At 45.0% G+C, this 138,210-nt stretch overlaps 8 protein-coding genes and 3 long non-coding RNA genes across 41 annotated transcripts; 5 read left to right on the plus strand and 6 right to left on the minus strand.

The window, feature by feature from the left end:
- Positions 1-11,794: 11,794 nt before the first annotated feature.
- On the minus strand, positions 11,795-13,931 carry RPS26 (ribosomal protein S26). Its single transcript, XM_007505780.3, has 4 exons — positions 13,584-13,931; positions 13,085-13,262; positions 12,542-12,672; positions 11,795-11,901 (listed from the first exon to the last, which is right to left on the minus strand). The coding sequence occupies exons 1-4, from the start codon at positions 13,584-13,586 to the stop codon at positions 11,866-11,868; spliced, it is 348 nt and encodes a 115-aa protein (XP_007505842.1). The 5' UTR covers positions 13,587-13,931; the 3' UTR covers positions 11,795-11,865.
- On the plus strand, positions 13,911-18,896 carry LOC130454360 (uncharacterized). The gene is made up of 2 exons (XR_008912011.1): positions 13,911-14,024; positions 18,502-18,896. It is a non-coding gene; the product is annotated as an uncharacterized LOC130454360 (long non-coding RNA).
- Positions 17,496-46,584, minus strand: IKZF4 (IKAROS family zinc finger 4). Of its 8 annotated transcripts, none has more exons than XM_056797929.1 (9): positions 46,482-46,560; positions 45,405-45,499; positions 33,438-33,492; positions 25,956-26,060; positions 24,744-25,004; positions 23,761-23,928; positions 20,811-20,960; positions 19,992-20,126; positions 17,496-18,495 (listed from the first exon to the last, which is right to left on the minus strand). In XM_056797929.1, the coding sequence occupies exons 2-9, from the start codon at positions 45,447-45,449 to the stop codon at positions 17,735-17,737; spliced, it is 1,680 nt and encodes a 559-aa protein (XP_056653907.1). In that variant the 5' UTR covers positions 45,450-45,499; positions 46,482-46,560; the 3' UTR covers positions 17,496-17,734. The 8 variants fall into 8 exon arrangements, with proteins under 8 accessions (XP_056653907.1, XP_056653906.1, XP_056653908.1 ...); XM_056797928.1 differs by having other exon boundaries at positions 45,399-45,499; XM_056797930.1 differs by lacking the exon at positions 46,482-46,560 and adding an exon at positions 46,332-46,410.
- A 147-nt stretch (positions 46,585-46,731) lies between these two features.
- Positions 46,732-49,535, plus strand: LOC130454359 (uncharacterized). Its single transcript, XR_008912010.1, has 3 exons — positions 46,732-46,851; positions 47,323-47,493; positions 49,422-49,535. It is a non-coding gene; the product is annotated as an uncharacterized LOC130454359 (long non-coding RNA).
- SUOX (sulfite oxidase) lies at positions 48,935-53,762 on the minus strand. Of its 2 annotated transcripts, none has more exons than XM_056797934.1 (4): positions 53,636-53,762; positions 52,101-52,173; positions 51,606-51,777; positions 48,935-50,921 (listed from the first exon to the last, which is right to left on the minus strand). In XM_056797934.1, the coding sequence occupies exons 2-4, from the start codon at positions 52,157-52,159 to the stop codon at positions 49,512-49,514; spliced, it is 1,641 nt and encodes a 546-aa protein (XP_056653912.1). In that variant the 5' UTR covers positions 52,160-52,173; positions 53,636-53,762; the 3' UTR covers positions 48,935-49,511. The 2 variants fall into 2 exon arrangements, with proteins under 2 accessions (XP_056653912.1, XP_056653913.1); XM_056797935.1 differs by lacking the exon at positions 53,636-53,762 and adding an exon at positions 53,376-53,491.
- Positions 53,763-54,403: 641 nt separating this feature from the next.
- LOC130454358 (uncharacterized) lies at positions 54,404-67,713 on the plus strand. Its single transcript, XR_008912009.1, has 2 exons — positions 54,404-54,531; positions 65,389-67,713. It is a non-coding gene; the product is annotated as an uncharacterized LOC130454358 (long non-coding RNA).
- On the minus strand, positions 55,771-61,470 carry RAB5B (RAB5B, member RAS oncogene family). Its single transcript, XM_056797942.1, has 5 exons — positions 61,308-61,470; positions 60,066-60,217; positions 59,437-59,559; positions 58,871-58,964; positions 55,771-58,511 (listed from the first exon to the last, which is right to left on the minus strand). The coding sequence occupies exons 1-5, from the start codon at positions 61,468-61,470 to the stop codon at positions 58,396-58,398; spliced, it is 648 nt and encodes a 215-aa protein (XP_056653920.1). The 3' UTR covers positions 55,771-58,395.
- On the minus strand, positions 61,413-82,737 carry CDK2 (cyclin dependent kinase 2). Of its 6 annotated transcripts, none has more exons than XM_056797939.1 (8): positions 82,397-82,737; positions 81,495-81,572; positions 81,219-81,402; positions 80,492-80,662; positions 78,888-78,989; positions 77,715-77,870; positions 77,219-77,422; positions 61,413-61,548 (listed from the first exon to the last, which is right to left on the minus strand). In XM_056797939.1, exons 1-8 carry the CDS (start codon positions 82,510-82,512, stop codon positions 61,540-61,542), a joined length of 1,020 nt encoding a protein of 339 aa, XP_056653917.1. In that variant the 5' UTR covers positions 82,513-82,737; the 3' UTR covers positions 61,413-61,539. The 6 variants fall into 6 exon arrangements, with proteins under 6 accessions (XP_056653917.1, XP_056653915.1, XP_056653914.1 ...); XM_056797937.1 differs by lacking the exon at positions 61,413-61,548 and adding an exon at positions 69,017-69,155; XM_056797936.1 differs by lacking the exon at positions 61,413-61,548 and adding an exon at positions 75,479-76,849 and having other exon boundaries at positions 82,397-82,735.
- Positions 74,679-93,208, plus strand: PMEL (premelanosome protein). 6 transcript variants are annotated; one of them, XM_056797919.1, is made up of 14 exons: positions 74,679-74,867; positions 83,294-83,399; positions 84,093-84,186; positions 84,884-85,013; positions 88,242-88,358; positions 88,483-88,629; positions 88,834-88,965; positions 89,200-89,361; positions 89,628-90,458; positions 90,791-90,907; positions 91,222-91,306; positions 91,461-91,666; positions 91,772-91,859; positions 92,963-93,208. In XM_056797919.1, exons 2-14 carry the CDS (start codon positions 83,335-83,337, stop codon positions 93,096-93,098), a joined length of 2,310 nt encoding a protein of 769 aa, XP_056653897.1. In that variant the 5' UTR covers positions 74,679-74,867; positions 83,294-83,334; the 3' UTR covers positions 93,099-93,208. The 6 variants fall into 6 exon arrangements, with proteins under 6 accessions (XP_056653897.1, XP_056653898.1, XP_056653899.1 ...); XM_056797920.1 differs by having other exon boundaries at positions 84,135-84,186; XM_056797921.1 differs by lacking the exon at positions 74,679-74,867 and adding an exon at positions 75,070-75,195 and having other exon boundaries at positions 84,135-84,186.
- Positions 92,276-107,131, minus strand: DGKA (diacylglycerol kinase alpha). 3 transcript variants are annotated; one of them, XM_056797926.1, is made up of 24 exons: positions 106,556-107,131; positions 102,344-102,455; positions 101,539-101,615; positions 101,082-101,214; positions 100,765-100,845; positions 100,313-100,362; positions 99,895-99,969; positions 99,567-99,686; positions 99,301-99,418; positions 99,023-99,111; positions 98,729-98,848; positions 98,380-98,478; positions 98,010-98,081; positions 97,593-97,666; positions 97,151-97,225; positions 96,629-96,714; positions 96,448-96,537; positions 95,729-95,889; positions 95,302-95,366; positions 94,956-95,046; positions 94,396-94,591; positions 94,146-94,266; positions 93,875-93,935; positions 92,276-93,610 (listed from the first exon to the last, which is right to left on the minus strand). In XM_056797926.1, the coding sequence occupies exons 2-24, from the start codon at positions 102,405-102,407 to the stop codon at positions 93,527-93,529; spliced, it is 2,202 nt and encodes a 733-aa protein (XP_056653904.1). In that variant the 5' UTR covers positions 102,408-102,455; positions 106,556-107,131; the 3' UTR covers positions 92,276-93,526. The 3 variants fall into 3 exon arrangements, with proteins under 3 accessions (XP_056653904.1, XP_056653903.1, XP_056653905.1); XM_056797925.1 differs by lacking the exon at positions 106,556-107,131 and adding an exon at positions 105,994-106,509; XM_056797927.1 differs by lacking the exons at positions 101,539-101,615; positions 106,556-107,131.
- Positions 107,132-109,836: 2,705 nt separating this feature from the next.
- Positions 109,837-123,427, plus strand: PYM1 (PYM homolog 1, exon junction complex associated factor). 11 transcript variants are annotated; one of them, XR_008912003.1, is made up of 6 exons: positions 109,855-110,036; positions 110,841-110,965; positions 118,284-118,377; positions 118,705-119,434; positions 119,811-120,449; positions 121,770-123,427. XR_008912003.1 is itself a non-coding variant. In XM_056797944.1 (4 exons), exons 2-4 carry the CDS (start codon positions 110,923-110,925, stop codon positions 119,183-119,185), a joined length of 618 nt encoding a protein of 205 aa, XP_056653922.1. In that variant the 5' UTR covers positions 109,837-110,036; positions 110,841-110,922; the 3' UTR covers positions 119,186-119,695. The 11 variants fall into 11 exon arrangements, 5 of the variants coding, with proteins under 5 accessions (XP_056653922.1, XP_056653923.1, XP_056653924.1 ...); XR_008912004.1 differs by lacking the exon at positions 119,811-120,449 and having other exon boundaries at positions 109,846-110,036; XR_008912005.1 differs by lacking the exon at positions 119,811-120,449 and having other exon boundaries at positions 109,862-109,986.
- Positions 123,428-138,210: the final 14,783 nt, after the last annotated feature.

The following is a 138,210-nucleotide window of genomic DNA, read 5'->3' on the forward strand; positions in this document are numbered from 1 at the left end:
GATTGGTCCCGGCGATCCCGCGGAGTTCCGCCCGCAGTCTTCCAGGGCTTTCATTTACATGATCGGAGTCGCGGCTTGGGTTGTTTTTCTGGGTCTGTTGACTCTTCTAATTCGGGTTGTCCCAGTCATTCTCCGTTTCTCCGTATTCCTTGGAGTGCCATCTAGTGGTCGTGTAGTGTAGTGCTCTCTTCTCCGGCCAGGTAAAAAGAAGGGAAAGGAAAGGAAAGGAAAGGAGGAACCTGCCCTCTCCAGCCGATTCCCTCTCGCGCTATTTCTCCCTTAGCAGACAGCCTGGAGGGTTTGATTCCCCGTAAATCAATATCTCCATCTTGCAGCTCCCACCGCAGTGCCGGGAAGACGTGGAAATTGACGCCAGGATTTGGGGGCGGCCAGCAAGCTTTCCCCTCAGACAAACAACATCCGGCTGTATTTTTTTATTCCTTAAGTCTGACACTCCCATCACCTAAATCTGCTTACCCATGACTTCATAGTTTAGGGTAAATAGTCCCAAGGCGGAGTTCATCTCCTGCTATTTATGAGGGTTACTAGTTGTTGTTGTTGTTTTTTAAAGCTAGGAGTAATTGTGGCACATGACTGTGAAGGAATATCATTGCACTGTAAGAAATGATGAACATGGAAAGAGCTACATGAAATCCCCGGGGCCAGACCGATTCACCTGGGATTCTAGAATCAAATATTTAAAGAACTAACCCTAATATTGTTTGGCAAAAGAGGCAAAGGAGTCCCACCAAATTCCTTTTATGACCCAAATTGGGGGCTGATATCTAAACCAGGCAGGACAAAGACAGAGAAAGAAAACTACAGACCAATCTCACTAATGAAATGCAAAAGTCTTCAACAGAATGCTCCAAAGAGACCCCAGCCACATGTTTCAAGGATAATTCACTATGACCCGGTGGGATTCGCACCCGGAATGCCAGGGTGGTTTAATTTGGGGAAACCATCTACATAATTGACCACATCAACAATCAGACTAACAGAAATCACAGGACTATCTCAATAGATACAGAAAAAGCCATTGACAAAATACAACACTCGTTCCTATTGAAAACACTAGAAACTATAGGAATGGAAGGGGGAAGCTGGGGGGGCACAGTGGATGGTGAGCCAAGCCTAGACAGGGGAGCTCCTGGGTTCAAATCTGACCTCAGAGGGTTCCTAGCTGTGTGACCCTGGGCAAGTCATTGAACCCCTGTTGCCTAGCACTTGGTATTTTTCTGCCTTAGAACCAATATATGGAAGGTAAGGTTTTTAAAAAGCTAATATTTAAATAGTGTTTTAAGTTTTGTAACACACAAACCTGGGATAACAACGACAATGAAAATGATAGTAATAATAGCTAATTGATAGAGGGCTTACTATATATCAGACACTGTGCAGAGTGCTTTGCAATTATCTCACTTTACTTTTATAACAACCCTTGGAAGGCAAGAACTGTTTTAGTATTTTTATTTTACAGATGAAGAAACTGAGACAAGTTGAATGACTACTCTAGGTCACGTAGAGAACAGTGACTGAGGCTGGATTCCAGGTCCAGTGCTATTCACTGTGCCACCCAGATGCCTCACTGAAGTCACAGAATTTTCTGATAATTCTAGCTTGAACCCTTTACTGTCAGGATGAAACACAATGAAATCTTCATCCTATTTAGGTCTGTGTATTCCAAGCTATTCATCGGCTTCCTCCTTGCAGCATCTCTGTACACAATTAAAATACTGACACAGATAACAGAATTTATGACTAGTCATAGTTTTATGTAGAACAAAATCAGACATTAGAAAAAGCTTTAAAATAGAGTCTTTAAAAATATCCAAGGATGATTCTGAAGGATTTATGACAAAGAATGCTGTCCACCTCCAGAGAAAGAACTGTTGGACTCAGAATGCAGAAGAAAGCAGATGATTGTGCACTTTAGTTTATTTGGGATTTATTTGAGTGTTCTCTTAAGACAATGAAGTATGTTTTGCATGATAATATATGTATAACCTAAATTTAATTGTTTACCATCTCAAGGAGAGAAGACAATTTGGATCTTATAACTTCAGAAAACATATGTTGAAAATTATTATTACATGTAATTGGGAAAATAAAATATCCTTTCTTTCATTCTTTCTTTCTCTTCCTTCCTCTTTCTTTCTTTCTTTCTTTCTTCCTTTCTTTCTTTCTTTCTTTCTTTCTTTCTCTTCCTTCCTCTTTCTTTCTTTCTTTCTTTCTTTCTTTCTTTCTTTCTTTCTTTCTTTCTTTCTTTCTTTCTTTCTTTCTTTCTTTCTTTCTTTCTTTCTTTCTTTCTTTCTTTCTTTCTTTCTTTCTTTCTTTCTTTCTTTCTTTCTTTCTTTCTTTCGTGGGAGAGACAGAGCTTACACAGTCCATCGGACGTTGATGCTATCAGATTCCAGAACCCTTCTCTGTCTTAGAAAATCAGTCTGACTAGTGAGAAAACCCAGTTTTGTTCCTCCCTGGCGTTTGGAACTTTGAAATCCCTTGACAAGTCGGCTGTAACACACTTGGCACCTCCAATGATAGAGCTCAATGTCAGCATTTAACAGAACAAGGATGACAATCCAGCAGGCAGCAGATTTATGATAATTGGTTAAATGAAACTAATGGATACTTAGAATACAGAGCTTGACTGGCTTGAGCAAACGGCATTAGAAAGACCCCTCAACCAACTGGTACACCTGTAGAACCCTGAGGAACACAGGTAGCCTTGATCTGGGAACACAACTTCCCAGTGAAGGAAGGGTGAAGGACCCCAAGAATTTATAAGGGCTACATTTGGTTTGTTAAAAAAAAAAAAAAGAGGAGGCAGCTGGGTTTGATTGAGATTGATAGCCAGGTCTAGAGCCAGGAAGACCTGGGTTCAAATCTAGCCTCAGACACTTCCTAGCTGTGTGACCCTGGGCAAGTCACTTAACCCCCATTGCCTAGCCCTTACTACTCTTCTGCCTTGGAACCAATATATATTAATGATTCTAAGATGGAAGGTAAGGGGTTAAAAAAAATTTAAAAACAACAAACCCCCCACCCCACCCCTTAACTTCTGTTTTATAATTGATACCAAGAATAGGCTCTAATCTCTGAGCCTATACCAAGACTCCTACTCACTCATCCTTATCTAGAATGATGCTTTGATCCATTTCTGGCTTTTTCAACATTTCTTATTCCTAGTCACACAATGCTGTAACTGAGCTTCTTCAGAATAAATCGGACCATTTGGAAATCTGTAACACTTATTTTTTAAACCCTTACCGGCTGTCTTAGAATGGATACTAAGTATCTAGCTGCCTGCTCCAACTCTTAAAAAGATTTATAGGGGGAAAAAGTTTCTAATTTGGAGAACCTGCCTGAAACTTCCTTTAGAATGATTACAATTTAGGGCAGCTGGGGCTCAGGGGATAGAGGGCGAGGCCTAGAGTTGGGAGGACCTGGGTTCAAATGTGGTCTCAGATATTTCTTGGCTGCATGACCCTGGGTAAGTCAGTTACACCCCCCTTTGCTTAGTCTTTACCCTTCTGTCTTAGAGTTGTTACCAAGATAGAATATGAAGGTTAAAAAAAAAAAAGAATAATTATTCCTCCATAATCTTATCTTTTTCTTTAAATTTATTTACATGTAAATTTTTTTAAATTTAAATTTTAAATTAAAAAATATTTTACATGTAAAATAATTGTTTTTAATATTTGTTTTAGTTTTTTAATTTTGATTTTTAAAATTTAATTTATAATTTTTATTATAATTTTATATTATTATAAAATAAATAAAATTTAATTTAATTCTGAGCTCCAGACTCTCCCTGTCTCTCTGCTTTCTCCTGGCTCCTTAAGAAGGCAAGGAATTTTATATAGATTATATATGTATAGCTAAGCAAAACATTTCCATATTAGCCATATTGCAAAAGAAAACGTGGAATCAAAACACTATGAGAATAATAAAGTAAAAAGAAAGTATGCTTTGATCTGCATTTAGACTCTGTTCCTTCTCTGGAGGTGGATAGCATTTTATTTTATTTTAATTTAATTTTTATAAGGGTTTATTTTTTATTGAAAATTTTATTTAATTAAATAAAATTCAATTCAAAATACTTTTCCATGGTTACATGATTTATATTCTTTCCCTCCCGTTCTCCCACCTCCTCATGTAGCCAATGCACAATTCCACTGGGTTTTACATGTGTCATTGATCAAGGCTTATTTCCATATTATTGATATTTGCACATTCAGAGTCTACATCCCCAATCGTATCCCCTGGACTCATGTAATCAAGCCGTTGTTTTTCTTCTGTGTTTCTACTCCCGCAGTGTTTCCTCTGAATCTGGATAGTGTTCTTTCTTGTAGATCCCTCCAAGTTGTTCAGGATCACTGCATTGCCACTAATGGAGAAGTCCATTACATTCGATTGTGCCACAGTATATCAGACTCTCTGTACAATGTTCTCCTGGCTCTGCTCCTCTCGCTCTGCATCACTTCCTGGAGGTTGTTCCAGTCTCCATGGAATTCCTCCACTTTATTATTCCTTTTAGCACAATAGTATTCCATCACCAACATATGCCACAATTTGTTCAGCCATTCCTCAATTGAAGGGCATCCCCTCATTTTTCAATTTTTGGCTACCACAAAGAGCGCAGCTATGAATATTCTTGTACAGGTCTTTTTCCTTATTATTATAAGGAAATTCCTTATTGTTATTATAACAATTGGGGAACAACTTCATATTCTTACAAATTTGACTCAGTTATCTATATACTTGAGAAATGAGGCCTTTATCAGAGAAACTTGCTATAAAATTGGACCCCCCCTCCCAGTTTTCTGCTTTCCTTCTAATCTTGGTTGCATTGGATTTCTGTAAAACTTTTAAGATATAATCAAAATTATCCAGTTTTCATTCTGTAATCTCATTTGATCATAACTTCTTCCCTTATCTACAAATCTGATGGTAAAAATTTCCATGCTCCCCTAATTTATTTATATCTTTATGCCTAAATCACATTTGTACCCATTTTGACCTTCTCTTTGTATACAGAATGAGATATCGGTCTCTCCCTAATTGCTGCCAAACTGTTTTCCAGTTTCCCCAGTAGTTTTTGTCAAATAGTGATTTCCTGTCCCCAAATTTTGTCTTTGGGGCTGTCAAATTCTAGATCACTATAGTTGTGTACTGTACTCATTCCACTGATCAGACCCTCTTTTTGTTTTGTTTTGTTTTGAGAATTACTGTCTTGTAAAACAAAGTGAGACCTAGTACTGCTAAGCCACCTTCTTTCATATGTTTTCATTGATTTCCTTGATAATCTTGGCCTTTTGTTCTTCCAAATGAATTTTGCTGGTTTTTTAGCTCTATAAAAATAATGTTTTGGCAGTTTGATTGGTGTGGTACTGAATAAATAAATTTAGGCAGAATTATTTTTATTATATTGGCTCACTCTACCCATGAGCAGCGAATATTTCTTCAGTTGTTTAGATCTTGGATATGTTCTAAATGGAATTTCTCTCTGTTGGCCTTTATTGACAATATATAGAAATGCTGATGGTCTATATGGGTTTATTTTATTATAATGCTATCTTTTCCCTCAGAAATCCTCTGGCACTTACTCTCATGTCTTAATCTGGAGCTGCTTTATTCAGATGGCACATCCTCCATGATTTTGACACTATTGATTGTAGGAACAAAGTACCATGAAGAAAATGAAGTTGTGACACCGAGTCAAGGCAAAGGCTAAAGATTCAGTAAAAAACAAGAGATACTGTGGAAGCAATTCTCTTATAGCAGCGTCAGGAAACTTCAGGAGTTAACCAAGCCATCTAAAGTAATTTGGGGGCTAATTTTCAAGTTCTTAAAAAAATCTATTCTTTGGCCAAAAAAAGGGCAACATTTTACAATTGAATGTCAGCCTAGTCTAGAGTGTTTTCCTTAGCTTTCCTAATTAGCATTTCAGGCCTCCTTGGATTTAGCATTTACAAAGGCACATCTGGCCTAGGCCCAGATTCCAGTCTCCCCTGCCCCTCTCCCCATCCTCCTGGTTTCCAGTCATAAAAGTGTTCTCTTTACCCGCAATTAGAATTGAGCAATTCTGTTTCATCTGGATTTTTATATCTCAGAAATATTCCTTTGAATTGACTAGTTCTATTGTTTCTATGTCTGCTACTGACATCCACCAGGTGTTCAATGGTAATGATTTTTCCTAATAAAAGAACTCAAGAGTGTGCTGGGTGGCCCAGTGGATTGAAAACCAGGCCCAGAGACGGGACGTCCTGGGTTCAAATCCAGCCTCAGACACTTCCTAGCTGTGTGACTCTGGGCAAGTCACTTAAACCGAATTGCCTGGCCCTTACCACTCTTCTGCCTTGGTTTAAAAAAAAAAAAAGAACTCAAGCTGGACCGCCAGCTCCTTGTCTTGTCTTTTTCTTCCTCTCCCTCCTTCCCTCTTTCTGCAATTCCTACTGCTTCATGCCAGCTGCTCCTCCCTGAGCACAATGGATCATCTTCTCCTCCTTGATATGCTCAGCTGTTCCACGAGGGAGAAATTCCATCTGAGACCCCAGCACTTCCTCTGCTCTCCCCCCTTCCTGGAACGCTTTTCGCTGCTCATCTCTGCCCACTGCTTACTTCAAGTAGTCACAAGGAAAATCCCTTCTCCCCCAGGAAGTCTTCCCCAACCTTCATTCCAGTGTTATTTCCCTTTGTCCTGTCTGTGTTTACCTGCTGTGCCTGAGAACAGACTGCCTTTTGCCTCTGGTTAACAGCATTTCCGCCCCTTAGCATAGTGTCTGGCACATGATAAATGTGTGCCCCCACCTAAGGCCCCAGAGCAAAAGAGCCTCCCCAGAAGATGGCTAAATTCCCAGGACCAAGTCGGACCCCGGACCGACTGTTGGCTGCTTTTCTCTCCCCTTTGGGAAAGGTTCACTGGCCAGTGGTGCCCTCAGACGGGGAAAGATCCAGGGGCACAATCACTCAATTCTCTAAGCCTCAATGTCCTCTCCTTATAAAATGGGAATAATGATACCTTCCGAACCCATTGCTCAGAGTACTGGTGAGGCTGAAATGAGATAATGCATATAAATTGCCTAAACATCGGTTACTATTCCCATGATCTCCCTTCAGTTCCAGACAGACTCACAAGTCCAGCCAAATGAGCAGGCTCTCCACGAATCTGAGTTTGCAGATGCCCAGACGGAGTTCTCCTGGAAAGCCCAAGAATGATCCAACATTCAGTACTCCAAGAAAACAGCAAAGAGCAGCCCAGAAAGGTCCTCCCTAAGCCTGCATCGCCTGGCCCTAACTCTCAGTTCAAAGCCAGGATGCAGGTTGGAATCAGCAAACAAAAAGTATCCCAATATAAAGTTATGGTGACAGAGTCGCCCAAAGCTAACGCAGAAGAGGATGATTCTGAAACGCTGACAAAGCAAAGCCTCAGAGAAAAACAGCGTAGCCACAAATGTTACTAGATTCTCAAAGCAACGTTTTAAAAAGGAACGGACATTTTTATAAATGGAATGAGAGCACTTGAATTAAAAATGGGAAACATTTTTGTTTCCCAGCTTGGCCCAAGAGTTAGAAAACCTTGTCCAAACCACAAACTTTCCTAAAAACTGGAATGGATGAAATAGAAGCCAATGACTCCCTGAGGCAAGGAGAAACCTTGAAAACAAAGTCAAAAGACTGAAGGAAATGGACAAAAATATAAAGGATTTCCTAACAAAAACAACTGACTTGGAAAACAGATGGAGAAAAAACATTTAAGAATCCTGGGACTGAATGTCATGACCAAAATAAGAACCTAGAATATCCTCTATTTCAAGAAATCTGACAAAGAAAACTGCCCAGATCTCTTAGAAGCAAAGGACAAAGGAGAAACAGGAAGAATCCACAGGTTGCCTCCTGAAAGAAACCCTCAAAAGAGAACTGCTAGAAATGATTGCCAAAATCCAGAGCTTTGGATCAAAGAAAAAACTCTGAGTACAGCCAAGATCGCACATGATTTAGTAGCTGCCATTGTAAGGAAACAGAGCTTAGAATCCTATTTTAGAATGACATGGGGAGATGCACACACAGAGACAACCCAGTTCTGGCTGAGAATAAATGACCCGACCAAAAGAACATAAGAGGGGAGGAAAGGAGCCTTTAATGAATTAGAACTTTCAAGGATTTTGTATTTAAAAAACCAGCTCTGGTGGAAACTTCAATTCGGAGAACCATAACAAGGCCAACACAATCATGAGGAGCTAAATAAGGATAAACTTTGCATTTTAATATGGGGAGATGAGGCCTATGTCCCCTCTGAATCCTATCGTCAGGGGCCATGGAATCTAATTAGATAGAAGGCCTGGGAGTGGTTGTTATTGATGACCTTAAAAGACTGGAAAGAGGGTGGAGGCAAGATGGCAGAGAAGATAGGCTTAGACCTCTGGTGATGTCAGTTATGTGTGCCTGGAGGGGGCTTTTGGAAGGACCCTGCCATTTATATTTGTATCCGTGGCATCTGAGATATAATAGAAATGTTTACTAGAAACAATTAGTTGTTCCAGTTGCCTTCCTGCAATCCCCGATTCTTTGTGACCTGGTGTTCAGAGACTGCCGTGGCTTGCAGGGTCCTTCCCTCCGGTTCATTTTACAGATGAAGAACTGAGGCAAACAGGGTTAAGTGAAGTCACTTTAAGAGGCCAGGTTGGAGCAGGAAGGAACTTTTGGCCTCCAAGTCCAGCATGCTATCCACCGCGCCACCTAGCTGCCCACTTCTAGAAGATGCACTGGCAAACACTCCAGAGAGGGCGTCGTTGGACCTTGAGGCTGGAGAGGGGTCCTTGCAGAAGTGATCAATTAATCAACATTTTTAAGCACTTACTATGCGCCAGGCACAATGCTAACAAAGGGCAGTCTCTGCCCTCAAAGAGCTTGCAATCTAGTATTAGAAAACATACAAAAAGAAGCTGGAAAGGGAGGGAGAGCCGTAGAGGAGGTTTCAGATTTGAGGCTCAGGGAATGCCCAGGGGAGAGAGGAAGACATCTGAGCTAAGCTGTGGGAGCTCAAGGCAGGAATCCGTTTCTGGGGCCCGGCAGACAAGGCAGTGAGATCAGGTGTCAAAGTAATGCAGTCAGGGGGAAAACAGGGACAATTGTGATAACTAATGTGACTATGGGACCCCATGGCAAGATTCCCGAGTATAGATCAAGACATTTGAGAGAACAAAGAAAGTACTCAATTGAGGGGGATGGGAAAGAAGCATTAAGTGCCTACTATGGGCAAGGCACTGCCCTAAGATGTGATCTATTATCCCCCTTTGACATTACACGACCACGGTCTGGGGCCAGCCAATCAGCATCACATTGCACATAGGACAATTAAGGACCAACACTGCCAAAGAGCAGTGAGCATTAACCAAGCACTCCACATACTGCTAAAGCTAGAGGCCTGCCAAAGAATCCCGGATGCTTTGATGTCTTCCTTTGGTGCTCCTGACATCACTGAGCACTGCCGGTCTCCCTCAATATGTGCACTCTTCTCTTGGCACCAAACATCCTTTTACATTTTTCTAGGGTTCCTTATTCTTCTAGCTCTGAAGACAGTGACATCTTTCTCTGAGAATCCCACCTCTTCATCCTTGCCCAGCCCTAAACTTTGGTCCTTCCACCATTGAATACTTCCTTGAGCTGTCCTCCATTTTGCTTCTTCCTCCCAGCCTAGAACCTTATGCTGGTCAGCTAAACTCCATTTCCCTGGCCTCAAATCAGTCTGGACTTTCACCTCATACCTCAGGGAGAAAACAGGTTGTGAGCACTTGTTCATTACCCTGCCGTCTCCCCATCCCATCTTATTTCTTTACCCCACTTGCCAAGGGCCTCAGGTGGGCAGTCCCAGAATAGGCAATCTTTTTTTTTTTTAAACCCTTACCTTTCTTCTTGGAATCAATACTGTGTAATACCGGTAAGGGCTAGGCAATGGGGGGCAAGTGACTTGCCCAGGGTCACACAGCCAGGCCAAATTTGAACCTAGGACTTCCTATCTCTAGGTCTGGCTCTCAATCCACTGAGCCACCCAGCTGCCCCCTAGGCAAGCTTCTCACAAGAATGACATCCTAGAGCCTATCCCTTTCAGCAGATTGAGCCCATTATCATCCCCTCTTCCTAGTTCTTTCCCCAATGACTGTCTTCTTAAATCCCTTTTCCTCTCCAAACCCTCATCTTAGAACCAATCCTAGGACAGAAGAGTGGCAAGACCTAGGAACTGGGGCTGTGACTGGCCCAGGGTCACACAGCCAGACTCCTGGTCTGGCTGCCCCATCCCATATTCTCAGAAGAGGGGGAATGGGCCTGATTCTTTACTATGCCCATTTCCTTTAATTTCTCAACTAAATCTCATTGTACGACTGGCATCTAAATTGTTGAATCCAATAGGCCTTTTTTTCAATGTTCAGCCTTCTATGCAATATCTGACATGGTTCTCATCACTCCCAATAGCTCCATTCTGAAATCAACCACAAAACCCTGTCTTAATGGAGACTGCACACCTGAGCCATCCTGGTTTTCTCCACCAGTTCATCCAATTGTTTTAATTAAGCCGATACCCAGATCCAGATTATAACTCGTTTCCTGAAGCATTTGTCCTGCACCCTCAGAACTTGAACCCTAGAGGGCTCAAAACCCACAAGTACACAGTGAATTCCTTTCTTTCCCTGAAATCCTCTTCAATTCCCAGTTTTGTAATCACAAATCAAGATCACTTATCTCACCAGTGATCATCTCTTCATAGCTCACATTTAGCACCTATTTTAGTCATTTTTTGGATGTATGACAGAAATGTTCCTCCACTCCAAAGTAAGTCTTTGCCTAGTATCATGGCTGGTGTAGACTGAAGTTGTTCTCAATGGAGATCCAGATAACACAGGTTTTATAAGCAGAACTTAAAAAAAAAAACTCAACATGCTAGACAGCAGGTTGGATAAAAATTGTTATCTACTTCACAGGGCCATCAGAAGATCAATTATAACACAAAGAACTTCTATATGCTATTAAGCCTTCATTTTATATTTGCCATTTATGACCCTCTAAAATACCAACATATTCCTTATGTCAATATGGCTACAGAAGGGGAAAAACACTGAGGAAGGACAGTTGGGGGGGCTCAGTGGATTGAGAGCCAGGAAGTCCTAGGTTCAAATCCAGTATTTGAAATACCTAGTTGTGTGACCCTGGGCAAGTCACTTGACCCTCCACCCCAATTCTTCAGCTTTGGAATCAATACACTAGGAATAGATTCTAAGATGGAAGATAAGGGGTAAAACCTGGTTAAGTCCCCCATTCTTAGTCCTCCTAAGACCCAATTTCCTAAGGTGCCCAATATCATTGGCTCCACATCATCAGCTCTTCATATATTTTACTTTACAGTAAATTCTTACCTGCTATCAAGAAGCCCACCTAAGGGCTTCTGGCCAGACAATAACAAGTCCAAGATAACTGAGGCACTAAAACTGTCAACTTTATTTAATTTTGTGTAAAATTACAAGAAATTAACTTGCTTCAAAGGACAAAAAATAATGTGATACCACCTCAAGGCTATATGGAATCAAGGCAGTTTTTTGTAAAAACCTCCAGCTACCCAAGCACAAACCTTGATCCAAGGCTCCAATGATAATCTTTTCATTGAATTTGGTACCTACCTGTTGTTTTCTTGAGTAGGCTGTGCCAAGGACATTAATTTTATAACCAGGTTCTTTTTTTAAGTCAAAAAAAAAAAAGATTAACAACCCCCTAACCCATAGACACACCAGGCACAATATAAAGTAAACCAACCATTTTATTTTCCTCTGGGTTTATTTTCCTTAAGACTCTTGATGGGCAGCTAGCTCTTTACATAGGCTTTGGAGGGGGTCTGGGGGCAGCACCCTAAAAAGTAAAAGATAAATTGTGATCAATGTCATTCAGCATTTCTCCACTGTGAAAAGCAGAAATAATTCAAACATCTAGTCTAGTGACCCTTTAGATATCAATGGGGGAAAAAATTACTTAGGATATATGTATTGACTGTATACAGGTCAGATTAATAATGAATTGGTTACAGTTTGAAGAGCTAGTTAGAATAGTAACACTACTGGGCCCCCTTTTCAACTCAACATAGTATTTTAGTTCTTTATCTTTAAAGACCCCACAAAACTATTTTATTTTCATTTTGCCATTTCCCCCTTTAGAATGATCTCTTCTGGGAGCAGGGGTCTTTTCTTAGTAAACTTCTCAATCCCAAGCAATCCTAATTCTCTACCCTCCTCCTCCCTTTGTACTCATTCCTGTTAAGAAACTTACTGCAGGGGGCAGCTGGGTAGCTCAGTGGATTGAGAGCCAGGCCTAGAGACGGGAGGTCCTAGGTTCAAATCCGGCCTCAGCCACTTCCTAGCTGTGTGACCCTGGGCAAGTCACTTGACCCCCATTGCCTACCCTTACCACTCTTCTGCCTTGGAGCCAATACACAGTATTGACTCCAAGACGGAAGGTAAGGGTTTAAAAAAAAAGAAAAAAAAAAGAAACTTACTGCAGGTCTGAAGCGGGGTGGGGGTGTCCGATCCTTTCTTGCCTCACGGGATCGATTCCTCACTACTTTGCTATGGATCGCGCAGCTCACACAGTAATGTAGTTTCACATACAGTTTGGGCAGCACATAGGCTGGTGAAGGAACAAGCATTAGTGCTTATGTTGAAGCATCCGGCTTCCCCCCAAATACATACATATTTGAAATTCGTCAGAGAACTCTTTCATAAAAGGACTTTTGAGGTGGAGAGCACAGGTTTGGCCACCCTCGGCAAACACCCCAAGGCTCTTGGAGTTCTAGTTTCAAATCTCACTTCTAGTAACTAATCAAGTAAGTGTGTGAATCACCGGTCAGCAAAGTTTTAACCCTTAATCAGAATAGCCCCGCTACCTGTGGATTGGAAAAGATGTCACATCTATGCTCAACCTTCCGTTTCCCAGTTAAGAAGACCAAAAACGCTTGGCCAGGCAGGGACCCTTCAAACCCAGCATTCTTGTCACCTTCCCAACTTCCACCAAAAGCCCAATGAACCGGGGCTGGACTTACAGTCGAAGACGCTAGCCTCGGAGATGTCCCTGACGGCCGCGGCCTCCACAATATTGCGGATTACGAACTTCTTGATGGCCTTGTCCTTAGGCACGCAGCGGGCGCAGTTGGTGCAGCGAATGGGCTGCACGTGGCCGCGGCCCTTCTTGGCACGTCCGTTGTTCCTTCTCTTCTTGGTCTGTGGCGACGGGAGGTAAGGTCACACGGGGTTGCAGAGGGCTTTCCCCGCGGGTGCACCTTCTCTCCCCTCCCTCCAGGCCCCGCTCCCGCCTTTCGGGACAGCTTCTCTCGGCGCCCCCGAGGTACGGGCCCGCGTTAGCCTCCCCATCCTCTCAGCCTGTCTCCCTCCCTCACCCGATGGGCACCGTTGCCAACCTGTGGCCGGAGCCTTCACTCCCCAATTTCACAGGCCTCGGGTACTCCCTATTAACCCGCTCCAAGGGCTTCGGGCCCAGCCCTCCCAAACAAGACAAATCCCGAAACCACGCCGTTCCCTTACCATCTTGTAAGCCAAAAGCCGAAAAAGGATCCGGTTCCGCCACGGTCCCTCTTATATACCCAGGGATCCATGCGCTTACGCATGCGCGCATATAGAGGTCCTCCTCGGAGACAAACCAATCCCAGGACTCATTTAACAAAAAGTCTTAGTTCTTAAGAAGTCCATCTAACTCTCTTAGAAGAGGCTTTTGGAGTTGTTTTCGACTCAGAGGCAGATCCCCTGTGGGATTATTTTCTTACCAGGTGGAAGAATACATGTGTATTCTTTATCCAAGTAATCATTACCCAACAAGCTCCGCGAGGCTCTGACTTTCCCAGAAGCGCAGCTGGGAGTTGCAGCCGGTCAGATGTGGCGTCCTGGGGAACGCCGGGAGTTGTAGTCCACGGGGGTAGAAAGCAAAGTGGAGGACTGCCTTTTGGGAATTGTAGTTCGAGTGCACAGGTAAGCGTACTGCGCGATGGGAGCTGTAGTTCAGAGACATCCCTGAGCCCAAAAGCCAGGGTTCCGCGGGCCGAGGAAGGCTAGCTTTCCGCATCCTGCGTTCTTGTTCCCTCCACCTTCTTCGTGGTTTCATCTTCCTTTCCGTTTAAGAACGGGGACAGAAAGATGAACCACTATAGCTCTATCCCGCTCCCCTCCCCAGTATTAAGGCCAGAGGCTCCCCGTTGTTAAATCCATGCAAAGCTGCTTAGGCCCGCGAGGGTGGAGCCCAGCCCTCCCGAGTCAGGTGTAGGCTTGCAGGCAGCAGGTTCCCGGTCATTCTTAATGCCTATACTGGCTAGCGTGCCACTTGGTGCATAGTGAATGCCTATGCTTTCTCCAGGTAAATCGCCTGCCCTCCTGCCTGGAAAGCCTGTTCTGATATCCTGATAGCAAGCCGAGGATGAAGTCTTCCATCCCAGGATTTTAGAACTCTTGATTACACTACAGAGTCCATCCTGTCCCTTTCCGGCAAACTATTGCTGTAGCAGTTTTATTAGGGCCCTTCTTAGAAGCTCCTCCTCAAACTCTTTTTACAGCACCAAATTGTCTTCTTTTCGGAGGGCAAAATGAATCAGAATAAAAACATATGAAGGCATTTCCCTCCTCCTCTTCTCCAGAATGGCAAAGCAGAGCAAGTTTGCAAAGACAGGAGGTGTTAAATTACTCATGTTTATTTATAACAGACCTTCAGCCAGTACAGTACAAAACTTACAGTAGTATATTCTTCATTACACAAATATTTACTTACAATATATTACAGATACAAAACGCTTCGCTGTTAAGTCTCAAAAGCAAGTTTGACTCCCCTTAAGAAGGGAAAGAGAAGAAGTCTACAAAAAAAGGGAGGGGCGGGAGAACCCAGAAGAGGAAAGAGGGCAGGGATCAAGAAAGACACGAAGTCTAGGATACAAATGAAAACCCTGGGAGAGAGGACGGAGGTGGTATTGCACTTTCTTCTTTTTTTCTTTTTTTGTTCATCATAATGTCTGATTAAAAATATATATATATATAATATGTACACAAGAAAAGAAGCTGCTAAGAGTGTTACAAAAATCCCTCCACAGCTTAGAGACAGACACAAAAAAGAAAACAACAACAAAGGTTTGGAAAAGTATCTGCTTAGAAAGGGTTTTCTTGTTTTTTAATTTTGTTAGAAAAGGAAAACACCTCTTTCCTCCCTATGGGTTTCAGGGTGCTTGGGGTTTTTTTTTCTTTTTTTCTTTTTCTTTTTTTTAACAAAAGGAGCTGGGAGGAGGAGTGAGCACATTTGAGGTCCCAGAGCCTGGGGGGGCTCTAGGGAAGTAGGACTTTGTACCTAAGACCCTGGTTAAAGTGCAGTGATGATCTAGAAAGTGATGGTGTCCCCCTCTTCCCCTCCTTAGAGTCTTACCTTGCTCCCAGCCCCCAAGTCTCTGCTCTCCTGGGCATGGCAATAGCCTCGGAACATGATTTTTTTTGTTTTGTTTTGAAATTTCTGGGGGAGGGGATTGGGGAAAAATGTGGGTAGGACCCTAAGGCTCTGATCTCCCTAAAGGGAACAGTCCCTAGGGAGTCACAAGCAGAATACTGTAGTAGTTCCCAGATGGGAAAGGGAAGAAGGACTAGAAAGGGCCTTGACATCCAGATCTGCTCAGTACAAATGGAGTAGGGAGGCAGAACCTTCCCTTCGAGTTCTCTCCCTGTCCCTGTGCCCCCATTCCCCACCTTCCTGGCAGCATCTGGTTATTGCTACATCATCCAGCAGGGACAGAGAGACCAGGGCTCTACACAGATCTGAATCTCATCTGAGTGGCCTCGGGGTAGAAGAGGAAGAGGAGAAAACTGTTTTAGGATCTCCTCCTCACAAAGGGGTAGGACAGACTCCTCTCAGAGGCCCAAGTACCTCAATCCTGGGTTCTGTCCCCCAGCCAACCCTGCAGCATCCTTCCCTGGGGACCCCTATGAGATCCCTGAGGAAGGGGAAGAGGCAGAAGAGGCAATGAGGAAAGGGGAGTTGGGAAAAGGAATAGGAGAGAGGAAAGAGAGGAGGACCAAGTGTTACAACTTGTGAGGTGGTTGTGTGTGTGTTTTTTTTTAACATATTAAAAAAAACAGCCTTTGGTTTGAACCTCAAGGAAGCAGGAGAGCCAGGTGGCTGTGGCCCTGGGCCGGGACTCCACGTGAATAGAGATGCTCCCCCTTCCCAGGGGCCTCTGCCTCCCTCCCACACCAACAAAAGCAGCCAAGCACACTTCAGGAATCAGGGGAGAAATGATTCTTTCCTTCCCTGCTTCCTTGGCACCAGGCATGAAGGGGGCAGTGAAGGATGCCCTCAGTCCAGATGTGCTGGACTACTCTCCCTGGGGCAGGGGTCGGGTAGGGCCTACCCTGGAATCATTTTTGGTTATACTGAAATAATTAAAAGTGAGGAAAGAAACATCCCATTCCTGTGACCACTGGCCCTGAGGATGGAGCCTCAGAGATCAAGAATGGGATGGTACTCCCTGCTGGGGAGGGGTGAAGGCAGCAAGACTGAAGGGCTGGGTCTCCTCCTTGTCTTCAGGCAGCAATAGACTTCACTGGTTTTTCATATGGTGGGATATGAGCCCCTGAGTGCCTAGGGAGGTTTCTGGGGTGAGGGAGTCAGGTGAAGAAGCACTGACAGAAAGACAAGACTCTTGCCTTCTCCCTGCTTTCTTTTAGGTGAGGATCTTTTCCTCCCAGTGTTTCAGAGACAGAAAAACGTACGGACCCAGCTTTCACCCCTGAGAAGAGCAGATTGAGGTGCCCCAAGTGGAGGGAAGCCACCACTGAGCACACAGATTGTTGTAGGACCAGAACAGCCCCGGTGAGGTTGAAGGGAGAGGCCATCACATCCTAGTGGGAGACCCAGAGTGCAAATGCAGGCTTCAGAGTATTCATATTATTAGGGGAACAAGGGAGAGGATTCTGAGCCTCACAGTGCCCTGGAGTGAACGTTTTCAACCCCCTCGGCCCCCTAAGTGGGGGAAATCCTTCATTCATTCATTCATTCAAGAACAGTGCAAGCTGCCCAAGGTGAGAGGGCAGAGAGGTATGGAGTGCCAGGGGAGGGGTGTCCCAGAGAGGAGATATAATGCCACAGAGCTATGGTGGGGCCAGGAGGCACCGGCACCGGAACGGAGGAATCTGGCAGTGTAAGTGAAGGGTGAGGATCAGGGACAGCAGTAGGCCAATGCCCCTCCAAACTCCAGAGAGCTCCCCACCCCATTGTCCTAGGGATGTGGAGGAAGCCGGAAGAGAGAGGGAAATGAGGCTTGGACAGAGAAGAGAATGAGGGAGAGGGGTGGCAGGTGCGAGATGGGCTTTTTTTGTGAGGGCAAAAAAACCCTTCATCTAATCATCTTACTAAATAACTTAAGTGTGAATCTGGGAGGCGGAAGGCTGGGGAAAAGAAAAACAAAAGACCTGTTTCATCACAACGCTTAAATAAATCAGCTTGGCAACTCGGAGAAAGGAGAGGGGAGGAATGGTGAGGAGTCAAGTGTGAAATCAGGCAGCCAGGGACTACGTCTGTGCGTCACACAGGCTACAAAAGCAAAACTTAGTCGGATAGAAAAGTGGACTGTGGGGTGGGGGTGGGGGTGAGATGGGAGGGCCGGACACCTCTGAAGGGACGGGTAGAAGACGGCAGGGGAGGCCGGACAGCACTAGCCCACCTTGTGTTCCCCTCGGACAATGTGGGAGGAGAACTCGTACCGGTCCTGGCTGTGGTAGCCACAGATGTTGCACTCAAAAGGGTCCCTGAAGCCGTGGCAGCCCATGTGGATGGTGAACATGACGTGGTCCAGGAAGAGGATGCGGCAGTGTTCACACTTGAAGGCCTTCACTGGCTCTCCGTCCTCACCCACCACCCGCAGCATGTCCTTGGCAGAGCCGGGGGCACTCCGGGGGAGCCCTTCCTGCATCTTGGGGTCCTCTTTGGCGTAGGCAGGGCTGGGCCGGCTCCCCACAACCAGAGCAGAAGCTGGCTGATTTGGGGGACACTGAGGGGTCGTTACAATTCCCCCACCCCGCTCCTCATGGTTGCTCTCTGTGTCTGTGGAGTCCTGGCAGCCATTGCTGGGGGAGACCCCAGGGTCAGCCAGGGGACCCCGAGCCCGGTAGAGGAGGGGGCCCCCGTCAACCAGGTCCTCGTGCCCCTCGCCGGCTTCCCGGGTTCCAGGTAACTCCAGTCGGCCAGGAAGGGGCTGCATCTGGGTGTAGACAGAACTTATGACAGGTGTGAGCTCTGAGATGCAGTTGGCAGGCGGAAGGCGGAGTGGGCGTAGGTGTTCTGTTCCCACAAAGGCTAGTGAGCCAAAGCCGGGATCCAAACTGGGATGTGCTACCAGCTCCACATCCTTCTCATAGCCCCCTGAATTCATGTCAAAGGGGAGATCGGAGAGGCTGAAGCGCATCTGCTTCTCACCTGCAGGGAAGGAGAAAGTACTTGAGCTCCCGAAGGGTGGCACTTCTTGGTATGCCACTTCCCAGATGCCCATGACCAGAGGCCCGGATCCAAGCAGGGACGGCAGCACAGTCCACTGCTTTCCTAAAAGCAGAGACTCTCTAGTCCAACTCGTTCCTTTAATAGGAGACGAGAAACCAGGAATAAAGAAGTTAGGTGGCCACCTGGGCAGCCAGGAGACCCGGAACCATGATGCCCCACAACATCCTCTGGGGCCCCTGGTGGAGCCAGAGAAGCAGGAGTCACCTGGGCCAGGACAGAGAAGAGCAGTTTTGTTCCTATGGTCAAAGGCTCCAGGGAATGGGATTCTTTTGCATTTCTGACTGCTGGGAAGCTCTCAGTAAAGTCTGACTTCCTTCCTGCTTCTGCTTGCTCTTTCTTTTCTACCCACAGTAGCTACAGACTTGGACTCCTTTTAGACAGCTCTGCTTCCAAGATTGTGTCTGGGGGGGTTTCCAAGGATGGGCCATTAACCTATACGGAAGGATCCCTGCAGACCCCACGTGAACTGAGAATACCATACTCTTAACAGCATCTTGGTTCTGGTGTATTATCATTTATTTTTTTTTAATATTGCCCAATTACATTCTTTTTTTTTTAAATCCTCACCTTCTATCTTAGAATCAATACTGTGTATTGGTTCCAAAGCAGAAGAGTGGTAAGGGCTAGGCAATGGGGGTCAAATGACTTGCCCAGGGTCACACAGCTGGGAAGTGTCTGAGGCCAGATTTGAACCTAGGACCTCCCATCTCTAGGCGGGCTCTCAATCCACTGAGCCACCCAGCTGCCTCCCAATTACATTCTTACTCTGTTTCTGGCCTGAGACTTTGGCACCTCTGGCAGAGTGGAAAGTCATCAGAACACCCAAGTACAAATCCTAACTCAAACACTTGCCAGCTGTGTGACTCTCAGACAAGCCTTTTACCTTGATAGCCTCAGTTTCCTCATTTGTAAAATGGAGCTAATCACTGCCCCTCCGTCATAGGTGGAGAACCATATGAGATAACAGATGTGGAATGCTTTGCAAACCTTCAGGCACTGAGACGGAGCCTTGTGATTTGTTTGGTACGGGGTCCTTCTCCATCTGCTTTGTAGCTCCTAGTCTCAGAGTACTTCCTAGAGCCCCCAGAAATCAAGGGACTTGCCTAGGATCATAGCCAGGATGTTCCTGAGTCTACCCCTGGACCCCGGTCTTTTGATCCCACGTCTGGCTCCCCAGATCTCAATATGGCCTCCTTAGGAGCAGAGCTGGTGCGGTGGGGAAAGGAGGAAAGACAGAGCGCTAGCAGGTGCTTTAGCCACGATTCTGGGGAAGCCTTAAAACCCGGCGTGTTAGTCATGATGACTAGTTTTAGTATCTCAGGCAGGTCCCAGGGATTCAGAAGGGCTGTGGGGACAGAAGTCTCCCCCGTGTTTTGCCGCCCTCCACCCTTGTCCCACTCATCTGCGGGTCTTACCCACAAACTTCTGCGGGGTGGAACGCTTGCGTTTGGTTAGGCTGTTGGCCAGGCGGTCGATAAAGGTTGGCCGCTCGGAGGACGAGTGTAGTAGCATGGAGTCTGGCACCATCTCTAGGTCGCGCATGTCATCACCTGCAGAAGTGGCAGTGAGTGAGAGGAAAGAGGGTCACCCGGAGACAACCGTAGGGACAGGCAGGGGCCAACAGGGAGGTCGTGAGCGGGGCAGACGACTTGCCCTCCCCTCTCAGCATTTCTAATACTTCTCTATATAAAGCAGAGGAGCGCGGATTCAGGGAGGAAGAGGGACGTTGGAGGCCATCTTCTATCTGATCTTCTCTATCTCCCTCCCTGGACGGAGGGTAAGGATTGGGTCTCCTCTAGTTCAGATTCCTAGCTGGAAGTCTAGGAGCCCATTCTTAAAGCAATTCTGATCAATGAACTTCAGTAGACTTGGTTTCCTTTGCAGTGCTACGTATGCTATTTTGTATATTTAAAAGGGCTTCTTCGCTGTCCGAAGCGAATGGGGCACAAAACAGGTGTCCTGCTCTAGACCTCCCCATCACACCTAATACAGAGAAGGTTCGGCCCAGAAGGTGTAAAGCTAGTCACCCCGCATCTTCCCTGCCTTGTCCCCTGGGTTCTGGTAAGGGAGATATTGACTAGGACTGGGCAATGGAGATGAAGTGACTTGCCCAGGGTCACACAACTAGGTCAAATTTGAACCGAGGACCTCCCGTCTCCAGACCTGGCACTCTATCCACTGTGCCACCAGGCTGCCCCTCTCCCCGACATTCTTCGCCTTCCCTGTGGCCCCACCTGGAGGTCCAGTCAAGGCCTGGGCTTCAGTACTGAGAGACTGCAGGTAGTTATGGCACCGCTCCTTGTGTTCCTCCAGCGTACTCTGCTGCTTGTAGCTCCGGCCACAGTAGTTGCACTTGTAGGGCTTGCCCACCGTTGGAGAGGAGACTAGAGTTGGGGTTGGGGGTGGGGTGGGGAAGAAACAGTACTCGGGTCACTTATGCTCCCCAGACACCCCCCCTGTGGCACAGAGAAGACCCTAAGTTTGACGTCTTCCCTTTCTCTCGCTGCTAGAGGCAAACACATACAGAAGGAGCTCGGATGGTCTAGGAGAGCTGGAGGACCTTTTTACCAGTCAGCACAGGAGCAGCTCCGATGGCCAGAGCTGCAGTTGGAGGATGGGGACAAAGAGCCTTGGCAGCCAGGCTAGCCACACCCCAGGGCATCAGAGCCTGGGCCCCAAGCTGTGGTTTAACCTTTCTGTGGGGCGGATGGAGGAGAGCAGTGTTTTTCAGAAAAGGGGATTTCTTGCTTACGCATTTTTGCTTTCGTTGGGGGGAAAATGTTGGGCCGGTGGCAGTGAACCAAGAGCCCTCGGAACGTATGTAGGGTCAAGGGGGAATGAGCTCCCACTGGACTCCGCTCCTAGTTTGGCTTCCATGTCTAGCCTGAGCTTCTTGATTTCTCTCTCTCTAGCTTCCAAGCCCTTCCTGAAATATCAAGGGCATCAAGAAGATGTATCCTTTGTGGATACTGAGGTTGAACTGGGAGAGAAGAGAAAAAGAGAATGAGGGTTTAAAAGAAAAGGAAGGCATAAAGAAGAAAAGGAACATGAAAAAAAGCACATGATTCCTTACCCATAAGAAAGAACACAGTTCTTTTGGTCAGTTTGCTTTATCAAGGCATTAACATTCTTCTGGGAGAGGCAAAAGGAAGATTGGGAATATAAAGCTTCCTTTAAAGAGGCAGCATGGGATAGTAGATAGAAAGCTGGCCTCAGAGTCAAGAAGACCCGAGTTCAAGTCCACCACTGCTACACAGAGCTGGACACATTAGCCTCTCAAAGTTGTAGGCAGCTGAGAATGGGTCAGCTTGCATTGGTACAAGGAGCGTCCTTACCTGAGGATTTCCTATGTCACAGAAATCACAGGTCCAGGCCCTATCCTTAAAGGGGACCCTAGGAGGCTTGGAGCTAAAGGGTGGGGTATGAGCAGGGGGAGGCTTATAAAAGAAACTGAGCCTATGTCAGCAAGTGTAATGGAAGTGAAAAACAATGAACAGGAAGAATGTGGGGAAACATGGAAAGCCTTATATGAACAGATGCCGAGCCAGGAGAGCAATGCACACAACTACAGCATCGAAACCGGGAACCACCGCCAGCACAGAAGAGGGCCCAAGATGGCGTTTTGCTGATCAGGCTTTAAAGGTCCATGTATAGGAAGCTAGGAGAAAGCATCCCTAGGAAGCTGGGTCTCCTCCACAGCCAGGGAAGGTGGCTCTCTCAGGTCTCGCTCTAGAAATGTTGCCATTTGAGATGAAAACCATCCCTGAATGGCTCATTTCACCACCCTGGGCAGTGGCAAAGCGCTCAGGCCTTAGGGAGGGCCACCCTCTTGGCTGTTGTGAAGAGCACGCTGGCCTCTGGATAGAGAAGGCACAGTCCCAGAGAGCTGGACCCCGTTCAGCATCTGTTGCTACCCTTGCTCTCCAGTCACCCATGTCCCCCCTTACCCATCCCATCCCACTCCTGCAGTGAGCAGTCCCTAAGCCTAGAGCCCAAACAACCTGTTTCAAACCAGCAGGGGGAGGCTCCCCACTCCTCCTCCTTCCCATTTCCAGCCTAAGCCCCACTACTGCTAAGAGGCAGCAGATTTCACTGGGTGGAGGAAACAAACAGCTTCTAATGGGGGGCGGGAAGCAGCTTTGTATCTGTGTAGAGGAAGGATCAGGAAGTTGGGGAAGGGAGTATTGGGTCTATCTCTGCTGCTCCAACCCTGGAGTGGAAGGGTCCCACCCAGCTCTGAAGGAGAGCTATGAAGAGTCAGAGGCCTGGAGAAAGAACAAGGAAGAAGGGTTTGGGGTGGCGAAATGGCAAATGGGTTTCTCTCCTATCCCCCTGGCCCCATGAGGTTTAGAGGATCGAACAACACCAAGAAGAGTTCTCGGGAGGAGCTTCCCAGAACCTTCTCCACAACTCATTTTCTACCCTGTGCCTGAGCCACGAGTCCCGTGCTGAATGAGGAAGCTGGCAAGTGCTGCCTGTCCAGGCTAGGCTGGGCAATCTGATCCAGATCCTGAGCCCTTGCCACCCTCTGGCCCTGCACTTGCCCCTAAGAAGAGGAAAGGCGGCAGAGGCTTATGGGTGGATCACCTGCTCTCTTTCCCTTCCAAACTAGGAGGACCTTTATGGAAATCAGGAAAGAATGGGGGAGGAGATCTAGGAATCGGCAACCCTGGAGAAGCAAAGGCTGGGGCCTCTTTGCACCTGTAGGGCTTACAGTTGGAACAGGTGGGGTGGGAGGAGGGCTCAGAAGTGGGGATGTAGTGGGGAAAAGATGGCTCTGGCACCAGAGAACTTTACAAAAACAGAAGTCAGGGAGGATGACAACTAAGAGACACCACCATTGCCTCGGATCCCCTTTGTTCCTTGGCATAGTTCATGGTGGACGTTAAGTGTCTTGTCAAATATCCCCTGCAATTTCCCACAAGGGTTCTGTGGATCAGGAAGTAGGGGCAAAGATACAAGGCACCATCAACTTTGTAGGCTTTTTTTTTCAAGCTTTTCTGCTACCTTTTGCCCCCAACTGAACGATCAGCTCTCTGATACAAAGAGCATCCTTCCTATTTCTTCTGCTTGACTGGGATTCCAGAGGGCCGTGGGTGGACTGGGATGGGGACTAGAGGAGAGTGGGTAGTTCCAAGGTGCAACCCTCCCTCCCTTTTACTTCCCTCTCTGTGGCTCACTGACCGGAGTGGGTGCGGAGGTGGCCAGTGAGAGCGTCTCGCCGGCGGCAGGCATAGTTGCAGAAGGGGCATTTGAAGGGCTTCTCCCCTGAGTGCAGCTTGATGTGGCGCAGCAGGTTCCCCTTCTGGGTGAATGAGGCACCACACTGGTTGCAGTGGAAGGGCCTCTCACCTGCAAGGGAGACAGACCCCGGAGGGGAGGGGAGGGAGAGGGTTTTTAAGGCCAGACTCGACCCCCCACCTAACTGGCTCAGAACACCTCCCTATTAGGCAAGGTGTGTCTATGGTGCCAGGCAGGACTGTGCCTTTAGGAATTCCTGCTTTATTTAGTTACTCCTTGGGGTAGTAATAATGTAACGGTGTGGGGGTAGGTGCCAGGCATTTGTGGGGTGGAGGGAAAAGACAGTCCAGTGTCTCTCTCCAAGGGCACAAGATGGCCTTTTGGCTTTAATCGAAATCTGAACTCCAAATTACCTCCTCTGTCCTAGAAGCCGGGGAAAGCACTGAAGTGAAAGCATCTGTCCATTTTTTGAAAAGAGATTAATGGAGGTGGGGGAGGGGAAATAGAGGGGGAAAGGGGAGAACTGAGACCCTAGGAGGGGTTGTAAGAACCAGAAACAGTCCCCAGGAATCCCAATCTTAGCTTACCCTAGGATGCTTCTTGAGTCCTTAACAAGGTACCTTCCCCAAACCTCCTGGGAACAATTCCTGTCACCACCTCCTCATTGTGATGAATGAGAGAGGTGCTGAGAAGGAGCAGGTGAGGCTGGGAGCCCAAGTTCCCCTTTCTGCCAGTTTGAAATAAGTCATGGGAGAGCTCATTCTTTTCCTACCTCCACCTTGCCCCTCGATGTGGTGTCCCCTAAAACCTTTCCTGCTCAAAGCTTTCCCCCCAGTAACTCCTTCCCAAATATCCCAAGAAACGCTTTCCTTTTCCCACTCGCAATCCCACCCCAAAGCTTTCCCCGGGGCCCCGTTTCTGCTCACCCGTGTGACTGCGCTTATGCACCATAAGCACATTGGGCCCGATGCAGACCATACCACAGATGTCACACTTGAGCTTGCCGTTGGGCAGTCGGATGCCACCAGGGGAGTGAGGCTCTGGGCCGCTCCCATCGCAATAGCCCAGGGGCTCAGACAACGAGTCTTCTACAATCACACTGTCCTCCTTTTCCAGAAGCCGGTCGTCTGGCCCCAGCAGTCGGCTCGACTCTTCATCGCTGTACATCTCCACCTTGATGGAATTACCTGGGAGGCAATGCTTTGTAAGTTAGGACAAGAAAAGATGGGGAACAATTTAGGGCCACTATAGAAAAGTGGGCCAGACTTGAGAATTCAAGAGGAGCCAGTATCCAAGATGCAGTAGCCATGGTGAGGGGCTCCAGGTCCTGCTGAGGTCTGAAATATCTTTTTCTATCCAACCCACTCACTGGGTAATCAGGCTTCAAGAGGGAAAAGACTGAGAGTTGGTAGGGTATCATGTCTTACTAGGATGAAGTGTGTGTGTGTGTGTGTGTGTGTGTGTGTGTGTGTGTGTGTGTGTGTGTGTGTGTGCTGAGATGGTCTTGGGAGGGTTTGGTGGGGGCCAGGAAAGGTATAGGTGGGCTGGAGAGCAAGGGAGGAAAGGAACATGGGGGGGGGACACACATACATGACCCAGTTTATCCTCCCACCCTCTACTCAATAAAAGCTAATGGCGGGGAGGGTGAAAGAAAGAGTTGTCTGTGGGAGAGCGAGCTTTGACTTTAGCTCTGACCTACATTCCTGACTATTCCAATCATCTAGAGAATGTGACAGATCCAAGACCAGCTGGGGAAGGGCAGGCACAAGGCCCCCACCTGAGCAGGACGGTTAGGGTGAAATATGAAGGGCTCTCTACCTTCTGCCAACTTCCTCACACAACACCTTATCACTTTTTCTATCTAATAGAAGCTTCTTCGGCAATTAAACTTATTTAGCTCCTATTTCCCTGCTCCTACGGCATGCCCCCCACCCCTACTGGGCCTATTTTAACTTCTTCCAGAAACCAGGGGAACCTTGGACACTGGCCTCCCCAATGCTCTTAAAGGGTTCTGGAAGCCAGTACAGATAATGACAGGGAAACAGTCTCTAGATAAACAGGGAACTAAAGGCAAAAAGGAATATCTGACACAGGAATAAGGCTCAAACTGGAGGTGGGAATGGGGGATTGATACTTACCACTAAGAGAGCAGATGGGTGAAGAGTGCTGGCTATTTGGGGTGCTCACAGAGGGCCCCACTGGGGCCCCACTGAAATCCTTCTCCAAAGATGAGTCCCCGCTACCTTGGGGAGACAAAGCAGAGGAAGGTTAGAGGTGAAGTTGGAGAGCCCAGCCCTCACTGTGTCCTCTTGTCCTCTCAGCACTGAGAAGGCAGCCCCATGTGCCCCACTGAGATCTCAGGAAAACAGGGTGGCTGGGGCCCTCTCCCTCCCTTTATAAGGTTGAGGGGAAGAACAGCATCAGTGATTGACGCCCACAGGAAACAAAGAAGGCTTGGGGCCTGGAGAGTCGGGGAAAGGAGATGAACAGGGGTCTCAGGAGGAGTCTTTTTCCTGGGGAAAGTGGCCCTCCAGGATCTTTGGGGAAGACCAGCTAGAGTGTTCTCTAGGTACTCCCACATATCTCACCCAATCATCGGGATTCATCTCAGAGATGATGGGCAGGCCATCTCACAGGCACAGACTAGAGCAAAAATTCTGTCTTTTTTTTAAACCCTTGCCTTCCACCTTAGAATCAACACTAAGTATTGGTTCCACGGCAGACGAGCAATGGGGATTGTGACACAGTTAAGAAGTGTCTAAGGCCAGATTTGCCCTAGGCCTGATTCTCCACCCTCTGAGCCACCCGGCTGCCCAAAAATTCTGTCTTAAGTAACAGACTCATCCTTGGCTGTCTAAACCCAAACTCTCCAACTTGCTTCTTCCAAGACTTGCATCTTCCTTCTGTGACACTCAGCTACCTGATGGTGCACTCCTCTACTCAGTGTCCCTTAAGCTCTCGTACACTCAGTTTGTACTGTGGTTTACTCATCTGCACTAGGTGACTGAAGTGTTGCTTTATGTATTTAATTCTATACTATATGTTATAAATATAAATGTTTATTTTCCACCAGATTATATGGTTCCCTGAGGAGAAGGCTCATGTCAATTGTAGGGCAATGCTACCGTACCATTTTGTACATAGGAAGTAGTTAATAGATGGCTGCTAACCCATTCCGAGACACCCAGGTCACTAACATAAGCAGAGAGACATACTCAGGCAAGATCAGACGTAGCCTCATGCTCACACTGATGTTCCTAGACACCTATTCCTCAGACATGCATACAGAACTTGTACCATCCAGGCTGGGAATCCAGCTATGGCTTTATCCAGATCTCGTGAAGAGACCTGCTCTCACAAAATAAAGACTGAATTCTAAAGAGAATGGAATTTGGACCTTCTACCCCTGATCATAAGTTAAGAAATTTGAGGCACATCCCAGTGATCCTTCTGTTGCTCTGGTCGGTCAAAGAAAAGAAAATCCCTCAGGAAGCACCCCCCCTCCTTTTTCTACTTAACTTTTGGAGGCCCCCAGACTTTAACTTACTTCACAGAGTTGTTGTGAGGCAAGAGCTTTACAAACCTTAAGCTAAACAAACATTATTCTTTTCTCCTCCATCTTTAGAAAAATGCCTCATAGTCCCAAGAACTGTAGGTTGATGGGTCCTTATTCCATCTTAAATTTCCCTTATCTAACTGAGGGATTATACAGAATTGGGGGAGAGGAATGACAGAAAAAGGATCTGTAGGGGGCTGGGTGGTTCAGTGGATTCAGAGCCAGGCCTAGACACAGGAGGGCCTGGCTTCAGATCTGGCCTCAGATATTTCCTAGCTGTGTAACCCTGGGCAAATTACTTAATCCTCATTGCCTAGACCTTAACACTCTTCTGCCTTAGAATCAATACATGGTATTCTAAGTTGAAAGGTAAGGGTTTTTTAAAATTAAAAATAAAAAAGGGATCTATATTACCCTTTTAAATCAATTAAGAAGCATTTATTAAGCACTTACTGCATGGCCAGGCACAGAGCTAAATGGTGGAGACAAAAGTGAAATCATTTCCTCTACTCAAAGAGAATATGTCTAACAAATTATTTATTTACGTAATATGAATTGTCCTAAATGACCTGATAGGGCAAGAGGGGAGGAAGATATGAGCCTTAACTCCACAAAGATGAGTTAACGTTCTAGGAAACAGCACTGGATTCTTCGTGAAGTGATTGGCGCTGACTCTGTTCCTCTTAGATAAAGTTATTTCCTGGGGAGAGGGATGTTGGGAGCACGAGAAAGAACATTCTCTTAATAGCCAAGTACTGCCAGTTCATGAAACCCTTCAATAGAGCTGCTTTTTCTAGGATAAAGGTAAGGGAAAGAATATTCTCATTCACTTCTTCCCTCGTGAGTAATAGAAGATTACACTCAAATTAACTTCAAAACAAAACAAAATAAAAACCCTTACCTTCTGTCTTAGGAACAATGCTACTGATTCCAAGGTAGGAGAGTGGTAAGGGCTAGGCAAATGGGGTTAAGTGACTTGCCCAGGGTCATACAGCTAGGAAGTGCCTGAGGCCACATTAGAACCCAAGACCTCTGGTTTCAGTGCCTAACTCTAGCCATTTAGCCATCTTAAATTAACTTTTGAAGAGGTAATACATGAAATGTTAAGTTTCACAAGTCAGAAACCAATCTGGGAAAGCCATGGACTTTGAATCCTAGTCAAAAAAATAGGAAGAAAAGGAGCTAGCCTTGGGAAATTCATCAGATCACCTCTAGGCTTCAGGAACTCCAGAGAGGGATTTTCAAATCCTAAATTTCTGGGAATCTCCAAACCAATCAAGCTAAAACTACTTTAATGTCCCAGAGAAACGTTCCTGGACAAGGTTATCACAGTAAGGCTGGCTTCTTAACCATTAGAACTATACCATTAGGACCAGGGGAAGGAGGAGATAACCCCCAGGTTATATTTGTTTTACATTCTGGGAAGGGTAGTGCTCTGCTCTTGCCTTCCTTTCCCTGATCCCCCTCCAATTGTATCTGCTCTTAAGAAGCAGTCAGGAAATTCAGGAGAACCTTGAATCCTCACATTTCTCTGCCTTGACTTGAGCAGATCTCTCTTTCTTAGCAATGGAGCTCTAAGATACCGGACAATTGGCCTGCTCCAAAGCAGCAAGGTAGATACCAAGTGCAAAGTAAGGGCCCTGGCTCCCCACACCCACACCCACTGTAGGGACCTGGCTGGGAAGAGGAAGAAGCTTCCTTGACCTCTTCGAAGCTAAGGCATCTGCTTCTGAGTGCCCATTCTCTCTAACCAGCTTCCCTCTCTTCTCCCCCTGTCCCACCCAGGCCTGCTTTGGCATTTTACCCCTGGCAGCTCCATCTGGGTCCCCAAGGCCTAATCGAGATGTCACCACTAGCTCAGGCGGCTCAAGCCGTTGTCTTTGCTTAGCAACGCCAAACGCCCTCTCCCATCCTTGGCAAGCATAGCAAGGAACGCCCCCTCCCCCTTCCCTCCTCCCTTCTCTACACCCCTCTCCCTTTCCTCAGGCTCCGGAGTTGTTTCTGAATTGGCTCCCTAGCCCAAGCAACCCCCTTCCCCCTCCCTCTGTCCACTTCCTGCCTGAACTTACATTATCCTTCCCTTGCTGGTGAGACCCCAGGGTGCAAGCGCAAGCCACCGCCTTGGAAACAGTGCTGGAGTGCGGGTGGTGTGTGCATGTCTGCGTCTGGGTGGCAGGCAGGGGTGAGCCCAGCCACTCACCTTCCAGGAAGCATGGATTCCTGGAAGTGAGGGGAACCGCCGTCATTTCATAGACACCAGCAGCAAAGCAGCCCGGTGAGCAGGGGCCCACAGCTGCAGCTGGCAAGAGGTGCTCAGCCTGGGGGGGGGGGGGGCGTCTGTGTGATCGGGGAAAGGGCTTGAGAGAGAATGTCGGGGAGGGGGGCACTGAGGCTAAAGCATCTCTTTCCCAAGGCAGTGAGGAGGGCTGAGAAGAGGGGGAGGGGGGAGGCAGATGCCCTCGTGCCCAGCAGACAAAGAACAACTACTCAACAAATACCTGAGAATCTAGGGAGTGTGTGCAAGAGAGGAGGGAGAAAGGGGGCTGCTGGGCTGGAGGGGGCCACAAGGGGCAGGCCAGTCAGCCTGTTACCAGTGCAGGAAGCAAAGGCCCCCGATGCCATAAGGCCTAGGACACAGAGCAGCTGTTGAGTCTCCAGGACAGGGCCAAAACCACTCCCTGCAACAAACAGCCCTGTTCCTATTTTTCCTCTGGCAGAAGGGAGGTCTTTCTCTTTAGGGCTGGTAGAGACAAAGCCTTCTTTCCCAAGGCTGAGGGGACCAAGTATATGCTGGCTCCTGGCATGTCTGCTCTGCTATTCTATGCCCTTTTAGGGATCCAACAACTTTTGTGAATTCATGAAGCCTCTGGGCCCAGCCAAGTCCACTTGTGCCATTCCTCCCTGCCTTCCCTCCTGCACCCTGCCCTCTGAGGCCTTCCTGGGCCATCCCCTGCCTTGTAGCAGGATGAGGCCTCCACTCTGCTTCCTTCCAAAGGAGCTGCTCACTTCAGTGCTGACCCACTTTGAAAGACTCGATTCTCTGATTCTGAGATCTTGGGGGTAGAAGGACCTGGGAATCTGAGAGATGGTATCCATTGCAAGAGAAAGGGAACTGCACTGCCTCTCTCTGTATCTCTTCCTACTGAGATTTCCCAAGCATTCTGCTATTCCTGAAGGCTTGACCTAATAACTGTTCCGGATATTCATGGACTGAGTTTGAGATATTCAATTTCCTCCTAAAGTAGAATATGGATGGGAGTGGAGCCTGGGTGGAATAGCAATGGATTCACCTTATTGAGAAGTTATTTGAAGCAGTGAAAGACAGAAGGTAGAGAAAAAGAACTTCCAGAGAGCTAGATACTAAGTTCCTTCTGGAGAACATCAAGGTTAGTCATGAGACATCATGCCATTTCCTTATCAACGGACCAGGCTGGGGAAAGTTCATTTGGCTCAGACACATAAGGATAAGATAATGATCTTTAAAGGTGAGTTTGGTATTGAACAATGGCACAATCAGTCTCTCTGCTGCTACCACACCAAGTCTAGGAAAGAAGGATGGATGATAGACCCCCAAACATCTTCTAGGCAGAGAAGTCTCCCAACTCCTACTGTCAGGGGACATCTTTGAGGTCCATTATGCTGTTCTATCAGCTGTTACTCCCTTTCTCTTTGAATCCCACTCCATAGCAGCTAACACTCAGAAATGTCAGATGAATAGTCTCAATGCACAGCTGAGCTTCCTTCGCCCTGTCCATTTCCTTTTCAAGAATCATTTGAAGTAGGAGCCTTATTTTTTTTTGGTTCCAGAAGGAAATCTCAACCTGTTTGGAAGCAAGAAAAGCTTGCTTTTATAGAAGAATAGTGAAAGAGTCCTTAGGCTTATATGTCTGTAGCTATTAGAGGTTCCACTAGGAACTAAAAGGAGTTCTGGGAGATAGACTTTTTTTTACATTTTCTACATAATTTATTTTATTTTAGCTCTTTTTTATTTTAAAATATTTTTCCATGTTTACATAACTCATTTTCTTTCCTTCTCCCCTCCCAGAGCTAACAAGCAATTCCACTGGGTTTTATAAGTGTCATCACTTAATACCTGATACCTATTTCCATATTATTCATTTTTATAATAGAATAATCTATAAAACCAAAACCATATTGGAAGGTAGACTTTTTGAAGGTCACTTTGTTTGCTTCTTTTGTTATTCTGAGGGGAAAAATGGGTGGCAATGATGAAGCTAAATGCTGGATGTCCAAGGAGAAGCAAGCATTTGTATTTTGGGGTCCTTGCCTTCATGGAACAGAAGGCTAGAAGATTCATGGCCACTTGTGGATGGCAAAGACTTTTAGGCTCAAGCTAGGTCTCTTCTATCTAAAGAAGTCTACCCCTTTTCTGTTACTGTCGGTGGAAAAAGCTATTATCAGTTGATTCTCCATTGTGTTAGGTCCTCCCTTATTTAAATAGAAATCCAGAATGGAAAGAAATAAGAAAAACATAAGATTAAAGATGTACTCAATCTCACTTCACAACTCCCAACGAATCTTCCAATCACTGTTTCCATCTCATCATTTACTATAGTATAGATTTCTTTCTACATTGCAGCCCAAATTCCTGAAGGGATCAACTTGTGTCTCTAAAACTTGCTCTTGGGTTTATTGCTCTTTAATTAAAATTTTCCTAGTTATTCCAGTGATTCAATATCACGAATCATAGAGATAAAAATCTGTTTTCAGTACCTTTATACTCATCTTTTAAAAAAGAGGCTGAGGAAAGGTCCCTATTTCCCACCCACAGTGTCTGAATCTGGGAAGCCTGTGGTTATTTCAACATCACTGAAAATCTCACTAAAAGCAAAGGCTCTCTATCTAACCTAGTTAGAATATCTTCAGGCAAGAAAAACCACATTTCTTTAGGATTATGGGTGGAGCTTTGCATCCAGCTCTCTGATCAAATTCTCTGATAAAAAAGGCCAATACATTTCTTATCTGGCTCACTAGCACCATTCAAAATTTTGTATTTGTACCCTTAGTACTCCACCAGACACACAGTCGGTGTTAAGAAAATTCTTATTGATGGATTGATTCAAGTGGCAACAAAAGGAGCCCAATTTTCTATCCCAAAGAGATAAAAACCACAAAGGGAAAGGACTTATATGAACAAAAAATATTGAAAGCATCTCTTTTTGCAGGGGCAAAGAATTGGAAAGTGAGGGGATACCTGTCAATTATGGAATGGCTAAGTTAATGCTACTGTTCTGTAAGAAATGATAAGCAAGAGGAGCTTAGAAAAATCTAAAAAGATTTACATGAATTGAAGCAGAATGAGATGAGCAGAACCAGAAGAACATTATACACAGTGATAGGAACACTGTACAATAAAAAATTGTGAATGACTTAGCAATTCTCAGCAATACAATGATTCAAAACAATTCCAAAGGATTCATGACAAAAAATGTCATCTGCTTCCAGAGAATGAACTGATGGAGTTTGAATACAGACCAATGCAAAAATTTTTTCACATTCTGTTTGTTCTTTTGTTCAAGTTTCCTTCCACAAAAGGATTAATATGGAAAAATATTTTACATGACTGCACATGTAAAATCTATATGATTGCTTGCCATCTCAAGGGGAGGGGAGGGAGGGAAAGGGAGGGAGGGAAAGAATTTGAGTCTTAAAATTCTTTGAAAAATGGTTACTGTTATTACAGGTAATTGAGGAAAAAATAAAATTAAAAAAAAAAAAGGAGCCCAGTGATCTCCGAACCGGCCAAAGGGAGCCTACCATCTCTTCCATCTATTTGCTTATAGGAACCACCCTAATAAGTGAGAATCATTCCTCTCCTCTTTTGCCCATATCCACAATCAGGACAGTGATTCTCTCCTTATAATCAAAGAAAACCTAGGGAGAGGAATTACTATTGATCTCAAAAGTAAAATAAAGAAGCAGTTACTATCAGGCCAGACCTTTGGCCAGTAGCTTTGGGAGTCCTGCTCTCCAGGGCAACTTCTCTAAGACAAAGGAGGGTTACTCCCAGCTCTTTTGAAGCAGAACAAATTAGAGGACATACCAGACATATACGAGCGGCCATTGCAGTTCTCTATATCCATCTTAAAGAGACTTTGCTGCAAGAGAAAAAAAAAGTGCTATTAGAAGCTGAGTTCTGGGCAGTGGCAGAAGTGCCTTCCTATCATCTTTGAATAAGAAGGAATCGTGAAGGATGATCAAGGCCTTCTCCCTTATGTTGGGCCTGACCTGACACAACTCCAGAAAGAGCAGAAAATTCATACTCTGCCTGGGAAGAGGAGAAAGAGAATATTTTGGCTTACACCCCAAGAAGTATGTGAGCCTATAACCCATGAGAAATAAGCTTCAAATCATTCCAAAGCTGATCTAGCTGGGCTTATTTCAGTGGCAGCAGAAACCCCAACAGCAACAGTCTTTCATGTGGCAAAGGGAACACACACATCCCACCCACTGGGAGATAGCAAGACTCTCCTAGGAAGCTCTATCCTCCTGCTAAGAGGGGAACAATGATATGGTAGTGATGCCTGAAGATAGTCATGCTAGGGATTTTGCCAGGCAGGGAGTGAATGGTGAAGGGGGGGATGGGGAAGAGCAGCCACGGTAGAATTTCATGTTGGGTTTCCTACAGTGCTAATGAACATTTTATAAGTTTAAGTGGCTTTTTCCCCCTCTAGGCAATTACATTTACTGTGTTAAAAAACAAAATCTGAGCCTGGGCTTAAAACACAGGTTGGCCTGTTTGAGAAAGGCAGGCAATAATTGGCATCAGCATGTACTAAACAAGTTGTGCTGAGAACAATTAAAAGTGATAATTTGTTGCAATGAATTATCTCCTTAGGAGCTGAAAGGGAGGGGAAAAATGAGTGTGATTTATAGGAAATTTGCATACATCCCTAATTGTCTTTGCCACATAACAATACAAATCCTTCACTGAATGATTTGAAAGAGGAAGAGAGAAGCAACCTAGAAGTACTGAGGCTCTTGACCACTTTGAAGAATCTCATTCAAGCAAATCCCTGGATATTGGGTTTGTTGATCATACCAAAGCAGGGCAAAGATAAAAGAGCCTATGTCTCCATCTCCCCTCGGTTGTTTGGTAGTCTGAGAACAAAACAAGAATGAAATACCTAAATGAAGAGAGTAGGAAAGGCTGAAACATGCAGAAACTGACTTGTGCTCAATTAGCAAGTTTTGCCTAGATCACACTCAAGCTCCAGGCCCTCACCCTCTTCTCCAGAAATACTCAGCAAGTTCCCAAATCCATTAAAAAACAAACAAGGGGACAAAGGGGTGACTCAGTGGATTGAGAGCCAGGTCTAGAGATGGGAGGTTCTAGGTTCAAATCTGAACTCAGACACTTCCTAGCTGTATGATCCTGTGCAAGTCATGTGACCCCCATTGCCTAACCCTTACCACTCAGACAGAAGGTAAGGGTTAGAAAAAATAAATAAAAATACAACAACAACAACAAAAACAGCCTTTATCTTCCATCTTAGAATGAATACTATGTATTGGACCCAAGGCAGAAGAACAGCAAAGGCTAGGCAATGGGGGTTAAGTGACTTGCCTAGGGTCATACAACTAGGAAGTCCACATTTGAACCCAGGACCTCCCCATCTCCAGGCCTGGCTAAACCACTTAGCTGTCCCCCCTCCCCCAATCCATTGTTTCTTGATGTCCTTCCTTGGGTGAGTTGGGAGGCCACAACACAAGCCATAGACAAAAAGGAGCACCTCAGGTTTCTTCATTAATAATAACAGTAGCCATAGCCCACCTAGGTATTGCTCACATTATGAAACACACACAGTACTTGAGGCACAATTCCCTAAGGTGATCAACACCAGAGAAAGAACACTCTGGAGAGCCATAGACTTCATCCTTCCCAAACCATTTCCCTCATAACACCATTTTGGGATTTACAAGAGCTCCTCAAAATGCTTTTGTATACATCTCTCTTGTACTCACAGTACCCAAGGGAGGTAAGAAAGGGAAAGTAGGAGTTTATCTTCTAGTTAGAGAAAATAAGCCCAGAAGAGATGAAGTCACTTGTCCAAAGTCACATGGAAAGAATCCAGAACCAGAGCTGAGAACATCTGCTGGTTTTTCCCCATTAAATTTCTTGAATCAAGTTGTTCCAGATCTTCCAGGTTCTTTCTGTTTTCTCTCTGATCAAGCATTAAAATCAACTAAAACAACTTTTTCTTTGGAGAGTGCAGACTTGCTTCAAAAGTAGAACCTGTCGAGCCAACTTTCCAGGAAGAAGTCTGCTAACTCAATGTTGATTTCCTGAGCCAGGCAGCTGAACAAGAATTAGGTGGCCAAGAGGCATGTGAAAGATGCTCTCTAGTCCCTGGATTAGGAAGTACACCTGATTGTGTCTTGCCCAAATGATCCCTGGCAGATTTCTAAAGGAATCTAGATGAGAGGAGTCAGTGCTACTGAGTATCAAACAGTTCTCCTGCCTTCTAATGCTTCAAACAAGATACCCTTCACATAGATATGACTTGGTAAAAGCAGTCTTTAACTGACACCAATGGAGCTGGATGCCAAGCTGATAACCTCAGAACTGAGAGGCTGGGGATTCAGTTACTACTTTAACCTTGGCACCCTTGAAGTGAATCTTAGCTCTTCTAAGAGAGGAATGAAGATGCCAGGTATCTCATTCCACCTAACTCCTCTAAGCTTCTCCTCCCTAATACCAATTCCATTTCTTCACAACCAGGCAGTCTAGTATCTCCCTGGGCAGAGGAACTGGGTCAAATCTTGCAATGCCAAGAGTCAAGACACTATTTTAGGTAAGGGGTAAAGATAGGAGAAGTTTTGGTTACACGAGACAGCTTTGGATAAAAGATCCTGGGAAGGAATTGACTTAATGGCAACAAATCTCTACACTGACACAGACAACACAGAGCTAAATTCAGCTCAATTAGCAATTAGGACAAACTGGACAAAACCCACTCTCCTACCCTTCAGAGGAGACGGCAGCAAATGTGTTGAAGGTGCCACCTCATATGCAAACCTTCCCTGAATCTCTCAGCTGTTAAGTGTTCTTTCCCTTCTCAGATTACTTTGTAGTGCCTTATCTGTGTACATGTATCTTCCTAGTAGAACACAGGCTCCCTGAGAACAGGGACTACTTCATTTGAGTTCATAAACCTTTGCATATGGTAAACAAAATACTTGCTGAATTAAATCAAAGGAAGATTGCTAGGTATAGGAAACTAGACAAAATGAGTTCTCTTCTTTGTTTTTCTGACTGGAATGATAACCTAGGTTAACTCTCACTTTGGCTCATATGGTTCTTTTTCCACCCCATCAGTATCATATTAATACAAAGCAGTATTATCTGACTCAGAGATTTCCCACCAGGCCCAGTGACAGGGTGGGGTCTGTAGAATCCTGAAAGTTGGGTGGCCCAATCCAGTGTCTATCTTCCACAGTTCTGCCAATAGCTGTCACCTTCTAGTCTGAAACAGTATTCCCACAGCTCTAATTGTTAATGACAAAAATGACAGAAAGTTGAGTTTACTTAGCTGGGTATTACAAAACCTTGAAATGAGAGTGACACTGGAAATAATTAAAGTACTTCAAATCCCCCAAAGAATACAGCATGATTGAGATGCTCCCAAACTGGGATTTTTAAAAAGACATGTTGCCTAGATGAGGTAAACAGATTTTTAACTGGGCAAGGTTTTACTCAATACCCATCAGGGTTCTGATTTGTTCCTAAGGAGGAAAATGGTATTCCTTTCTCTTGGTCAGGTACATGTTTTTGTTTTTTTCCTTGAGAATTGGTTGCTTTGGGTGATTTTGAGGACAAATGTTCAAATGTTTTGCCCCTTATTTCTCTTTAAAGTGATGGAAGTGATATAAAGGAAATAGGGGTGTATGAGATAGATGTCATATATTTTGTCACTCAGAACAAGAAACAGACAAGTAGAAACATCTAGTCTCTCGAGATATGGGATCATGGGTAAATTATGGTTCACTACAAGGCAGAACCTATTCTCCTCACCCCTCCAGTGTGTTTACAGTTCCAGTTGAACAAGCAGATCCAAAGCACCACACTATTATTCACTACTGCCCCTGCCTTCCAAAACCAAAACTTGGGAATTCATGGTTTGGGAATGACATTGCTGCCTTGTTTTAAAGCTGAATTTTGGTAAGGGAATCACATAGGGTGGAGTAAAATCGGGCAGGTTTCTCACAGAAAGATGGTAGTTAAAGCATGTAGAGCTCCACAGAGCCTTCTACAAAACAGATGAGCTTTGCAGCTCTGAAATGACCTTTAGGGTTAGCTTGTTTTCTCCAGGAGTTGACATCCTCAAGAGGAAACTTGACAGCCTTTTCTCAGTTCTTGTGGCTGTCTTTTATGCTTAGGGTGCCTGACTAATTTTCTCTTTAGACTTTAGCTAGTGACTTCATGTCTGTAGATGACACAAGAAGACATCACACTCTCACTGTCTGAGTGTTTGGAGAATAATGTAGAGGGAAGAAATTTCCAGGACATCCTAAGAATGGCTAGTCTAAAAATAAGGGGTAATAACTGGGAAAATGCCATAGTAGGAAAGAGGTAGGAAAATACCATCTCACTTTCTTTTAAATCCCCTATGCCTATAGCTTTTCTCTTGTCCTTTCATCTTGCCTCTCTTCTTCATACATATTTTAGAAGAAGAGGGGGCTGATATTTATAAGATGAGGGTAGTAACTCCTCTCCCATCCACACACATTCCCTTGCATTTCAGCACAGATGAGGCTGAAAAAGTTAACACACTTGATTCAGATGAGATGAGACTCCTAGTAAGTTATCTAAAGTTACTCCCATGTATACAGAAAGCCACCATAGTCATGGTTCCTTTATCTGATGGGGAAGGAATATAAGTTTAAAGAGGCTTTCATCTTTAACTTCAAGGGAGGATGTCCAAAACAGTACTATTCATCAAAGGGGACGAGGTGAATTCTGCTTGGACAATAGAATCATAAAATTTTAACACTAAGTGGTATTTCTAAGATCATCTAGTTAAACTGCCTCATTGAGAAATGAGGAAACAATAGTAGAAAGGTTAGATGATATTAGATAATTCTTAGTCCAGTGGTTCCCCCCCCCCTTACTAAATCATAGTATTTGGAGCTGCCCCACAGAATTCCAGAGTTAGAATGGAACTCAGAAGTCATTAAGTCCAACTCATATCTAAACAGAAGTCAAAGTGGTCACCAAGCTTCAGCTAGAAGGTATCCAAAGAATGGAATTCATTACCTGCTAAAGCATTGTGCTTTGGTATACTTCTAATTATTAGGTAGTTTTCCCTTAGACTCCTACTTCTGCCTCTTTGAAAAATCTCCCTATTCCCTCTAGCTCTGAATTTTGCAGCCAAATAGAACCAATTTAATCTGCCTCCACACAACAGATTTTAAAAATACCTGGATAGCTTCTATGCTCTCTCTCAAGTCTTTTTTTTCCCTAAGCATGCCCAGGCCCTTCAATTAATTGATTGCAAGGCATTTTGCAAGGCATTATTTCTAGTTCTCTCACTATCCTAAGTTCCCTCTCTTGGTCATGCTCCATTTTCTCGATGTTCCTCTTGAAATATAGTGTCCAGAATCAAGCACAACATCCTAAATGTGGTCTGACTATGGCCAGGTACAGTGGGATTATCAATTTCATCATTATGGGACCAATGGCTCTGTTAAAATCTTTGTTTGGTTACCAATCACTTTGGTGATTCATCTTTGCCATCTACTAATACCCCCCAATTTTTTCATAGACAATGCTGTCTAGACATGCTTTCCCATACTTAGTTGATTATTTTGAATCCCAGTGTACATTTATAAGTTTAAACTTATCTGATTTAGCTCATTGTTTCACTGTATTCTCATCATCTTGTTCTCATTAGGACAGACTTTGTCAAAGTCATCAGGGATATTATACTTTGTTTATAGCATTTCCTTCAACTACCAATTGATCTCACCTGAAAAATTATTTCTGGCTAGCACAGGCCAGTAGTTCCTGTTCCTGGGAGGTTGAGGATGATGAGTTGATTGAGTTAAGTAGTTCTGCACTGTAACAGATCTAAAGCCAAATGTGCGTCCCAACTGAGTCTAGCATCAATAGGGGGAACTCTCAGGAGCAGGGAGCTACCAGGCTACCTGAGGAAGGACAAAATGGCCCAGTTTGGAAACTTCTATGCCAATCAGCAAAGGTGTCCGGACCTGAGAAGAGCCAATATATTTCTGGTCTGGGAAAGATAAGAGAGATGCACCCCCCCAAAAAGGCTATTTTTGCATAGGGCCACTTTATTCCAGTTCTACTTCAATGGCTAATAAGTCTGAGTGGGGAACATAGCTTATAAAGCCTTGCCTTATAATCTAGCTGTGCTGTTTCTAAATCTGATTTCCTGTAGGAAGCCAAGACCATTTCACACCAGAATTGGAATTGGCCTTTATCTTACAGTATCTATACTGTGGCCCCTTGAGCCTACCTATTACTTTCAATCCAGAGTCCAAACCTTTGTATAAAAAAGGGAACAGACCCAATAGTCTGAAGTCAAGCATTCTTTTTATACCAAGGGTAAAAAGACAAATTAGGGAAGTGTATCTCACTGTATATGTCATTATTCAGAAACCACCAGGACTCCCTGAGAGGGAACAGAAATAGTGTTTGGAAGAAAAAAAATGATCCAGCTTTCTTAATGGTGAATATGAATCCTATTTCCTAGGAGAGAGGTGGTCAGACTACAGTTGAGGTCTGAGATATACCTTTGTAGACATGGTGAGTATGATGATCTGTTTTGCCTGACTGTACTGATGTCTGTAAGGGAGTTTTATGAGGGGGAGAGAGAAGTGTTCAAGAAAAAAGTGAGGAGAAACCAAAGGAAAGAACATCAAATTAACTGAAGTTTTACCTCACAACTGGCAAAGATGATACTTTTCTTGTTGGAGTGGCTAAAGAAAGATAGGCACACGAATACCCTATTGGTGTAGCTGTGAACCTATTCAACTATTCAGGAAAGCAATTTGGAATTATGCTAAGAAAGTGACTAAAATATTCATATCCTTTGAGTCAGAGATCGCACTCCTAGATGATATCCCCAAGGAGGTCAAAGAAAAAAAGAAAGGTATTATATGCAACAAATTAATCATAGTGGCACTCTTCTTGGCAGCAAGGAACGGAAAACAAAGTCAATTCCCATCGTTTAGGGAACAGCTCTAAAAATTGTATTACAATAATATCACTTAATTTGGGGGGGGGTACTTAACATCAAATAGAACAAGCATTTCCATACACAAAATGGAAAATAATATAATGGAATACTGCAGTATCACAAATGATAAATATGAAGAATTAAGAGCATAGGAAGATATATGAACTGCTGAAGAATACAGAGAAGAAGAAAAGTGATATGACTACCAAAGTATGAAGGAAAAGAATAAAAAAAGAAAGAAAACCCTGAATGATGTATAATTATAATGTCCAAGCTTGGCCCTGGAGAAGGGTTGAGAAAATGAACTTCCTTCCTTTAACTGCATAAGTACCAGACCATGGGTCCAGAATATTGCATATAGTCACAAATGGTTAATACGTTGAATGATTTTGTAGATCTGATTTTCCTTCTCTTTTAATCTTTTTAAAACAATGTAAACACTTTTTCTTTTATATCTCCAAAAGCTTTTTAAAAGCATTTAAAAATTCAACTTAACAAATACTAAATAAGATGAACATTTTTACATATGAAAAAGACTTGTACAATGAAGACATGATTCTGCCCTTGTACAGCTTGCTTCTCTCTCCAAGTATACAAATTCAAAATATTTTTAAAGCTGCCTTCTTTGCCTATGTTTTCTATTGAATTTCCTTCTGCTTTCTGTACATTTATAATAAAATGTTTCAGTGTCCCTTTCTTATTCTCCCCGAACCATTTTGGTGACTAATGTTAAGCCCAACCCTTCCCCCATCCCAAAACAATTTGAAAGGAAACTAAAACCCTAGTATCAAAAATGCCAAATAAAGCAAAACACATACCCACATTAGCCTTGCCTGAAAATGTCTTATTCTACACCTTGAGTTGATCACCTCCCTCAATGACAGGAGATGATAACATATTTCATCACTGGTCCTTGGAAACCTGAACTGTTCATTACATCCATCAAGATTTCTTAAGTCTTAGCTGTTTTTCTCTCCGATGTTATTGTATTAGATTTTCTCTGGGTTCTGCTTATTTCAATTTGGATAGTTCACACAAGTTCTCCCAGGTTTATTTAAAAATCTTTTCATCAGTTCTCATGGTACAATATTCCATTATCTTTACATACCATAGTTTGTCCGGCCATTCAACGATCAATGGGCCTCCCCACACGCTTAGTTGTTAGTTCTTTATCATTACAGAAAGAGCTGCTATAAATTTTTTTTGTGTGCGCACAAAAGTCTTTTCCCACTTTCTTTGATCTCTTTGAGGGTCTTTGGAGGGACTTCTGGAGTCTTAAGTCCAAATTGTTTTCCAGAATGGCAAAACCAATTCACAGCTCCATCAACAGTGCATTTCCCCTCAGTCCCTTCAACAATTGTAATTTTCCTTTTTGGGTATTTTTGAAAATGTGATAGTAATAAAGTGGAATGTCAGTTGTTTAATTTCTCTAATTATTAGCGAGTTGGTACTTTTTTCAAATGACTATTGATACCATGGTATTTTTCCATTGAGAACTGCTTGCTCATATCATTTGATTATTGGCTCTTGTTCTTTCATATTTGAATCAGTTCCTCACATATATTAGACCTGATCTGAGAAACTCCCTGCAAAGACTTTTTTCTCCCTAGTTAAATACTTCTCATTGTCAATGTGTTGATTTTACCAGTGCAAAACCTTTTTGTTTTATATAACCAAAATTCTCCACTTTATCTTCTGTGATCCTTTATATCCCTTATTGGTCATGAAGTCTCCTAGCCATAGGTGCAATAGGAATGTCCTTATTATCTCCTCTAACTTGTTTATGAGGTGATCTTTTATATCTCTACATCATGCATCCATTTGGAACTTATCTTGATGTATGGTAAACCTCATTTCTGCCAGATTATTTTCCAGTTTTTGTCAAATAGTGATTCATTGGCCCAGAAGTTGGGGATCTTTAAGCTTATTAAACACTATGCTACTGGATTTGCTTATATTTGTTGTATACTTTTCTGTTCTAATGATCAACTTCTCTATTCCTTAACTAATACCAAACAGTTTGGATAATTACTGCTTTTGAGTATACTATGAAATATAGCTAGCTCCTTTTCCTTCCCACTTTCCTTCCATTATTTCCCTTGAGTCTTGACCTTTACAAAAATTTTTGTTACAAGAGATGGCTTGAGATTAGGCCAAGGAGGAATTTAGAAATTAAGGTGATATTAAAATAAGGTATTAACAAAAAAAATTTTTTTAAAGAATAAAAGACACTGAAAACCCAGCTTTTAAGTGCTTTGCCTTTGTCTCTTCATGAGACTTAATCTGGAGCCTCTACTGCTTAGATATTTCTCTGTGGATCTTACAGAGATGGAGAAGCCTGGGGAAGAGAAGGCAACGGGTAAATATTGGCAAACAAGCTAAAGATTGCAAATTGAAGAAACAAAAAGAACCATCAATTTCTGGGAAAGTCTCAAGATTACCCTGTACCAATTTCTTTGAAACATGCCTTGTCTTTGACCCCTTCAGAGGAAGTTGAAAACCAAGTGACAATACTGAAGATTCTAATTCAGGGGATGTTCTCCCCATCTGTATAGCATATTCCAGAAGCTCCAGGGAGACTCCTATTTCATTTTAGGAAAGCCTTTTATAAAACAATCAAACTTTTAAAGACCTACATAAAGAACCATTTTTGGATTTATTATTATTTTTAGATTTGTTATTTTTAAAATGAAAAAAATTGGTCACCATGTCATCTTCCTTCACTAACAGAAAAAAAAAATCAAAAAAGACCAAACACTCTAAAGAAAAGAGATGACAAAGGTTTTTGATCTCAGAAACTTTTTACATAAAATATGAACTTCATGGCAACTCTGAGACTTCTGGCAGTTGCAGAGTAGTGATTTATTTGCATTGGTAGGAGTTTCCTCATCAAGAGTTCCTTATACAAATGAAATCTCAGGTCAAGAAGAAAAACCAAGAGCTTATTCCACCAGAATCAGACAAACCTTGGACAGAACAGTCCCTGAGACTTGTGTTCAAGTGCAGAGGGAAACCTAGAAGACCCTAGAAAACTTCCCTAACTCTAAAAAAGTGATTGTTTTCCTTGTTTACAGTAGGGAGGAAAAGTCCTGAGCACCTTCAGAAACTCACACATAGTAGAAAATGGGTCCTAGAGAAAGAGGATAGCTTTCCTCAGCTGAGCCATGTTTTGCTCTTTACAAAGGCCAATGGTCAGGACATTACAAGCACTTCCTTTTTGCTTCATTCTGAGACTGATAGCTTCTCATTCAAGGGCCAAAAGGTGATGAATCAGAACTAGAGGCACCAGAAGAGGATAAAAAAAGACCTAATTGAAGTTTATTAGAAGTTATTCAAGAGCCTCTTCTGTCTCTTCTTGTGACCTGGGGTGATATCTGGATCCCTGAGCACACATAGGGAACTTAAAAAGCCTCTTGGTTTCTTGGCTGTGATATCTGGGATGGGAAGGGCTGGAAGAGAGGAAAAGATCAACTACGAACTTTATGCCCTCTGCCAACTGGAGCTCTACTCTCCAAAGGACTTGTCTGTTCCTGTTGATGAAGATATGAACTATCTTCTATAATGACACTCCAGGTCACCTTTGGTGGAAATATTCCAGATCGATACCAGCTGCATCCAGGTAGTTGATGCTTCCTGGTTAGTACAAGGGGAGCTATTATAAATTATAGGGCAGATTTTCATGTTACCAAAGGATATGAAAGATAAGGGGAGAAGGAAAAAGTGCACTCCAGAGCAAAGTGACCAAATAGTAGCTGAAAGGGGAGATGGGGGCTAAGAGAACCCCTGGGTCTCAAAAACCATCCCATTAAAGGAAATATGACTCAAAGGTCAGAGGGTGAGAGGCAGCTTTACACACTAACACATACATACTCATCCCCCCAAAACACTAAATAATTAGGTCATGAGATTTTAGAGCCCCAAGAGGATCTTTAAATTCATCTAATCCAACTTCTTTATTTTCAAAAACCTTAACATCTCGACTTTTACATCAATTCTAAGACAGAAGAGTGGCAAGGCCTAGACAAATGGTGTTAAGTAACCTGCCCTGCATCACACAGCTAGGGTTAGGGTTGTCTGACATCAAATTTGAACCCAGATCCTCCTGATTCCAACCTGGAACTCTATCCACTGTGCTACCTAGCTGCCCCTAACTTCTTTATTTTAGAGCTAAGTATCCAAAAGGTGAAGTGATTTGCCCAAAGTCATACAGGTAGCAAACAGCATATTGTGGACTAGAAACCTGGCCTTCAAACTCCAAATATAGGGCTCTTTCCATTATACCATATCTCCCATCCATAGGACCTCTGATTAGGGCCTCAGGGATATACCAAATCAAATGCTGACAATCACCAATATAAGAATACTATAGGAAAGCTAGGAAGGCAAACAGGGAGCCCACAACAGAGGAAACACCAGATCTGTATGTGTTCCCTACCAGAGGAACTGAGGTGCCAAACAACTAAACTTTTTTGGAAGAGCAAAGTTCTATCTCTAATCTGAAGCCTAGTTCATGTGGGGAAACCCCCAATTCATGAAGCCCCATAGAGAGAAGTGTTTATCCTTCCTTCCTAAACACTTCCCATCTATGGGGCAATGCTTCATTTCAGAATCCCCTACAGCCAGACAGAAACAAGTCTATCACAACCAGTAAGCACCAGAAACCAAAAGAAGTGAAGACATCAAAGTTTCCCAGATGAAGGAAAAGAGATAGATGAGAAAAGAAGGCTGCAGGGGAAGGATTAGATAGACTGGAACTAGGACCCCTTTGGCAGTTAGGAAGAAACAACTTCTCCCCCTCATACCTTTACCTTCAGCTTTCTTCCTATTAGGGCCAGTCTCCCTCTCCCAGACATTTCTTCCTTCACAGATTTCGTCCCATTCCCAGTCCTGCCTTCTGGATCTCCTAGATCTCCCAACAGACAAAGCCCACTTCATTTCTCCCCTAGAGATTTCTTTCTACCTTACATCTGTGCTTCCTCTTCTGCTATTTCTTCCCCACTTTCCCTCTTTACTCCTTAGTCAGGATCCCAAGTCCCTTAAACTTTCTACCTCTCAGTCTCAGGGCTTGCTCTTCCCCACCCTCTTGGTCCCTCTGGGCTTTCCTCCCATCCTCTCAATCTCCTTGTACTACCCCCTCAACTTCAGTCTCCCTTGTGCTTCTTCTCCCCCATCCTCTCTATCCCCCGGATCCCTCCCTCCCCCAGTCCCAGTGCTTTCTTCCTCGGACACCCCCTCCCCCCATCCCACTTGGTCCTCCTGTACTCTTTCCTCCGTCCTTAGTCCCACCGGGCTTCCCTCCCATCCTTTCAAATTTCTCTGTACTCTCCCCACCATCCTGTGCTTTCTCTATCCCCCAACCCCACGTGGTCCCCCTTTACTCTTCCCCTTCCTCTCAGGCCCCCTGAACTCTTACCCCCTCCTTAGCCCCTCAGCACCCCTGGACTTGACACCCATCTCGATTCCCCCCGGACTCTCCCCCTACCCTTTGGGCCCCCCTGTGCTCGCCCCTCGCCGCTCAGCCTCCCTGCGCTTTCTCTCTCCCACACCTCACTTGGTCCCCTCAAAGGTTTCTCCCCCTCCATCTTTTGCCCCTTTTTCTTTCTTTTCGCGCCCAGCTCGGTCTTCTCTCCCTCCAGGGTTCCCGACCAGCACCAACCCGCCCCGCACCCGGCCCATGGGGGCCATGGCCCCTTCCCCCCTCCCTATCCCTGTTCCCTTCAACGCCCTCTGCTCACCCCCAGACCCGGGCCCGCAGGACCCGAGGCGTCCCAGGCCTCCCCCCAGCCCCCAACACTTCACGCCCTTGCCCCTCAAGCCCCGCCCCCAGGCTGCATGGACCCCGCCCCCCGCCCCCCGCGCGCGCCCAAGCCCCGCCCCTCACTCACCTGAGGCGGCTCCGCGCGCGCGCGCGCGAACGGAGGGGCGGGGAGGGGGGGGAGTGTTGGGGACGAGGGGGGCGGGGCAGTGGGGGGGGAGCCCCCCGGCCCGGCCGGCTCGGGGCTGGGGGGTCACGGGGGGCGGGGTCACTGAGGCGGAGGCAGCCGGGCCGGAGCCGGGGTGAGGGCGCTCGGCGGCGGCTCCATCTCCATCGGCTGCTTCACCTGAGGAGGGACGGACCCCCCCCTCGAGCCCCCCCCCATCACAGCCGTCCCCCCCTCCCTCGAACAACTTCCGGTCCCACTGCCAGGCGACAGGCTGCGATGCCGAATGCCGAGAGCTCCGGCGCCGGGGAGGCTGCTGGGGGAAAGGAGCCAGGTGAGAGCAGCCGAGCACCGAGGGCATCGAGCGGAGCTGGCCCCCGCCCCCCCTTCTTCCCCTCGTCCTCCCCTCCTCCTCACCGGGGGTGGCGGTGCGGAGCTTGCAGCATCCTCCGTGGCTACTCTAGTCTTTGGTACCGTCCATGTTTCGGAGGTGGGACGCCCCTGCCCATCCCCTGGCTTTCTCGACTGGCCTCCTGTCTTCCTCTGGGGGGTTCTAACTGCCATGTCCATTCTGACCCGGGGTCTTAAGTGATTGAGAAGATGGGGAGGAGTCCTTAGCTCTCTCCCAAAGATTTGTTTCAGGTCTAAGTGCCTTCTAGGCACCAAAACTGGGAGACTAGGATTAGACTCGGTCCTCTCTTACCCTCTAGGGGTTTGCATTCTCCTGGTACTAGGGTTCGGGTCTTAGCTTGTTGGAAGAATGCCAGGGAACCCCCACCTCAGCTGCCCTGTGCTCACTCCTCAGGATTGCAGGATACGAGGAGACATTCGATAGCATTTATGCCAAGATCAATTGCAGCCAAAGGAACGTAAGCAAAGAGGGTGAGAATAGAGCGAACGGGGAAAGAAAACTTAAGGGACAGTTTCCTTAGACGATGTGTGTCTGAGTGAACAGCAGTCAGAATTTAAAACCCAGGTAAACTGATTCCAAATCCAGTGTGAAAATTAAATGTTACTGAAATCTCTTTTTAGGTCGTGTACGTTTTACCTGAGTATGAGGAGTACCTCCCCTAGAGAGCCACCCCTTATAACAAAGGAAAAGACAAAAAGCAAAACTAACCATCATTAGGAAAAATAGTCTACATTATATGCAATGTACCTTACCCTTAGCCTCCCACCTCCAAAAAAAGAGGAGTTGAGGAGTTGGAAGTGTGTGTGTGTGAAGCTTGCTATTTAAAACTACAGTTTTTGATTTGGATTGTTTTCTTATTTTTTAATTAACATTTTGTAATGATTATATTGTCTTCTTGGTTCTGCTTTGTGAGGATTAAAAATGCCAATGTAGTAATTCTGGGAGATGAATTATTTTATTAATTGACCAGTCAAAACAAATTCATTTGGTCAAATGGTTCTCTCCTTAGAAGACCCCAGTTCCTTTTTATTTGGGGATTTTGGTTTTATATGAGTATTCTCTTACAAAAATGAACAATATGAAAATGTTATGAAAATATGTTTTACATGCATAACCCAAATAGAATTGCTTACCAGTTTTGAAAAGGGGGTGGGAAAGGGGGGAGAGAGACAATTTGGATTACATAACTTCAAAACTTTTCCAAGTTATTACATGTAATTGGTAAAAATAAAATATCTTTACCAAAAAAAAAAAAAGACCTCAGTTTCCACTCAAGGATCCATATAAATAGGGAGTTCATCCCTCAGTCCTCCCCTAGACATTGGAGATATCTTTAATTGGTGAATAACCCATGGCTGGATGGTCATGAAAACTAACTCCTTCTAGAAGTTAATCATGTACCAGTCTCCTGCTTCCTAGCTACTTGGGGAAAAAAAGTTCTGCCTGGTTAAAATCGACCTTTGTGATGATTCTCAGTGAGAGACTGAAGGATTTGTTTGTGTGTGTGCATACATCTAGTATAAGCTGGTTCTATTGACTGACATAGATTAAACCTCAAAGTATGCATTTTCCATCTGCTTATAGTAGAAGGTTCTCTGGTTCAAGGCAATCCTTAAAGTTCTTAGGAACAGAGGAATGAATACAGAAATCAGGGAAATGATTTTTGAGTCTTCAACTTAAAAATCAGGATTAGAAATAATTACATATATGCATATATATGTATATATATGAGAAATCTCAGCTTGCTTCATTTTACATTAGTCCACAAGTCTTCCTTTGCTTTTCTGGATTCACCATATTCTTTGTTTCTTACAGCACAGCATAATTCCAATACATTCATGTGCCACAATTTGTTAGGCTTTTACTTTGCTCCTATTCTTTGATGTGATCATGCTGCTACCCCCCATCATGTGTGCACAGTTCACATGTATGTATAGCCTCCCACCATATAGTTCTTTTCCTACTCCCTTCCAGGTTCTTCTATCCAGGCATCAGGCCCAAGAAATAATATTGAACAAACAGAAACTTTATTGATATGAGAAAAATAAGAGGGGGTTACAATATCCCTTTTTTTCTTTATAAGCTGGGAGCAACCTGTGCCCCTTTGTACAGATTATGTATAAAAGAATGGAAAAATACGGCCCCAGAGGTGACAGGGAAATTAAAAGCCTGGAGAGAGAAATGTGGTACAAGTATTATTACACTGATTGATTCTTTTGTCCAGCTTTCAACTTAATCTCAGAACAGAGTCTGAAGGACCACTGAGTCCGAGGTAGATATCATAATGAAATAAATATAGATAGTTATCAGTATTAGTCCTTGAAATTAGGAGGAAGGCATAAATGGAAATATGTCTGTCCAGAGGTGGCTAGGGAAAGGGGATGTTTATTTGCAGTTCTATTTATGAATGTAGGAGGAGTGGGACTGCCTCAGGGATAGTGTCTGAGTAGATCAAACCAGAGGGGAAAAGTTTTTGGATGTTTGTCTTATAGAAAGGAGAAGAGTCCACGTGAGAAACAACTTGGAAAAGGGAGAGATTGAGAAGAATGTTTTACAGGCTGTCAAGGTTGCAGTAATTGTTCTTACGGAGCCACCTGAACACGAACACGGTGCCAGGCATTGGTGAGCACGCCTCGAAGGTTCCAGATAGGGGCCACAGTGTCAGGTTGCACATTGTAGCCATCATCCACAGCCTTGCATATAATGTTCAATTCCTTCCACTCAGTGGGCACTGGTGCTGTCAGCTGCCACAGCTGCCATGCCCAGGCTCTCCTTGGTGCCTGGGCCTCTCCCTCCAACTTTGCCTCTTGCCAGGTCAACCCACCATCCAGAGATACATCCACCCTGATTACAGCCCTGCCTCCCCCACTCCAAGCATAGCCCTTCACAGTCACCTCCCCAGACTCTATCGTTTGCCCTTCCCTGGGCTCTGTGATGGCTGACTGCACCGGGAGCTCCTGAATGGCCGGGGCAGAGTCAAAGTCTACATTGTCCCAGTCTACGGAGGGACAGAAGCCTTTGTAATCACGGCGTTGCCAATGGCTAGGACTTTCCTCAGGGCTGATGCTCACCTTTCCTAGCCATTTGACATTCCGAGCGCCCACTACGCCAGGGACCACCACCCTTACTGGGAAACCATGGTCGGGGGTCAGTGGCTGTCCATTCATCTCATAGGCCAGCAGGACATCACCTTCGGGGTCCATGGCCCGAGCCAGGGGGATGGAGGCTCCGTAGGCTGTCCCTGTGGGGTCACAGTCCAGCCCTTCGAAACATACGTGGGCTTCAGGGCCATAGGGTAAATGGCCAGCCCGTAGGAGAACGTCTCGAAGCCGAGCACCGCCCCACCGTGCTGTGCTGATGGCCCCTGCCCCCCAGTTTAATCCTTTGACTGCCTTAACTTGGGCCATCTCGCTTCGACGGTTCCCAGCACACTGCAGGGTGACTGTGACCTGGTGCTTAGGGAACTGCTGGAGATCCTCTAAAGACAGGCGCAGCGACGGCCCTCCGGGGGGCCCTTCCACTTGCAGATGGTATGTGGCAGGGTCTATGATCGGTACAGGCAGGTGATTCCGCGTGAAAAAGAGAGAATTAGGTGTGATGTAACTCTCACCCAAGAGCTCCAAGGGCGGCTCTGCATTAAAAGGCTTCTGGCTGTTGATCTGCAAAGCAGGGTGTCTGGGAGGGTCGCTGGCATAAGGGTCAGTGGAAGTTAGGTCAGAAGACCTTTCTTCTTCAGGGCTTAGCTCCCCAATCTTATACTCGGCCAGGAGCTCCCGTACATGTGGCTGGTTGTGAGCTGCATAGAGGGCCCAGAAAGGCTCCAGTGGGCCCCCTGCAGCAAGCAGTAATTTAGATGGCCCACCTGGGTGCATGGCCACAAAGTCTGTGACATCAAAGACCTCACGGCCCAACGTTACCCAGACCCGTGTCTCAAGACTGTGATGACGGCTCACTTCTGCCTTTGTGTATACGCGTAATGACTCTTGGGCAGCCTGTGGGGAGAGTGGAGAGGAGACAAGGAAAAAATTATAAAAGGGGGGTGCTATCAAACTTTTCTTCTCATTCAGCCTAATCTACTTTGTGTTACTGGGTAAATCCCTTATTCTCTCTCTATAAGCCCCAGCTATAAAATGCCCTGAGCAAATACTCTGTAAACCTTAAAGCCACGGAGATGTAATTACTAGTTTTGGCAGCAATTCTTTTTCTTCAGTGTGGTAGGTTGGTGGCACAGTGAACAGAATGCCAGGGCTGGAGTTGGGAAGAGCTGGGTTCAAATTTGCTCTCAGATACTTCCTAACTGTATGATCCTAGGCAAGTCACTTAATCTCTGTCTGCCTCAGTTTTCTCCTCTGTAAAATGAGGATAATCCTAGGATAGTTGTGAGGATAAAATGAGATATTTGTAAAGCCTATATAATTGCTAGTTAACTATTATTTAATTCAACAAATGGGCAGCTAGGTGACCTTGGATAAAGTGCCAGGTGCTGGGAAAACCTGGGTTCAAATCTGGTCTCAGATACTTCCAAGTTATATGATCCTGGGCAAATCATTTAATCCCATTTGCTTCCCTCTTATCCTTCCATCTTTGAGTTGTTACTAAGACAGAAAGTAAATGTTATTTTAAAAAACCAGCAAACATTTATTATTCCCTTCAATTTAGCCACCTTTTCACAATACCTTTTCTCTATGATTTCTATAAGCCAGGACAGCCCCAAGGCCCAGCAGTGCTCCTGCAGCTGCCCAGTATCTTGAAGGAATGCTGTCATTAGAAAAGTCAGGTTTGGGTCTTTGGGGATGAGAGGAATCACTGGTAAAGCAGACATAGGGACGCGGCTTTGGGACAATAGACCTGAAAAAAGGAGAGTCAATAAGCCCATTAGGCTCCCTACCATCCCTCTTCCAGAAGGAGCTACATGAAAGGGGTGAGTTGATGCTATCCAGACCTATCTGAAGATGAAAGAATAAGGCCAAAAGATGAAGTTAGCTACCTGGTTCTTTACATTTCCTTAGCTAGAACTTGTTTCTGCACAAGAACACGTAGAACGAGTACAATCTAGCTTCCCTCCTACCTATTAAAAGCAGTTAACTTCCCCAAGCTGATAAGATAATACATCATAAAATATTGAAGCAGAGGAGATATGGAAGTGGGAAAGTACCCAGGGTAAGGCACACCTGTCCAACTTGGAAACTCGAAGGCCAGAGACTGCAACTCTTCGTAACAACAGCATCATAGACACTGGAGGGTCTAGGAAAGAGGGAAAGGCAAAAAGAAGTGGGAGTGGGGTAGGGTTAGGGGAGCCTTCTGAAGTGACACTTAAGAGATAAAGGGGCAATAAAAAGGCCACTGCCAACCACTTAGGGAAATGAAGTAAACCAAGGGACTCCTCAGCTCAGTCCTTCAAAGGACAGACTGGGTTAACCAAGGAGATGGCCAATTACCAAGGTAATAAAGGAATGGATGTGATGGATTTCCTAAAAGAAATTCTCTTTGCCCTTTTCCTGTCAATTGCGGGGAACAACACCTAGCCTAGTGCCCATATGATACACTTCCACTATTACCCAAAAGCAAGTTTTGTTTTGTTTCAGTTGTGAACAAGTGAAAACAAGAAGAAATGAGAGGAAACAGACTCCCTCCTTCTTCTAAAAAATATTAACTGATCCAGAACTATTCAGAGGGACTTATGAGAAAGAACATTATCCACATCCAGAGAAAGAACTGTGGGAGTAGAAACATAGAAGAAAAACACCTGCCTTGGGGATGTTGACTTTGAATGTTCACTCTATTACAAATAAGTAAAGAGGTTTTGAACAATGATACATATATAACCCAGTGGAATTGCTTGTCAGCTCCAGGAGGGAGGAGGGGAGGGGAAGAACATGAATCGTGTAACCATGGGAAAATATTCTAAAAATATATATAATTGAGGATCAATATGCCTGGGGCCCCACCCCTTTCCTGGCCATTCCCTTCTTTCTGGGCTCAGCAAACAGGGGTTATTGTCCCAGGAGTCACAGGTTGTCCTGAATTCCTCCCTAGGGCAGGCAAGAAGGGAACTTTACCCTTCTCTCTCCAGTGGCTTTCTGTCTTTAATCAGAATAAAAGTAATGTAGGAACAGGCACAGACACTAGGAAAATCTGGGCCTAGGCAGAGTTGAAGGAAAGAGTTGGGGTTAACCACTAAGAGACTGTCCCTTGGAATAAGAAGTCAGAAAAAGGAACGGGGGGATGCCAAGCTAGAGAAACCAATCGGAGAGATCTGTGCCCTTGGAAAAGAGGCGATGGGGGAGGACTGGATTCTACCCTCAGCCCCAGATTCGCCCTTCCCACCGGGCCACCTGGGTGAAAGAACTACTTTTTCTCAGATGAGCCCTGTCAATGCCTTCTTGCCCTGGCTGGGCCAAAGTGGTCTTCTAAGGCTCACCATCCCACCAATGCGCGTAACCTACAGTATCGATCCTCTGGAGTGGGGGATCCTCTAAGGGGTGGTCCTCAGATGGGGAGCAGGGCTGCCCGGGGCCAGGCCAGATACTTGGTTGGGCAGAAGAGCCCTTTAATAAGGATTCGGGAGCAGAACCCTGCACACCCCGCCCCGTGACGCAGGCATATACCATCCTTGGAGCCCCAGACTCCAGCCCTCCCTATCCCCCCATAGGTGCCTTCAGGCCCAGCCCGGCCCCCTTCGTCGGTTCTCCTTCCAATCTCCTACCCCGAGCAGCTTTCTAGCGGCCGCAGCGGCGTCTCTTCTGATGGCAGGGTTCAGGCAGAGCCTCTGCGGGAGAGGGCGGGACCCCCGGAGGTGACGTCAGTGCAGGATTTAAAGCACGACGGTCGCCCCTCCAAAGGTCCCCGACTGTAGGCGGGATGAGAAGTCCCACCGAAAGGTATTCTCAGCAGCACCCTTGTTTCCTGGCGTGGCTGGCTGGTAGAGAAGTAGAGGGTGGGCCAGTAACTGAGGGCTGCTCGCCTTCTCCGTGATTCCCAGTCCTAGGCGGGAAGCCTAACTGGTTGGAGGAAATGACCAGAACAGGTGGAGGAAACTCACAGTACCCGGGAACCTGGGCGAGGAAAGGTGGAAGGGACCTCGATGGCACGCCAAGGGGTGAGGCGAGTGGGGGCGGCACCCACCAGTAACTAACCAATAGCCAACATTCAAGAGATATTTATTAAGCGTCTACCAGATGCAGTGTTGTGCTTGGCGCTGCGCATACAAAAAAGAGAAACAAGGGTCTCTGCCTCTCCCAGAAGCTTACATTCTATTGGAAAGGACACGTGAGCTCCGAGACTAATCGATCTGGGAACTCATCGATCTGGGTATTTTTCTCCAAAAATGCTGATGGTAACTCAGGCTCTCCGCCAAGTCTTCCCATAAATCTGCCACAAGAGAATCCATCAAATGTGCCAAGGGAGGCCCCGCGTTCCCTTGGTACGTCATACGTGTCAACTTACATATATATATAAGTAGGGAGTGATGGAGGCAAAAGAGAGATCCAGAGTGTTCTAGGAAAGCACGATCCAGGGAAGGAGGTGAAGTCTGAGCTAAGGCTTGATGGATCTTAAAAGCGGGATGGATTGCAGTCCTGGGAGAATTCACAGAAGGCTGTGGTATGTCCAGGGTAAGGGGAGGAGGTGGTGGGGTGGGTGGGGAAGTGGGAACTGAAGCAGGGCTAGAAAGAGAAAGTGGAGCCGGATTTGAGCAGGGCAATGACCTAGTCACAGCTATCTATGCCTCTGGAAGGCGATTTGGCCAGAACCCAAGTTGAAAGTACTGAAATCCACCCAGAGAGCTTCTCCTAAATTGTGGACTAATTGGTCTAACCAGGATTCCATTTTTGTCCTTGGAGCTGTTTCTTGCACTTGGGCATGGTGTAAAACAGAGGGAGTGATGTAGTGGGTTCTCTAACCGGCAACTTCAAAACACAGGTCCTCTTCTGCTTTTGCCTTCTTGTCCTGACTCCTCCCTTGGGGATGTGGAATTGAGATCAAAATACAATTCATATCCCCAGTCCCTAGTAGAGAGACTAGAATGGAACCTATGGGCTAATTGCAGTTGGGGGTCTTGTGTCTCACATTCCCACACTGCCCCCCAGTGACAGGACGACCCTACTACCTTGGTCAGACTCCTTCCATTACCTTCCTCTCCATTTTAATAACAAAAAAGAATGGCTGGTGAAGAGAACAGGAGATTCTGACCATCATCAAAGGTCTGGGCATCCATCTGGACTTGGACACAAAGTAGTGGCCCAGGAGGCCTGATCCGCCCCCTGCCTTACTGCTATACTAGAGCAGCATATGGAGAATAACATGCTCCTACTCTTCTACTTGCTGCTCCTTGGGCATGTGGAAACCCCTGCCTTCCATTTTCTTTTCTTCTGGTCTAGGGAATGACAAGTATAATAGGAGGGAAAAACAAACTTCAGAAGAAACTTAAAGTCTCCCAAGGGGTCCATGAACTTGGATGGGAAAAACTATAGCTTTATTTTTACCAAACTAACTGAAATTTAGCATTTCCCTCAATTCTGAGTTAAAAAAAAAATTATTCTGAGGAATAGGGCTATAGCTTTCACCAGACTACAAAAGGGATGCAGGATACAAAAAAGGCTAGAAGCTGACTGGAGAAACTCCAAAGGGAGCTGATAACCTTATGAATGTTTTGCTCCTTTAGAGAGGTCTAGAAAAAAAAACCTCAAACTTTTAAGACTTTGGCCCTTCTTGAATCCTCCCTTCAGTGTCCTGAAGAAAATGAAATCAAACTAGTTGTTTTGGTTCAATGTAGCTGCCCCCCCTCCTTTCCCAACTTATAACTTCAGCTAGAAAAATAGCAAGAAAGAAACACTAATACACTTTTTTCCTCTTTTTTCCCCTCTTTTCTTTTTTACTTACATTAAATACATTGGTAAATCAGCAGGTGCATTCTGTTACCACGATTGTTATTATATTTAGGGAAAGGGAGAAAAGACAAATGGTTTTTTGGAAGCAAAAAGTCTCAAAAAAAAAAACCCCATAAAAACAATTGATCAGGAAAAATAGGCAGAAAATTAAAAAACTCCCAAAGCTCAGTAAAGCTACAGTTTCACTGAGCCCAGAGGCAAGCAGAAAAAGTTGGATGGGTGGGATTGGAAGTAGTGGGAAGGCAGTAGACAAGCCAAAGCTAAGGCCAATCTTGTTCTGTGTATGTTTGTATGTATGGGGGAGAAGGGGAGATGGGAGGTAGAGAAGAGAATCTTCAGAGAAACAGACTCCAATCTCAAGGCAGAGATACTTTCATCCTAAGGAAGAGACACATAGATATGCAGAAGCCTAGTGATTCCTCTTGGTTCCCTAGATTCTTGGAAGAACAGTGGGTGTTTGGGTATTTGATGAATTGATAGCAACCTAAAAGTTAGGAAAAATAATCTACTAGGCCCCTGGGCAATTAAGGATGCTACTGGAAGAAGCTCAGTTGAAGGGCCCAAGATGGGCCAACCAGGTCTTGGGGTTATAAATTTCATAGCTTTTTTGGTACATGTATATATTTGAGGCAGGTAAGGCAGTTCAAGTGTCTGTAGGCCTAGAAAACAGGTAGGACTCCAAGCCTTGGGACCCAGAAGTCAGCCATGGTCCTGTATAGCTTTCTCCTAAATATCAGACCACCTTCCTAATAATGAACAAGAGGAAACCTGGAGCAATAATAATTTTCTACCTTCTTCTGGAATTTGCTCCCTCCCTTGCCAGTTTTCGCCAAATGCTCTAGGCCCAGGCCCCTTTCCACCTACCTTCACCTCAGAGATCTATACTCTGAATCCAGCAAGTGTTAATCCCTTTTGGTGGAGTAAAAGAAGAAACTCTTGACACCAGCCACTTCTGACACTGGCCAGAAGAGCAGCTGGTATGGTACGTACAGGGGCTACAGCTAGCTAGGACTTTGTGGCTTACAACACCCATGGAGAGAACAGGGTACAATGGAGGGGAGATGGGGCTTCACAGGCCGTATCTCCTAGGAATATTGTAAGGGATAAGATAGAATGACTTGTCATCCCTCTCAGGAGTGAGGTATCCAGGAATAAACCAAATAAGTAGGGGCAGGAGGTTAAGGTTAGGGATCCTTACAGAAGAACCTGTGACATGACGGACTGTACAGTGGGGAAGAGATCATCATACTTATTTACAGGGAAGTAGAAAAGGGTAGGGCATCAGAACAGGTGACTCCCCTTTGAGGGCAAGGTGGCCATCCCTTCCTCACCCCATACGCCTGCCTCTTGCCTGGGACGTGCCTTATTCTATCTTGGCCTGTGCTTCCCTGAGCACTCTCCAATCTCAGTCTCCCCACCAGTTCTTCAGTGTCATGGAATCAAGCACAATGAAGGGTTGTGGAGTGGACAAGGTAGAGAGGAATAAGAGTCTGGGGATAGGGCTGAGGAGGAGAAGGTTTGGCCTGGGTAGCTGTCACTGCCCTTTTTCACTCTCTGTATACAACCTCTCTTTCCATGGTGTGTTTAAAAACCCCATAAAATAAGCATCCCAAATAAAGCAACCATCAACTAAAGTGCAAACTGCAGCGAGACAGGGTTGGGAGAGGATGGGTGTCAGAAAACAATTCTATATGGATATCAATCAGAGGATGGGTATCAGAGACTGGTCCCTCCTCTAACTAGACCACAGCAGAGCCAAGAAAAAGGCACCCAATAACGGTTCTTTGGAAGACCCTGGGGCTGAATCACCATGGGGGAAGAGCCCCCAAAGGCAGAGGGGAAATAAAGGCAGAGAAAGTACTATAGAGCTCCTGAGGAGGGAGCCCCAAGCCTCTTCCTCTGCCCAGGTTAGCTAATTCCACAGGACCCTGCAACTTTTCTCCCTATATGCATCCTTCTCCAGAAGTTTCCCAATACCCACCCCGGGGCAGGGGAAGAAGATCTTGGACACTGCAGCTTTCTTCAAACGTGGGAAATCCCCATTATATAATGACAAAAAGAAGCCATTTCCCTGCAAGGACACCCACCCCCACCCCCACCCCCAGGTTACCAATGTGGATATGCTGTTAACTTCTTCTCAGATCTCAAGTTCACTTCTCCAACCCTGGGGAGATGGAACTTCAAGGTGGGGAAAGGGACCCAAACCAGTTATTGATGGAAAGCAAAAGGAGCAAGTGACAAAAATGTTATCTGAAGACATGGGGACAAAGGGTGGGAAGAGAAAGATAGATAAGTAGGTTATTGTCTTGCACCTATAATACAAAGTGAAGAAAGTTTGTTTTGGAAGGTAAGTTCCAGTGGGGAACAAACCACCCCCTTAAGCCCCAGGGCAGAGGGTGGGAGGCCGGTGGCAACAGCTGCCTGTTGTTGGTTGCTGAAGCATTAACAAGTGCCATGATGGAGCTGTTGGGAGGCGGCCTTTGGGAGCCAGGGCTCGGGCTGTGTGCTGAGGGGTGGGGACTGAAGTTATGTCTTAGCTCTCGTGATTGCTCCACACTCATTTGCTGCCAGCCACCCATCAGTTGCTACAACACTGGCTCTTGTTCTGCTGCGACTGCTCATGGAGATCCACTCCCCGGCTTCGGCCTGCTGTACCCCCCATGCTCTGAGGTTCACTCTTGGGCAATTTCTTAGCTAAAGACAAGAGACAGAGAGACAGAAAATAGATGACTTCATTTAAAATCTTAGGGGGGAGGGGACACCAGTCAAATTTTCTATGGAAATTTGAGCCCGAGATACTCCACTATCACTACAGTCAGAGGGTAAGGAGAAGGGGGCTGAGACTATAATTAAAAAGGAGAGACCAGAAACCACAATGGACTGCCTCTCCATCTGGCAGTTTCTGTCAAAGGCACACCAAGGAGTTTCTTTACCTAGCATCTGGAGAATAAGAGCTACTGCTATCTATCTATCTATCCCTGTATTTTAGGTTGGTGCTAATTGCCTTGGGACTAAGGAAAGGACACTTAGATTTTGGGTTATTTTGCCCTTACCTATTGCCAAGAAGAGGTCATTAACATTCATGGCTGTCTTGGCCGATGTCTCCATAAACAATAAGCTGTTGTCATCTGCATATGCCTGGGCCTCCTGCAAAGGATCAAGGTAAGGCATTTGGATACTCAGAAGGTAGAGAAAAAAAGGAAGGCTGCATTTCCAGTGCTGGATCAGGGTTCAGCAGTACCCATGGTTCCCTCCCTTAGCATAGAAGAATGTTATCTACAGGATTCAAAATTCATATTCTTGGGCAGGGAGATATTTTTAAAACCCAACAAGTATGAGAAAGGGAGAATGGATAACAAATTGGAAGATTTCGGGAATCTCAGATATTCAATTACCTGCTTTCTTTCTTTTCATATTGACACTCTTTATTTTCCCTTTAACCCTCTGTTCAGACACTTCCCAACAATTCAAAAATCTCCCAGTTCTTACAGGTGTTAGTCTGCTATGTTTGGCTCAATGCTAAAATGGGAAGAGAAGTATCCAGAGATAGAAGAGACCAGAGCAAACTGTCTTGGGGGAAAGTGAAGTCCTTGGGAAAGAACCCTCTGGGCCTCCTTACTTCATATTCCACCATGCGCTTGTTGGCCAAATCAGCCTTGTTTCCTGCCAGGGCAATGACAATGCTGGGACTGGCCTGTCGCTGTAGTTCCTTCACCCATGTCTTTGCTCGGGCAAAGGTTTCCTGGGGAAACAGAGGAAAGGGGAAAGGAGGTGCATTCTGAATTCCTCTGCCAATCCATTTCTCTCACCTTCCCAATTCCCCTCTTATATGAAGACTTTCTTCCCTGAAACCTGTTAGTGAGAATTTCTTGGTGTCTCCTCACAACTTATTTGTTTCATGGGATTTTACAGTATCAATAAGCTACTTCAAAAGTGCATGTCTTATTTTCCCATCTAAATTGCAACCTCAAAAACAGAGGAGAAAGAACAATACACATCAGAATTCTGGTTCTGACCCCTGCTAGCAACAAGGTTAGGCAAAGTCACTTAACCTTCCAAAGTCAGTTTTCTAATCTGTGAAATGGAGATAATATTTGAGTGTTAATTGTAAGCTGTAAACCACTTTTATTCTCTTATATTCTCCTATGGTACTTTATCCTAGACTCTGCCCATACAGATTAAAAATCTCCCTACCCAATTCTCAAGATTTCCAAAATCGGGAAACATTCTCTTCGATCAATCACTCACCTGGTTGGTGATATCATAGACCACAATAGCAGCCTGGGCACCCCGGTAGTACATAGGCGCCAAGCTGTGGTATCGTTCCTGTCCTGCTGTGTCCCAGATTTCAAACTTGACTGTTGTGTCATCAAGACAGACGGACTGTGTGAGGAAGGCGGCTGTGGAGAAAGAATGGGGTGGGGGAGGAAGAATAGAAAAAGCAGTAAAGAAGGGGTGACTGGGAAACCCTCTGCCCCCATTCCTTGCATATAGCAATTATGAGTGAAGGGACCATTTCAATTCAAGGAAAGACTAGGTTTTTTCTTCCCCAGCTTTGGAAAGTTTCTCAAGTGAGGTTCTGGAGAAATAGCAACCCCTCAAGGAGACGATTAAGTTCCTTCTGACCAGAAGTTTTAATAGACGGGAAAAGTAGCAATTCATGAACTACTAAGAGCAGTGGGGTGGGGAAGTAGACAAACTGATATAGCTCTATTTACATACCATTTTCCTCACAAAATTGATGAGGAATGAGTACTTGAGTTAGTCCATAAGCATTTATTAATTATCTACCATGTGTTAGGGTCTGTGTTAAGTGTTCAAGATAGAAAGGAAGGCAAAAGTCAGTCCCTGTCCTCGAGGAGCTCCTAATCTAATGGAGGAGACACTAAACAACTATATTCAAACAGGCTATGTACAGATTAAACTGGAGTTACCAGAGGGAAGGCACTAGAATGAAGAGGGATTGGGAAAAGGCTTCTTGTAGAAGGTAGGATTTTAGTTAGGTCTTTTTGAAGGATGAAGAGAGAAAATGTAGGAGGAAAGGAAGGAGGGGAGAGGAAAAGAAAAAATAAGAAGACTAGAACGGGGGTGAGTTAGAGTGAAGACCAGGTTATGATGGGCTATGAATACTAGATCACTTTGTATTTGATCCTGGAATAGACAGAGAGCCACTGGTGTTGAGTAGGTGTGAAGTGTGGAGTGATCTTGTGTCAAGATCCTTCTACTTCCAACCACAGATTACAGGTAGAGAGAAAAAAATTTTTTTAATTTTCTTCAAAGAACATCAAGCCTTAAGCCATAAATGGCTAATTAGATTTTTAAGCTGGAGAACAGGCCCAGCCATCTCAAGATGTTTATTCAGTAAAGCACTTAATAAATGCTTTTACATGTATTCATTCATTCGACCCTACAGAGAGCTGGGGTGTGGCAGTCCAGGCTAGTCAGAAAGGGCCCTAGATATTCTACCAAGGGCCTCCACCTAACACTCACCTCCAATGGTGCTCTCCTGGTATTCATGGAATTGCCCCTTGACAAAGCGCAGCACTAAGCTAGACTTGCCTACTGCAGACTCCCCCAGCAGGACAAGTTTGAATTGACAGATCTTGCTGGCCTGGGGCTGGCCATTGGGCCGAGCTGTGCCTCTGCTTGTCATGGTCAAAGATTAGGGTAGGATGGGGTAGGGGTGGGGAAGGGGGGGAGGGGAAGGGGTCTTCCCAGCTTCTCAGCAGTCCTGCAAAAGAAATTAGGTAGTTACATTGTAGACCCATTCTAACCACCCTCTTTAAGAAAAGGATAGATTCATCTTTTACTTGTCACCAAAATTATAATGGCAATTCAAAATTATGCAGTATTTATTATGTAAAGCAGTTCCTTCACAAATGTCCTGTGAAGTTGGTAGTAAAAATATTATTTCCATTTATCTATGAGAAAATTGAGTTTAAGTGACTTGTCAAAAGTTGCAAAGTTGGTAAGCGGTAGACACAGGACTCCAATTTTCTGACCACAAATCCAACACTTTTCCCACCACAGCACATTTCCTCTCTACCAAAGAGAAAATATCTGAAATCCGAGATCATGAGATAAACAAAAATATAACAAGAAATCTCTATATAATAAAACTCAATTCTACGCTCCCTCAAGCCCCCAAAACAAATCCCTCCCCAAAAACATAACCCTTCCCCCAACTGACATTTCTATCAACAAGAGAGTAGACATGTAAAAGGTTAATAGGTTAGAGAAAAATCCTACCCCTTATTAATTTTTCCTGAGATTTTATTATCTGCAAGAACCCTTTTTTGATTCCACATAAACCATTTTGGGCCGAAACCCTAATCAGTCTGGAGAAAACCCAATTCTACCCTGGCATATCCCCAGGTATTTCTTGGTACCTTGGTTCAGGCTTTTGAATTGCCCCCCAGGGATGGGGTGGAGCTTTCTCTGATGAGTGGTTATGACTCCTTAAACAGTATGGGTATGGCTTCTAGTCCCTAAGCCCCTCACACCTGTCCAGGTTTTTTTTTTTTAAAATAAAAGGTCATTTCTAATAATCCCAACCAGACCACTGTCTTTTCCAGTTGTATTCTAATTCTTCAAATACAGGTTAGAGAGAACTGTCAAATTACTCAGCAGAACAACTACTTTTGGTGAAGTGGAAGATGCAATGTAAAAATAATTGCAGAGTTAAGTTTTATCACACATGAGTCAGTAAACCCTCCCAACTGTATCACTCATAGCTGTTTTCCTGGTGCCTAGGGACTAGATTACACTCTCCATTCCATGTGGGCCTGGCAACCACAACCCCAAGCTGAGGGTAGGGGGAGAGGTATGTCAAAGGGTTTACCTCTGGCTTCCGGCCAACTATATGTTAAGAGGTCACTTGGAAGATGGAAAGGTTCCCTTCACTTACCCAACAATCAAATCACACTATGTTCTATTCCCCAAATATGTTTAGAGGTTTTCTAATTCTGAGACCCTGTTCTTACTTTATTTCTCTATATGAAATGCCTTCCCTCTCTCATTCCCATCTCCCAAATTCCTACCCACCCTTTAAGCCCCATCACAAGATCAATCAACATGCATCTGCTAAAATGCCTACTATGTGCCAGCCAGTGTGCTAAGTATTCCTGATGATAAAGACAAAAGTGAAAATAGTCCTTGCCTTCAAGGAGTTTACATCTAGATATCAATCAACAAGTCTCCATTAAGCTTCCACATAGTAGGCATTATTCTAGTCCTAGGATTACCAAGTTAGAAGTTTAACAGTCCCTGATCCCAAGTTTACACTCACCCCACAGAGGAAGACAACCTGTGTGCATACATGCCTACAGAAAATATACAAGACAAATGTAAGTTCTAAGAGGAAGGAAGGGAGGCAGGAAGGGCTCCAACAGAGGAAGGAGGGGATGAGAGGAAGGAATAACCAGCAGATCAGTACAGCCGCAGGGAGTCTGCTTTGCAAGGAATGATGGGTAAGAATAGAAAGGGAGGAAGGGGCCTGGGTGTGAAGGTTTAAATACTAAAAATAAGAATTTATATTTTATTCTAGAGATAAACACTGAAGTTTGGTGGGTGGGGATGCTAGAAATCTGATCCGGTGGCTGTGTAGACAATGGACTGGGGTGTGAAGGACTAGAAGATGAAAGCCTCCACTAGGATGGTGGTTGTGTGAATGGACAGAAAGGGATGATTGCAAGAACTGTTCTGGAGACAGACATGACAAGCTCTGGCAAATAACGGGCTAGTAAGGGTAAAAGGAATGTGAGGTTATGAATTCAATAACTGTAGTTGCAAATCTGGGTGATTGTAAGGACAATATTACCTTAGGTAGCAATAAGGTACTTTGGAAGAGGGATGGGGTTGAGAGGGATAAACCCAAGAGACTCTCTAGCAGGAGGGCTCAACAGTGTTAGAGGTTGAAGAGAAGTAAGGAAGAGTGAAGCCTGAGCAAAGCCATTAGATTTGGCAATGAAGAGATGTTGGTGACATTGGAAAGAACAGCTTCAGTTGAGTGATGAGACTGGAATCCAAAATGTGGAAAAATGTAGATGAAAATGAGAGATGAGTTATGTAGTGGCACCCAGGAGATAGTCTTTTCAAGAAATTTGGCTAAGAAAGGGATGAGAGATATAAGATGATAGCTTTCAGGTAAGGGCAGGGCTTTAAGGATCAAGACAACCTAAAATGTATCTTTAGATTTCTGAATAGAAACCAGTAGATAAGGAAAGATTACAGATGAGATAGTGAAGGCAACTCTATATGAAGGCAGATGGGAAGAGATGATGGGATCAAAGGCAGGTGTTCATATCAGAGATAAGAATAAAGGAGAAAATAGTGAGAAGGAAGTCAAAAAATTGAGAGAACAGATATATAAAAAATATAAAGTCAAAATAAAGTGAAAATTTTTTCAGGGGAGAAGCTGGAAAGAATCAGCAAAGGCTTCTTGGAGGAGGTGGGTAACAGTTAAGCTAAATTCTGAAGCAGGATGCTATTGGTTTTAAGGGGTCAGTGAGGAGGGAGGGCATGCTAGATGTGGGGGAGAGTTTGTACAAAGGCACAGAGCTGAGAAATGGAATGTTATCTGTGAATTATACAAGTAGAACAAAAACCCCTTAATGAAGCTTTCCCCATCTTTCCCTAATAGGAAGTTTTCCAGATTCAGCATTTATCTCTCTCTTATGAACTGAAAACATTAAACTCTTTAAATTCTTTAAAGGTAGGAACAGTCCTATTCCTCTTCTATACTCAGGAAATAGTAGAAAAGTACCGTTGAGTACAAGATTGACTCCAAACTCACACCCAGTCTTCCTGGAGTAATTGGGTAAATCAGTCGAGAGGCAGGATTCTGTCAACTCCCTCAAGTACTATTCCTGGTCCCAGGATTTGGGAAATGATAAAGCACATCAATGGCAATAGTAAAGAACCCCTCCCCCCACCCCACCCCACTGAAAGTCAATCAATGATCCCTGGTCAATAGGTTCCATTTATTCCTAAAGGATGAAAGCAATTCCACAACTATATTCTGTAAGGATACTAAGTTTAAGTGAGTCTACTTTTATTTATTTATTTATTTATTTTTTTAAACCCTTACCTTCCCTCTTGGAGTCAATAATGTGTATTGGCTCCAAGGCAGAAGAGTGGTAAGGGCTAGGCAATGGGGGTCAAGTGACTTGCCCAGGGTCACACAACTGGGAAGTGTCTGAGGTCACATTTGAACCTAGGACTTCCCATCTCTAGGCCTGGCTCTCAATCCACTGAGCTACCCTGCTGCCCCCATGAGTCTACTTTTAAAAAAGGAAAACCTAAATTTATCTGATTTGAGTGTCAAGAGAATTAAGAAAAGATGGGATTCATATGCTGTTAGGAAGAGAGGATGATATTCCATTTGTTCCTCTGAAGCCCAGTCTCTGTATGACAACGAGATCTACTATCACTCAGAGATCAGCCCAACTTTTTACACTTAATCAAAACCATACTGCTCAGATTATAGCGTCAGGCAGGCAGAGAGCTCACTGACTTCAGATAAAAATGCTGTGCTTTCAACTGTTACCTATACTAATATTCTCTGTCACAGAATCCTGGTGATGGAAGCAAGCTCAGAGGCCATCCAGTCCAACTAGAAACTAAATGAAGTAATGAAGCTATCTAGCTGAAAGCAGAGAACAAAATTTCAGAAGAATCAAAATTCCAGGTGACCTGGAAAGGATCAGGAATATCTGTGGAAGGTATAAATAGGCTACAATGTCCAAAAAAGGAAAAACAAAACACCATTGAGGACATGTGTTCAGAAAAGGAGGGAGGTACGCCATGTAGTAGCATAAGGGATAAATGGACAGCCTCAGTGCTACATTAGAACCAGAGGAAAGCTTCCCTTTAGTCGGCTGAGGTAGACTATCTATACAAGGTGATAGTCTCACTGTTCCACATTAATGAAGATGCTTGGAGTTCTTTCTTGGATGAAAGGCTCAAAGCTATATACAATTAGGAAGAAAAGCTCATCAGGCAGAGAAAGAAAGGGAAGAGAAGAGAAGGGAAGGGAAGGGAAGGGAAGGGAAGGGAAGGGAAGGGGGAAGGGGGAAGGGGGAAGGGGAGGGAAGGGAATGAGTGGGGGAGAAGAAAGAGGAGAAGGTATGGCACAGAGCTCCTGGCACAGAGAGATACAAAATATCAATACATGAGTGACACTCCTTATTCTCTTCAAAAACTTAAGATGGGAATTTTTCCAAGGTTCTGTCCTTTACCCTCTTCTCTCTTCACACTCTCTTCTCTGGCAATCTATTTGTTCCCAGAACTTAACCATCAGCTCTGCAGATAATTCTCCCAAATCTCTCCCCATACCCTTGCCCTCTCTTCTGGGCTCCAGGCTCCCATTTTCTTTGTATATATTCCAAGAGCACCTCCATATCAACTTATCCACCACAGGATGGATGATAACCTGGAGCTGCTCTATTATAGTGGAGATTTCTTTTGGGTATAGAGTGCCCAAAAGATGGCTGCTAAGGTCTTTCTAACTCTAAAATCTGTGATATACAAAAAAGAAAGAAAAAAAAAGCATTTTATCTTTCCCCTCAAAGTAGCTTCTTATTTTGACCTTATTATTTTTTTCAGTGCCACCCATTCCCTCATGTTTGAAACCATAATAAGATAATCTTTGACTGTTCTTCCTCCCTCGATTCACATGGTCAGTTATCTACTCCCGTTAATTCTATATAAATATGTCTTGTATCTGTCATCTTTTCTCCACTCCACTGACACCACATGGCCTGGACTACCTGCAGAAGTCCCCTAACAAGTCTTTCTACTTCCATGCTCTACTCTACTTTCCTCCTCAATAATCTATCATTCACAAAAATGACACACTACCAGCCTGTTGAACTGAATACTCTAAAGATCTAGTTAGGTTACTCCTCTGCTCACTAATGTTTATGAGTCAGGTTCAAGCTCCTTTAACTGACATCAAAAGACCTCCACAATCTGGCACCATGCTACTTTCCTAGACTTATTTCATACTCTTTCTCTCTATAAACTCTAAGATCTTGATGAACTGGACTACCCAAAGTCTCTACCTGCCCAATACTTTTCTGCCTTTGCTAGACTTCCCTATGCACTGAATTTCCTACCTCGCCACCAATTCCTACTCATCCTTTAAAGTTTAATTCAGATTCTACTTTCTGCACAAAAGCTGATCATGACCTCCCAACTTCACCCAGAACTGTCTGTACCTTTGATATTAATTTATACATTTTCTATTATAGTCATTTGTGTGTGCTGTATGTGCATCTCCAAGAGGTGCCCTCTTGTCTTAGAATTAATACTACTGGTTCCAAATGAAGGGATGCCCTTCAATTGGGGATTGGCTGAATAAATTGTGGCATATGTTGGTGATGGAATACTATTGTGCTCAAAGGAATAACAAACTGGAGGAATTCCATGGGGACTGGAACAACCTCCAGGAAGTGATGCAGAGTGAGAGGAGCAGAACCAGGAGAACATTGTACACAGAGACTAATACACTGTGGTACAAGAGAACGTAATGGACTTCTCTACTAGCAGCAATGCAGTGATCCTGAACAACCCGGAGGGATCTAAGAGAAAGAACACTATCCACATTCCAAGGAAAAACTGTGGGAGTAGAAACACAGAAGAAAAACAACTGCTTGGGTACATGGGTTGAGGGGATATGGCTGTGGAGGGAGACTCTAAATGATCATCCCAATGCAAAAACCAATAACATGGAAATAGGTTCTGATCAAGGACACATGTAATACCCAATGAAATTGCGCATCGGCTGTAGGAAGGGTGGGGGGAGGGGAGGGAAGGAAATAATGTGATTCTTGTAACCAAGGAATAATGTTCTAAATTGACTAAATAAATTAATTTTAAAAAATAAAAGAAAAAATACTACTGGTTCCAAGGGAGAAGAGCAGTAAGGGCTAGGCAACTGGGGGCAAGTGACTTCTCCAAGGTCACAGAGCTAGGAAGTATTTGGGGCCAGATTTGAACCTAGGGCCTCCTAATTCTAGGCCTGGCTCTCTGTCCCCTAAGCCACCTGGCTAATCCAGTCCTGGTATTCTGACTAGAGCCCTCCAAGTCTAGCCAAACTCCTGTGAATACATCAGATAATATAATAACACTTCCCTTCATTTTACAAATGAGAAAATTGAGGAATAGATGCCATTTGACTTGCCCAAATCACAAAGGGACAGAGAGAAATGGAAACCCAAGGTAAGTAAGTTCTCTTTCAACAAGATGATCCTGCCTCTCAGAGTAGCCAAATTTGCTCAACTTTGGAGAGAACTCAAGAGATAAGAACAAGGACAAAGCCTTAAATCCAACTTGGGCATAGACCTGTTCTACAATTTCCTTGGGAACTGCTGAGACCAACCTTTTTATAAGAAACAGGGAATCACCTCCTCGGGAGTCTATCTATCCAATCTGAACAGGAAGAGGCAACTATATCTATTGGGTAGAGATGATATGCCCCAGGTCATTTAATCATTCAATGGTTTAAATGGCATTTATATCACATCTACTCCCATCAATATCTCCTCCAAAGATAAGCAACATCCTTATCTCTTATCTTCAAGGTGATGCAAACTTTCTAATGCGGAGAAAACAGAAGCAATCTTGCTTTTCTCGATCACCCTATTCATTATCTTCTCTTCCAGGAAAGCTAATAATACTGCTGAGATGGGCTCTTTCCTATCAGAGACCCCCAACTTTATTGTCTATATGCCTCAGGAGCCCCCTGGGATAGAATTCCCCCTCTTTCACCAGTCTGTGGGACTTGACTCACAGCACATTACAATAACTCACATGGGCTAACTGTGCTTCCTGTAACCCGTTAACTTACAACTCATATGTCCTAATCACACCAAATATGTGGTCGTCTTAACCTCAGTACTAGGATGATTATATAATTTTAAATAATTCTTTTAATGGAAAAACAAAAACAAGGTCTTCAAATGTTCAAAAAACATTCTCAATTGCTACATGAGTGGCCAGAAAGTTTGGAGTTATTACCCATTATGAATCCCTGAAGAGGTGTCAGACACAATTGTCATATAAGAGCCAGAAAGGACTCAAAGAAAATTCTGGGCAGAAATCACAACTTGGCTCAAATATTAGTTATACACTTTCCTCACCTGGGCTGCCCTTTGCTCAGTTCAGTCACTGGTCATGCTCATGATCTCATCTTTTCTCAGATCCTGGGGGAAGGAGTTGGGAGGAGTGGGTTGTGGCATATGAAGACTTTAATAAATGTTAATCAAATGAATTATGGCATCTGTCCTCCCACAGGGCTGCTCCATTTTCAACCTCTTTGAGACTCAGTTTCCTCATCTGCAAAAATGGAGATGACACTTATACAACCTACCTCAAAGGGTGGTTGTGAAGAAAGTGTTTGCAAAGCACTATATAAAAGTGAGTTATATTATTATGGCTCAACGTATAGCAGTTGACCAAAATATGGTTCTGAATTTGTCAGATTAAGCTCATTGCCCCCACCTCTGTGCCTGACCCTTAGGACCTAGACCCAAACAGAGAAGACAAAGGAAGAGAGAACCCAAAGGCAAATTAAGGGACATAAAATATTTTCAAAGCCCCAGGAAAGACTTCTACCTACCAAAATACTTCTAGAACCAATGTTAGAATTTCTTCCTTTCCTTCTTTAGCTTAAAGTTTTGACCCAATTATAAAACATGTTTAATGGGGCATGAGTGAGTATATATGTGTATAAGGGAAAGAGAGAGAAATGAAGGGGGGAGAGCATGAAAACACTTTATGCTGCTGCTTACATCACACAATCTCAGAGTTGGAAAGAAACTTTGGAAGCCATCTAGTCCAAATCACCTGTGAACAAGAATCTTTTACAATATTCGTCATTAAAGATTCAAGACTCAGAATAAGATGTTCATTTTTCGATGTGACCAATGGGAGATTTTGTTTTGCTTGACAAAGCACATTTGTTACAAAGGTTTTGTTTTTCAATTTGGAGGAGGTGGAGGAAGAGAAAACTAATGTTTACTCACTGAAAAAAGAGAAGCCTTTTAAAACCCCAGTATCCGCATCAAGTGGTCATCCAGCATCAGTTAGACGACCACCAAATGAAAGGGAACATTTTACTTCCTGATACATTCTTAACAAAACTTTGGATTCTTTCCTGAAAGTAGGTTTCTATAAGGGGAAGAATATAAGACTTTTTTAAACATGTAAATATGAATTACAAAAAGGACTTAGTTTTGAGCCCCTCAGAAGGAACTTTGTTCCATGGCTTCTGGTAACCAAATTCTTCCCCCTCAGAAAGGATTTTATTTAAGGTCACTGACATTCCTCATCTGGAGTACTGTGTTCAATTTGGGTACCACGGTTTAAGGAAAATGACAGGCTGAAGTATGTCCAAAAGCCAACTATGACAGTAAAGGGCCTTAAGTCCACAACTTAGGAGATCAGTTGAAGGAACTGGGAAATGTTTAGCTTAGAGAAGATATGACTCCGAGGTGGACTGTTAAAAGAGCTATCATGTGGAGGAAAGATTACACTTGTTCTGATAGCTAAGAGGATGGGATAGAGAGTATATGTCAAAGTTACAAAGAGGCAAAATTGGGCTTGATTTCTGGAAGAACTTTCTAACAATTATAGCTATTTAAAAATGGAATTGCCTGGGGGCAGCTGGGTAGCTCAGTGGATTGAGAGCCAGGCCTAGAGATGGGAGGTCCTAGGTTCAAATCTGGCTTCAGACACTTCCCAGCTGTGTGACCCTGGGCAAGTCACTTGACCCCCATTGCCTAGCCCTTACTACTCTTCTGCCTTGGAACCAATACACACAGTATTGATTCCAAGATAAGGTAAGGGTTTATTCTTTGAAAGGTGGTATTTACTCCTTGGAGGTATTTAAGCAGAGGCTATTATAGTCTCTAATTAGGTATTTCATAATGGAGATTCCTTTCCTGTGTAAGTTGAATTAGCCTGCCACTGAGGTCCCTTCCAAATCTCAGATTCTGTGACTTGGATAATAATGAAATGATTATCAAAAATGTGTAAATCAGATGGGAGGTCCTAGAATAAAATCTGGCCTCATACACTTCCCAGCTGTGTGACCCTGGGCAAGTCACTTAACCCCCATTGCCTAGCACTTACCGCTCTTCTGCCTTGGAACCAATACACAGTATTGATTCCAAGAGGGAAGGTTTAAAAAAAAAAAGTGTAAATCATACAAATCTGCTTGGATGACAGGATCAGGAAAGAATAAAGAAGACCTAGAGTGATGGGCTGGCTTTTTAATGTGATGAAATTTAAGAGAGATCAAAATAAAATACCCAAAGCTGAGCCAGTGTAGCAGAGTGGTAAGCCAACTTCAAAATAAGGAAATCCAGGGGTCAAGTCAGACCTCAGACATATACTGAACTGTATGATTTAAAACAACTCACTATGTTGCAGAATGCCTGATCGGTATTAGTAGAAGCAATTAATTTCCTTACTAGATGTTCCCTATATAAATAAAATCACTTGTTCTAATTGTATAGGATGGGAAAGTATGCATACAGAATACTTCATGTGAAAGAGATCTGGGTGTTTCAGAAGACTTTAAATTTAATATGAGTCTACAGTGTGTTATAGCAGCCAAAAAAGCTAATGGAATCTTATGCTTCTGGTAATGTAAGTCTATGTTCAAAGTGAGGAGGCAATATGCCCTAGTTGGAATAAAATCTGAAGTATTAGGTTCAGGTTTCCACAACACATTTTAGGAAAAAAGGTGGAACCCATCACAGCAGCCCAAGTAGGATGGAGAAAAGACCAAATTTTGACTCAATAATAAGGAAACATTTCCTAACATGTCCAAAAATGGAGAAGACTGCCTCTAAAAACAGTGAACTCCTTTATCACTGGAGGTCTTTCAGCTGAAGCAGAATAATATTTTGGGGGTATTATCATGGAATATTTCTACTCAGGTACAAATTAAACTAGATGACCTCAGCAGTTCCTTCCAACACAGATTCTATGATTGTGTGACAATCTGTGGGCTGGTCCACAAAAGTAGAACCCCAGGGAAAGAGAAAAGGATCAACATAACCAATGATGGGAAATAAAATGGGGAAGAATGGCACATAAGAAACACTGGCTACCTCACAAGTTTTTATAGAGCTGGTTCTTCAGGAGAGAGATTAGGAACTCTGGAAAGGCAAGGACCTGGATCTTAAAAGGAATGATGACCAGGAACTTCCCAATACAAATAAAACAAGCTCAATTCACAAGCAAAGTAGCTCAAATAGTACTGTGGAATCTAGATGGAAATCAGTTGTGGTATCAGGGAGACTAAGAGTCTTATTAAAGTCACTGGTGAAACTGTCAAGGCATAGACCAAGGAGTGTAAAACTTGATTAACTCATATACTGGAGTAAGGAAAGGGCAATCCTAAAGATCATATGGCATTTAGAGACCCCAAAACAAAAGATAAAAGGTCTCAGATTTCTCAATGGAGAACAAACCTCCCCAGTCCCGCCTAAGCAAAATACCAAATTACATGGCCAATCCCAGTTTGAGAAGGCATTTTGGCAATCTGATTGGGAAGAATGTTCTAAATTGCCTAATTTCAATCTGTAGAAAGATATGTTGATGGGGAAATTATACCTAGAACATCAGGCAATGTGACCATTAACAGAGAACCTATCTGCTTGAACAGCTGCAAAGGCAAAGTGAACAAAGTGTCTACCCAAGGAGGCAAGAGGGACAGGGGTAAAAGGAAATATAATAGTGATGATCAATCACTGAAGAGTGACTAAAACAGGCATACCAAAAAAAAAAAAAGATGATTATGTGGAACAGGTTAGGTGGGAGAGGGTAGGCAAGGCTCCACAACCTTTAAGTGATTGGGCTGGGACTATGGAGAGAACCAATGTGATCTGAGGTGCTTTGACATCTTTCATCTTTTTCAGGGTGAAACATCGATGGGAAAATGTAATAATAAAAGGCAAATTTGGAATAATAAAAATGCTCAAGGGGAAAAACCTGACAGGCCTCCAACCTTTATCACTCTAGGTTAACCTCTCAAGAAGTCAATAATAGAACTGGGGCTTTGCTAGGTGGGGGGTCTTTGAGGAAACAACAGGGCCTTTCATCTCTGGCTCTGCAACCTATCTGCCATCTCCTCCAAACCCTACAGGTGCTGCAACAGTCCAATATCAGTTTCCAATAATAAAGAAACCAGGTCCATTTGTGACAAGTAGCTGAGGACAGACAAGACAATCTCCTGAACAGAATTTTTCCACTCTAAGTCAAATCTTCTTCAGAGAAACCTCATTCAAGTTTCTCTGAAAAGAGTTGGTCCACCCAACTCTATCACTGGCTGAGAAAGCCCAGAGTTCTACAACTGAAAGTTTCATCTAACTCTGATTAGGGAAGTCTCCAAGCACCTTTCTAAGATGATTAATATTTCTGCATTCTCCACTTTTCAGTACAGGGGCAGAGTGCCAAACCCTACCTTTTATTATACAGTTAGGTGGGAATGAAGCTAACCAATTCCCCCCAAACCAACTTTCCAGCTTCCTCACAAATGAAATTCTCAGGGACACAGAAAATAGGAAAGACAAATAAGTATTCCACTCGATTATACTTCATGGGGGGGGTGGGGGGAGGAACCGAGTATGGAGCTGTCACGAACCAGAAAACAAACAAAAAACCCTCCAAATTTCATAACACGCTGATTTCTATTACTTCTGCTCCCTAATTTATGGATGTCAAGTATCTCTGACCTCACTCTCTCCAATAGTGGAGTCACTCAAAAAGAAGAATTTCTTGCCTCTTGAAATCTACAGTTCCTTAACTGAATCTGAAGTCTGTATCAAATTTAACTTTTCCATTCATATATATAAAGCTCACTTTTTGACCGTAACTCTTCATACTGAGTCCAAATCTTCTGCTTAACTCCTTTAATTACTACTCAAAAGTTCTACGTCACTCTCCCCTTTCCCCTTCTAGGACCTTCTTTTTCAAGTGGGTGCCAATATCACCCACCTAAGAATCCCTCAAGGATCCTCACGATTCATCTTTATTCCCAATCACTAAGTGGTTCCCAAGCAGTCCATTCTCAATTACCCCCTCACCTTCTTATTGCAGCCCATTAGGCTGTCAGGTGTGACCCCTCCACTCCCACCTACATTGGAGCCCTACAAATAGGCATTATTTCATCCACTCCCTTAACCCTTTCTCTCCAGGGCCCAGATCTAGTTCGCCCTCTTAGCCAACCCCCGCCCCAAGTAAACCCCTTTAGCCTGCAAAGCCCAGCCCCCCCCTGCACCCCTCAGCTTTAGAATGCGCGGGGTCCACCCTATCCCATCCCACCTCGATCAGAACCAGACCTAGCTAGATCTAGTCACCTCCCAACCAGTCCTCTTTCCCTTTCCAAAATCCCAGACCCCGACCTACCAACTTCCCTCTCCCTTCCTGCTCGTCCCCCCACCCTCGGGAGCTCCCCGTTAGGCCTGCCCAGCCCTGCCCCCTTTATCCCCAGTTCCTCCCTAGTCCCCGCGGGCGCCGAAGCCCAGTCCCCTTACCTCCCGCAAAGCAGGGCCTCCCTCCTTCCCAGTTCACCGGCGCCTCCCTCCGCCCCGGCCCCTCCGGCTCCACCAGCCCAAATACCTAAACCTCCGTCTACCCAATCGGGCCCGAGCCTGTGTCGAACAGACAAACAGCTGCAAGTCAACCAAATCCTTCTCCTCCTCCTCCTTCTCCTCACCCTGGGCGGCGGCCTAGACCAATAGCAGCTTCTCCCACCCGCCGCCGGAGGCGGGGCTTACGTCGACAACTTCGCCAATCGTCTTTGGGGAGGTGGGTTCTTCCGGCATTGTCGCCAACGGATACGAGACGGAGCCCTGACGGACGAAGGACGCAACTAATAGACAACGAAGCTCCATGCAAATGAGCAGCCATTAAAGAGCGAAGTTTCCGAGATAGGGGGTGGGGCACTGTTAACGGACGTCTGTAGCAACCAATAGAATCTCGACACCCAACGAACCCTTCCTACCTCCTCCTTTCGACTCATAAACATCTAATCAGGTGAGCAATGCGGGGGGAGGATCATGTCAGAGTACTGACCAATCATGTTACGATGTAGTTTGATTGGCAAACGAGGCGGAGCAAAGAGGAAGGCTTCTATTAACCTTCGACCCCCAAGTATGTAGATCCCAGTTCCAGCCTCCCGTGGGAAATTTGCAGATCAACCCTAAATATATCTTACCTAGGAAGATCCTCTCCCTGGATTGGACAGAAGGGGGAGAGATATTCACTTCCGGGGGTCGGGGCAAAGGTCATGACCTCCTTTGCTCGGTCCCTGCCTTTTGAACCTGTATCCTAACGTGGAGAGGCCTTATCCTGGGATTTGAAGGTTAGGAACATACAGATCTGTAAGATTTAAGCTCCGAGGGGGACGGACTCGAGAATCTGTGTGACCCTACTTAGAACAAGGGGCGGGGGTGGCAAGGCGGGAAGAATTGTGCTCCGTTCCGGTTTCCTCCCGCCAGCTTCCAGAGCTGCTCTCTGGTCCTGCATGACCTCAGTCATTTATGTCGGAAGTTCAGTCCTGGTGAGGTCTGCTAGAAGAAGATCCTAGGCCACCTCACCCATCACCCTCCATTCCCCTGAATACCAAGTATAAAGGAAGCAAGCTATAAAACTAGGAACTTTGTTTTAATGAATTACAAACTAAATTACAAATAACATTAACAAGGATTGCTTGTGGGGATAGGAGTGAGGGAGGACACACGAGACCATAGGAAGACAAAAACTTTTTTTTTAAGATTTCCCTTACAAAACCCCCAAAGGTGCACATGGCAGCAAAATTCCTCCCCGATTAAAAAAAAACAAACAAAAAAACTACTACAACCTGGAATATAAATAGTCCTTCTTTCAAACAAATATTCTCTCATTCCCATTGCCCAGGCACAACCTTCCCTTAAAAAGTGTCAGGCATTCTCAAAATGACTTCTAACCCTTAACCCCTGCCCCAGTTTTGAGTTTCCTTCATTGGAGGATAGAAGGCGGAGAGGCCCAACAGTTAACTGAAAGAAACTATAGGCCGATTCCACAAAGGGATGGAAAAATCAAACACCCTCACTCAGGTGAAGTGAAGTAGTCTTAGATCAGAATGAAGAACAATTCTCCCTCTCTTCTCTCTTTGTTCCCATCCTTCACCCTAAGTTCAATTTCTGCCAACTAAGCAGAGGGGTGGCAGATAAGGGAATTAGGGCCATTTTAGTTCTGTGGTGGCCCTTACTTGGACTAGGTTTTCATTCTTTCAGCCTGTGAAGGGAGAAGAGCATTCTTGGGTCCAAAATCTGGTTTTATCTCATTTTTAAAAATTTCACAACAAAGCACACACACAAAACAAAAATACACAATTATTTAAAAGGGGCCCTGTGGAATGTTTTTTGAAAGCTTCCCACCTAGCCCTCTGCTTATAGTAGGTTCTATATGAACAGTAGCAGCAGGAGGATGGGAGGGGTACGCTGAAAATCCTATGTGTCACTCCCAAACTCAGGAGACAATCATCACCAGACAGAAGTCCTAGGTAGGGGGGTGGTATGTAAGACAGTAGGGAGCCCTGAGGTCCTGTCTTGTCCATCCCCCTCAGCATAGATCAGGAGCTGAGGCTGCAGGGTCTGTCTCACTGCTCATGCCCTATAAGGGGGCAGTGAAAGGCAGAGGTTGGCTTAAGTGCACTGAATACTGAATCTCCCTTTCATTTCCTACCATTCTCAATCCCCACCTATCCCAAAAATGGGTAGAGTGGGAAAAGGTGAGAAGGTAAGCTGAGGGGGCAGCCAAAAGTGGCTCTCCCCTGACCCCTATCTAAGTTCAAGCAGCCCAGAGCCAGGCCAGGGCTGATCTACCCTAGAAGGTGAGGATAGGATTGGGGGGTAAGGGCACAGCATGGCTCAGAGTCGCAAGTGGGGTACAGGCTTAGTAACATCCATGAAGAAGGGATGAGTTAGAGCTGCCTTGGCTGAAACACGCTTGTTAGGGTCATAGTGCAGCATTTGCTGGAGGAAGAAAAGGAAATTATTATTAAGAGGTATGTTTGTGGATATGTGGAGGGCCTGAGGGACAAGCTATGAGAACAGATCCCACCTACCTCAATCTTCCACCCAAATGGAATATTTCATAATTCACCATTCCCTATCACTCAACTTCAATTCTTATCCCCCACCTAAACTTTCCTGGGAAACCAACAGGGAAAGAGGAGGCCAACAGAAGCTTCTTCCTTAGGGAATCATAAGATCTTTGCATCCAAGAGACCTGAATTATTCCCAACTCTCCAGGTCAAAGACAGTCTCCCAGAGCAGGGACTCTATTCTAGGACCATGAGGTATAGAGAAAGGGGTTGATTTCTTCCCCTCTTCCTAGCTTACCGATAGCAAGCTCCGTCCATCTTCATCTAGTGGAGGCACCACTTTACTGAAATCTTGTCGTGCCCATTTAGGGAAGCTGGGCTTATAATCAGGCATAGAGGTCACTCCTGGCCAAGCTACCTCATCTGGTGTCCCCAGTGTCCGAAAAATCCGGAACAGCTGGTCAATTTCAGAATCTCCAGGGAATAGGGCCCTACGGGTAATCTGGAAAGTAGAAGAGGGGGACAGGATTGATGTAGGTGAACCTTCCCTGCATACAGAGGAGAGGTTCCCACAGGCAGTGAAAGGTCAATGGGACCCCATGACTCCCCCCAGGGCCCTTCACGGGGTCAGTCACACTGAGCCTGAGACAATAAAGCCCCTTTATTATCTCCATGCCTCCTCCTTCCCTCCCCCAACCATGGCTTTTCAGATCCCCTTAGGCTGGGGTGGGGGGGTTGGGATGGGGGTGAGTGGGGGCCACTGATGTGCAGCAAGGGGATCCCAAGCCACTCACGGGGTGTGGGGTGGGCATTGAAGTCATCCCCCCTCCTTGTGATGCAGCCACTTCTAGATAGGAGTACAGAGGGCAGGGACTGTGTCTTCCACTTCTTCTGTTATCCCCCACAGCACCTAGCACAGTGCTGGGCACACAGTAGGTGCTTAATAAATCCTTGTTGATTGATTGAAACAGGAATATGGGCAAGTGTAAGGTAATGCATTAAGGGACAAATAACCCATATTATATTGTTAAGATGATGGGTTCTGAGCCCTTAGCTCAGTTTCCTCATCTATAAAATGAGGGGGATGGTGGACTAGATGACCTTCAAAGTCCCTTTTATGATCCTACAATCCAGGAAAAGGACCTGGGAATAAGTTCCCAATAAATATTTGTTGCCAATTGGAAAACACTGGGCCAATATGTTGCCTTGGCCAAAAAAGACCTACAAAAGGGCTAGGAGTTGTCAGGGAAGGTATTGATAACAAAAGAGAAAACATTATCCTACCCTTGTCCAAAATCATGCATGGTGCATCTGTACCTGGAATACTGGGTGCAGTTCAGGTCAATGCACCTCAAGAGAGATATCATTGAAACTGGAGAAGAGCCAGAAGGATAACTAAAAGAATCAAGGGGATGGAGGGGAAGGGCTCCCATATGACTAAAATTATTAAGATTCTTCTGTTCAAAAAGTCAAAAGTTGAGAGCACATGCTCCAAGTCTATAAAATAAAAAATGACATAAATAAAGCTCCCTGCATTCTATGCTATTAAAACCAGGAGAGGTACCCTAGGAAGTTGAGGGAGGAAACTACTTTCCCTGGCAGGTAGAAAAACTTTTGGAGTGCCTCAAATAGCTAAAAAAAATTATTTATTTATAAATGAATGGTGACAGAGCTACAGTGGGCTATTAAAAGACATGAGGACTTTAAGGGGCAGGAAGGAAACTATCCTACCATTTGAAGTCACTATCAGGGAAAAGAAGCAAATCCACCAACCCCCATCCCACTTCCACAATACTTCCCTTGCTGAAAGAAACTAACGGAGGGCTGACGGAGCATAGCTCTGAACCAGTGTGGCATTTCTTAGATGTTCTAGAGTTATGAGGTAGAAGGGGATATGTGTGTGTGTGTGGCAGAGGGAGTGAGAAGGGTAGGGATTGGTGAGGATAGGGTCAGGGTCTGCAACATACCATCTCAGCAAAGATACAACCCAGGCTCCATATATCTACAGCAGTTGAGTAGTATTTACAGCCTAAGAGGATTTCTGGTGCTCGATACCACAGGGTTACCACCTGAATGGAAAAGTTGAGGATGTTTACATAGTAGGAATCCAAGCATCTTGACCTCATTCTCTAAAAACTCCCATCCTTCTTGGGGTGGCTTTCCTCTTACTGTTCTTCCCACTGATTCTCCACCCCCCCCCCAATCTTTTCTGACCCCAGATCAGTCAAACTTGTGGTCCTTACATTGACATACAATTTGTTTTATATGTCCCCTCTGTGCTTCTATCCAACTATCCCAGCTTTGTGTCTAGTTAATCTGATTCCATAGTGAATGAGATTGAAGTCTGAGATCTTCCTGGAGTATCAGGGGTTCTTTCCCTCTAATTATTATTATTGTCAATTATAATATGCTCTAGCATAATACACAGATGACATTTATATACCATTTTATAGTTTGTCACCATTTTCCATTGGATTTTCCATTTTATAGAGGAAGAAATTTCCAAACTCCCAAACTTAGCCTCTTCCAAACTATTTCTATCATGTTTCTTCCAATAACCCATGCTCATAACCTCAACATAATCCCTAATTTCTCACTCTCCCTCATCCCAAATATTTAATTAATTGCCAAGTCTTATCACTTCTAAATCTACACTCTCTCTCCCATCTTTCCACTTACATAGCCACCACACTGTAGTTTGGGCCCTCATTACCTTTTGCCAAGATTATTGTAATAGGCTCCTACTTGGTCTCCTACCTCAAGTTCTTCCCCATTTAAATCCATCCTCCATACAGATGCCAAAGTGATTTTCCCAAAGCACAAATCTAATTTCACTTTAGAGGCAGTTGGTGGCTCAGAAGATAGAGTGCTAGACCTGCAGTCAGGAGTTCAAATCTGTCCTCAAACACTAGCTATATGACCCCTACATAAGTCACTTAACCCTGGTTTGCCTCAGTTTTCTCAACTGTAAAATTGGCATAATAGTACCTATCCCTGAAAGTTGTGGGAGCTTTCTTCCCTCAAATGAGATAATCTAAGACACCTTCCCCCACTTAAACTCTAGTAGCTCCTCTCTACCTCTGGGATCACATATCATCTCCTATTTTACTTTTAAAGCCCTTTATGACCTAGCCACAACTTAGTTTTCTGATCTTATTATAATTATTTCTTGTATTGGCCTTCTTGCTGTTTTTAATAGATGACACGTGATCTTTGCAATACCTCTACCCTATGCTGGGAATGTCCTCCTACTCCCCTCCAGCTCTTAAACTCCTTTGTTGTCTTCAAAATTCTGCTTAAGTGACAACTGCAAGAAGCTTTTCTTGATCCTCCCACTCACACCAGTGCCCTTCTCCCTCAAAAAGTTACCTCTTATTTATTTTCTAGATATTCCTTTATGTACACATTGTCTCCCTAGATAGAGTGCAAACTCCTTGAGGTCAAGGAGTATTTTCTGTTTGTCTGCATAGTAGATTCTAAATAAACATTTATTGATTGAGCAACTGAGAACCATAGACAGCAGTGACTCCAGGGAAGATCATTAGAGGGGACCAGGGGCTGAGAGACTCACCTCGTGAGTGTAGGTGCGAACAGGTACTCCAAAGGCCCTGGCTAGTCCAAAGTCAGCCAGCTTGATGGAGCCTTCAGCATTGATGAGGAGGTTCTGGGGCTTGAGATCTCGATGGAGGACTCTGTGAGAGTGGCAGAAGGCTAGACCCTGGAGGAGCTGAAACAGGTAGCTCTGGCAAGAGAGGTAAATGGAAGAAGATGGGATAGCATGATAGGACTTTGAGGCTCTCCTTCCTCATTCACATATAGTCAGTGAAAGGGGTTTGGACTGATGCACTGAAAATAGCTTCCTAGGAAGAACCCTCAGTCCAGTCCTTCACATGCAGGTGGCCACTGGCCCTCCCAAGAAGGTAATTCCTGGCAGAAGATGGGGGGGGGGGGATTTAAGTAAACTGGACTTTGGGTTAAATGAGTCGGCCTACTTCCTCTAGCCCAAACTCTTGCCATCTACTTGAGTTAATAAGGAGTTGCTGACTCAGAGGAGTTTCAACTTTTTTGATTCCCCAGCCTAGCCTAGCCTAGCCCAGCCCAGCCCAACCCTGCCCTGATTAATGAGCTACAACATAAGGCACAAAGGAGATGGGGAGAGAGGAGAAGGAACCTCAATTACTTTTGTTTTAGAGTCCCCTCTCCGCTCAGAACCCAAGGGAAGGAGGGATAGATATGGCAGATGGTGTTATCAAAAAGAGGACAGGCAAAGGCCAAATGGTGGTAGAGAGGCAAGTTACCTTAATGAGGGGCAAAGGGATGCCTGTTAGTGCAGATGCATCCATGAACTTCTTCAGGTCCTGATGCAGAAATTCAAAAACCAGGTAGAGTTTGTTTTCTGTGTGGATCACATCCAGAAGCCTAGAGGAGAGGTCAGGGTGACCAGAGGGAGGGAGGGAGGAAAAAGGGTCATTCCAGGAGGGCCTGAAAACAGGAGAAGAGATGGGGGAATGGGAGGCCCACTCTCTGGGGAAGAACAGATCAACATGACACAACCTTCTCAGAGCCATACTTACTTGACAATGTTGGGGTGATTAAGTTCCTTGAGTAGAGAGATCTCGCGAATGGCAGTACTGGGGACGCCCTCTGTCTCACTTGGAGAGGATGGGGGAGCAGAGAGAGGAGTTTAGCAAGAAGGTCACTCCCCAAAGCCCAGGCTCCCTAATTAGATCCCAACTGCTAACAGAGGCCCTTCCAAGCATCTCTGAGAAGAAGGCAGGGAGGAGATTAGGGAGGGAAGGCCACCCTACAAACTACTCCTGCCCATGCAGGGTGGGGCTCACAGGCCAGGGAGTGGCTTTTGGACACATAAAGGCCACCGTTTCCTCCCTCCCACCAGAGTACAATAAGGTGCTAGAAGTTAGGCCTCTATCTGCTTCTTACTCTGGGGGAAACTGAGGCAAGGGCAGGCTACAAGGAAGAGGTTTGAGGGGGTGATCCTAACCTCCCCCAGTTGGGCCAGTGAAGGTTCAACTGTCATTCTTTTGAAAGAGCAGAGAGAATTCTAAGGTAGGGTAAGAAGGGGAAGACCTGTTGGCAGCTGCTTCCCACCAGTTGGGGTCTCTCTGCCACCCCTCTCCCGCCTTCATCCCTACAAAATCCAACTGCACTGGATCCCACAGGCCATTCTAGAGGTTTCCCCCCCTCTCCCTCAAGTAATCCGTACACCTTCCGGGCATTGTCAGGGGCAATTTTAGGAGGGGGCTTTCCACCCTCTAAGCTCCCTTCTAGTGGGGCTGGGAGACCCCCTCCCAACCCACCACCCAGAAAGCCACGCCACCCTGTCTCTCCAACCCAGAGCCCCACTCCAGAAGAGCCGGCCCTTCCATCTTCCGGTCCCGCCGACCCTTCTCTAGGATGGGGGGCACTCCGGGAAGCCTCGAGGTAGCGGGGTCTAGGGCAGGAGGGGGCCACTCACGTGTCCAGACGGATTTTCTTAAGGGCCACCACTTCTCCCGTCACCTTGTTCTTCGCCTTGTACACCACCCCGTAAGTGCCCTCTCCGATCTTCTCCACCTTTTGGAAATTATCCATGGAGAGCCGGGGAGTGGGGCCGCTACGGCCCAGGACTGGGAACTTGGGAACGGCTGGGAGTCCGAAGAAGAGGAGCCCGACTCTGGAGGCAGAGTTGGAGGGCAGGGGGGCCGGCGCGGTGGCCCGAGCCCGGATGGAACGCGGTGTATCCTTAGCCCCTTGTCAGTCAGTTTCTACAACTTGCAACAATGTTGCCGCCTCCCCCCTCCCGCGCCCGGCCTCCTCCAGAAGCCCCGCCCCAGCTTCCCGCGTTTCACTCGCTCCGCCCCTGAGGCGTCTTATTGGTCTGCGTCATCGAGGGGGTGGGGCCGAGAGCCCCGTCCTGTCCTACGGTCTCCAATAAAACGCTCGAAAGCCCTATCCCTTTCCTCCAGCCTGCCAATTCCCTACCTAGGCCAACTTTTCTTGCCTGAAAGACCTGAGGAATGGTTATTTGAGGGGATGTCTCCTGTCAGCGTCCAGTGATCATTCACCCATCGCAGATCGTCTCCCGGTTCCCAAGGCCACGTTCCTCTCTCGGATCCGTCTCCCCTGCCCTTTGTAGCTTGTGTCCGCAGAGCCCCTCTCCCCGTGGCCTCCTTCCCTGCCTTCACAAGTCCTGATCCCACGAGTAGAATAAGGATAGCTGCTATTCCTATGGTCCTTTAAGGGTTTCCAAGTGTTTTTCACCCGCACACTACAAGAAACCCAACTCCACCACAATAAAACATACTTTGTTTCATCCCAGCCCAACAGCAACTGTGTCTGGCCATTTGTGTTAGTTATTATCTCTATTTTACAGCTGAGGAAATTGAGGCCCGGTTAAGTGAGCAGGTACCCACCATGTGCCACAGGACCAGGCATTGTGCTAGGCCTAGTAAGAGAAAGAATTCGAACTCCAAGTCCAGGTTTGTTTTTGTTTTTTTGTTTTCTTTCTTCCACTGCCCTTCCTTCAGAGGGAGTCCTGAATAGAAGAGAATGACCTTGAACAGAGAGAACTATGACTGAATCTGGGAGATATCCAAGGGGGTGCTGGAGCTGGCTCAAACCAGCTCATGAGAATCAATTGTTAAGTTGTCTGTGTGAGAATTTACACTTCAGGGACCAGCAAAAGCTACAAAATAGGAGCTCAATTAATTACTTTGTAATTAATATCTCAATTTAAGAAAGTGATGGAGAAAATGGTAATAATACATGTTAAACTTAAAAGTGGCAGTCATACTTTTTTCAAGGAGCTGGTTATTAAATATTTAGCAGCATACCACTGTATTGACTATGTTTCTATTATAATAATGGAGGCAGACAGCACTATGGATTAAAAGCTTCCTATATTGTAGTAAGTGTTCAGACACCTGAGTTCAAATTCCCCCTTAGCCTCAGACTTTCAAGCCCTAAATAATTGCCAGTATTTTTTACTAATAATATTCTATAATTAGTAATAGCCTTCGATTTTGTGTAATCCTCACAACAGCCCTGTAGTAAATATAAATAAAATAAAGTAAATAAAAATAAAAAATAAGATAAATTTAAATTAAAAATGGAGTATATATATATAGTCATGATGATGTTGATACAATACTTTACACTCATTGTTTCATTAGATCTCCACAACTCTGTCTGGTGGGCTTGTCTCCTTTTTCTAGAATTGGAGAATCTGAAGAGAATCCAGGTGACATGCCCAGGGTCATACAGCAAGTAAGTATGGGAACAAATCAACTGGCTTAAAAATCAATAAGCAAGATCAATTTCTTCCATAACAGAACTAGAACTCTAACATTCTCACCTGGGGTGGGAGTGGGGGTGTCCCAAATCCCCTCTAATTCCATGGATCTTTCCATCCACTACCTTTGTTTTTTTTTTAACCCTCACCTTCCATCTTAGAATCAACACTATGTATTGGTTCCAAGGCAAAAGAGCAGTAGGGCCAGGCAATGGGGGATTAAGTGACTTGCCCAGGGTCACACAGCTGGGAAGTGTCTGAGGCCAGATTTGTCCTACCCAGCCCAGGGATTCAGGCTACCATTTAATTAACAATGAGCTGAGCTGATTTTGAGAGACAGTGGGGCTCAGAGAAGCATCTAAAAACCTAGTGGGGTTCAGGCTCTAGCATTTTGAGATGGGGAAAAGAAAAGCTTTCAAAGTATTTTCCTACATTCCTGTTTTATTGTAAGATGGGACATTGAATTTCAGCTGGGTTTTGATCCTACAACCAGGAATAGGTAGAAGTATGAATACAGAGGAGAAGCCGCCTTTTCTACTGTCTACTTGAATATATCATGCCATTGTCAGTCACATCTACTTCTCTTCAGTTCTTCCTTTCTTCCTTGGGAATCCAAAGGGAGGAGAAGATAGGCAGGGCTATGCAAATGAGCATCACCCCCTTCTTATATAGGAGCTAGCTAGCACACCAAGCCTCTGGACTGTGGCTTTTGGACTGGCAGAAAGAATGAGAGGAGGCCAGATGATCTGGTTTTATAAAATGGCCGTGACCTGTGTCTTGCTGGCTATGATAGCTGCTGATGGTGAGTCTGAGAATAAGGATGGATGTGTTGGGAGGATGCAGGGATGGGTGGTTTGAGTTGGGACTGAGTATCTTCTAGGCTTGGCTGCCCTAGCCACTTCCCTAGGCCTCTTCTGCCTCCCTGCCCCTATCTATTGAGGAGGACTTGAACACTTAGATTAGATATCCTTTTCCTTTGAGAAATGGGGGGAAATTGAGCAGAAGCATCTCTTAAAGTAGGGAATTTGGGAGTGCTTGTTGCTTAAGTTTTAAGGCTCCAAAGATCAAATTGGGGATTTTGAAGGAAAGTTGGTAGATCAGTTGTTCCTCTCTCTTCTGGTACCTGACACTTTAAGGGCATAGATGGGAAGGAGTCAATTCCCTGGGAAAAGAAGGAAGAGTCTGGGAGCTAAAGATGGTTAAAGAGGAAACCTCTAATTCTTTTGGTTGTGGGAATGGAGCCTGTTGGCTCTGCCTGCTATTCTGGGGCCAGGGAGAGGAAGGCCTGGGGGGTCTCAGCTGAGAATCACATGAAAAGGATCTGCCTGGGGGTTGGAACCTTGTGACTAGGAAGGGGGGGTGGTCTGGAATATCAGAGGCAGCAGTGGGGAGGAGAAAGGAGAAAGGGATCTTATTACTCCTTTTATCCTCACAATGAGGTACTCTATAAACTTATTCTAGGATCCTTCTCTCTACTTCTTAAGCCCCCAGGCCCATTTCCTATCCCTGTTGTCCCTCTGAATCTTGAAAACTGAAGAGACTCCATCTCCTCTAAGGTCTAACCCAGTAGTTCTCCATCTTCTTTTTAAAATATAAGGATAGATTTTTAAAAATAATATTATTAGGGGCTGTTGAGTAGCTCAGTGGATTGAGAGCCAGGCCTAGAGATGGGAGGTCCTAAGTTCACCTCCCCTCAGACACTTCCTAGCTGTGTGACCCTGGGCAAGTCCTAGTCCTTACTGCTCTTCTGCCTTGGAACCAATACACAGTATTGATTCTAAGACAAAAGCTAAGGGTTTAAAATATATATATATTATTAATCTTTTTTCATTGCCTATATTTCCCCCTGTAGTCAACTCCATTCCAGAGAGCCAGCCCTATAACAGAATTTTTTGTAGAAAAAATAAAAGGAGGAAAAAATGAGCACAATGCACATGTACAAACCCATATGTGTGTCTGCATAAACAATTTATATACACATATATGTATATATACATATGCAATGTTCTACATCTGTGATCTCTACAAAGGAGTAGGGGAAGATGTCTTCTCTCTTTTCTTTGGGGCCATGCTTGATCTTCATAATTTTCAAACACTCATTTATGATTGTTTTTGTCATTTCCATTTCCATTGTTGTAATCATTATGTATAGTTTTCTCAGCTCTATTTAATTCATTTTGTGTTAATTCATATAAGTATTTCCACTCTTCCCTGCATCATCATGTAGGCCATTTCTTAAAGTACCCCATTTTCCATTTACGTGTCACCCTTTATTTAGTCATTCCCTGATTGATCGATCCATCCTTGGTTTCGACTCTTCTCTACCACAAAATGTTCTGCTATAGATATTTGGTGAATATGGGGGCTTTCTTTTTCTCAGTGACCTCCACAGTGAGTATGCCTAGTTGTGGAATCTCTAGAACAAGGGCGAGGAACATTTCATTCACATGATTCCTAATTACTTTCCAAAATATTTGTCCTAATTCAGAACGCTGCCAGCAATGCATTTAGAGTGCTCACCTTTTCACCAGCCTTTCAACACTGATTAATCCTATATTTCGTCCCTTATTCCCATTTGTTGGATGTGATATGACACCCCTGTGTTGTTTTGTTTTGCATTTCTCTTATTATTAGTGACTCGGAACTTTCTTTAATATGGTTTTTAATAGTTTGAACTCTTTCTTTTGAAGGAAGCAGCTGCTTATCTATTAGGGAATAGGTTTTGGTCTGATATATTTCTTCTTTTGTTTTAAACATCTAGAACGTTTCATAACCACCTCACATGGTAGCAGTTGTACTATTAGTATCCATTGACTGAAAGAAAAAAGAAAAAAGCTACTATGAATTCAGTAACACTTTCCAATTATTTTCTGTTTTATGTGTAACAGCATATGTATACATTTGAAATGTAGTGATACATAAATTCATGCAACATTATTTCATTGGGTTGTAGCTTTAGAGCTGGAAGGAAACTCAGAGGCAATCTAGTCTAATCCCCTCATTTTTTTCAGATGGGGAAAGTGAGGTCTAAACTCACAAAGGCAAGGAAGGATTTAAACCCAACTCCATGGAATATTTATTTAGTCTATAAAAGGTATATTTGAGCCCTTTTAATATCTCCACTGCCCATGAATTAGAAACCACCAAGAGCACCTATTTGGAACCATTTCAGCCCTATGACTTTGTTCTCCATTGAGATTTTTTTTTAACCCTTATCTTCCATCTTGGAATCAACACTGTGTATCAGTTCCAAGGCAGAAGAGTGTCCAGGGCCAGGCAATTGGGGTTAAGTGACTTGCCCAGGGTCACCCAGCTGGGAAGTGTCTGAGGCCAGATTTGAACCTAGAACCTCCCGTCTCTAGGCCTGGCTCTCAATCCATTGGGCTACCCAGCTGCCCCCATCCATTGAGATTTAAGACAGAAGTAAATCAGATTTATCCAGCCAATTGCGCTACCCCTTCTTCAGCATTCTTCCCTAGAGCATATATTCTCTTGCTTCTCTTCTTCTTCTGGCTCCTAGCCCTGTTGTGTAAAAAACCCTTACCTTCTCTCTTAGTGTCCATTCTAAGACAGAAGAGCAGTATAGGGTTGGGTAGCTGGGGTTAAGTGACTTGCCCAGGGTCACACAGCTGGGAAGTGTCTGAGGCCAGATTTGAACCTGTGCTCTATACACTGTGCCACTTAGCCACCCTCTGTGCCTCTTCTGAGATTTCCCATCCTTCCTAAATGAGAGGGTCACCATCCTAGATACGGTGCCCCACCCCTCGTGGGTAGAGGCGGGAGCTGATCTTAGGATCAGGGGAAAGGGTTCAGATTCCTCTTTTTAGTTTTTGACATGGGCTTATTATTTCTTACTCAAATATGAGTTGTAGGTCTATGGTGATGGATGGTATTTCCACACCAATGAAATCGGGCCAAACAAACCATATACCTACAGTACATGTCAAACCACCACCACCATCACTGCCGCTACTCCTCCCCTACCATCACACCACCACAACTGTGTCTTGTAACCGCTTATTCTTCTTAGGGCCAAGTAAACCAGGCTGGATAGGTGTTAGGAAGCAACCCCAGGCTGATGTCTGGGACCCAAAGCTATATCCAGAGTGGATGGAGGCTGGGATTGAGGGCCCCGACGGCTGGAGAGGTAAGGAAGAGCTAGGGCGGGGTGGAATTAGGAGAGCGGTGAGCAATGGAGCCCAGTTAGAGGGGGGAAAGAGAAAGGGCATGTCGGGGCTGGGATCCCCAATGGATGATCTTTCCATATCCAGGAGGCCAGGTGACCCTAGAGGTCAGTAATGATGCCCCGACTTTGACTGGCGCCCACGTTTCCTTCTCCATCGTCTTGCACTTCCCCCCAAGCCAGCGTGTCTTGCCCGATGGGCATGTTATCTGGGCCAGCAATGGTACTATCAATGGTAAGGAACCCCTCTTTGAGCCTGGGTATGTCTCCCAATAGCCCTGTGCTCCCCAAGATTCTCACTGAAGTCATAAAACGCCCCCTGTGGCTGGAATGCCGCCTCACTGGGCCTCTGGCTTCGCCTTACGCAGACAATGTCTATAACCCCTGGGCTGGAGTAAAGAAGACATTAGGCTTCATCTATGGCCACTTTTTCTTTCAGGGAGCCAGGTATGGGACGGGCAACCTGTCTACCCTCAACGTTCTGAGGCTGCCTGTGTCTTCCCTGATGGGCAACCCTGCCCGTCTGAGGCTGGACCTCATAGGAGCTTTGTCTATGTCTGGAAGGCTTGGGGTAAAAACGATCTTCTCTGAACCTGTCAATATTTCCCAAATCTTTCCCCTTATCACTAAGGACTGTCTTCACCTCTGGGATCATCTTAATCCTGGGCGCTCTTCCCTTGCACCCTCTTCTGCTCTTTCAATCCTGGGATTCCCCCTCCTTTGGCGCCACTCCAGTATGTACCTGTCTTTCCCTCCAGGCTGTGCCCCTGACAGGCCTCAACCCTCCTTTTTACCTCACATGCAGGGCAATATTGGCAAGTTTTGGGAGGCCCGGTGTCCAAACTGAGCATCGAAACCCTTGGGGTCGCTGCAGGCCCCCATACCATGGAGGTGACGGTTTATCATCACCGAGGACCTCGGAGTTATGTGCCCATTGCCAGAGGCTCGTCTGCCTTCACCCTCACTGGTAGGAGCAAAGGACAAAGGATGTGGCCGAGAAGTCTGGGAAGGGATTGCGCCCAAGAGCCAGGGGGCTGGAAATGGGTGTGAGAAGTATTCTGTTGTGGGGACTGAGTCAGAGAACTTGCGCAGAACTGGTGTGGATCGGGAAAAGAAATAGGCTTGAACATGGAGTCTCCCACAGTGACAGCGGTCCAGAGAATATGGGGCTAAGGGGGAGGATCCGGGGAAGTCTTGGGCCCTGTGCCTCACCCCTTCTGACCCCGCGTCCAGACCAGGTTCCATTCTCTGTGAGTGTGTCACAGCTTCAGGCCCTGGAGGCGGCAGAGAAACGCTTTCTGAGGAACCAGCCCTTGAGCTTCAACCTGCAGCTCCACGATCCCAGCAGCTATCTGGCTCAGGCTGACTTATCCTACACCTGGAATTTTGGAGATGGAAGTGGGACGCTCATCTCTCGGGTACCCACTGTCACTCACACTTACCTGGTGCCTGGCCCAGTCACTGCCCAGGTGGTTTTGGAGGCGGCCATCCCCCTATCCTCCTGTGGGACTTCTCCTGCCCCAGGCACTGACCTCCCAAGTACCCAATCCTTGGGCACCACAACTGGAGGGATAATTTCAGAAGCCCCCAGTACCCCAGCTGGAGAGGTGCCGACGGCAGCGGCCCCTACTACCAGGGCCTCAGAGGTGCCGACGGCAGCGGCCCCTACTACCAGGGCCTCAGGGGTGCCGACGGCAGCGGCCCCTACTACCAGGGCCTCAGGGGTGCCGACGGCAGCGGCCCCTGGCACCACAGCCTGGGAATCACCAGCTACAGCGGTGCCTGGGACCACAGTTAAAGAGGGGCCAAGGGCAGGGTCTACAGGCACCACAGCTGGGAGAGTGCTGACTGCAGCACCAACAGATAACCCAGGCGAGGCGATTTCAGTCGCAGACGTAATAGAGGACACAACAGGAGCAGGCCAAACAGTGGAGTCTGTGGATGCACCTGATACCGTTGTGGTAAACCCAGGCACCAGCCCGGCTGTTCCTACAGAGGGCACATCAGAGGTACCCACTGGCCCTTCTTTAAGGCCAGAAGCCACCAATCTCCCTGGAATAACAGGTGGGTACAGTTAGGAATCAGGAATCAGGTCCTTGCCCTATCCCTGCTGAGAGGAGCTAACAGCTTGATCTTAGAATTAAAATGGAGAAGGGAGCGATGGGTGGTAGACTATAATGTGTAGGAAATGTGCCTTTTACAAGCATGCCATTGTTTTGTATTAAATGTGCAGGAATCCCCCCAGCTCTTGATATCCTACCCCAATTGTCTCAAATATCCATCCCCTTCAACTAGTTCATGTATCTGGTTGAGCTGCCCCCCCTCCCCGAAAAGCCCGAGAACTCTTCGGATCCATCCCCCCCCCAACCTTCTTCCCCTACAATACTATCTTAAAGGAGCCTCAGCCCTCCCCTCTGCTGGCACAGCCGTCCTCGCCCTGGTGAAGCGCCAGACCCCCCTGGACTGCATCCTGTATCGCTTTGGCTCCTTTGCTCTCACTCTTGACATTGTCCGTGAGTTCCGTCTGCTTCATTCAGGAGGGTTGGGGTGGGACAGGAGGGAGTCGAGTCTCTTAAAGCCTCAGGAGGGAAAGGCATGTTGGCAAGATCTCCACAAAAATCCTGGGGCTCTGAGCCAGCTCTGACATTGAGGGGACACTCAGACAATGCATCCTTATTTGGAGGAATCGGTTTCTCTCCAGACTAGATAGGGTTGGGGGAGCAGCTTGACTCTGTGAGCCTCAGTTTCCTTGGAGGTTGGAGATGGCCTCCAAGGGCCTTTCCAGTGTGAATCTTAAGAATTCCAATGTCACTGTCTGTCTCCATAGAGGGCATCGAGAGTGCTGAAATCTTACAGGCTGTGCCCGTCAGTGAGGGAGATGCAGTGGAGCTCACTGTGTCCTGCCAAGGAGGGTGAGTGGTCATGGAGGGAATACCAACTCTTGGAAATATGTCATTCCCAGAGACTCACCAGACCTGACAAATAGCACCGATTTGTCTTTGCTCCAGTTCCCTGGAATAAACTGACTCCCTTTTCTCCCACCCCTCCTCCATCTACCACATTCAGGCTGCCTGAGGAAGTTTGCACAGAGGTCTCCTCCCCAGGGTGCCAGCTCCCTGCCCAGAAAGTGTGCCAGCCTGTAGTATCCAGTCCAGACTGTCAGCTAGTGCTACACCAAGTTCTGGAGGGAGGTGCGGGCGTCTATTGCCTAAATGTATCCCTGGCTGATACCAACAGTATAGTTCTGGCCAGTACTCAGCTCATAGTTCCAAGTAGGTATTTGAGGGAAGGCGGGGGGATGGAGATGGTGGTGGTGGTTGGTGGATTTCAAGGAGGGGGCAGTATTAAGAGCAAGGACACCGGGGCTGTGTTCACAGGACAGGAGGCGGGCACCCAGAAGGCTCCCCTGCTGGTAGGCATTATGCTAGCTATTGTGGCAATAGCTCTGGCATCTCTAGTGTACAGGTAAGATGTTTCCCCTTCTACCTGTTGGCCTCTCTGCTCTTCCCCACTCACTCTGCCCTCCATAGAGCTTTGGAACCAAGAGGCAGGTGTGCAGATCCGCCTACCCTTCCTGCCATTGTTTAAGGGACTCTGCACTTGGGGTTAGAGGACCCAGTGTGTCCAAGTTTGCCACTTGGGAGCTGTGTGACCCTGGGCCCACACAGTCCATTTTCCCCTTCTACAATATTAGGAGGCATGATGTCGTGGCAAGGATTTATATCCTGCACCCACCACTTATTAGTCATATGTCTTTGGGCACAAGTCACTTCCCTTCCTTCAGGGGTTCTTCACTTTTTGTGTGTCCTGGAATTGGTGACACCTCCTTCTCAGAATGCACAAAATACAGAGGTCTACAAAAGAAACCACTTATCGCCAAATAGCTTCCAAAGTATATTCTTAAATTAAGGTTAAGAGCCTCTAAACTAACTGAACTCTAAGGTTCCTTCCAGTTCTAAATTCTCATTCGAAAATGAGAATTAACATCTTTTTTTTTTTAATGGAGGCTAGTAGGATTAAGTGCCTTGCCCATGGTCACACAGCTAGCGAGTGTCTGAGGCTGGATTTGAACTCAGGTCTGCCTGATGTCAGGCTGGTGCTCTATCCACTCAGCAACCTAGCTACCCTAAATTTAACAACTTGTATTACCTACTTCATGGGGCTACTGTGAGGATCAGGTGAGAATGTATATAAAGCACTTTATGAGATAAAGTACTACACAAATGTGTTCTTATATTAGGATCTACCATCCCTCCTTCTCTTTCCCCCTACAGATATCCTCCCTGACAAAGGGGAAATATTTTGAGGAAGAAATAAAATAAGGAAAATGCTGGGTAGAGTAAGATTTCCCAGAGGACTGTGGGCTCTGAACATTCAGGCATTAGAGGCAGGAGAATTGTCCTCATGTAGGGCAGGCAGAATGAAAAGAAATAGCCTCAAGACCTACATGGAAATTTATGGTGGTCAGACACCTTGAAAATGGGATAGGTACACCTGAAAATCCCATGTGGGTGGACCAGAGCAACTTCCATCCCTGCTCATCACTGTTTCTCCTCTTGTCACTCTAGGAGGGTGAAACGGGGCTCAGCTCTCCCACAGTCCTGGCTGCCTCAAGGTACTGTTCACTGGCTGAGACTGCCCTCTTCCTTCCATCCAAGACTCAGTGGAGAAAGTAGTCCCCTCCTCAGTGGGCAACAGGTCTGAGAGCCCATGGCATCTCAGGACTATGGATGGCAGAGGAACTCAGATCCTCTCCTCCCTTCTCTTCCCCATAGCTGCCCTGCCATTGCCTGAATTAAAAACTTTGAACCCAACACTGACTCTGTTCTCACCTGCCAAGAACCCAAAGCAGGTTTGGAGTGGAGAATAGGAGTAGAACAAACCTGTGATTTCCTTAATTAACACAAGACGGTCCAGTGAAAAACCAAACCATTTTTTGTCTTCAGATGAGGCACTTTCAATGTGTGTGTTGGGCAGGAAGGGAAGCAGAGAGGGACAATAAATACTGTGAGAGGAAGAAGGCCACCTGAGCTCATGGAGGGAGGAGCAGGAGCGGTAGCATAGATATAGAGGGAGAACCCAAGGAAGTAGAGTGGAGGGGCCGAGGGGGCTTCCCCTCAGGACCCTCCACCTCAGGACCAAAGACCGAAGAAGTTGGATGACCGAGGTGGTGGGCCCATGAGCATGGGCATCTGATTCTTGTGGGTGATCTGGATCTGAAAAGTAAAAGGCCCAGGTTCAGGGGGAAGAAAGCTGGCAGAAGTCCTAGAAGCCCAAGGCCTGAGGCAACAGGAGCTCAGGGGAGACTCTGTAGGGTCTGGGTATGTACATGGCCAAGCAGGGACATTAGGGAAAGGCTGGGAGGGGGACTTGGGTTGGGAGCTCTGAGAAACCTCAGGGACCATGCTTGCCATGTGCTGGGCCTATAAATCTAAATGAGCCTCTGGTGAGAGGCCGGGAGCCTTATGGAGTGTACTCACAGTACATGGTGCCTGCATCCAGGGTTCCCCGTCGATCTGCATGGGAAGGGCTTTTCTAGTCCTGTGGGAGCCCAGAGCACATTGATGTTGGAGAAGAGGGGAGAGGCTACCCTTACATGCAGATCTCCCCCAATTTACCTTCAGGGACTTTGGGCCCATCCCACCTGAGAAGGCTCTCTGAGCTCTTAGAATCATCCCATTCTCATGTACCCTCTACATTTCCTACATTCTTGCCATCTTCCCTTACAGCTAAGCTGTGGGTCTTCCTTACCGAAAAGTAATTTGGGAGCATTTAGCAATCCGGTGTCCAGCATTCTTCAGCCCAGTATAGATCTGACCCATCTCAATTGCTCCCTCTAGTCCCACCACCTCCAGGCGCTTGTCACTCAGATCTGGGGGGAGGTGATAGATGAGCATGAGAAGAAATACATTCATCCTTACCTGCTCTAGCCATTAAAAGGCCATTGAACTGTACCCCCAATTTGGCCAGGTGACCCGTAAGCTTCCCAAGGCCCCTTTACCTTGCACACAGGTTTTCAGGGCCTCAGGGTTGGTGATTGCTTCAGGAGGCACAGAATCCAAATCTAAACCCTGGGTGTCTTTGGAAGGTCGCTTTGTGTCCCCCCAGAGGTTGGAGCCTCCATGCATGCTGGGAATATTTAGCACCGCAATGCCCTCCAAGGAGAGATCACTCAGTTTCAAAGGTGTCCCACAGATCTGGGGTAGGTGAAGGAATGAGAGACCTTGGAGCTCACATTTCAACTTCCCAAAGGTAGTTATGCCTCTTCCCCTTTTAGTGCCCCCGGTTCCTTCCCAACCACTCCCCATGACTGGGCACTATCCCACCCATTGCCTTGGGTACTAAGTACCTTGGCAGGGGCAGGAAGAGCTTGGTTGGAAGACTGGGTGGTCAGGGGCTTGGGAGTCTGGGGAAAATATCAAGTCTGGGCAATGTGTGGCATTTGGGAGTCAGAGAATTTGTCTGTATATCCGGAAGTGAAACAAATATGTATGGGGTTGGTTGGGATATCTCTTTTGGGTGTGAGAGCTTGACTGTATAGGTAAAGTGTCCCAGGCTCACCTCCACAGACACAGACTCTTCCAGCTTTTTGCATGTGGAGAAGATGGACTCAGATGTGGCGAATTCCAAGTACCACAGCTTGTTCTTCATCCTGCCTCAGCCCCATACCCCAGGCCCAGGGGGAGGGGGCAGGTTACATAGGCCAGGTTACATAAGCCCTGTGGGAGGGCAAGGGGGCAGAGGAGGCAAGAGCACTCCATCTCCAGTCTTTAGAGGTACAAAGGGAGCTTTGGGTGGGAGGATGTTTGGCCCATGAACACAGACAGTAGCCAAAGCCTGGCCCCCTCCACTGCTCTGCCTGCCTACCCCATTCCCAAGATTCCCACCTGCTGCTGAATTCCCTCACCTGCTGTTGAACTTCTCAGGATATTTCTCCCTCATGTTATGAAATCGGTGAGCGATAGAAGCATCCTGGATGAGAATGATCGAAGGTCATAGATGAGTCCTGACATGTTTCTTAATCAGCAGGTCTACCCTTCCAACTAGCTCAGCATCCAAAGAAACCATATCTAGGGATATTATTATTCGTCTTCTTTATGCGCTGCTGGGGGTAGCAGAGGGGAGGAGGAGGTTCTGCACAATGGTCTAGATCTGGGCTGCTAATGAGTTCAGCAACTCAAGTGTCTATGAAATCAGAGTTCCATTCCCTGAAAGATTTCAGTGACTTTCTCTCGGCCTTCTCATTCCTTTTCTCTCTCCTTCCTTCACAATGATTTGAGCACCCACATATTCTCTGATCCTGCTCTTTCAAAAAACAAGCAAAGTCCACTGACCACACCAATGGAGAAGTAGTTGTTGATGATATGGTAGGGGACTGGGTCACTCTTCTCATTGGGGTCCAGAGGAATCACCTCCACAGACCATCGGTCCATATACACGGTAGCACTGAACTCCAGATCCTTGAGTATCTTTCCCAGATTTTCACCATCATATCCTGGAGAAAGGAGGTGAAGGGGAAGAGGAGGAGAAATGGATCTTTAGGAACTTCACAGGCCTTCAGGTTCTGCCAATTACCAGGGAATGTCTTACTTTTGATTCTTTAGGATCTCATGGCCCTTATGTTCATATGTGTGTAGATGTGGAGTCAGTCGAGGGTTAGAAAGGTTTTCCCTGGTTATCACATTCAAGTTCCCTTCTATTTCCTTCCCCCAAGGATTCAGCTTTGCTCTGAACCTTTCTTCTCTCAAACACAGCAGAGTTTCTCTACTGGAGTCATTTTCATCTCAACACTTACCTGAATCCTAATCTCTGTGAACTTTGAGAATGGTGGTTCACGTTGGCAGGAGAGCAGGTCAACAGAAAAGGGTGGCTCCTCCAGTCCTTTAAAATCTAACTCCCAATCATATTTATTGACTGTAACCTTGTCTCCTAAGGCACTACCTGTGCTTCCACATCTCAATTTTTCAAGATCCTCTCAGTTTACTAGGCTATTTTTCCCCCTTTAGGCTCTCTCTACTACCTTGTTCTCCCCACCACTACCAATGACACTCACCTCCTCCCCATCTTAGGCATCGAGCTAGGTCATTCCCTGTGCCTAGGGGAAGCACAGCCACTGGCGGTGGGTTGGGGAAGCTGGCCTTGTCTGGGGATGGGAGAGACAGGAGTGGAGTCAACTGAGGAAGGCCCCCACTCCCCTGGCCCCCAGGAGCTTATTCCTCTGCTCTGACACTGACCAATGGCATCCAAGATCCAGCCTACTGTGCCATCTCCACCACATACCAGCACTCGGAAATCTGGGAGGTCCCTGAAGAGCTTGAGCCTGAGACAGAAGAAGGAAGGGAGGAGTGGGTCACAATGGTGAATAAAGTTGAAAGGACCCTAATTCCTTGACGCCCAGACTTAGGGAGACTCTTCCTTGCTACTCCCCTCCTCTTCCATCCCACTTATAACAAGGAGACCTGAAGTCAGACTGATGGTGGAGAAAGGGAAGAATCTCAAGTTGTAGAAAGAAAACAGACTTCAAGAAGGGATTGTTGACGAGGGAAACAAAGTATCTTCTATGGGGATCTCATATCATAGGAAAAAGTGTTCTGAAGGTAGGGAGGCAGGAGAAAAGAAGATGGTTCTGAAGGCAGATATTCTGAATTCTAGCTCCTCAGGCTTAACATGGGTATTCCATCCCTCCATACTCCTCCCTGCTCCTCACAACACATATGGAGACATTCAGACCAAGCTCAAAATATTTCTCTACTCACCCTGGCTCAGGACCCCCCTTTGCAAGGTTGTAAACCTGTCGTGGGTTCAGCAGGTACTGGAACTTTCGAAGCACCCTAGGTTTGTAAGGGGTAGGAATGGTGGGGCTAATGGAATCATTTTGTTTCTTTTTTTTTCTCCCTCCTAAAATCCTTATCTTCAGTCTTAGAATCAACACTAAGTATTATTTCCAAAGAAGAAGGATGGTAAGGGCTAGACAACTGGGGTTAAATGACTTGCCCAAGGTCACACAGCTAGGAAAAGCTCATGGTCCTATTTGAACCCAGGACCTTCCATCTCTATCCACTGAGCCACCAACCTCCCCTTCCTGGAAGGCTTTTCAGCTTGCTCCCCTCCCCATCTTATCTCTAATTTCTGGGAAGACTCCTTCAACTTTTCTTCTAGCAGCTATCCTATTAGAATCTACCTCCCTCCTATACTTACCTTTCCCCCTGCTTCCCACCACTCTTGGGGTTCACAAAGACAAGAAGTGGGTGGGTATTGGGAATAGGGATAATCTGTTGAGAGGGAGGAGAAGCAAAACAAATAGGGTCAGGAATATTATGCAAGAACTATATTGGGCCTCCAAAGTTAAGAATGCTAACAATAAGAATCCACATTGATATTGAGCTTTAAGTTTTATAAAATACTTGAAGGGGTTGTGGAGGCAGAAGGCAGGGACTGGGACTTCGCTCAGAGATGCCTTCTTTCCCCCTGTGCCTGTTACTAGCAGGGATGAGAATCTGGGGGCCAGGTGATATTCCCTGGGTTTCCCCCAACTTATCCCTCCAGTTCAGAGCACAGTGGTCCTAGTACCCCAAGCTTTCCCCCACCGTGATGCCCAGGCACTGCTGCCTGTACCCGCAGGGCCTGTCCATCAGGGACCAAATGCTGTAATTCGTCGACATTCCTGGTGCTCAAGGTCTGGCGGTCCTGTTCAGAGGCAGAGGTAAACAGAAGGGAGGAAGGCTGAATCTTGTGAATGGGTATTTGTGTCCCTGTTGAGTCCACTCTGTGGGGCCTTCACTATTTCTCAGCCACAGATACATATCAGTCTGGCCTGAACCCTAAAGAAATGGGCAAGAGTAATAGGCTCTCCATGAGATCTATGGGTACTCCCTAGGAGGGCTATGAGGTTTGTGGGAAGTCTAAGGGATCTCTACAGGGTTTGTGGAGGCTCTAGAGGTTCTCTTCCTATTATCTCTCCTCTTCTCCCTGGCCCAATACTCACCAGGATGCAAGGGTAGATGGCTGAGGGAGGCAGGATGTGGTCACGGAGCAGCCCACAGTCACATTGAGAGCTCATGGCCGAGAGGCAATCCTCGTGGATCTAGGAAGGGAGAGAGGCCATGAAAGGGAGAATTACCCTTATGTCTTCCCGACTCATGGAGGAGAAAAGAGGTTGGAGAATATTTTGTGATTTAGAACGACTTTTCTGGAGTTTGTTATAGGAGGAAAGGTCTAAGAAGAGGGACTAAGGGAGGTGGTTACTTTAGGAAGGGAGCCTCAGGACAAGAAGTTGAGAATTCAAAAGGGCTTGGAGGGCATGGGAGGTCTGGAGTCAAGGATCTGTTCCTGACCTGGAGATGGCACCACGCACAATGTAGTCCTGTCAGGCTCTGGAAATTCCGGATCTTCTTTTGGCAGCTGTCACAGCGCCCAGAGTCACAGCCTCCACGAACCCACACGTGGGTCTGGGCCTTGAGGGAGGGAGAAATACCTGATGGCTCAAGGGACCTGAACAACATCTGGGTTAAGGTATCCTTGCTTCCCAGAAAGGGGAAGAGCAAACACCCTTATCCCCAGAGAAATCTAGAGAATGGGGCTGAGGAAGGATAATGAAAATATTAAGATTGAAGTCAGGGATCACTCACACCAGTGTCTTTCTTGGACTTGGCATAGGTGCTGACCTCGCAAGGTGAGGCCTTCTTGGCACAGCGCTCATGGACTGTGAACTTACAAACTGAGAGAGAAGGAAAAAAAAGGAAGGTGAAGAGAAGGGTGGTTGGAAGGAAGAAAGCTTTGGTTGGAGAACCCAATCTATGCTCTGGGTTCTCTGTTAGAGTCACTCACTCACCACGAGTGCAAATCTTTGTTCTCCACCATTCAAAGATTTTTTCCTTCTTCCCACCCTGTTTCCCAATACACTCACAGGTACAGGTCAGCCCCCGTTTGGTTATCCCAAGCAGCATTGTCTCGCACACATTGCAATAAGCAGGACGGGAGAATTGTTTCAGCCGCCACATGTGCTGCCCATCATCCTTCAAGCTCTGGGAAGGATAACATGATTAATATGGATGAGGGCCACCTAAGCCCTTCCCTAACCACTTCTTGAATAGCAGTCAAGATCCTCCCCAGCAGAGCTCCAAGATGGAAGGGGACAAATGGCTGCCCATATTCCCTTTCTCTTTGACATACCACTTCCAGTCCCAGTAGCACCAGCAGAGGCACAGTGGTGGATCCACCCCGTACCCACTCTGACAGAGAGACTGTCCCACTGCCATCGTAGTCAATCTCTTTCATCATCTCCTGCAGAATCTGAATATTGGAGAAAGAGGCCAAGAAAAAAAGATGTCATGTATACAAGGCTCCACCAGGTAGATTCCCAACTTGAGGAGCCTCAGCCCAAACCATTTATTCAGGATATTCATCAGAGCTAAGGTATAAAGTCTATAGAGAGGTGGTGGTAGAAAACAGTATACAAGGAGGGGGCAGAGAGCTAAGGGGGAAGAAAAAGGTGCCTTACTGGTCTCAGCTCAGTTACATCCCAATCCAGGTATTTGGCCACTCGTATCATCTGGGTGATAATTCTGTCCACTTCCTAGGGAGAGCCAGAATCCAATTTCTTTTTTCCCTCCTAGTTAAGCCCCTTTCCAGGGACTCTGGCTCTAGTTCTGCCTCCCCCATAGTTTTATTCACCCCTGGAAATCTTGTGGGATTATACAAAGGGATGTTAGGTGTGAGGACAACTCCTACTTCTTACCCCATGCCCTCTGGGCCTGAGAACCCACTCCCCAACATTGCCCAGAAAACTGGACTTTGTTCCCTGGCATCATCTGCTTCTGGGGATGCTGCAAAGGATAGGGGCTCAGGGGAGGGAGAACAGAGACAAAAATATATATGTCACCCATCCCCCACCCCCTTCCTCAGGCTTCAGAACTCACCGAGCTGTCTAGGAGTCCATTTCTGTCTGTATCATATAGCTTGAAGGTAACTGTGGATTGGGTGAGGGGGTGGAGCTAGGGTCAGTTTGTGGAGACCAATCCCATATCCTGCCCTAAACCCCGATGAGTGAAGGGTTCTGTGTTGGGGGAGAATGGGGAAATAGGCCTAAACTCTGTGGGAGCCAAGGCATTTCTTAGTATATAACTAAGGACAAGAATAAGTTCTGTTCTCTACCTGAAAAGGGTGATGTGAGAGAGAGCTAAAGGGTAAGAGGGTAAGCTAAAGGATAAGCTAAAGGGTAAGAGGGCTCTCAAGTCCATTCCTAGGGGTTCCACCTCTTTCTATGGACCCATCAGCAACTAGGGATCCTAGAAGGGTTGGGGGGAAAGATGGCTGGCAATATCTCTTCCCCAAGGTGCCTCACAATATTTCTCTTGCTCTAATGACTCACACTCTAGCTTGTCTTCTGGCCGTCCACCCTCCAGTAAGGAGAAGTAGCAGGAGACATCATTAAGACAGATCAGGGCTACTTCTGGTTGAGAAGAGTTCAACAAGGTCAGAGGTCTCCTCTGATCCAGCTCATATGCTCCCTTTTGATCCCATCACCACCATTACCTTTGCCCCCTCCAGTCATATAACAGTATAAATCACCCCTCCCTTCTCCAAACAGTCTGAGCAAAGACTCTCAGCTGAATTAATTAGTCTAGAGCCCACACTGATTTGATTGTGCTTCCAAGGCTCAGCACTAGCTAACTCCCAGTTCCATACCTTGTTCGTCACCCTGTTTCTGAGAATCCATGGTCTGGAAGGATCGAAAAAGGGCTTGGCTCAGTTGTGGGGGGACATTATTCACTTCCAGGTAGGCTTTCAGAAAGAGCTGAAATCCTTCATACCCTATGGACTAGGGTGGGAAAGGGAATTGGTTCAGGGATAGAGAATAAGAAAATGAGACAAAGGAAAAGCTGGGGGTATCTTAGGGAGGCCTATGATCCCCTGGGTCATCCTTCCACCCTTAGTGTTATGGGAGTTTTGCAAAGAAAAGTCTAGGGATGAAGTTGAGGGAAGGAAGTTCTATGGGTCCCAGAGGAATAAGATATTGTGGGGAGGTAGGGGCACCAAACAGGAGGACAGGATGTGATCCCTGAAAGTTGAGGGGCTTGAAGAAACATCAGGAATTCCAGAGGGAAGGGGCCAAGAGCAGGGAGGTTTTACAGATGCCTCTCACATCTCCCTGGAGATACTGAGCCAATTCTCCATCTTCATTGAACAGAGCTAGGACATCACTGACTTTCTTGGTTGAGTCTGGGGGAGGCAATAGGCATATTCAGGGCAGGCTCCCCCAGTAAAAGATCATCCTAAAATCATAGATCTATAGACCTTTAAGATTGGAGGGCACCTTAAAGAGACTGGAGGGCCGGGGTCATCTAGGTGGCCCAGTGGATTGAGAGCCAGGCACAGAAATATGGCCTCAGACGCTTCCTAGCTGTGTGACCCCTGGGCAAATCACTTAACCCCCATTGCCTAGCCTTTACTGCACTTCTGCCTTGGAATCAATACACGGAATTGATTCTAAGATAGAAGCTAAGGGTTTCTTTAAAAAAAAAAAAGTAATAATTAAAAAAAGAGAATCTAGTCCAAACACTCCATTTTACAGATAAGGAAAATGAACCCCAAGAAGGGGAATTAACATCCCCAAAGGCAGTCTATAGAGAAACAAAAAACAAATTCTGCTACTCGAAATGAGCAAGATAAGGAGGAAGACAGAAATCAAGAAAAAGGAAGATGGGGGAGATATAAACTGTTTCAAGGTCTTAGAGAGAGGGTGGAAATTGAGGCATTGAGCAAGAGAGCAGTGATTCGAAACTCTTTCCCTTCTACTTCTTTCCCTATGTCCTGATCATCCTTTGAGAATAGCTCAAAGTTTCTCAGAAGACTGAGGGCCAAGCTGGAGTGGAGAGTCCTGAGGAAAAAAGGATTTCTGGAAATAGAGGTTCTGTAGGGGATCCCAGGAAGGGTGGGGGAAGACTTACATTCCATATATTCCTGCAGCTGAGCAAAGTCCTTGGGGCTTAAGGGGCCCCAGTTCTTCAGCATCTTTTCTGCTGCTTCCTAAGTTGGCAGAAGAATCTAAGACTGCGTTTCCTGCAGAGGAGTGTGGAGAGGAAGTCAGTATGAGGGATATTGAAGGCAAGATGTACAGAAGTATGGGTTAGCCAGGGGGGAGATGGAAGGTGTGTAGGGACGGCAGGGGGGTTGGTACCTCTGTCTCTTTCCATCTCTTTCTACGTCTCCCAGGCCCCGCTGTAGGAAAGCACGCTTATCTTTTGCCCTCATTTCTCTGTTATTTTTCTCCCATTCCTCTTGTGCACTCTCCAGCCTGATGTTTCTCCTGGAGTGGGGTATCTTTCCAAGGACTTTCCAACAGCAATGGAGCCCAGGCTGCCCACACCTCAGCTCCTAGCTGCTGCTCCTGTCCCAAGTTTGGCAGGACAACTACCTCAAGCATCCCCGAATCCCAAGGTGACCCCACATAGATCTTTCTCAGCCCCCTGCTCTATCCTTGGCTGTGGGGGCAAGGGGTGACATTGGACCCTGAGTGGGCAGGGCAGGAAGGCACCTCACTGGTGTCCCCAAACTTTAGGGAAAAAGAGCCAGGGAGCAGTAGAGATTGGTGGGAGGCCTCACCCCTCCCTGGCCCAACACATCTTCCAAAGCCCTCATCTTAGCCTCTCCAACTCTGGATTTTGGCATTTGAAAAGAAGAGGGGGTGAACTGAGGACCCAGCCTGTTTTCATTTTTGTTATTGTATCTCTGGCGCCCAGCTCCATTATGCCTGGAGTGGAATAAACGCTTATGGAATTGAATTAGATTGCTGAGGCGGCAGCAGACATAAGGGACTAGATTGGGTTTCCTGCCAAAGGATCCCTGAGGGGATGGTTCTGGGACCTTATACGCTAGCCATAAGGCAAGATGGGCAAGGGAAGGAGGGGGCAGCGCCCCAGGAAGGCAGCTGAAGTCTGCAAGGGTGTTCCTAGTTCTTTTCCTTCCTGTGGCAGCTAGAAAATCGTGCTCCTTCACCTCTCTGCTTCCCCCTCTCACCCCCACCCAGCCTTTCCCTAGCATTTTTTCTGTCTTCATGTCAGCTTGTATGTCCCAGTCTGCCCCTCTCCCTGGCCCTAAGTTTCATTCTCCTCCCCATCCCGCCTGTCTGGAATTGAAGCCCTCTGAGGCTCCTTGGCAGCCCAAGACCTAAAGTCTCCTGCTGCTGTGAAGAAAAAGAGTTCTTCTCAACAGGGACCCTGGTATACCCGGTCTTGGAGCCTCTGTTTCCATCAGATCTAATGGACTGGGCGTCAGGCACTACCAAGATATCATGTCATAGCTAATAAGGTTTGCTTAGTTAATGAGCTTCCCTTCCAGAAGCTCCAACCCTCCTTCTTCCACTGAGGAAGATAAAAGGCTCCATTTCTGTGTGCCCAGTGTATTCCCTCCCCTTCCCTTTCATGTCCAGCATCTAGAGGGAGAGGCAGGGGGAGTGCCAGGGAAAAGGGAACAGGTTTCTTCCCTACCCTTTTCTTTTTGGTTCCAGCACCCCAAAGCGCCTCAGTTCTGAAGTCAAACTGAGGCAAAAGGGTGGCAAGAACCTGTATGGGGACAGGAGAATGGGAAGAATGAAACTCCAGGAAATCCCATCACTGGTGGAGTCTCAACAGCCTAAAAGCAGGCCCTTCTCCCTGCCCCCCCTTGTCAAATGGAGGAATCCCCTCTTCAGCTCCCCAACTATCCCACCTCCCCAGGCCTTCATCTCTGAGAGCTACTTCCCATGTCCCAGAGGGTGGAAGGACCTAGAAATATTTACTCCGAATGTCTCTCAGGACTATCCAACTGGCAAGCTGGGTAAGACAAGCTCTATGCCAGGGAAGGGTGAGAAGGGGGGGACAGCTCTCTGAGTGGACAAGGGCATCTAGTTGCCTGAATCTGCTAAAGTCAAGGTCCACGGCCTGGGCACCCCAGCTCCCAGCAAATCTCACCTAGCTTCTGTGCAGAGGGGCTGGTAGCCTTCAGTTGGGCCAGAGCTAGTGCCTGGCGGTGGAACTATGCAGGAGCTAGTTGAGGCACCAGAATATCTGGCCCCTGGGCTTTGTTTTTTGTTGTTATTGGGCTTTTTCATTAGGAGAGGAAAGGAATGAGAGAGGGCATAGGAGGTGGGTGGGTATGCAGCCTGGGAATTGTCAGTAGCCCTGGATCTGGCAAGAATCAACCAAGAGCTACAACAGTTGAGGAATTTGGGCATATGAGCTCCTCTGGCCCTGCCTGGTTACAATGTTCCAATACATTCTGAGTCTTTCTTTCCCTAGCCCAAGTTTCCTAGGCCCATGGATAGTGAATTCCAGGAAAGCAGGGCTCAGACTGATAGAAAAAGGTGAACTTTTCCCTTCTATTCCTCGGGGCCTGTAAACTGGGCTAGTCCAAGCAAAAGCTTGGGTAGGGGCAGGGCAAGTCTGGGGCTCTTCTGGCTCTGTGACTCATCCTTCCCTCCCCTCCCCCTTCCCCAGGTTCAGCATGGCAAGGAAGGGAGGCAGGCAGTCATGATGAAAGATGAAAGAGACTTTGACTATCATTTAGTCTAATTCCCCCTTCCCCTTCTTTAGAACTGAGAAAACTGAGGCTCAGAGGTTAAGTGACTTGTGTTGAAGGTCATTCATTTTCCAACTGGTTAGTGGAGAGACTAGAACCCATGTCTTGGGGCTCCCAAGTGGGGTGTTTACTCTCCTCTACAATGCTGCCTCTATGTTGGAAATCTTATTTTGCCTTGGGCAACTGGCCCTAAAAGAAATCCAGGCTAGGTTCAAAATCTGTTTGCATTTCATATTTTTCATTAAAAACATTCAAAATCCTAAAACTAAACTGTTCTATGAAACAATATGTCTTCTCCTTTAAGGGAGGTTCCCCCCCTTCTCCCCTCCCCACCCAAGTCCATGGAGGCTTTGGACTCTGAAGTCAGTCTGGCAGAAGGAGCCAGAAAAGGGATGGTTGGGAGTTAGGACACCTGGGTTGTGAATGATGGCTTGGGGAAGAGCAGGCACTAAGACCCAGGTTCCTGGGCCATCCATTGAGCTTACACTGATCTAGGCTTTGTTGAGTGGGGAGCCAGAGATGAGTTTAAGGATTCCTCAGTCATTTCTTCCTCAAGGAACTTTGGGAGTGGGGTGGGATGACTTGCCTAGCCCCTTAAAAAGAGTCAGAAATAGAATACAGACCCAGAAGAGACAGGAATGCAAGGGGTGGACCCTGGGGAAAGGTGGTGGCCTGCCTGAAGGCAGAGGGTCAAAATGGAGCTAGATCTAGAAGGGAGAGGTACAGTAGCCCCTTCTCCCACTTCTGGAACTTCTGGAGCCATCTGAGCTTTCCCCCCCTGGGAAGCAGGTGTGCAGGTTCACTCCTCCCTGCCAGCCACTTCTGTTCCCCAGCCAGAGTCGCTCTCCACTCCCTTCCCCCAAACCTCCCCAGCCTTCAGTCCTTTCCCCCCTCCCCTCTCCAGCCCACGATTCTTTCCAGTCCTCCGGGCTTTTCTCCACCAATCCTGCTGTGCCAATTGGGGACACCCTGCGGGCCTTCACTCTGGGGCCCTCCCCCAGGGAGGTGAGGGGGTAGTTAATGCGGGTTTTATGGAGTTTACCTTAGGCAGAGCAGGGCGGGCGGGCGGGTGCTGCGGCACGGGCGGGTGTTGCGACGCCAGCGCTGGAGCTGGGAGCCAGAGCCAGAACTAGAGCTGGAGCTGGGCAGGGGGAGCCGGGCAGGGCAGGGCGGGCTCTGCCTCTAGAGGGCCGCCCCAAGGCTGACGACAGAGCCCCTGGCTCCCGCCCTTCAGTCTAGTGGGACTCACCCCCACTCCCCACCTCTCCATTCTCTCCCTATTCCCCAGCCTAGGCCAGGACCCCAGCTGTCTCCCTCCTGCCAAACAGTAGACTCCCCCATTCTTCCTTTATTCATTCTTACAGCCCAAGCCCCAGACTTTAGGAAATCCTCCGATTTCTCTTCCTCATTCCTTTTCTTTTTAATTCTCGATCCTCCAAAGGTGTTCCTTCCCATTTTCCCTTTTTCCTGACGCTGAAGGTCTTAAGATTGGAGGAAGAACTGAGGGGCTGGGAAGACACCATTCCTCTCTTCCTCAGTCTTCCTTTTCCCTAAAGCCTTGTAACAGAAATGGGTAGGCAGAGGGGCTTGTGTTCAGAACTTACCTGGATGACTGAATCTTTCTGGCCTCAGTTTTCTCATCAGTACAATGGGAGTCGAACTAGATGCCTCTTAACTTCCCTTCTAGCTTTAAATCATCATATGATAGCAGCGGCCACCTCCTCCCTCCCCCCTAGGTAATTTTCAAGCTTTTTCTCAGAGTCTGTGGATTTTAGTCACCAGACACCCTTGGAATCACAGCAGATTTAGCAAGCTCAGACCTAGATCAGCTGACTACAGTTTCAGAGAATCCCTAGGGACCCTTAGGGTACATACCTCATACTCTTCAGATTGCCCAACCCCAGATTTCTAATGGCCGGAGAGCTACCATACATGCTCCCTATTCTGGGAGCATTTCTATCCTTCAATTGCATTGTACTCTGTGAAGAAGAGTGTGTGTGTGCTTCTCTTTAATTCTTTCATTTGGTTCTCTATTCTTTGCTTAACTGAATGACCACCCAGGCTTGACCAGAAAGGAGAAACGAAAGTAAAATTATTGTGCTTCTCCTCCCTCACAATAGGTAGTTTGGGAGGACTGATTATGTGCCCCAGAAAGAGGGACTTCAGCAGAGAAGACAGTTGGGACCCCAGGAGACAGGTGGGGTTAGAAAACTGGAAAAAGACCCCAAAGCCTTTGGATTTGACCTATGGATGTGTCTTCTTCAGCCCCATTCTATTTCAGATTACCAGGATTCCCTTCTTTTATTATAGTGAAATAGAGTAATCACTGTTCCCTGGAATCTCTTCTCTGGAGTGGAAGAGTTGTATAGAGCAGCCACCTCTTCAAATGAGACCTCTTTTATTTAAATTGGGGATTGGGAAAAAAAAAGAGGTATCTAAGCAGTTCCTGTTTAGCCTCAAGACAGAGACATTTAGGGGATCCTCCCTTATGTTCCCCAGAAAGGAAGCTACTAAATAAAAAGTTTCTGGTACAAAGAGGTTGCAGCTGGTTATCTTAGCTAGAGATCTGGGGCAGATGTTTGAGAGGCAAGAGCATGTATATAGTCTCTGTTTCCTCCCACCTTTGGAGAAAATAAGAAATAATTCATATTTCCATAGCAGTTTAAGGTTTTTTGAATCCTTGCCTTCTGTTTTAGAACCAATATTGATTATAAGCTGAATAAGGAATAGGCAGTTGGGGTTAAGTGACCTGCCCAGGGTCACACAGCTAGGAAGTGACTCAGGCCAGATTTGAATGGAGGTCCACCCTGATCTGAGGCCTGGTGTTCTATCCACTAGCAGCCTAACTGCTCCAAAGTTTAAATTTTGAAAAATGCTTTTCTTACAATGTCCCAGTGAGGCAGGAAACACAATTGTAACTTATAGATGAAAAAATTGAGACTCAGAGGTGAAGTGAATTATGTGTGGTCATATAGCTGGGGGAACTGAGAATAGTTTTGCCCCTCCTCCTTATTCTTAGTTTCCTACCTACAAAATAGTATACATATGTGTTTTTTACAATAATATAAAAGGAAGTAGAGTGGTAAAGTGGATACAAAGCCAGCCTAGGAATTAGGAAGACTTGGGTTCAAGTGTTGTCTCAAATTTCAATCCCTTCCACACCAATGGGCAAGTCATTTCACTTTCAGTGTGTGAAGCAGTTGTATAAATTAGAAACCAACTGCCACATTTGCATGTATGATGAGGCTTCTCAAGTTTCCTGCAACAAAAAAATGAAAGGTCAAAAAAACAATCCCCAGAACTTTCTCTTCTTTCCTACTCCTTAGTGACCTCCTTTCTCTTTCCCAGGAAAAACTTTTTAGAGGATGCAGCTTTATTGTGAGAAAAGCAGAGAATTTTAAGTCAGGAGGCTAGGGTTTGAATTCTATCTTTGTGACCCTGGGCAAGACCTTTAAACTCGAAGAAGCAGCAATGGAGAGAGTGCTGGGCCTGGAGTCAGGAAGATCTACAATTCAAAATTGGCCTCCTAAACTTACTAGCTCTTCGGCCTCCAGCAAGTCAATAAACTGTTTGCTTTTGTTTCCTCCTCAGTAAAATGGGCATGATAATAATGGCTTCCACCTTCCAGGGTTGTTATGTGGATCAAATGAGGTAATAGCTGTCAAATGTTTAGCATGGTGCCTGGCATAGAGTGAATGATTTAAAAATGTTAACTATTATTACTAGCAGTGTGTCCCTGGCCAAGTCACTTACCTCAGCTGTAAGATGAGGAACCTACTTCAGTAGCAATAATAGGCTTGTGATGATCAAATGGAATATTTATAAAGCACCTGACACGGTTGGTTGATGTTCTTTGCACTCAGAGGACCTAAATGCGGTCACTATGTTGGGGTAAATGTACAGTGTGTCCCACTATGGCTGATCAGACCAATATGAGCTGGGGAGGCTCTACCACTGGTTGGGCTTAAAGATCCCACATGAACACAGAGTAGGAGTGATATAAATTCGTATTCTTTCCTTTCCCTTCCTCTAGGAACCTCAAGAGTCCCTATCTGTAAAATGGCAATAATATAATTTGTACTACTTATTTCACAGAATTGTGGAAGAGACAGTGTTCTATAAAGCTTCCAGAGGTTTGGTCTCACCCTCTCCACATGCCATTTTCACGGGCTCCTTTTCTAGGAGCCTCAGATGTCCAGATTCTGTAATTTGGAAAATTACAGTGAAACTCAGTGCAGCCAAGTAGGATTAGTGGCTCCCGTTCTCTCCGGAATTTCTCTCCTTCCTCCCAGCCCCTCAGTGAATTATCCCCAGTTTCCCCCCTCTATTTCACCAGGCCTCCACTGCCCTGGGGCAATGTGTGGGAAGTGGGTATAAGCGAAGGGCTCGCAGTACTACGTCCCAGGTGCACATTTCCTCTTATCACCACATCACAAAATGGAGCGAGAAAAAAGAAACCGCAGTGAACAAAGGGAGGAAAAAACAACAGCTTCATTTCTACCATCACCCTCACTTCTCTCTCCCTCCCGCCTTTGGTGGGGGCGAGAGCCACACCCCAGGCCAGGCTAGGGTCCGCAAGTCCCCCAACGCGCTGTTAGACAACTGAGTTTCACTTCCTGCCAGCCCCAGAGTTCTGGCAGGATGTCTGGGGGTGGAAAGAGGTACAAGCGAAGGGGCCCTCGGCGCGGGGTTGGGCAGCCCCCGAGGGGAACTATCCTACGTCTCCAGAGTTTCCCTTTTGCAGAGAGACTCGACGGAAAGGGTGACCCCAGTCTATGCCAGGCGTTGGTGCTAACAAGTCACTGAATTCTTCCAGTTTTTCCAGTTTGCCTTCACCCGCGTGCACAAAGGCAACCACGGGGTGGGCGTGTGGAAGGGGAGGGTACAGTGGAAACTTCAGAAGGGAGGGAGAGGATTGGGAGAAGGAGCATGTAACACGTTAATAGCAGCGAATTAAATGCCAAACGGTATTCCAATAAATTTCGCTTATCCGGCCGGCGTTTGAGCTTGGAGGGGAGAAGAAAGTGGTGGACGGGTGAGCTTGGGATCTGCCGTAGTCGGATTTCTAAGTTGCGGAACGAGCAGGTGGGGCATAGTGTTAGTTACTTACTGCCCGTAGGAAAAAGAGCTTTTCTGCAAATCCTAGCTCGAATGTCTCCCGTCTCCTCCCCCTCCCCCCCCAGCAGGAAGGGCTCTATCTAGGGCCTTAGCCAAAGCAGAAGGATGAGGCAGAAACAATTTACGTGGTAAAGAGCCACCTAAATGTCAGCAATGTGCAGGCAGTGAGGGGTGGGCTGGGCTGAGGAGGGGGAGAAGGAGAAGAGAAAAGAAAAGCGGAGATCGGAGGAGAAAGCAGCAGGCAGGGACCTTCCCAGCCTCAGGCGGAATTGAGCTTGGTGGGGCCAGGTCGAGGGCGGGAAGATAAGCACTTAGAAAAAGGGGAGGGGAGAAGGGCAGCTATGGGGAGTGCTGGAAGGGCTGCGGGGTCAAGCCCAACCCCTCCGATCACGCCCCTCCCTTCTTCCCTCCATCTCTTTTCTCTAGCACCCTCGAGGTAGGGCCGGAAACCTAGAGTTAGGGATCTTATACAAAGGAAGAAACTGAGGCCGGGAGGGGGAGTGGAGGGCGGGGGGTAGAGGCTTCAGCCGGAAGGGAGAGTAGGCGAGTCCAGCCCCTCCGGGGAGACTAATCCAAGGTCACCGGGGGAAAGAGCAGGAGGAGGCGCGGGGTCAGGATTTGAACCAAGATCTTTAGCCTTGGCCGAACTGGGGAGGCTCGTGGCAGCTGCCCCGGAGACGGGGGCGGAAGCCAGCCACGAGGACCTCGGCGTCCCGGCCCGGTCCTCCGGAGAGAAACGGCCTCAGGCCTCCTCTTTCATTCATTCCACAGACACTGAGAGCGCACGCTGCCTGCTAGGGCCTGCAGCGTTTCCCTTCCTCCCCTCCGCCTCTGCGGCGCCACTCGGCCAGGGATGTTGTCCAGCCGTCAATCCGCTCCTGAGGACGAACTGAAAGGTACCGTTCCCTCCTAACAAGCCCTTCCATTTCCTTGGCCTTTCCCTAGCTCCAGGCACGACTTCCAAGGATGCTGTCTCTTTAAGGCGAAAATGGCAGCTCGAGACCAGGTCCGGACTCCACTTCCGGTGGGGAAGGGGGCGGGCCTTGGGGGAGGGTGACACTCACGCCGGAAGTGGTTCTCGTTTCCAAGATGGCGACTCCCTATGTAACTGACGAGACCGGCGGTGAGTGCGGGCGGTGCAGTCTCCTCTCCCCGGGCCTCTGGGGGTGGGGGTAGAGGTGGAGGGCGGACTTGGAAGGGACCTGTGCCCCGCCCATCCCGGGGCCCCTCCCCTGTTCCCGCCCCCCCGGACCGCCTACCCCATTCATTCGCTCCTTCGGGGCTGCACCTGCGCCCCCTTCCGGGCCTGTGGCGCCGGGGTCCCTCTGCTTCCGGTCACCCAAACCCTAGGCCAGGGTCTCTGCTGGCCAGGGCTAGTCCCCGGGCCTCCGGTGAGCCCTGAGAGTTTCCGTTTGGTCCCTTGGAGACCCTTCGGCCTGCCAGTCGGCCGAGGTCCGTCCGTGTCCCTTCCAGTTCCTGGGATCCCCCCCCACCAATTTAACTTCACCCACCTTAGTGGTGAAGGATTGGGGAAGACCCTCTTCAGTCTGGCCCTTGCTCCTTTTTACCGACTCTCCGAGATTTTTCTTTGGAGACCTAATCGTTGATGTGGGCGGCTTTCAGCATCTTCTCTACCTTTCCCAGGAAACTGAACCTGGGCAGGGAAGGGACCACTCAAGTCAAGTCAACAAGCACTTACTTACTGAGTTCTCACTGTGTGGTGCCAGGCACTGTGCTAAGACCAGAACACAAGTGTCCCTGTACTCAGCCTGGTAATCGACTATTAATGTCACCCAGTCTCAACTCTCTGTCTCATTGAACTGTAGGAAAGAATCGGATGAAGGTGAGGGCAGGCAGCAAATTTATGCTAGGATGAGTCCCAGGAGAAAACAGAGATGGAGAAAGTGAGATGTCATCCTTAGGTGGTACTGGTCACCCATTTGCCCAAGGACCAGAGGGAGGAAACTTCTCCCCTAGTTATCAAAACAGATACAGAAAATTTTGGAGAGTACAGATTGTGTATATGCTTTCCCATGTAGAGCAGACTTTCATGCATAAATCATGAAATCATTCATACTGGATACACTATAAAGTCATGTTATCTAACCTTAACTGAGCCTTCACTGCTATCATTTCTGATTCCCTACAGTGACTATACCAGACCTCTGACTTATGAAACCTCCAACCCCAGACCCACCTCTTTCTCAACCTGTAACCTTCATTCCTCCTGACTGAGACTCTGGGAGCTGTCATTCCTAAGTGTGCTTATCTTCCTTCTTTAGAACCCTAATTGTCTTTTTCTCCTTTGCTGTAGTCTCAGTGGATGAAGTGATGACTCTCTTTGCCACAATTAACCCTTTTACTTGTCCTCATGATCCCTTCCTTGTCTCCTTTGGGAGTTTCTTATCAATCATTTCCTCTTTCCTCTTTAATCTCTCTCTATATGACTTTCCTGATACAAATATTACCAGGTCTTTCTATTTCTGAAAAACCTGCCTTTCATTCTGCCATTCCCTTAAGTTATTTCCTATTTCTCTCTTCCCTCTCATAGTTAAAGTTTAAGAATTCCTAGAGAACACAGGATGCTGCCACTTAACTCACCACCCCTTGACTCCTTAATCCCTTTCAGCCTATTTTATGACCCCACTATTCCATTAAAACTAGCCAGTGATTTTTTAATTGCCAAATTCAGTTCTCATCCTTCTTGACCTTTCTGCTGCATTCAACACTCAATTATCCCTCCCAGTAGATGATCTCATATCCCTTGACACTGCTTTGTTTTGGTTCTCTGACTTCTCCTTTTGCCTCTGCTGATTCCTTTTCCACCTGCACTCAAAAGTGTCCTATGTTCTCTTCAAATAGAACTCAACATCTTCCATCATATCTGTTCTTCCTCCAGACTTTCTGATTTCTGAAGATGCAATTACCCTGAATCCTTAACAACTTTGTTTTAGAACTTCTGAATTTTTTGGAAATATCTTCCATCTGTCCTCTATCCCAAGTATCCAGTCAGTGGCCTATTTCTCTTGGTTATCCCTCTCATCACTTGTACTGCCACCATCTGAGTCCATTCATCACTTTTCTCACTTGGAGTCCTTAGTAATCTAGCTGGTCTCCCTCCATCTTTTGGATCTCTCACCAACCAATCCCCCAGGCAGTTGTCAGATTGAGTTTCTTATGCCACAAATTTCTCTTTCCTCTACCTAAAACCCTTACATGACTTAAAGTTGCCTTTGAGATTAGCTACATTGCTCCTCTCCCTACCATTTAGTGCTCTCCAAAATCAACTCCAATCTACCTTTTCAACTCTATTTCATTTTATTCCACTTTACATACTGTGAAGCTGGATTATGAGCAGTTTCCTGAATTTGATATGCTGTTTCCTATCTCTATGCACTTATACAAACAAACCCTCCAGCACTTCTCATCCCACTGTTCTCTCATTTCTGCCTCTCAGAATCCTTTCAAGACTCATCTCCTTTAGGAAATCTTGAATCCTATCCCTTCACTCCTGTCTACTACATATCTTATATGTTAATCCCACTCATGTGAAGACATCAACAGTCCTTTTCTTAGTCTCCACAGCAGTCTTTTCTGGCTAACAAAACCTACCCCCACTACTCTAATCCTGGCAGATGATGTGGCCAATTCCACATTGAAAAACTCTTTAGGGGCTTTCCTGACTCTTCTTTCCTTCTGGTTCAGAGTTAGAGATGTTTCTCTTTCTTACCAAAGTTAAAGCTTATAGATTACTATTTTGATAGTATATATCTTTCATCTACTCAGAGACATTGCTCTCTCAAACATCTCTCTGACTCTCCCTTTCCCTTTCTTTCCCTCTTCCTTTCCTCCCTCTTATCTTCTTCTCTTTCAATCTTTGTCTGACCATTAGTATCTAACCACCTACCTATAAATGTTACCCAGTCTTTAAAAACAAACACTTCCTTTGTCCTTTATGCTTGTCCCTCCTTTGTTTCCCTACCAAAATTCTGCTTTCTCACCCTCTGAGCAGTTCTTAACCTCTAACAGTTTTCCTTTCCTCCCAACAACTGTTGAAACTTCTATCTAAAGGCCATCAATAATCTTGTTACTAAATCCAATAACCTTTTTTTGCCTTATTTTCCTTGACCTTTTTAGCACTGGAACTGTTGGCCTTCCCTTCTCTTTTGGGCTCTTTCCTTTTGTTTCTCACACATTGATCAAACATTTTCTGACTGTGAACCCTCCCACATTAAGCAAGATTTCCTGATAAAGCAACTTCATCTGAAACTATAGGCACCTATAGACCCCCACCTCTTTAACTGGAAACGCGCCTTCTCTTCATTTGGTTCTATACCCTTATACTCCCCTAGTGCTTAGGGTCTGGACTACCACTTGTTGCCTCTGTCATGTGGATCCCTTTTGTGTTCCGGATGAACTAGCTGTGTATTTGATTGGATAAAATCCTCCTTATCTGGCCAGCCCTTCTGTTTATATCACTGGCTTCTCTTCCTCATTTTTTCCAGATGGCACCTCTCACTGCCTACGAGGTTCAGTGTCAGTTGTTGGAATGCCTTGGTATTTGTTTTTATATGTTTTGTATTTACTTATCCATGTGCTTATTGTCCTCCTACCTCTCCACCTCCCATAGAATGGGAAGCAATCTGAGACATTGGAAAGAACATTGAGTCAGAGGACTTGAATTCAAATCCTGCCCATTTTCTCCCCTTGCCTAAGCTCAAGTTCTTTGGGTCTCACTTTTCTCATTTTTCATGTGAAAGAGTTCAACTATAGATCTAGGATTCTGTGAACCAAGGACCCCCAGTGTAAGCTGCTTGGGGACAAGACCTGTCTTTGTCTTTATATACCTTCTGTGCCTAGCACAGTGCCTGGCACAGAGTAGGTCCTTAGGGAATGCTTGCTGGGTTGGATTTCACTGAATATTGTTCAAAGTACCTGCTCGAGACCCTATTGCTGGACATCTTTACCTAAATTTCAGTGGGCATCTCAAACTTAACTTACCTAAATCTGAAGTAATCATCTTCCCAGGAGGCCTCAGAGTCTCAGAGGGAAGGGGGAAGGCCTCATACTTGAACATGAATGTCCTTCTCAACAAGTAGGTCTCCACTGAGGGGCATTCTAGTCCCTCTGTATGCTTATGAAAGTTTTATTGATGTCATTTATTGATAGCACAAGTCATTTTCCATTACATCCCTACCCTACCCTCTTGCCAAACTTGTTCTTTTGTAACAAAGGAAGCAGTTAAAAACTGACTAACAGAGCAACTGTATCTGACTTTACCAGTAACATTCTATACCCATGGTGCCCCGTTTTCTACAGAAAGAAGAGAAATTGTTTCATTTCTTCTCCAGTCCGAACATGAATCCACTGCCTTTTGAGGCATTTCTTTTCATTTTTGGACAGTTCTAATTGTTAAAACTTCCCCCCCTCCCCCCTTTCCCTCCCCCTTAAATTGAGACCACAACAAAAAATCAAGCCTGCTTCTTGCAGATTTCATCCATTTCTCCTAGTTGTCTCCTCTGGGAAGTCAAGCAGGATAAACCTCAATTCACCTGATGACCCTTCATATACATGAAGACCTGTAACCTGGTCTGTCTGCTCTTCTCCAGTCACTCCAGCTCAGTCTTCCCATCCTTCTGGACTCCTCCATCTTGGTTACTTGTTCCTCTCCCCCATATCTAATCATTTATAGAATCCTCTCTCTGCCCTCCCTCTCCCAGAATTTCCTATTCATCTTCTTTTCATTCCCATTGCTGGGATTCTCATTTGTGAGACCCAGCTGCGCAGGTGGCATAGCCTCCTACTTGGGCTCCACACCTTTTGCTGTTCTTCCTTCTAATCTATCCTTCACAAAAATGATGAGAACTGTGGCTGATGCAAGGAAGGGTTCATGGGGCCCCTTATATCCTCCCAGCAATCACTTGTCCTAAAATTCTCCTCATCCCTGACCTATCCCAATTCTCTCTCCACCACCCACCCTTCCCTTCCTTCCTCCCTGCTTAGTGTGCTCTTGCCCACTCCCACCCTCAGGGCAGCGATGATCTAATCTTCTAATCTGAACTGTTTCCATTGGGAAGATTCTGCCTCCTGTCTTGGGGTACTTCTCCCCTTTCCCCTAGATCCTAGTGGCTCTGGGGGCCTCCCTCAGAGGATGGGCTATGTGCTTCAGGCCAGTGACTGGTAAGAGTGGTGAAGGTTGTGAGAGTGTGGCCAGATCGTTCCTCCAAACGTTTTCTTCCAGTTTTCAGGGCCAACACCTTGATGTCTTTCTTCTTCTTTTAACCCTCACCTTCCCTCTTGGAATCAGTAGTGTATTGGTTCCAAGGCAGAAGAGTGGTAAGGGCTAGGCAATGGGGGTCGAGTGACTTGCCCAGGGTCACACAGCTGGGAAGTGTCTGAGGCCAGATTTGAACCCAGGACCTTCCATCTCTGGGCTTGACTCTCAATTCACTGAGCTACCCAGCTGCCCCCCTTGATGTCTTCTTGAACCTCTCATTTTTCATTTCCCCTATTTTGTATTGGCATCTCTTCCCTACTCTGAAGTCACATCACCATTCCCCTGGTTTAGTCGCCTTCATGACATCTTCACTGGACTATTGAGATAACCCCTGAATGTGTCCCCGGCTTCATCGCGCCCTTCTCCAGGCCCTTGCACACAGCTCTGAAATGGCAGCTCTCACCTATCTCTTCCTGTTGACTCCAGGACCAACCATTTATCCTTTTGAAATGTCTGGCTCTTGTGAGTTGTATAATGATCATAATTCGTGTCAGAGTGTGAGCCCGACTTGGAAGCAATCAAGCCTATTTCGAATACCGGCTCCAACATAGTTAGCGTGGAGTCAGAATCAGTCAGAAGTTCGAGGCCCGAGGTGAAGGCTTTCCGGCCTTTTAGAAAGTGTTGAACTTGGAGTCAAGAAGACCTAGGGGGAAATCTTGTCTTAGGCCCTTCTGAAGGGGGTGACCTCATCTATGAAATGAGGGTAACTGGCACTTAAGCCCCATGGCCTAGCTCTTACCATTCTTCTGCCTTGGAACCAATACTTAGTTCACATTTGTTTGTGGGTTTTTTGCCCCTTCTGCCTTAGAATCAATCATGTATATCCAAGGTAAGGGCTAGGCAAGGGGGTCAAGTGACTTGCCCAGGGTCACCCAGCTGGGAAGTGTCTGAGGCCAGATTTGAACCCAGGACCTCCCATCTCTAGGCCTGGCTCTCCATCCACTGAGCCACTCAGCTACCCCCTTTGTTTGGACCAAATGAAATAACGTGTAAAATGTTTTGTAAGCCAGAAGGTCCTAGATAAGTATTAGTTGTTATTAATAAGCCCAGCTCTGGTTCTATCACTCCGCCGTTCAAAGCCAGTGATTTGCTGCTGCTTCAGCTTTCGCCCCGTTCCTCCTTCATACGGAGCCCTCCAACGTCCCGTACTTCGGCCAGGGGGACTTCTCAGCCGGGCTTTCCTCGTTCTGGGTTTTTGCTCATCTCCGTCCCTTCGCCTTCATCCACCCTGTAAAATACTGCCTGTTGTTCAGATCTCAGGAAGTCCCTGATGGAGCCGTTAGGGACTGACTTTAGCCTCCTCTGAACGCCCCGGCGCGCTTACACATCTTTTGAGTCCGCTCTTCTGGATGTGCGCTGCCTGTTTCCGTTTCCTACCAGTCGGAAGGGTGCTCGCTCCTGGCGGGTACACACGTGCTCCTGGCACGTGGCGTTTACTGTGCAGAGGACGGAAGGGTGTTCTTTGGGTGTGAGGGGCTTGAAGTCTCCTCGGAGTGAGTGACGAGCTTTTAGAGAAAAAGGCCATCTGTTTGACTTGGCTCACCGTGGTTGCCCCCCAAGTAGGTGTGGAATGATGTGCTGATGTTTGCATTTAGGTGACTGAAGAAGTTGTCAGGGTTTCCTTCTCTCTAACAGAAAGGTTTTATTGATGCTATTGAAAAACCATAGTTGTGGGACACCTGGGTGGCTCAGTGGATACAAGAGCAGGCTTACAGATAGGAAATCCGGGGTTCCAACGTGACCTCAGACATTTCCTAGCTGTGTGACCCTGGGCAAGTCATTTAACCCCCATAGCCTAGCCCTTGCTGTTCTTTTGCCTCGTTAGTAATAATTTTTAAAGAAGTAGGTCAGTTGAATAAAGGGGGCCTCAAAGAAAATGAACCCTGTTGGATAAATTCAAGGAGATTGTGTTCTTAATGTGATTTATCGTGTTCTAGGTAAATATATTGCTTCGACCCAGCGGCCGGACGGGACCTGGAGGAAGCAGCGTAAAGTAAAAGAAGGCTACGTGCCCCAGGAGGAGGTTCCTGTGTATGTGATTGGCCGGGGGGTGGGCAAGGGGAGCATGTATACGTTGGGGGATTTCTGTCTCAAGTCCCCAAGCCACAGAACCTAGACGCGGAGAGCAGGCGCAGAGGCAAGTCTCGCAATGCCTGGTTTCGTCGGCTCCAGAGAGCTAGACGAGTTTCCAGTTTCCAGCTGTGACCCCCCAAAGCCCTGGGAGGTTCGTGGTTGCCAAGGGTCGGGGAGCGAAGGGAAGCTGGTTTTCTTAGGGAAGGGACGAGGCAGAGTGGAGGCAGGGTCAGACTTGGGAGACAGAGGAACTGAAAATCTGTTGACAGCTTTTGTTCCTCTCAGGTACGAAAACAAGTATGTCAAGTTCTTCAAGAGCAAACCAGAGCTGCCCCCGGGCTTGAGCCTTGAGGCCAGCGTCCCCACCCCACCAAGGCTCGAGGGGGGTGAGCCGGGCCTCTCTAAGACTGCCAAACGAAACCTCAAACGCAAGGAGAAGAGGCGACAGCAGCAAGGGAAGGGGGCGGTAGAGGCCTTGAGCAGGACTCTAGATAAAGTGTCTTTGAAGGAGCCAGCACAGACGACCAGCGTTCCCTCTGGTCCCCGAGCCACCCCTGCGACAAACCCGGACAAACCCGATACGCTCTCTGCCACCGATAAAGCCAAGAAGATCAAGAACCTGAAGAAGAAACTCCGTCAGATAGTTGAACTGCAGCAGCGGATCCAGACCGGGGAGATCAGCCATCCCAGCAGAGAGCAGTTAGAAAAACTGGCCAGGAGGGGGGCGTTAGAAGAGGAATTGGAGGACTTGGAATTAGGCTTATGAGGCTCCTCACGGACCAGGAATAGACTGTAGGACGAACCGTGACGTTCCCTCAGAGGGACTTGGGGACTGTGGCAGCAGTAGCAGCCAGGAGAGACTCTCCTGCTCTCTGCCCTCCTACTCTTGCCCCGCCGCCTCTGGCCCAGCCTTTCCTTCCAGAGCCTCGCCTCCATTAATCCTCACCTTGAGCCCTTCCTTTTTGGACTCTACCCTTCCCTTTCCCTGTGTCCGGAATCTCAGTGACTGTCCCAGGTACCACTCTTCCTGGCTTCGGGTTTTTCTTTTTTTATTTGGGTGGGTGGGGAGGATGGGTCAGGGTCTCAGGAAGGGCTGAACTTAGGGTGGGGATGGGTGACCACAAACTCTTGGATTCTTGGTTCCTGTTTAGTGTTTTGGGGTTATTTCCACTCTACCCCCTTCCTTCCACCCCCTTCCCTTTTTTTCCTTTTTCTTTCTTTTTCTTCCTTCCTTCCTTTTTTTTTAAAGAATAAGATAATAAATCCCAAGTAGAGATGTCTGACTGTGACTCTTTTCTTTTGCGATACCCAGAAGGTTGTTAGGGATGCCTTGTTTCCCATACTTAGACTTGACTGAGCCCATTTCTCCCCTCTAATTATTTTCTCCACAGATAATGATGTTAGCCTCAGCACCAGTCTGAAGACAGCATCTAAGAATCAAACTTAGTTAATTTTAGATTTACAAGGGACTGTAGTAGTCATCTAGTTCTAATACTATGTGAATCATGAAAGCCCTCTTATAAATATCCCTTGTGAAGTCGAAAGATTTGGAAGACCTTTCTCCTCATCCTCATTATCCTCAGTGGCTTAGTCTACAATCCTCTTTGACACTGCCCCCGGTCACGAGAACCATTCAGGGATTGCTTCATCCTTCCAAATTGCTAATTCTTCAGCCCTGTGCCAGGGCACCTGTACATTCTTATGGAACCATGGTTTTCGTGTCCAGTTTCATGGTCAGTGCCCCAGTTCAGTGGACTGAAGGAATCTCCAGTCACTTCTGTTATGTATCATTTTACAAGATAGTTTTTGAAGGGAAGGCATTAGCAGCTGGGGGCATCAGGAAAGTCACCATGTTACTGGATCTTGATTTGAGCCCAAGGGAGAAGAGTTTGAAAGGCATGCAAAGTGTTCAGAGAGGCGAGGTAGAATATTAAGTGAGAGCAGTGAGAAGACCAGTTTGACTGGGCTGAAGAATGTGTAAGGGAGGCTGGAGCCAGCTTGTGAAGGACTTTAATTGCTCAACAGAGGAGGTTTGTATTCTGTCATAGAGGTAATTGGGAATCTACAGGAGCTTATTGAGTAGGGGAGCCCAAGATAGTCAAAGATCAGCCAAGGGGTGGATAGGATTCAGACGTCTCAATATTTTGCTGGGGAAGTTGGCTCCCAAATTGAGAATATAATTCGGAAGATATTATGGCAGTAATTCTTATTAGGAAGAAAATAGGAACTGCCTAAAAGGACTAAGAGAGCTAAGAACTTACTTAACTCATTGAGATTTTTAAAAAGTGTGTGGCCCCAACATAGAAGTGGTCAAGGAATATCAATAAATGGTTCCTCAGAGAAGAATTTTAAATGATTAACCATGTTAAAGATTGTTCCAAGTCACAAATAAGAATGCAAATCTAAGTGTCTCTGAGGTTTTATGTCACACACATCCAAATTGGCAAAGATGACTAAAGAAGTAGTATTGAAGGGACCATGAGATAAAACACAATGCACTGGGTGGAGTGATGGATTGTTCCAATTATTCTGGAAAGCAATTAAAAATTATACTGAGGAAACAAGTGACTGGATATGTCTATATTCTTTGACCCAGGGATCCCACTATTACACTTATACCCCCAAGGGAGGTCAAGGCAGAAAGAAAACTCCTAAATACGAGGAATGGCTAAATAAATTGTGCATGAAAATAATGGTATATTACTGTGTCATGAGAAAAGACCAAGATGAGATTCAGAGAAGCATAGTGATCTGATGCAAAGTGAAGGAAGTAGGATCAGAAAAAAAAAACAACCCAGTATAAACTATGACTGACAATGGAAGTGGATGTAAATAATAAAACAAATGGCCAGGTTTGGGTGCTGGGGAGCTGAGAAAATGTACTTACTTTTAGGGGGTTGGGGAATAGGGAAATACTGGTTTGAAATGTTGCATATACTGTCAGAGCAGTTGATTGTTGATTTTGCTGATTTTTTTCTCTTCTCTTTCATTGAAAATTCTTTGTTGTAAGGGATGGTTCTCTAGGGCAGAAGAAGGATACAGGGGGAAATTTAGTCAATGTTAAAATAAGATATCAATAGAAAACAATTTTGAAGGAAAAATAAGAAAAGGAAGAGTAAATAGGTAAGAACAGCATGGTTCTGCAAGAAGACTTAAGAATGAGAGACTTGAGCAAGCTAGCTTGATGAATACTCAGAAACAAAAAGGGCTTTGTTTTTTATTAATGTTGGAAGAATTGTCAAAGAATCTGTAGGACTGCTGAAGAGGGGAAAGGATAGTAGTAATAGATGATGATGATGAGAGGTTCCCAAGTACTCAACTTTTATTCTGCTTCTTATTTCTCTTCCAAGGAAAATGATTTTGGGATTGGAAAGGACAGGACAAAATTGATTAGCAGGGAATGGAGACTCAAGATAAATGAGACAGCATCTATCTGCCCTCCAGGCCTAGATGAACTTTCTCCAAGGATACTGAAAGAAGGGGAAGATGTGATTGCTGAGCCACTATTGATCATTGGCATATTAGGAAGACCAGGAGAGGTGCTGCAACACCGAAGAATGGCAAATATCCTGACTTCTCAAAAAAGAAGAGGGTGGATTCTGCAAACTGTAATCCAATAACGACTTCCATTCCTAGCAAAATTCTAACATTCATTTAAAATTTTTTTGAGTTCTAAAACCTCTTCTTTGAGCCGCTCCTCCACTCATTGAGAAAGCAAGCAATATTACACATATGTCATGTAAAACATTTCCATATTAGCCATGTTACCAAAAAAGGGCAAGAAAAATAAAGTGAAAAAAAAATCTATGCTTCAATCTGCACTCAAGAAAGAGTTCAGTCCTCTGTGGAGGTAGATAGCATTTTTCTTCCTGCGTACTTTGGAACTGTCTTGGATAATTGTATTGATTAGAAAAACTAAGTCCTTTACAGTTGATCATTGTTACAATATTGCTGTTACTATGTACAATGTTCTGGTTGTGCTGCATTCACTTTGTATCATTTCATATAAGTCTTCCTAGGTTTTTCTGAAACTATCCTGTTTGTCATTTCTTATAGCACAATAATAGTATTCCATCACAATTGTATACTACACCTCGTTCAGCCATTCCCCAATTGATGGGCATCCCCTTGATTTCCAAGTCTTTGCCACCACAAAAAGCTGCTATAGATATTTTTCTATATATATACATATATACATATATATATAGATTATTTTTCTTTGATCTCTTTGGAATACAGCCCTAGTAGTGGTACTACTGGGTCAAAAGGTAGACACAGTTTTATAGCCCTTTGGGCATAGTTCCAAATTGTTCTCCAGAATGTGGATTAGTTCACAGCTCAACCAATAGTGCATTAGTGTACCTGTTTTTCCATATCTTCTCCACACATTTGTAATTTTCCTTTTCTGTTATGTTAGCCACTGATCAGTTTGAAGTGGTGCCTCAGAGTTGTTTCAAGTTGCATTTCTCCAACAGTCATTTAGAGCATTTTTTCCCTTATGATTTGATAAAATCTAAAACTGCCTTTTTGTATCCTTTGACCAAATATTTATCAATTGGAGAATGGCTCTTAGTTTTTATAAGTTTGATTCATTTCCCTGTGTATTTGAGAAAGAAGGCTTTTTTATTAGAGAAACTTGTTATAATTTTTTCCAACTTCCTGTTTTCCTCCTAATTTTGGCTGCATTGGTTTTGTTTGTGCAAAAGCTTCTTAATGTCATGTAATCAAAATTATTCATTTTAACTTCCTATGATCTTTTATCTCTTGTTTGGACATAGACTCTTCCTTTATCTCCTAAATCTGACAAGTAAATTTTTTCAAGCTCCCTTAATTTGCTTATATCACCTGTTATGTGTAAATCATGTACCCATTTTGACCTTATCTTAGTATATGGTGTGAGATGTTGGTCTATGCCTAATTTCTGTAAAACTGCTTTCCAATTTTCCTAGCTATTTTTGTCAGATAGTGAGTTCTTGCACTAAAAGCTAATATCTTTGGTTTCGTCAAACTCTAGATTACTGTGTTCATTTACCATTGGTGTGTTGTGTGCCTAATCTATTCCACTCTATTTTTTAGGCCAGTACCAGAGTGTTTTGATGATCACTACCTAGCAAAATCCTGTAATATCTTGAAAGAGCTAGCTTCTGAACATTTAAAAAGGGAAGGATTACTAAAAGTCAACATGACTTCATTGCAGTAGCTAATTTCCTTTTTTGGGCAGACTAACTGGATTGGGAACTAGATCAGGGAAATGCTACAATTTGAGCAAAATGGCAAAACTCAGCCTTGATAGTACTTGTTAGGTGGAATTGGAACTGGTTGAATGACAGGATGCAAAAGAAGAGTCATTACTAGGCTAAGGTCATGTTGGAGAGAGGTTTTCAGGATTGTGTCCCCAGGATTTGCTCTGTGTTTTTCAATGATTTTATCGGCAATTTAGTGGCTCACTTTTAGAATCATTTAATCATTGTACAAAGGAAGGAGTACCAGATTTGGGATAAGAGATCTGGGTTCTGCCACTTCCCAGGTGACTACAGCTAAGTCACTTAACTTTTCTGGGCCCTAAACCTTACCTCTAAAATGATAGGCTTGGAATAGATGATTTCAGAATGCCTCAGTGCATAATCCTATGATCCTAGATGATGGGATAGGATGCATTCTTGTCAAATTAGATAACAGAGCTAGCTGGGAGGGATAGGACTGACTTGGTCTGTTCCGATCTGATGGTTTGGGACTGAAATGAAATGAAACCATCTAACATTCAAGAAGTTTATCAACAATATCACGGATAGGGTATACTCAAGGGTATAGTAACAATTCAGGTAAACAACTGTCTACACACAGGGAAGTATCTGGTCATCAGTGTTGGATCAGAAGAGTGGTTTGGTTGGGGCAGAGATTAAATGCTATCTAAAGGCCGTTTGACTCTAGATCTCATTGATCTTCAGGTTCTCTCATCTGTCCACAATCATCTCAGTTAATAATTTCTGAGTCATTCACCATCCACTTATGCTTTAAATGCTTTTCAGACTTCACCACTGCCTCCTTGGACACTTCTTCCCCATACATTAATCTTTTATGTGTTCTTTTCTTCCGTTAGACTATAAGCTTCTTGAGGGCCAAATTTTTTTTTTTAATTTATAAATGTACTTAATAAATGTTCATTGCATCCCTGGTTTGGACACAGAACTTAGATTCCAATTTTCAGCAAATTTGATAATTGCCGTCCAGGCCTTCCTTAACAAAAAGTATTACGTTTAAAAGGTCCAAAGATAGAGCCTTGGAACACTCTTCTAGAGACATGCGTTATTTTGAAAGTCTTTGGGCCCAGGCATTCAACCAAAGCTTGAATCCACCTCACATCTTTCCATTGAGTCCCCAAGGATTTTTCTTTTGGGAGCAGGTGGGATTGAAGCATCAGAATTGTGATTTAATTGGTATAGGGAACTTGCAGTGAAGAAACCTCACCAATGCAGGCTGACCTGCAGCTTAGTAAGATTTTATTTGTAAAACCCTTATCTTCTTAGAATCGATATTAAATTCTAAGGCAGAAGAATAATAATGACACAGCTAGGAAGTATCTGAGGCCATATTTGAACCCAGGTTTTCTCCAACTCTAGATTGGGTGCTCTATCCACCCAGCCACCTCGCTGCTCCCCAGTAAGCATTTACAATTAGCAAAAAACCTTGCTTGTCAGGGAGCTTGTCCTAATGGAGGGCATATGGAGCAAATAGCTATGTACAAACTAACTATACAGGCTGAATTGGAGAAGGTTGGTGTCAGCTGTACTTGGAATCTGAGGACCAAGAACATAGCATTCTGCTGGTCAGACCAATAGGAATGAGGACAGCCTAAGCCTGAGGCAGTGAGGATTTACCTAGGGTCTTCCTGCCTTTGTGGCTACTTCACTACAGACTGTCTCATGCTCCAGGATAAGGGCTGGGCGTTCTCTGTCTCTGAGACAGTTATTTAAAGTCTTAATTTTATGGGTTTTAAATGTGAAAGACTCATGAACGTGAACATGAAAAGTCCACACGAACAGAATGGAATGTCCTAGCTTCTAATTACTGTTAAGAATCTGCTGGGTGACTCATACTTTTATTTATTTAAACCCTTGCCTTCCATCTTAGGATGAATACTGTGTATTGGTTTTAAGGCAGAAGAACAGTAAGAGGTAGGCAATGGGGGTTAAATGACTTGCCCAGGGTCACACAGCTAGGAAGTGTCTGAGATTAGATTTGAACCCAGGGCCTGTCTCTGGGCTTGATTCTCAATCCCTTTAGTGGGTGGGTCATACTTAAAACTCATTAGAACATAAAAGCATTTTATAGGACTGTTACTTAGGCACTCTGCATTCTTTAAACTCTCAAGATTATGTTTGCTGGTAAAATCATCCTTTTGTTGGTGCTCATCTCTTTCATTTTCTAAGTTTCTCCTGTGATAAGCCATCCCCAAATAACTGGGACTCAACCCTTCCAGTCCTCTGGAGTTAGCTATTCTTAGGCTATTTGGGGAGCTTCTGAGGCATATGGGCTGTATAATCTTGGGCAAATCACTTAACCTCTGTGTGCCTCAGTTTTCTCTTCTGTAAAATGGAGATAATAAAAGTACCTGCCTCCCAGGATTGTTGTGAGGATCAATTAGTGATTATTGTTGCTATTATTAATAGCACCCATCATATTATTTTTGCATAAGATTAGGAAAGAAAAAAAAAAAACAGGCTTAGGTTTCCCAGTTAGGATATGGGGGTAGGGGAGGGAGAGAGAGAGTGTGTGTGTGTATGTGTGTATTTCCTCCTACCCAACTCTTGGAAGTCACTTGAAGCAGCCTTCATTTGATTCCTAGATGAAAAGGAAGACCAATGGAAGGACCTATCATCCTCCATTGTGCCTCCCGTGAGCCACTCTGGCTTTGAAGCCAAGAAGACAATGCTTGGTCTTCTCAAAGTATAAGCCCCTTCAGACTTGATTCACATCTGGCCTGAAGAAGCAGCTCCACTCTTCTATGCAGTCTACTGGAATCAGGAATAGGAATTCTAAGTGTGCCCTTCAGGGTCCTCTCAGATAGCCGAGAATAACTAACACAGAGTCTAAACACAATGATGATATACAAGCCTTGTTAAATAGTCTCTGTAGGTAAACTAAGTCAGACTATGGATCAAACTACTTGGAGGGCTCACAATGGACTCATTTCCAGAGGGGAGATTCCCCAAAGTGACCAAGAAAACTCAACAAATAGAAACATGATGAAACCAAAGGCCAAAGCTCTACGTCAATATTATCCTAGTAACCGTCTCCCAATATCCATTTAATCATGTTCTCTCATGCCCCAGGTGTTCCATCTAGCCATCTGGTCCCTGGCAATGTCTCTTCTTGAACATTATGGAATAGGACTCCTTCTCAGGACAGCCCTAAAGAGGGCCCTGCTCATCTGGTTCCGAATCATTTATAGAAATTTCTAGATAATTCTGCTCAAATCTGCAAGTAAGAAGAATCAATATAATTTAGTACAACCTATTACATTGGGTTGTCCAGTAATTAATTCATGAGGTAAAAACCAGTTCAAGTCTTATGGAGCTAATTCTGTTAAAAACAGAGGACCTCAAATTAGTAGTAGTAGTCTCTCGGTAACCGAGGATGACTATTGTCTTTGTGTGTTTTTGTGCACAAAGACACCTGTGCATGAAGATTTAAGTGGAAAAGTCGACACACAGAGACAGTCCCACTCTCTTGGCATTGGAAGCCTGGGTTCAGTGGCACGAAAAGTCATTACATCTGGAGACTTCCTCGGCTGCATTGGATGGCCGTGTTGTCTTTTGTGCTCCAACACACCCTAAGCACTCCACAGTGCCTTGCTGCGTTGCCATCTCAGCCGTTGAACCTTCTTATTGGTTTCTTCCGTCTGTTCAGCTGAAGACCTCAAATTATAATTCCTCTAAATCAAAGATTTTTTAGTTTTTGTATATTATTTCCTAGTTGTTTTTTTTTTTACCTCAACCCTGTACCTGGTAAAAGATTCTTTAAAAAATAAAAAATCTGGCCTCAGACACTTCTCAGCTGTGTGACCCTGGGCAAGTCACTTGACTCCCATTGCCTAGCCCTTACCACTCTTCTGCCTTGGAGCCAATACACAGTATTGACTCCAAGACGGAAGGTAAGGGTTTAAAAAAAAATAAAAAATAAAAATAAAAAATCATGGGGCCTAAGTTGTAAAGTGAACCTTCTTCTGTCTTAAAATTATCAGGCAGATACTTTAAGATGAGAAAATAATTTCATTTTCCTAATGCAATTTTATGTATAAAATCCTAAATCCCATTTAATACTAAAATGATCAAAACCTGAATTTCCATACTAGATTCATTTTTTTTTAGCTCTCACCTTCCAATTTAGAATGACTACTGTTTTTGGTTCCAAGGCAGAAGAATGGTAAGGGCAAGGCAACAGGGGCTAAGTGACTTGTCCAGGGTCACACAGCTAGGAAGTGGCTGAGCCTAGATTTAAACCTAGAATCTCTGGTCTCTAGGCCTGACTCTCAATCCACTGAGCCACTTAGCTACCCTCTAGATTCATTTAAAAGTAAATTATATGCGTATGTATACAGTTATTAGAGGAAAAAGTCCACTATTGCTTTCTCAAACTTTACCATTCCATTTAATTAGAACACTTTTTACATTATATCTTTGTCTTATTACTTTGTCTAATTCCCCCTTTAGTAGGATACCATCTCTATATTACAATTTGACTGCAAATATAAATGAAAATTATAGTATTTTTCATACTTGCATACTATTATAGTAACTCAGATGTTCTCATATCAATCTTCTAATTCATAGATTTAGCATTGTACTTGTAAAACCCAACAGTTGGCTCATAATAACATATTGAAGTTACATCTTTAAACCTCTGTACGGTTTTGCAATTTTACAAGTGATAGCCAAAGATTTCCAAGTGAAAACTTACTATTACAGGAAACTTGCAAATTCCTCCTTTTTGACAAGGAGTAGGAAGAGGATCTTATTGTTTTGGTATTATGTTCTCAAACGTCAATATTTTAGATTTTGCAACATGCTGATAAGATTATATGACTTTTCCTAAATATGTAGTCTCAAGGGACCTCACAGATAGCATCTTAAAGGGTCTGGGCAACTTTTTCCCCAAAGAGAAAATTATTATTAGTAGTAGTAGTTTTAAAACAAAATATTGAATAGTTTTCAAATATTTACTTTTATCCTGTCCTTTTAAAAAATTTAATTAATTAAGAATATTTTTCCATAGTTACATGAATCATGATCTTTCCCACCCCCGTCCCGCAGCCAAGAAGCAATTCCACTGGGTTTTACATGTGTCATTGATCAAGATCTATTTCCATATTATTGATATTTGCACTAGAGTCTACATCTCCAATCATATCCCCATCGAACCATATCATGTCCTTTTAATAGCTTTTTTCATAATCTAACAGCATCCAGATTTTTTAAAAATTATTTTTCTAGAAACTATTTCTGATATGATTTCTGAAATTTCACCATATAAGAGAATTTAGAAATATACTAATAAACCCACATAATATCACGTATTTAAAACATGAAACACAACATATTACTGGTCAGATGACATCAATTCAGCCTAATGCATTTTCAAATTATCTTACATAAGAAATCGTGATATCATTTTGGGCATTTATTGTGAATCACAGCTTAAACTGGTATAGTGTCATCACATTCTATAATGCAAGAAGTAATAATAATTCACATTTCTATAGTACTTACCATATGCTAGGCCCTGTATCAAGCACTTCACATCATTTGGTCCTCACAACCCTGGGAGGCAGGTACTATTATTTTTAGTTTTAGCTACCGGAACCTGAAGTAATCAGAGATAATATAACTTGCTTAAAATCATACAACTAATAAATTTCTGAGTCTGGAGCATATAGAACTCAGATTTCCCTGCATTCTTCCAGCATTTTTTTTTTTGCATTTGATGCCCCAAATAATAGAATATATTTCACCGCATCATCATTTAGTTACAGGACAAATCTCAACCAAATATCTGGATTTGCAGTTACAAAATCAAAATCTCATTTTTTTCTGGGCTATTACATACTTGCACTTTAAGATTTAGAGCTCAGAGCTAAAAGATTCATAGGAGCATTTCCACTTTTCCATAAACTTTTACTTTTCTTTCAAGTCACTCAAAGAGCCAAGTCAGTTCCTTTTGCGTTCTTAATCTAGCCCCATTCTTTCTTTCTCTGAGGTTTTTCAATTTCAACCCAGGGCAAAAGATAGGGAGAAATTCCAAGTGGCAGCCTCAAATTCTTATCTCCTTCTTTTGGAGCTCACAAGATTCTAAAGGCTTGGGAATATACCCCTGGAATGGTCTTTCAGGGGCAGAGTATTGTATTCCCTAATTATGGCCCAAACTATCTAAGTAACTAATTTTTACTCAATATAATTTCTTTGTAATTTTATGCAACCCTGATTGACTGCATGATTGTTACTTTTTTTTTTAAACCCTTACTTTCCATCTTGGAGTCAGCAGAAGAGTGGAAAGGGCTAGGCAATGGGGGTCAAGTGACTTGCCCAGGGTCACACAGCTGGGAAGTGTCTGAGGCCACATTTGAACCTAGGACCTCCTGTCTCTAGGTCTGGCTCTCAATCCACTGAGCCACTCAGCTGCCACCCAATTGTTACTTTTTGGAGTTACTAAGAGCTTCCAAATGCATGCTTTTTTTCTAATTTTCTTTGGTGATCGTACTTCCATTTTACTTAAATAATTAATTCTATTATACAAAACTTTGAAAGTTCTACTACAACTTTTCTAAAAGACATTCCTAATTCCTGGTCATTTCCCCCCACTTCCTGTCATTGTGAATATCTATCCCCCTTATCCAGAACAGGGTCTGAACCCAGAGGATGGTGAAGAGGGGTTAAAGAGACTCTTCTACTTAAATCACCTTAATTCAATTTTGCTCATTTTAAAGTCAATCCCTGACTTGTACAAAGTTAAAAGAAAAGAAGAGGTTAATACGAGGCAAGTAGCCATATTTCAGATAAATTCACAATGCAAACTGCGCATCTATTTTTTTGATTCCCTCTGGGATTATTTTCAAACTAGCTGCTTCCTTCATCCCACTAAACCAATAGCTCTATCAATGGGGAGTGGGGAATCCAACTGCTTTGAACCCTGAAACTTTCACAAAGTTTAATTCTTATTTTTTCTTCAAACGATTTCTGAGTGGCACTTCCAAACTCACTAAAATATTTCAACACTGCTAAGCTTTTGCTAAGTGACTTATCAGCTAGGACAAAGAAAAAGAGGTGAATTCCTGGAATCACTCAAAGTCCCAGGAGTTCTGTCCTGCAGTCTTAAAATAGTGAATCTCCCAGTCTCCAAGCCTCTAAAATCTACTCAGCTGTTTCTAGCAGGTACCAGAGTTTCTAATTCATTTATAGTGCCATCAAGTCTTACAAACCAGAAAAAGTGTTCCTTTCTTTGATTATGCGATTTCATCTGTGTAATCCCAAGGCTGACATGGCAGAGGCAAAGCATCTTGGAGGTTTTGTGGTTTTGTTTACCTCGTCTGGCAGAAAACTTAAAGTGGGAAGAAATCTCTGTTTCCTGGGAAAGAGAGTTTGGCATCACTGTTTCAAGTAGGAAACTCTGAAACTTCGTCTTCCCTGGCATTCCAAACTCTTTGGCTACAGCCATCTTTTTTTTTTTAAGCATTATTTTATTTGGTCATTTCCAAGCATCTTTATGGCCGACTGCATTTCTCCCTTAGAAATCTTTTCAGGCTAACACCTAAACGTGACACAAGGCAAAGATTTTTTTTGCTGAGTATTTTACAAAGACATAAAAATGTAGACAAAATAATAAGAAAGGAGAAATTAGTGCCCAATTTCCCCAAACTTGCAGCTAGTGAAAGCCACTTCTTCAGGCCAATTTGGGGACCTGCTTGGATTTGGATACATTTTAGTATTGTTTGAGGGCTCTGCCTTTTCATTAGGAGAAATGACACCTGTTTCCGGGCCAAGAACTGGCTTTAAGTCCGGTTTGCCACGGGAGAATTCTTTGCTATTTTATTATTATTATTTTATTTTTTATTTTTTAAAACCCTTACCTTCTGTCTTGGAGTCAATACTGTGTATTGGCTCCAAGGCAGAAGAGTGGAAAGGGCTAGGCAATGGGGGTCAAGTGACTTGCCCAGGGTCACACAGCTGGGAAGTGTCTGAGGCCAGATTTGAACCTAGGACCTTCCGTCTCTAGGCTTGGCTCTCAATCCACTGAGCTACCCAGCTGCCCACTTTTGCTATTTTATTATTACCAGAACCCATCATTCCCTTAAAGAGAGGACTTCTTCACCAGCTGAATGAGGGCAAACGGTCCTCAGTAGGGTAAGAGTAAACTTTATCTTAGCTGGGAAGAATTTGAGCCTGAGGCAGGGAGTCTGACCTCTGGGAGCATTCTTCTTCTCTCCTTCGAACCCTCCCGAGGAGAAATTTCTGAAAATCTGGCCAGGGATCCATCCCAGGCCTGTTTCGGTCTGGCTGACTTTGCCAGAACACTGAGATGGGTAAAAGATGAAATAACAGGAAACAAGAGCTTCTGAGCAGACTGATTTATTAAGCAATGTATGCCAGTTGCATAATGAATTGAGACCAGAGGTCCTCCACTTGGCACGATCCCAAATATGGGGGGGATAAATTTTTATGGATTAAACCATAACTACAAGCAGAACACAAAAGAAGACGTATAATTAGGCAATCTGATTTCTAATTAGATGCAAAATTAGGGGCTTTCTGGGTTAGGAGGGGTAAACAGATGCAATTTCTTGAAATCAGAAAAAAAGGAATCCTATTCTCCACGAGGGTCTGTATTGGATCAAAGGACTAAGGAAACAATAATCAATTGCCTGGCATGGGACCAGTTTTTTAGATAAGATATTTGGGTTGCTTGAGAAAACTCTTTGCATCAGTCTTGAGATCCGATTGGGTTTCTGGTTTCCTTTGTTAAAGGTCTCCAAGTAAGAAGTTGAGGTGGTCCAGCTTTCCACCCATACAGGGCTAGGTTCAGACAATGTAATAAAGTTTTCTTATAATTTTTGTAATTGAATAAAGTTCCCTCACAAAACAGAAATTGAACTAGACCCATCATTGAATAGAAAGGGAAAATCCAGCATTAAGTCACAAGATGGAATCAGTTTGGCTCACTCAATTCCCACAATTCTCCCAAGTGGTCACAAATCATTTCTTTAATGATGCATTCTAAAATGTTTCTGGGAATTGACATTATGTTTGCAGACTACAGTGTGAAGAATGCATCTTTTTCCCCTTTTTGAAAATCAACATAACAATTTTGCTTATCTAACACTTTCCCCTCCTACTGTAAAGGGTGAATATTATGGTTGAGACTGAAAAAAAATCTAAATTTAAATGGTCGCCAAGTGAAATCCCAAATAATAAAATATTCAAGTCAGCTGCCAAATTTTTATGGTGATTTAATTACAACAGGAGGAAGAAAATATTAGAGGGAGAGGTAGAGAGGGAGAGAAGGAAAGGAGTTTAACTCAGAACCACTCTGGCTCAGGCTGAGCCAAAGCGGGCAGTTAAGGCCTTGGAAAGCCAAGGCAGAGAAAGGGGTCAGTCCTTATCACTCACGTGACTGGTCTGAAGGAAAGCTGTCTGCGGGGCTCCAGGATTGAACTGAATTCTACCTTCCTCACAGGAAGCCATGAGAACTCCAGAGGCTGTTCTCTACCTCACTTCCTGTGTCTCACATGTGCCAATGGTGGCTCAAGCTTGACTTAGGACAGCCCAGAGGTCTGTCCTTTTTTTTTTTTGCACATGTCTGTTGAAGGCCATTTTCTCAGATAATTAAATCTTGAGTTTAATGTAGACCTTCCTAATCTTGTTAAACTAAGAAGGGAGGAGAAATGTAGTTTCCAAGACCGGATTCTGTTATTCCAAGTATCTCTATTGTTATTGATCAGAAAATAGCCAAATCCCATCCTCTAAAGAATGGTCTGATTAGGGTGGCATAGTTTTGAAATTCACACTACCCTCTTACATGACTGTGGTTCACAAATCACATCCACATTTTTCAACACTTTGGGATCTAATTTGTCTTTATCAAGTGACTTGAACTCATTAAAAGCATTTCTTGGATTATCTTGAGTTTTAATTTCCTCAAATAGTTTTCTGAGAGAAAACAAAAGCAAAATAGGAGTAAGGTAGCTTTGTTATTTGTCCACTTTTACCTTCATTGCATTTACCCAATTCTTTGGACCTATCCCTTCTTTATGAAATGCTTATGTAAGTGGCTTCCACCTGATATGAAGGGCCAAAATATGCTTTGGGGGGCTTTGACTTTTTCTCCTCTCCAAAAGAACCTGAGAATTTCTGAACTTGGAAGCATATCCATCCCCTTGAGAACCAACTCCCCTTATCAACACAGGGGTTCACAGGACTCAAAGAAGAACAAGGTTTACTTACAGGCAAGGAGAAAAGTAATCATACTAGAGTCCATAGAAAATTATGATTCATGATCACCCCTCCTCAGAGACTAATATACTTCCAGTCACTTAATCAACAGCTTTTGGTATGGCTCCTGGAAGGGGGTGTTTTGTTTTGTTTTTTAAACCCCTACCTTCTGTCTTAGAATCAATACTGTGTATTGGTCCTAAAATAGAAGAGCCTTAAAGGGTAGGCAATGGAGATTAAGTGACTTATCCAGGGTCACACAGCTAGGAAGTGTCTGAGGTCAGATTTGAACCCAGGACCTCCCTCTTGTCTCTGGCACCTGGCTCTCAATTCCCTGAGCCAACTCAGCCACCCCTAGGGGGTTCTTTTACATCCATGTTCCCCTTCAGTGTTCCTCTGACTGTCTGCACAATGTTATTTGTATTTCCTGTAGCTCAAGCTTCTTATCACTCTCAGAGGATGCAATTGTTTACTGTTCCTTAGGTATGGTTCCTTTCATCATCCCATGCTCTAATCTGTACTTCTTATAGTTCTCTTCAATTCTCAGTAAGTGAACATATTATGTTCTAGGGATCTAGCTCGCATCTCCTGTACCTACATCACAATTTAAAGCTCAGTTCTATTTCTACTATGTTCCTTTGTTCTATTCTGGGTCTGACATACTTCAGATCTCCCAGGGATCTTCCATTCACCTTATAAGCAAACCTCTCTCCCTAATTCCATGTTGGTTTATGATTATGATATCACAGTTTGACGTCCTTCCTCTTAAAGCAGCTGGCTAAGTAGCTCCCATGGGACAAGAGATCTTGGAAGAGCACCCACTCTCAGTCCTTCACAATCCCCTGTGAGGCATCTAGGAAGGATGTTTGGCATTCCTCAGGGTTAGCCTAGGGTAAGGTGGAAGGTGGGTGTTCATGTGCATGTATGGAAGAGGAAACTATTTCTAGTCCCTGGGACACTTACACTTCTTGATCCCCCACGGAGCTACACCACCACATTTTTATTGTCCTCAGCATTTTTGAAAACCTCTTCTATAAGATCTTAGCCTTCCTGACACTTACAGTAATGTTTGCACATTTAATCTACTTTTAAAAATTCCTTCTCAGTTTGTGGCCTTTCTTCCATCTGCTTGAAAATGATCTTTCAAGACTTAGCTACTCTCAGCATTATACACAGAGATAGATACACTGTGGCACAATTGAATTTAATGGACTTCTCTACTAGCAGCAATGCCATGATCCAGGACAATCCTGAGGGACTTATGAGGAAGAAGCTATCCACATCCAGAGAAAGAACTGTGGGAGCGGAAACACAGAAGAAAAACAAGATTTATCACTTGTTTATATGGGTAAAGGATTTGGGGTTTGGGTTTTAAAAGATAACTCTATTACAAAAATGAATATTATGGAAATAGGATTTGAGTCATAATATTTATATGTGTGTGTGTATATAATCCAGTGGAATTGCTTGTCAGCTTTGGGAGAAGGGAAGAAAGATGGGAGGGAGACAACAAGAATCACGTAACCGTGGGAAAAAAATTTAAAAATAGTGACCCTAAAAAATAAAAGATAACACTACTTCTTCCCCCTCCTCCCACCCCACAATCCTCAGTTCATGGCCTTTCTTCCATCTTCTTGATGATCTTTCAAGACTGAGCTACTCTCAGCAACAACGATCTAGGACAATTCTGAAGGACTTCTGACAAACAATGCTATCTACTTCCAGAGAAAGAACAGTTGGAATCAGAATGCAGATCAAAGCATATGATTTTTTGCTTTATTTGTGTTTTTAATAATTTTTTCTTGAGTGTTATTCTTTTTTTAAAATTTGCCTTAAATAATTTCTTTTAAAAAACTTTCTTTTTAAACTTTTCCCACGGTTATCTGATTCTTGTTGTCTCCCTCCCCTCTCCTGGATTTAACAAACAGTTTCACTGGGTTATACAGATATTATCATCTTGAGTATTTTCTTGAATATTCTCCTACAATAATGGCCAATATGGAAGTATGATAAAAAAAAAAAAGAAAATTAACTTTCAAAATCAGAGCCCTTTCCCTTGTCTTCTTCATGGCAATCATTTACAACTTTGTCCTTAGAACCCAGGCCCCTCCTCGGTTCCCATTATTTTTCTGAGTCTAGCTAAGTCGGGTATTCTAATTATAGGGCTTGAACTACTCCGACAAATAAGTAAATAAAGCTTACAACAAAGTTAACTTGAGCTACATTTAATGACCTGGAAAGAAAGGCCCATGCATGGCAATTAGGTCTAAATGTTAAGGAAAGTGGGATGCTCCAAAGAAGGAAAATGTGCTAGTTTGGGGCTCTTCTGGCTCTCACCACAGTGGCCCGACGCTGTATAGATGGAGGCAAAGGCAGGGACAGGCTGTTGGCTCACAAATAGAAACTCTGATCAGGTTTTGTGTGTCAGGATGGGACAGATGAGAAATTTAGCGTGAGGGATGGCTGGGAAACATCCTCAGTGAGCCATTTGGATTGGAATTCTGTTTCCTCATTCTGTTTCTTTCATTGTTGCACAAGATTCCTCCTTATATATAACATTGGCTCCAGAGGCCTGGAAGTGACTTATGGGACTGGCCCAGTTCTCTTCTTGGCTGTGGAACTGGAGTTCTGGTTTCAGATTCTTGTGTTCCACTAGGTGGTGCTATGAGGATCTGGTTTCCTTTTCTTGGATGTCTTTAGATTACCCCTTAGTTCCCCAGGAAAAGTTAGGTTCCTGCGCCTCTAGGCTGTTTTTTTATCTTCAGATTTGACTGTCCATACTTAGACAGGGGTAATCTAGAACTCTAAATCCTTACCATGCATGACTCAGGTTCTGTAATGTGATAGAGACATGAAGAGAGAGAGGTTTTGCAGGACTTGTGGACCAAGATGCAAGAACCAGGGTTCCAAGGGAATGTCCCAGGTTGGTGGCAGTTTAAGCTGACAGGGGGAAGGGGACTTTGTCTCTGACTGGAAGTCACCTTTTTTCCCTGGAGGTTTGAAGCTGGCTGAAAGACCTTTTGTGAGGCTGATTTGGTTTTTGGGGTTTCTCTGGCTCTGAGCAGTTAAATTTGACACTGAGAAGAGAAACTTGGCTTTTGGGACTTGGTGTCTGTCTCTCTGGCTCTGAGCAGTGGAAGCTGATCAGGGGAGAAGCTTTTGAGTTGGTGGTCTATTTGAGAGTTGAGCTGGCCAGGAGAAAACTTAGAGACTTTGAACTTTGTTTCTTTCTTTCTGGGGTTAAGCTGAGAGATCTGACTGATTTGTGAAGAAGAAGAAAGAAGATTTTTGAACTGCTGTTGTCCTCCATCTCCCTAACTGTCTCAGAGTCACTGTTTGTGGCTGGAATGCTTCTTCAAACCTTTCTAAAATTATCCCGGTAGTTTAGGGAAATCCTCATCCTTCTTACCGCAGTTTCCCATCCTGTTATCCCAATAAACCCCTTGACTGAGAAAGCAACTGGAGTATCTTTATAGTTTACTCAGGAGGGAGGGAAGAAGCAAAGACTTCAAGAAGATTTGGGAGGTGAGGGAGGCAAAAGGGAGAGGTTGGTTAAGGGAGGGAGTGAGGGAGGAAGGAGGTAAGGAAATAGATTGAAGAATCAGCCATCAGTAGGGATCAATAGGCAAACCCTAGAGTATCCTCCAGTATCTATTTAGAGCAGTATTTCCTGTGTACCAGCATCCCTGTGTGGAGGCATCCCTCATCATTTCTCTGTTCTACCTCCATTACAAATAATCAGTTTAGGTTCCTGTAGTGGTGCTCTCAAGTCACAGACAGCCAGAGAACAACAGTCATTGTAAAGAAACAAGTTCCCTTTAATTTATCCTCTCTAATTCAACAAGTAATTGTTTCCAGTCAGTTTACATCTTCTATTTCAGTAAGGAATAGGCCAGGGGCCATGGGATGGAAGAAGTGGGGTGCCCACATTTGTTTTTCAGCCTTATAATTTCTCTCAGTTGTTTTCTGTTTCAATGAAAGGGAATAAAATAAACAGAATAAACAGAAAGGATGTAGTGTAGACCGTGGAATGAGTGGTGAGTTTAAGTGGAAGACAAATATAATTTAGGCGGTAGAAAGAGGGACTATGCATAAAAAACAAAAAGTAGAAAGGATTTTGAATTGGAAGTCAGAGGAGCTGGGTTTGCTTCTAACTTTGCCATCCACATACTATGTGGTGCCTTTTTTTTTTTAAACCCTCACCTTCCATCTTAGAATCAATACTGTGTATTGGTTCCAAGGCAGAAGAGTGGTAAGGGGGAGGCAATGAGGGTTAAGTGACTTGCCTAGGGTCACACAGCTGGGAAGT

Source organism: Monodelphis domestica, chromosome 5 (genome assembly GCF_027887165.1).
Source record: "Monodelphis domestica isolate mMonDom1 chromosome 5, mMonDom1.pri, whole genome shotgun sequence".
Lineage (NCBI taxonomy): Eukaryota > Metazoa > Chordata > Mammalia > Didelphimorphia > Didelphidae > Monodelphis > Monodelphis domestica.

What these genes read in the sequence shown, in the direction of transcription:
- DGKA (XM_056797926.1), bottom strand. Translation starts at nt 102,407, where the DNA reads ATGCTGAAGAACTGGGGCCCCTTAAGCCCCAAGGACTTTGCTCAGCTG. An exon ending in GGTGGGAAGCAGGGGGAAAG is followed by an intron (nt 97,226 to 97,592) that starts GTAAGTATAGGA and finishes TTACAAACCTAG; the next exon opens with GGTGCTTCGAAAGTTCCAGT. An exon ending in AAGAGTCTGTGTCTGTGGAG is followed by an intron (nt 94,592 to 94,955) that starts GTGAGCCTGGGA and finishes CACCTACCCCAG; the next exon opens with ATCTGTGGGACACCTTTGAA.
- IKZF4 (XM_056797928.1), bottom strand. Translation starts at nt 45,449, where the DNA reads ATGTCTGGGAGAGGGAGACTGGCCCTAATAGGAAGAAAGCTGAAGGTA. An exon ending in GAAGAAAGCTGAAGGTAAAG is followed by an intron (nt 33,493 to 45,398) that starts GTATGAGGGGGA and finishes TTTCTCTTGCAG; the next exon opens with CAAAGTCTCTTTAAGATGGA. An exon ending in CACCCCGCAGAAGTTTGTGG is followed by an intron (nt 18,496 to 19,991) that starts GTAAGACCCGCA and finishes CCTTCCCTGCAG; the next exon opens with GTGAGAAGCAGATGCGCTTC.
- PMEL (XM_056797919.1), top strand. Translation starts at nt 83,335, where the DNA reads ATGTGCCACAGGACCAGGCATTGTGCTAGGCCTAGTAAGAGAAAGAAT. An exon ending in GGGCCCCGACGGCTGGAGAG is followed by an intron (nt 88,359 to 88,482) that starts GTAAGGAAGAGC and finishes TTCCATATCCAG; the next exon opens with GAGGCCAGGTGACCCTAGAG. An exon ending in GTCTGCCTTCACCCTCACTG is followed by an intron (nt 89,362 to 89,627) that starts GTAGGAGCAAAG and finishes CCCCGCGTCCAG; the next exon opens with ACCAGGTTCCATTCTCTGTG.
- SUOX (XM_056797934.1), bottom strand. Translation starts at nt 52,159, where the DNA reads ATGATGCTGTTGTTACGAAGAGTTGCAGTCTCTGGCCTTCGAGTTTCC. An exon ending in CGAGTTTCCAAGTTGGACAG is followed by an intron (nt 51,778 to 52,100) that starts GTGTGCCTTACC and finishes TCCTTTTTTCAG; the next exon opens with GTCTATTGTCCCAAAGCCGC. An exon ending in ATAGAAATCATAGAGAAAAG is followed by an intron (nt 50,922 to 51,605) that starts GTATTGTGAAAA and finishes CTCTCCCCACAG; the next exon opens with GCTGCCCAAGAGTCATTACG.
- CDK2 (XM_056797936.1), bottom strand. Translation starts at nt 82,512, where the DNA reads ATGGATAATTTCCAAAAGGTGGAGAAGATCGGAGAGGGCACTTACGGG. An exon ending in AAGAAAATCCGTCTGGACAC is followed by an intron (nt 81,573 to 82,396) that starts GTGAGTGGCCCC and finishes ATCCTCTCCAAG; the next exon opens with TGAGACAGAGGGCGTCCCCA. An exon ending in AATCACCCCAACATTGTCAA is followed by an intron (nt 81,403 to 81,494) that starts GTAAGTATGGCT and finishes TCCTGTTTTCAG; the next exon opens with GCCCTCCTGGAATGACCCTT.
- PYM1 (XM_056797944.1), top strand. Translation starts at nt 110,923, where the DNA reads ATGTTGTCCAGCCGTCAATCCGCTCCTGAGGACGAACTGAAAG. An exon ending in TCCTGAGGACGAACTGAAAG is followed by an intron (nt 110,966 to 118,283) that starts GTACCGTTCCCT and finishes ATCGTGTTCTAG; the next exon opens with GTAAATATATTGCTTCGACC. An exon ending in CCCCAGGAGGAGGTTCCTGT is followed by an intron (nt 118,378 to 118,704) that starts GTATGTGATTGG and finishes TGTTCCTCTCAG; the next exon opens with GTACGAAAACAAGTATGTCA.
- RAB5B (XM_056797942.1), bottom strand. Translation starts at nt 61,470, where the DNA reads ATGACAAGCAGAGGCACAGCTCGGCCCAATGGCCAGCCCCAGGCCAGC. An exon ending in CCAGGAGAGCACCATTGGAG is followed by an intron (nt 60,218 to 61,307) that starts GTGAGTGTTAGG and finishes CTTTCTCCACAG; the next exon opens with CCGCCTTCCTCACACAGTCC. An exon ending in TCTATGATATCACCAACCAG is followed by an intron (nt 59,560 to 60,065) that starts GTGAGTGATTGA and finishes CTGTTTCCCCAG; the next exon opens with GAAACCTTTGCCCGAGCAAA.
- RPS26 (XM_007505780.3), bottom strand. An exon ending in CGAGGCTAGCGTCTTCGACT is followed by an intron (nt 12,673 to 13,084) that starts GTAAGTCCAGCC and finishes TTCCTTCACCAG; the next exon opens with CCTATGTGCTGCCCAAACTG. An exon ending in CACCCCGCTTCAGACCTGCA is followed by an intron (nt 11,902 to 12,541) that starts GTAAGTTTCTTT and finishes TTTACTTTTTAG; the next exon opens with GGTGCTGCCCCCAGACCCCC.